At 38.3% G+C, this 115,109-nt stretch overlaps 4 protein-coding genes, 2 long non-coding RNA genes and 1 pseudogene across 9 annotated transcripts; 3 read left to right on the forward strand and 4 right to left on the reverse strand.

Annotated features, from left to right (window-relative positions):
* Window positions 1–2,940: 2,940 nt before the first annotated feature.
* LOC136244982 (uncharacterized) lies at window positions 2,941–31,268 on the reverse strand. The gene is made up of 3 exons (XR_010695683.1): window positions 31,129–31,268; window positions 3,113–3,141; window positions 2,941–3,067 (listed from the first exon to the last, which is right to left on the reverse strand). It is a non-coding gene; the product is annotated as an uncharacterized lncRNA (long non-coding RNA).
* On the forward strand, window positions 24,346–69,487 carry LOC136244981 (uncharacterized). Of its 2 annotated transcripts, XR_010695682.1 has the most exons (3): window positions 24,346–24,480; window positions 34,736–34,854; window positions 68,978–69,487. It is a non-coding gene; the product is annotated as an uncharacterized lncRNA (long non-coding RNA). The 2 variants fall into 2 exon arrangements; XR_010695681.1 differs by lacking the exon at window positions 68,978–69,487 and having other exon boundaries at window positions 34,736–39,410.
* Window positions 35,221–56,402, reverse strand: LOC136244974 (uncharacterized). Of its 3 annotated transcripts, none has more exons than XM_066036495.1 (17): window positions 56,251–56,402; window positions 55,748–55,821; window positions 55,646–55,696; window positions 50,967–51,176; window positions 45,347–47,822; window positions 44,945–45,005; window positions 44,588–44,813; window positions 44,256–44,354; window positions 41,254–41,301; window positions 41,065–41,190; window positions 38,955–39,249; window positions 38,306–38,497; window positions 38,051–38,134; window positions 37,662–37,967; window positions 36,164–36,859; window positions 35,736–35,924; window positions 35,221–35,598 (listed from the first exon to the last, which is right to left on the reverse strand). In XM_066036495.1, the coding sequence occupies exons 2-17, from the start codon at window positions 55,819–55,821 to the stop codon at window positions 35,410–35,412; spliced, it is 5,322 nt and encodes a 1,773-aa protein (XP_065892567.1). In that variant the 5' UTR covers window positions 56,251–56,402; the 3' UTR covers window positions 35,221–35,409. The 3 variants fall into 3 exon arrangements, with proteins under 3 accessions (XP_065892567.1, XP_065892568.1, XP_065892569.1); XM_066036496.1 differs by having other exon boundaries at window positions 37,662–37,960; window positions 38,044–38,134; XM_066036497.1 differs by lacking the exons at window positions 55,646–55,696; window positions 55,748–55,821; window positions 56,251–56,402 and adding an exon at window positions 49,527–50,231 and having other exon boundaries at window positions 50,967–51,107.
* Window positions 69,488–76,698: 7,211 nt separating the features above from the next.
* On the forward strand, window positions 76,699–77,851 carry LOC136243938 (uncharacterized; annotated as a pseudogene).
* Window positions 77,852–88,612: 10,761 nt separating this feature from the next.
* Window positions 88,613–89,334, forward strand: LOC136243939 (ATP-dependent DNA helicase RecQ-like). The gene is made up of 2 exons (XM_066035479.1): window positions 88,613–88,744; window positions 88,816–89,334. Exons 1-2 carry the CDS (start codon window positions 88,613–88,615, stop codon window positions 89,332–89,334), a joined length of 651 nt encoding a protein of 216 aa, XP_065891551.1.
* Window positions 89,335–103,008: 13,674 nt separating this feature from the next.
* On the reverse strand, window positions 103,009–108,192 carry LOC136243940 (uncharacterized). Its single transcript, XM_066035480.1, has 5 exons — window positions 108,073–108,192; window positions 107,301–108,005; window positions 107,087–107,233; window positions 106,846–107,034; window positions 103,009–103,158 (listed from the first exon to the last, which is right to left on the reverse strand). The coding sequence occupies exons 1-5, from the start codon at window positions 108,190–108,192 to the stop codon at window positions 103,009–103,011; spliced, it is 1,311 nt and encodes a 436-aa protein (XP_065891552.1).
* LOC136244767 (uncharacterized) lies at window positions 104,268–106,672 on the reverse strand. The gene is made up of 4 exons (XM_066036325.1): window positions 106,372–106,672; window positions 105,755–106,252; window positions 105,368–105,494; window positions 104,268–104,394 (listed from the first exon to the last, which is right to left on the reverse strand). Exons 1-4 carry the CDS (start codon window positions 106,670–106,672, stop codon window positions 104,268–104,270), a joined length of 1,053 nt encoding a protein of 350 aa, XP_065892397.1.
* Window positions 108,193–115,109: the final 6,917 nt, after the last annotated feature.

The following is a 115,109-nucleotide window of genomic DNA, read 5'->3' on the forward strand; positions in this document are numbered from 1 at the left end:
GTGAAGTAGAAGCTACATGTACTTTATATACCTGCAACCATCAGTGTGTAATTAGGAAGTATAGTAGGTTTAGCTGCTCAATGTCACTAGTTTGCAGCTCTGGATTACCTATCAGTGCTTTGTCACATTGGTGCTGTTCATGCATGGGAGCCAGGCTTTACTATCACTTGTGGAATAGACAGCTGTGTGTGTAAATACAGCTTATACAGATGCTTCAGAAAACACATTTTCACTAAACACAGTGACTTCATACCCCAGTCAGATAATACTACAGAAGTGGAAGAGCCATCATTCCATGATGACACGATTCAGGAGAATATCAATTCTGGTGAACTAGACATTGTTCAAAATACATTAACTGTTCAACCAAAAATCTCACAATAAGGCCATGTTGCTATTAAAACTTAAGGAAGAGAGAAGGTTGCCTCAGGTCACTATTGACCACCTAGTTGGTGACATTTCAACTTTACTAGAAGAGGAGCTTCTGTCACTTAAATGCAATATTACCAAGTGCTTGCAAGAAAGTCATGCATCAGTTGAATTGACTACACAAAATAAACCAAATAATTTCTGAAAGAATTGACCCTTCACCATTTGACGGAATACATACTGCTCACCTTCAGCAAAAGTACTATATTGAACACTTTAATTTAGTGGTGAGTAAAACTCAGTAAACGTATGATCACTTGTCTTACTTACTGCACTTTAGGGAACATTTACAGGGAGGGTCCATTAAAAGAGGTTCCACTGTAACTAGTATACATACATTGTACTATAATAATACTTGTTTTTTGTTGTTGCAATATTCACGTAGATAAAGAGTTTTGAATCACTTTATTATTTTTATTGATAGAATGTATTTCATAATTCATGAAATATTTGTAATTCCCGAAATACGTTATCTGCTAAGGATGCGTATTTTAAACAACCCCTTTAAACAACACATTACACGCAGAAGTACCTTCTTACCTGTTTTGTAGTTTGTCTATTATTAAATTCTTTGAACAAAGCCTGAAGGTGCTCTTCATTTTTGTTCACCTAAGTACAAGTCATGCCCACTTTTAAGACGAAGAGATACACATTTCCTGGGAGCCTACGAGGCCTTCAACTTCTGTATATACTATAGGCCAGCAATGAGTAGCCATATGGGGATTTATTGGCAGATTTTTCAGCAGCCATAAATAGCAAATTGACAGAGAGCAGGTACACTGTACATCTATTTTGTCATTTATGTACACATACACAGTATCAGTATCAGACATGGGGCCAAGTACATGAGTACTTATACTTAAGTACAGATTTGAAAGTACTTGTACTTTACTTACTTCCTTAATTTCCCCAATATACTTGTACTTATACTCAGGTAAATTCAAGTGTATTTAATTATTAGTGTATTAAACTGCTGTATAGCTACTAAGTTAGGTAGATAATAGTGCTCAAAGACATTCATGGTAACAATACTACAGTGCTAAGTTAATGAAGTTCTTTTCTTAACCCTTTTGAACCTTTAATGTTTTTCTTTAATGTTTCTAATGATTGTTTTCGCTTTTTCTGTGCAGTGTAAGACATAACTTATGAAAAGCTGGAGAAAGAGTCAGCTGAATTTATAACTGAACTGATGGATCACCAGGTGGTACAATTCTATTGGGATGTCATTGCTGGTGGACTCGAGGAGGATTGGTCTAGTTATTTGCTCTATGACATTGCCACTTTGTGGTTTACGATCGGTGGTTTTACTGTTGCTGGAAGGTTATTGGAAGAGTATAAAACTGGGTTAATCCACCGTGATCACTCTTCAATGTCCAGGTCTTTATATAATTCAAGTATGTTGCTCCTATCATGTTCAGTAGGGCCGAGGTAATTGCAGCTCCTCTATCATCATCTGCTGTCTTAAACTTTTTAAGTGTCCGACTAGGGTGCTTATTTGTTTCCTATCCATGGCGCATATATAAACTATACTGTAATGTGTTAAAAACTAATATACTATGTACATCATACTAGCCTCCATGTATTTCTTCACGATCTTGTGCATCAGTAAAGCTATCTGTTACAACGGGATGAGAGTAAGCTATACTGCCCAGAATCTCTGCTGCAGTATTGTCACTGCTACACTCTAGAGTACCAAGCATTCACCAGCCATTTTGGAAGAATAAATCTGTTCAAGATATGTATACACTACATTGTTCACTAGTAGCCACTCCAGAAAAGGTGACAGCTCTTCTACAGTCAGACTCTTGTAGCCAAGCACAGGAATGTGTCTACAATTAAGTTGCAATGCTTGGGAGTATGCACTCCACAGAGTTGAGATTATTTTAGCGGTTTGTTACTGGTTGTAGTGATGAAATGATTAATCACCTTCACCATTATGAATTTAGGGCAAAGTACCCAATAATAGCTCACATAAGGGGACTGGCATTAGCATGAGAGGAAGAACTGTTCTACCGTAATTAAAGCATACCTTAAAAGAATCATGGATGAACCAGTGTATGTTGAAATCCTGCAGTGAACACTGGTCCCATTATTTAGCCTGACGGCCATCACCCGATGCAAGATAATGACTGTAAGCATGGTTTTTATAACAACAGCATAATAAGAAAGGCACCAAAACGCATGAAGCTAAAAGAATATCTGTAAAGGGAAGTAAAGGTGACAACTAAAGATGACCTAGTTAAGGAAATTGAGGAAGTACCCAATCAATGATTTGGACATGGCACCATATTTAGTGGATGACAATCAACAACAGATTGACACTATACAATCTATTCATACGGCTAATACCAATATAACACAATCTGTCATAACTACTGTATATCAAGAATATCAACGAAAAGGAGCATTACTCTGGTTTGGCTGCTATGAATTTTTTTTCGTCGGTTGATGAAGACTATGGGGTTGACCCTAACAGACCTAATGCTGTGGAGGATGCTGTAGAGGATGCTGTAGAGGATGCTGTAGAGGATGCTGTGGAGGATGAAGACAACTTGGCATAACAATTCCTCACAAACAACTCTGCGAATCAGATAATTCTCTCGTGTCAGAATGTTGACCCATTAGCACCATCACAGAACTATGAATTAGAACTTTACAAACAAACAGTAAACCTTATTATCACCTTTACATCTTCTTATCACCTTTACAATTCTGAAAAAGTATCCATTTAATTATTAGCATTCATTATTTGTGACTGGGCCTACGAAAACAGGGCATGTGGGCACATGATTTTTGCCTACTTTTTCAAACTTCTTTGACTCATAATGTTTTATACCAATATGCTATGGCAATGAAATTTTTAACACTTAGTGAGCATTTAATTGGTAATATGATACAAGTTACAGAATGCAAATATTCGGTTCCAGTATTGAGTTATGACATTTAGTGTGACGGGGTGTAGTTTGTGCCCACATGCCCTGTTTTCGCAGGCCTGGTCACATTTAAAAACATCACTTTCAAAAGTTGTATAGTAGCATAAATAATATCGTATAGTAGCATAAATAATATCATAATATGAACTGGTGTACAGAACCAAATTAATGAAGTCCTAATGAAGTCCTAAATCATATGAAACTCATTGCTAAAATCATAGTTTTGATAGAATACTGATAGCTGTAGAGTGGATTCACAAGTATGAGCAATAGGGCAATGACCTTCCCCATCCAGACTGCTGTACGTAACAGTAATACTAGGTGTAATGCAAACACTGCAGCCAGTAGTGCCCTGCAACCCCAACCTGGCTGGTCCGCTTGCTCAGAACTGATCAGAGGCCCGACCAATGAAGAGGCTAGTGTGAATTTAATTTATAAATCTTCTGAAGTTTTGTTGCAGGAGGCTAGGATGAAAGTAGCCAATGAGATCAGCCTTCAGTTTAAACTAGTGCCGTCCGCCTAGTGTGAAATTTCATTGGTTATTTCTATTCATGAGATATTTTTGCTTACGAGGTAATGCTAAAAACACCACGTGCTGAAGATTTGAATTTGAGATGGCGTCTGAGGAGTCACGAATGGTATGTAGATTGTAATGTAATAGTTACTATAAAAAACATTTCTTTTGCTATGAGTACACGTAACAAATGTCAACCGACAAGTTGTCAAAAATGGCAAAGGTGTAAAAAATGGCACCTAGGAGTATTTGTTACGTGTAGGCACTTAGTTTACCTTTGGAGATTTGGTTTGATGACTGCATAAATCGTTTTGCACAGGCAATAAGAGGAAAGCGATGATAATAAGCGGCACACCTGTTGCAAAACGAACACGCTTTGGTACGTTAATGTGTTTAGTTACATCTGCTGTTGACAATGTATAATTATTTTGTATAATCAAGACACACGGTAGTGTGTCGTGTGGCCCAAGAAGCCGGCGCGCAACACCCGTGAGTATATTGACAGGAAGGAAGAAAACGCAATTTTCGCACCTCCGTAGATCTGTGCTGCCTTGATGAAACAAGACGATTTTTGCTGTGGACATTCCCTCCACCTTCAGCACTCCACATCCCAAATTTGAGCAAAATCGCTTCGCGCGTTCCCGAGATATGCGACTTCAAAAATTGGCTTAGTTTCTTCGTTTTTTTTTTTCTTCTTATTTTTCTTCCTCTTTTCGCACACTTACAAAAACTGCTATAAAACGCGAACGCCATATCCGATTGCCTTGAAATTTGGCACACAGAAGGGGGGTATAAAGGCGCATCTCTGTACCAACTTTGGTTGGAATACGATACACAGGCAAAGAGTTATGAGCGATTATTCACGAAAAATAACACCAATATGTTGTCACGCCTACAGGGTAAACCGCGTATGGGAAGAAGCTGAAAATCGGTGGGTGAATAGGTTAACTATTGAACCTCAAACCTTTTGTGGTTTGAAAGAAATCGAGCTAAAAACCAGGAAGATACAACGAAAAAACCAACAGTGTGTAACAATTATGCAATCAAGATTAGCTAATAAAAAACTATTACTTGCCATGCCTACCAGATAAACCGCTTGGGGTAATGCTTTGAAAATCGCTGTATAGATGGAGTAATCATCTTAGAAAGGCTCTTCAATGGTGTAGAAGAATCAGACTTAAAGCCACGGAGTTATAACACGAAATCCAACTTGGTGCAGCAAGTGCGAGATCGAGATACTCTAATAGAGCAGTCATCCTAATAGAGCAGTCACCCTGAAGAGAATTCAAGAGATCAGCTAGAAACAGGTAACCTGTATAGAGATCAGCTACAAACAATTCACCCTGTAGAGTGATCAGCTACAAACAATTCACCCTGTAGAGAGATCAGCTAGAAAAAGTTACCTTGTAGGGAGTTCATGCAACTATGGAAAGAGATAGTTCAACTAGAAGAAATCACCTTGTAGAGTTCAGCTGCAAAGAAACTACTATGTAGAGAGTTCAACTACAAACAAATCGCCCTGTAGAGAGATCAATAGAAGAAGCTACCTTGTTATTATTGTTTATTATTATTATTATTATTATTAATACTTTACAGAACTGTACAGATCAATAAACAAAATTAAACAATATTTAAGAGCTTATAACAATTAAATTACAGAACTAAAGGTCTACCAGTGTCTTGCACTGGTAGCCATAATTAATTACTTACAAATTACAATAAGCTATATAACTACAAATAATAATTACAAGGGGTAGTATAAAGAGTACAAGTTAAAGAATAAAATAATTTGTAGGAGCTGGAATGTTTAAACATTTGGAACAGGGCAACGGAAATAAAAAGTATATAGGTTATTACTGTCAAAATTGTTAACAAAATGATTCCTTGTAGATAGTTCAGCTACAAAGAAACCATCATGTAGAGAAATCAGCTACAAAAAAATCACCTGTAGAGAGTTCAATTACAAACAAATCTCCCTGTAGAGAGATCAGCTAGAAGAAATTATCTTGTAGAGAGTTCATCTTCAAACAAATCACCCTGTAGAAAGATCAGCTAGAAGGAGTCACCTAGTTCAGTTACAAAGAAACCATCATGTAGAGAGTTCAGCTGCAAACAAATCTCCCTGTAGAGAGATCAGCTACAAACAAATCACCCTGTAGAAGATCAGCTAGAAGCAGTCACCTTGTAGAGAGTTCAGCTACAAAGAACCATCATGTAGAGAGTTCAGCTGCAAAGAAATCACCTGTAGAGAGTTCAGCTACAAACAAATCTCCCTGTAGAGAGATCAGCTAGAAGAAGTTTCCTTGTAGAGAGTTCAGCTACAAACAAATCACCCTCTTGAAAGATCAGCTAGAAGAAGTCACCTTGTAGAGAGTTCAGTTACAAAGGAACCACCACGTAGAGAGTTCAGCTACAAACTAGTGACCTTGTAGAGACATCAGTTACCTTGTAGAGAGTTCAGCTGCAAACAAATCACCTGTAGAGAGTTCAGCTACAAACAAATCACCCTGTAGAAAGATCAGCTAGAAGAAGTCACCTTGTAGAGAGTTCAACTACAAAGAACCATCATGTAGAGAGATCAGCAGCAAACAAATCACCTGTAGAGAGTTCAGCTACAAACAAATCTCCCTGTAGAGAGATCAGCTAGAAGAAGTTTCCTTGTAGATAGTTCAGCTACAAACAAATCACCGTGTAGAAAGATCAGCTAGAAGAAGTTACCTTGTAGAGAGTTCAGCTACAAAGAAACCATCATGTAGAGAGTTCAGCTGCAAACAAATCACCTGTAGAGAGATCAGCTAGAAGAAGTTTCCTTGTAGATAGTTCAGCTACAAACAAATCACCCTGTAGAAAGATCAGCTAGAAGAAGTTACCTTGTAGAGAGTTCAGCTACAAAGAAACCATCATGAAGAAAGTTCAGCTGCAAACAAATCTCCCTGTAGAGAGTTCAGTTAGAAGAAGTTACCTTGTAGAGAGTTCTGCTACAAAGAACCATCATGTAGAGAGTTCAGCTGCAAAGAAATCACCTGTAGAGGGTTCAGCTACAAATAAATCTCCCTGTAGAGAGATCAGCTAGAAGAAGTTTCCTTGTAGAGAGTTCAGCTACAAACAAATCACCCTCTTGAAAGATCAGCTAGAAGAAGTCACCTTGTAGAGAGTTCAGTTACAAAGGAACCACCACGTAGAGGGTTCAGCTACAAACTAGTGACCTTGTAGAGACATCAGTTACCTTGTAGATAGTTCAGCTACAAACAAATCACCCAAACAAATCTCCCTGTAGAGAGTTCAGTTAGAAGAAGTTACCTTGTAGAGAGTTCTGCTACAAAGAACCATCATGTAGAGAGTTCAGCTGCAAAGAAATCACCTGTAGAGAGTTCAGCTACAAATAAATCTCCCTGTAGAGAGATCAGCTAGAAGAAGTTTCCTTGTATAGAGTTCAGCTCAAACAAATCACCCTGTAGAAAGATCAGCTAGAAGAAGTTACCTTGTGGAGAGTTCAGCTACAAAGAAACCATCATGTAGAGAGTCCAGCTGCAAACAAATCACCTGTAGAGAGTTCAGCTACAAACAAATCTCCTTGTAGAAAGATCAGCTAGAAGAAGTTTCCTTGTATAGAGTTCAACTCAAACAAATCACCCTGTAGAAAGATCGGCTAGAAGAAGTAACCTGGTAGAGAGTTCAGCTACAAAGAAAGCATCATGTAGAGAGTTCAGCTGCAAAGAAATCACCTGTAGAGAGTTCAGCTACAAACAAATCTCCCTGTAGAGAGATCAGCCAGAATAAGTCTCCTTGTAGAGAGTTCAGCTACAAACAAATCACCCTTTAGAAAGTTTAGCTAGAAGAAGTTACCTTGTGGAGAGTTCAGCTATAAAGAAACCATCATGTAGAGAGTTCAGCTGCAAACAAATTACCTGTAGAGAGTTCAGCTACAAACAAATCTCCCTGTAGAGAGATAAGCTAGAAGAAATTACCTTGTAGAGAGTTCAGTTACAAAGAAACCACCATGTAGAGAGTTCAGCTGCAAAGAAATCACCCTGTAGAAAATTCAGCCACAAACAAATTGCCCTGTAGAAAGATCAGTTATAAGAAGTTACCTTGTAGAGAGTTCAGATACAAAGAAACCATTCTGTAAAGAACTCAGCTGCAAACAAATCTCCTGCACAGAATTCAGCTACAAACAAATCACCCTGTCGAGAGATCAGCTAAAAGAAGTTACCTTGTAGATAGTTCAGCTACAAATAAATCACCCTGTAGATAGATCAGCTAGAAGAAGTTACCTTGTAGATTGTTCAGCTACAAACATTCACCCTGCAGAGAGAGCAGCAAGAAGAAGTCACCTTGTAGAGTGTTCAGTTACAAAGAAACCATCATGGAGAGTTCTATGATAAATATATGTATTATATATATAATTTGTACATTTACTGATAAAATCAGAAATATTTAAAGTACATCTGCTTCACATTTTCTTCTTCTTGTAGTAAAGAAAAAAAGACAGGTTAAAAAAGTCCCAAAGCTGGCCATAGGCCGGCTTTGGGGTATACAAATACAAAAAGAATTGAAATCTAATCCAAAACAGCCAAGCTGTAAAAAAAGTGTGCGGCCCTCAAAAAGGCTATGGTGAAAAAAGATGTGAAATCCAAGGTGGCGGCCAAGAAATGGCTGTGATGGTAGGTTAATGGTAAAAATTTTAGTAACGGCAATTTAGGTGAATTTTTTTGCCAAGACTAAGTGGCACAAAAATTCACTTGAATTGTCGTTATTAAAATTTTTACCATTAACCTACCATCACAACCATTTCTTGGCCGCCACCTTGGATTTCACATCTTTTTTCACCATAGCCTTTTTGAGGGCCGCACACTTTTTTTACAGCTTGGCTGTTTTGGATTAGATTATTTTGTACAGCAAAGAGAGCAGCAAATGAGGAAGGTGAAAATAAAGTGTAATTCTACATAATCTGTTTTATAGTATATGTAGGCACCAGCACTAGCCAGACCACCACCACAATTGAGCAAAGTAAGGCATCTGAATGCCAAAGCAAGCTGGGACCACAGATTGTGGTGTCTTTGCTATTGCTACTGCTACCTCACTTCTACATGGAATAAATCCTAGTGAATACACACAATCACTGATACGATCTCATTTAATCCAGTGTTTTGAAAATCTTGATTTAACACCATTTCCTTAAGTCAAATATAGCTACATGTACTACAAATCAAGACACACGGTAGTGTGTCGTGCGGCCCAAGAAGCCGGCGCGCAACCCCGTGAGTATATTGACAGGAAGAAAGAAAACGCAATTTTCGCACCTCCGTAGCTCTGTGCTGCCTTGATGAAACAAGACAAATTTTGCTGTGTACATTCCCTCCAACTTCAGTACTCCACATTCCAAATTTGAGCGAAATCGCTTCAGGCATTCCTGAGATATGCGACTTCAAGTATTGGCTTAGTTTCTTCGTTTTTTTTTTTCTTCTTATTTTTCTTCCTCTTTTCGCACACTTACAAAAACTGCTATAAAACGCGAACGCGTTATCCGATTGCCTTGAAATTTGGCACACAGAAGGGGGATATAAAGGCACATCTCTGTACCAACTTTGGCTGGAATACCATAAACAGGCAAAGAGTTATGAGCGATTATGCACGAAAAATAACACCAATATGTTGTCACGCCTACAGGGTAAACCGTGTATGGGAAGAAGCTGAAAATCGGTGGGTGAATAGGTTAACCATTGAACCTCAAACCTTTTGTGGTTTGAAAGAAATCGAGCTAAAAACCAGGAAGATACAGCGAAAAAATCAACAGTGTGTAACAATTATGCAATCGAGATTAGCTAATTTTTAATATTTTTATTTTATTATTATTATTATTATGCTTGCCACGCCTACCAGATAAACCACTCGGGGTAATGCTTTGAAAATCGCTGTGCAGATGGAGTTATCATCTTAGAAAGGCTCTTCAATGGTGTAGAAGAATCAGACTTAAAGCCACGGAGTTATAACACGAAATCCAACTTGGTGTAGCAAGTGCGAGATTGAGATACTCTAATAGAGCAGTCATCCTAATAGAGCAGTCACCCTGAACAGAATTCAAGAGATCAGTTAGAAATAAGTAACCTGCATAGAGATCAGCTACAAACAAATCACCCTGTAGAGAGTTCAGCTACAAACAATTCACCCTGTTCAGACATCAGTTAAAAGAAGTTTTCTTGTAGAGAGTTCAGTTACAAACAAATCACCCTGTTGAAAGATCAGCTAGAAGATGTCACCTTATAGATAGTTCAGTTACAAAGAAACCACCATGTAGAGAATTTAGCTACAAACTAGTGACCCTGTAGATACATCAGCTAGAAGAAGTTACCTTGTAGAGAGTTCAGCTACAAAGAAACCATTCTGTAAAGAGCTCAGCTGCAAACAAATCACCTATACAGAATTCAGCTACAAACAAATCACCCTGTAGAGAGATCAGCTACAAACAAATCATCCTGTAGAGAGATCAGCTAGAAGAAGTTACCTTGTAGATAGTTCAGCTACAAACAATTCACCCTGTACAGAGCTCAGTTAAAAGAGGTTTCCTTGTAGAGAGTTCAGCTACAGACAAATCACCCTGTAGAGAGATCAGTTAGAAGAAGTTACCTTGTAGATCGTTCAGCTACAAACAATTCACCCTGTAAAGAGATCAGCTAGAAGAAATTACCTTGTAGAGAGTTCAGCTACAAAGAAACCATCATGTAGAGAATTCAGCCGCAAACAAATCATGTATAGAGAGTTCAGCTACAAACAAATCTCCCTGTAGAGAGATCAGCTAGAAGAAGTTTCCTTGTAGAGAGTTCTGCTACAAACAAATCACCCTGTAGAAAGATCAGCTAGAAGAAATCACCTTGTAGAGAGTTCAGCTTCAAAGAAACAATCATGTGAGAGTTCAGGTACAAACAAATTGTCCTGTAGAGAGATCAGCTAGAAGAAGTTACCTTGTAGAGAGTTCAGCTACAAAGAAACCATCATGTAGATAGTTCAGGTACAAACAAATCACCCTGTAGAAAGATCAGCTTTAGAAGAAATCACCTTGTAGAGAGTTCAGCTACAAAGAAACCATCATGTAGAGAGTTCAGCTACAAACAAATCGGCCTGTAGAGAGATCAGCTAGAAGAAATTACCTTGTAGAGAGTTCAGCTACAAAGAAACCATCATGTAGAGAGTTCAGCTGCAAACAAATCACCTGTAGAGAGTTACGCTACAAACAAATCTCCCTGTAGAGAGATCAGCTAGAAGAAGTCACCTTGCAGGGAGTTCAGTTACAAAGAAATAAACCATGTAGAGAGTTCAGCTGCAAACAAATCACCTGTAGAGAGTTCAGCTAGAAACAAGTCACCCTGTAGAGAGATCAGCTAGAAACAAGTCACCTTGTAGAAAGTTCAGCTAGAAGAAGTCACATTGTAGAGCTACAAAGAAACTACCATGTAGAGTTCAGCTGCAAACAAATCACCCTGTAGAGAACTCAGCTACAAACAAATCGCCCTGTAGAAAGATTAGCTAGAAGAAGTTACCTTATAGGGAGTTCAGCTATGAACAGATCACCCTGTAGAGAGTTCAGCTACAAACAAATCAGCCTGTAGAGAGTTCAGCTACAAACAAATCACCCTGTAGAGAGTTCAGTTACAAAGAAACCACCATGTAGAGAGTTCAGCTGCAAAAAAAATCAATCACTCTGTTGAGAGTTCAGCTAGAAGAAGTCACCTTGTAGAGAGTTAAGCTGCAAATAAATCACCCTGTAGAGAATTCAGCTACAAACAAATCACCCTGTAGAAACATCAGCTAGAAGAAGTTACCTTGTAGAGAGTTCAGCTACAAAGAAACCACCATGTAGAGAGTTCAGCTGGAAACAAATCACCTGTAGAGAGTTCAGCTGCAAACAAATCACCTGTAGAGAGTTCAGCTAGAAACAAGTCACCCTGTAGAGAGATCAGCTAAAAACAAGTCACCCTGTAGAGAGTTCAGCTAGAAGAAGTCACATTGTAGAGAATTCAGCTACAAAGAAACTACCACGTAGAGAGTTCAGCTGCAAACAAATCATCCTGTAGAGAGTTCAGCTAGAAGAAGTCACCTTTTAGAGAGTTCAGCTACAAAGCAACCACCATGTAAAGAGTTCAGCTGCAAAAAGCTCAATAACCTTGTAGAAAGATCGGCTAGAAGAAGTTACCTTGTAGAGAGTTCAGCTACAAAGAAACCACCATGTAGAGAATTCAGCTGCAAACAAATCACCTATAGAGAGTTCAGCTAGAAACAAGTCACCCTGTAGAGAGTTCAGCTAGAAGAAGTCACATTGTAAACTCCCATGTAGAGAGTTCAGCTGCAAACAAATCACCCTGTAGAGAACTCAGCTACAAACAAATATGCAGTGTAAAAAGATCAGCTAGAAGAAGTTACCTTGGAGAGAGTTCAGCTACAACGAAACCACCATGTAGAGAATTCAGCTACAAACAAATCACCTGTAGAGAGTTCAGCTAGAAACAAGTCACCCTGTAGAGAGATCAGCTAGAAACAAGTCACCTTGTAGAGAGTTCACCTAGAAGAAGTCACGTTGTAGAGAGTTCAGCTACAAACAAATCACCCTGTAGAGAGATCAGCTAGAAGAAGTCACCTTGTAGAGAGTTCAGCTATAAAGAAACCACCATGTAGAGAATTCAGCTGCAAACAAACACCCTGTAGAGAACTCAGCTACAAACAAATCGCCCTGTAGAAAGATCAGCTAGAAGAAGTTACCTTGTAGGGATTTCAGCTACAAACAAATCACCCTGTAGAGAGTTCAGCTACAAAGAAACCATTCTGTAAAGAGCTCAGCTGCAAACAAATCACTTGTACAGAATTCAGCTACAAACAAATCACCATGTAGAGATCAGCTAGAAGAAATTACCTTGTAGATAGTTCAGCTACAAACAAATCACCCTGTAGAAAGATCAGTTAGAAGAAGTTACCTTGGAGAAAGTTCAGCTACAAAGAAACCATTTTGTAAAGAGCTCAGCTGCAAACAAATCACCTGTACAGAATTCAACTACGAACAAATCACCCATCAGCTATATGAAGTTACCTTGTAGATAGTTCAGCTACAAACAAATCTCCCTGTAGAGAGATCAGCTAGAAGAAATTACCTTGTAGAGAGTTCAGCTACAAAGAAACCACCATGTAGAGAGTTCAGCTGCAAAGAAATCACCCTGTAGAAAATTCTGCCAGAAACAAATTGCCCTGTAGTAAGATCAGTTAGAAGAAGTTACCTTTTAGAGAGTTCAGCTACAAAGAAACCATTCTGTAAAGTTAGATCAACTGATAGCGTCTTGATTATCAAGTTGTCCAGGTCATTTACAAATCACCTATACAGAATTCAGCTACAAACACATCACCCTGTAGAGAGATCAGCTAGAAGAAGTTACCTTGTAGATCGTTCAGCTACAAACAATTCACCCTGTAGAGAGAGCAATTAGAAGAAGTCACCTTGTAGAGTGTTCAGTTACAAAGAAACCACCATGGAGATTTCTGTAATCAATATAATATTATGTGACCGGATTTGCGAAAAGGGGTCTTCCACACACATCCAATTCCGTAACCGTTGGAGACCATAACTCAGTGTTCAAGTAACATATTAACCTGTCAATTTCACCATGTATTCAGCTATAGTGGTGCTCACCACTGTCCAAAATTCAAGGCAATAGCTCTTTCCAATCTGAAGTTATCAATTGTCAAAGTTGGCAAATTGGATGTGTGTGGAAGACCCCTTTTCGCAAATCCGGTCACATATGTATTATACAGTATATATAATTTGTACATTTACTGATAAAATATTTAAAGTACATCTACTTCATTTTTTCTTCTTCCTGTGGTAAAGAAAAAAACATAGGTTAAAAAGGTCCCAAAGCTGGCCTATGTATACAAATACAAAAAGAAATGAAATCTAATCCAAAACAGCCAAGCTGTAAAAAAGTGTGCGGCCCTCAGAAAGGCTATGGTGAAAAGAAAAAAGATGTGAAATCCAAGGTGGCGGCCAAGAAATGGCTGTGATGGTAGGTTAATGGCAAAAATTTTAATTACTACAATTTAGGTGAATTTGGTGCCGAATCCTAGTGGAGGAGGCAACGCTGAATTGTAATTAAAATTTTTGAGGCGGCACCAAATTCACCTCACACAGCAAAAATAGTGTTCCAGTACTACATATTCTAACCCCATCTTTATTCAGTATTGGAACAACTATTTAAAAAAAACTCATCAGGACTGCGGCCACAGCGTTGGAAGACGAGGTGGCAGATGAATTTGAAGACTTTGGCTTAAAATACTTGTAAAGAGACATCACTTCCGTTTGAACACTGACTTTCTAATAGCTATTGTAAAAATTAAAATTTCGTGAATAATATTTTCGTGATCACATGCAAATTCACAAAAATCACGAAAATTTGAGACCACGAAAATTTGGAGCTATACGGTAGTCAGATCAAAGCAGCTTAAGGACCCAAAACCCCTTACAACTCCATAGATTCATCATTACAAGCCAAAGAAAGGCATCGGCTACGAGAAGTAGTTGGTACCAGAATCATCCATGAAGATGAAAGAGTACCCACGGTGACATCTCTTTGGCAGCACTGGCTACGATCACGCTGGATTAGTCAAATGTGGCAGCAATCTAGTCAGCCAAACATTTATGGATCACTCCCACCCCTGAATGACTATGGCTGGAAACTGACTGACGGAAACTACCTCATTGAATGGGAATCCCCTGATACTCAACAGAAAATAAGGGATCACATTAAATTTTTGTTGAAAGGTTACAGCTGTAAAAGTGGCTGCAACACCATGAAATGTGACGGCAGAAAAGTGTGGTCCATAATTATGTCTTATTTGTGTAGCTACATAGTTATTGTGCATTGTTGTATTGGAGCTATGATGTTTCAGCTCCCTGGGATGCTATCACTAGCAAGCTGCCTATCCCAGTCACAAATCTATCAATCAATCAAACAGGGTGCCTAGCCAAAGCTGTACGAACATTGATGAATATAATAAATGTGAGAGTAGTAGTGAAGATGAAGAGACTGATTTTGAAGGAACCAGTTGTGATGAACCTGAAGAAGTATTTGAACCAATAGAGAAAAGATTGCAACTGAAGATGACTTGTATGACACCACTTATGGACACCACATTGTGTAATAATTTTTTGTACCGTATCAGCTTTTTTTGCATGTTAATGAGGTCACATCGAACCAGATAGTTGTCTTCACCATCTATTCTCAAAAATATTTTTAACAAATATACCACTGAATCTCTTCAAACAAACACTAACTCTCGCATCCATGTGGCACTTAAAAATCGCCATTTTTCACATTACATAATATTTACACTGCAACTAAAAACACTTTTGACTGAACTGCTTTTTCTCTCATTTTAAAACTTTGCACAGTTATAACAGATGTAATTAAATTATGAATATATTGAAATAAGAAACCTTAACTAAAATAATCGATATTGTCAATATTGAATGTTTTACCAATCTGGAGTGTTCTGTTAATATCCTAATACATAACATCCAATTGCTCTATTGAAAAGATGGACTTATTGCAATTTCAAGTCCAGAGTGAATGATGACATGCTACAGGCTGTGAGACCTTTTGTATATGACAGTTTAACATAGCTAGCCAGACATCAACTCTCAAGGTCACACAATTCAGTGACCTTTACAAGAGTTGATACCCAGGACTATGTTAGTGACACATGTGACAGTGTTAGTCTATTGACTGTGGTGGGCTAGTTGTCACCCTCAAAATCACTCTGTGTCTGAATGACTGATGGTGAACACTAGGACCACAATCAACTGACAAAGCTACTGACCAATACATGGTGCTGCAGTGTCTATATGATGTATACTGATACTGTCACTAGTCAATGATATGTTGAAACAGTTGCATCATAAGACACGTCATTTGTAGTCACCACATTAATGTACTATATATTAGTACCTTAAGGCACTGCATAGGTGATAGCTGGATGGCAGTGGGTGATTTTTCCAGGCTGCCAGTGTACATTCCAGATACATCGTAAATTTTTATACTTTCAGGATTCTTCATGTTATCAGGGATTGCAATATATGTCTTCATTCAATGATGACAGAAATGCAAGGTTGAAATAGATACCATTATCAACATTTTTGTTTATGGCATATCAATGGTACATTCTTCCTAGCTATATTTGCAAAGCCATCTATATACATATGGAGAAACAAGGACAAGATCAAAAGCAGTAGTGAGTATCGTACTTACATTTAGGAATTAATTTTTGTTATTATCATTGATGTGATTATTGAGGAATCTGTAATAGTGGTAAGTCGCTATAATTAGCATATAACACAGGTGCCACTATGTACATAAGGTGATGAAATGATTAATCACCTGTACCATTATGAGTCACAAAGCAAACACCTTGCTTCACATTGGATTGACCATCTCTAAATTCACAGTTGTTGGTAGAGCATCAGATGCTGCACGAAGGAGGAAAGACAAAAGGCTAGGGTGAAATCCCCTCAGTAGCCTATTCAAAGCTTTACAGTTTTCTAATTCGGTGGAACTCTCAAACTTTGACTGAACTGTTAGTGACTGTAAATGATCTTCACATTGAGTTTTGGTATGAACTCTCAAATGCTTCTTGGTCTTACTACGTACAGTATATAAAGAACGAGCTGATGGGAAGGCAGATAATTGTTTTTGAGCGAAGGATGGAAAAGTCATTGTCTTGGATTTGTAGGGCAACATTTCCAAGTCACAACTGGAGGTTAAGTTCCTGAAGCCGTAAATCAGAAGAAGTACTGACACAAGTTAACATATTAAGTTTTGCTTCTCTAGAGATGCTGGGACAGCAAACACCTGGGTAGTACAATATGATGTGTGTGGCACTCCAGCGGAAAATCCAGCCATTTCAACCGAGTGGCAATAGATTCTAACTTAGAGATGCACACCCACTGCCCACTGGAGATAGTATAAACACATAAATGAACTGAAGCAGTGAAAGCATGTAGTTCCGGTAAATCTGTACTCACCATGGATGGAGAGTGAGTCTGTTGCAGTAAGCAGGTCAGTAAGATGGCTATCATGTGCTTTCCTGCAGCGCTCTTTGTAGCACTTAAAGAGACATCAATCAACTTCCCCAAAAATTTGGTTTGGCCTTCTGTGATGGGCCACAATCGGCAATTTTTAAGGCTGCCAAAACTGTTTTTTTCAAGATTACCAATACTGGCAACTTTCTAGTCTGGCTTTGATATTGATAACAGTGCATAATGCTATATTTGTATTGCTATTGGCATGTGATATATCTGAATGTGGTATAGGTTCATATTTGTAAGTAATGGGAAATTATGATTGCCAATGGTGGTAATTTTAAAAAGGCAATTTTCAAGGTTGCCAAAACTGGCAGCTTTCAGGCTGCCATTTCCAAACTATCCTGTGAGTCTCGATCTCTCAGCCTCTGTCTACTTGTATACAAAAATATATGGCAGCAAAGTTATGATGTAACCAGATTGGTATGCAATTAATGTGTGTGCTATAAATAGCCACCAACTTGATGTATAAATAGCATCACAATTTTTCACTGTACAGTCATAAAGATGAGTGGTTACAATGTAGAGCTTGATTGGAATGAGACGAGTGTTTTTTTCTTTGCAGCTGCTATCCGGCATTGCACCAAGAGGACACTACCAAGGAAACATCGACAAGTAGGAACGGCTTATTGATGAAAAAGAAGGATTTTGGATCTTAAGGTAAGCCACAAAAAGTCATTGCTCAAATAATGGGTTTGTTCTTTCAATTTCAGAACAACCTCAGGCTATTTCAGAACACCCATGAAAGACTTGAAGAAAAAAGATTTTAGAATACTGAATATAAGGCAAGCCACGAAAAGTTGTTGCCTTGAAGTGTGAAATAATGGACTTGTTGTTTTTTATTTAAGACATAGCTGCAAGCGAAGGGCTGTTAAACACAAGGGGCCTGCTGGAGGAATTTCTCATGGAGATTTACCACAAAAAGATGTACTCCCATTCAGAATTAGTTAAGGCAAGTTCTTCAAACTCACCACGGTGTGCAAAGTGATAGGGAAGGAGAAGTAACCAAAGCCAATAGAGAAGGATTTAATTGAAGCTGCAAATACAACTTTCACAAACTATCCAAAGGAAAACTCAGTTCATTTTCACCCTTATATAAATTTCTTTCATCAAAGGTACCTAAAAATGGATTCCCAACGTGTATGAGGTGTCTATTATCTATGGTGCAAAGTTTACCAACATCCCTCTACTCAGATTCATGAACCACCAAACTACCAAGTAGATGCGACTATACCAATGAATTTTTCAGAAGAACTCAAATATCTTATTGAATGTCTTGCCAGTATCAGAAGCTGTAGAAGTAAAGCCCATGCCTCTGACATCTTGGTTGTATATGATGTGGTCCTAGATAATAATAATAATAATATTGAATTAGTGAGTATGCCCTTACTGGCTCATAGAAATACTCTAGGGATTTAATGCCATAATTTATATGTGCAAAGCAACCACAACTAGCTAGCTATGGATATGAATAGTACAGTGACCATTTCAGTTTTATACTCTGGCAGTTGACATGATTGAGATGATGTTGGAAGCCATTGTTTTGTTCTTGTACTCAGTAACACTGTTTTCGATTGGAGTTGGTGTAGGAATGTTTATTAAAGGCCAGTTCTGGAAAGTCTGCATGGTAAGTTTTTATTTTATTTAGCTAGATAACTGCTTATTACTGGGCGGGAATTTCAGCTGTGCTTGGCCAGAATTATCAGGATTTGCAGGCTACAATTTAATGGGTGTCTGTAGCTAGTAGCATTTTAATTGGATTTCCCTTACATAGGCTTGTCAGGCACATCAACTAGAAGTGGCCAGGGAGCAACAAAGTCTATTGAAAGAACCAGTAAAAGTGCGTGACGCGAGGTATGTATGGCTAGCTACCAGGTAGCTACTTTTTACAATAATCTCATTTCTCTTTTGTATAATAGAAAGCGGTCTCGTTCTCGATCCAGAGAGGTGAGAGAGCGCGACTTGACACGTCGGCACAGATACATGTCATAGCTACACAGTACCCACACTCACACTACTGATATTATAGTGTATTGCCTTTATTATGTATCATGTCTGATTAATTGATTGATTGATTATTTTATCGAAATGGATATTTAGCTGGTCACTGGCTGAACATTAAAAAAGAATCTCGTTGTGTTCAGAATTTAACATGGCGCGCCCCATCACGTGAGTTAAGGCACTTTTGATCAATCATTTTTCTCCGCATACCAGACTTTACTAATGACCTTTGGGAATTGTAAATTTCAGGACGAGTCATTCCAGGTGCATATTCTAGCCGTGAGAGCAGGTAGACTGATGGCCACTGGCATTACTTGTCCACTCGCACTGACTAGCCTAATGTGCAAGGGCGGGGGGGGGGCTTGGGGGCTGAAACTCCCCTTTTCATATTTAGGCTTTACTTGATCAACATGCTGTGCATTATAATGAAATTTTGTCTTAGCATAATTATATGATCACTAATAATACAAATACTCACAAAACCACCTTTATTTATTAAATGCTATCCTGCACTAGAGACCTGTGAGAAGGCTATAAAGCTTGTAAATACAGGTAGTCTGAAACATGTAACTAAAACGTTGAAGAATTATTATTTTTTATTTATTTTTATTAACACCATATGTATACTTTAAAACATGCACACAGGAGATACAAATCAATGTCACTTGAGTTCAACTCGAACTTTAGAGTGAGAGATGTTTCCTCAGCATTACTCATTGAAGCTGTCCAGAGAAGAGCAGCTACTGTGTAGGTTTGCTGCTAACTGTTATTCAAGATATCAGAGTGTTACAAGCATCCTACAACAGCTAGACTGGCCCACTTTACATGAAAGAAGAGATCAGATAAAATTGATAAGGATGTACAAGATCATCCATGGACTAATTTATATCCAGCACAATTTACCACTAACTTACTCCAACTTAAACAACATCTCCCGAAGCCATCTTCATAGATCCATTCAGCCAGCTACCAGGGTTGACTCATATAAACATTCATTTTTTCCATCAACTATTTGTATGTGGAAAAGGTTACCAAGTGTCGTGGTAATGTCAGAATCCTTGTCTCAATTCAAGAACAGTTTAACTAATCTTTACAATTAATTTGTACTTTTACACTCAACTTTGAGTTCTGTACAATAATCACTAATTATACAACTAAGTACTAAGAATAATATGAAACGCAGTTAAAATTACGTCATTAATAATGAATGAATAAATAAATAAATAATTAATAAATAATGTTTGAGAAAACTACAAGGACTAAAGCTTCGCACTCACTGGGAATAGAATCCATGTTGTATGAAGATATAATCGTATAATGTGTGAATGTTTCCGTGGAGGTGATAGAAACGTACGACAATTCTATTTAATGCCAATCAAAACAGCATGTGATATACCCACTACCAATCAAGCAGATTCAAATGGCTATTTAGATGAGCGAATTGCTGTTCAATTGTGTTTGAAAGTGTTGCCAGCTGGCACGCTAAGGAACTGCTGGGTTCTCCTCTTTGGGGTGATGACATTTTCTTTAATGATTTTCTTTCTTCTCGAATGGACAAAGTAGCATTAACTCAGGAGAAACTTTCTCTGTTAGATGACCCTCAGGTAGAGCTCCATCTTTTACGTAGTTGCCTCAGTAGTAAAATTATTCACCTCCTTCGCACTGTGCCTTTCACCATCCTGAAACCCTTTCTTCTTCAATTTGATCATAATCTTCGTTCCTGCCTTGGTAGGATTATGCAGTGCAGTCTTTTCGACACTTCTTGGAGACAGGCATCTTTGCCTTTTCGATTAGGAGGCCTGGGATTACATGAATCTGCTTTTTCTGCTTCACCTGCATTTTTGGGTTCATGTAACAGTGTTCGTGAATTAGCCTCCACCCTTCTTTCTGTTGATATTAATCAGCTCAGTTTCCCTAATGAGGAGGATGCTGCTACCTTACTTTCTGAATCGGGTATTTCCAGTGGTCATTTGCTTTTCTCAGCCTCTCAGAAGGACCTGCAAGCTACATTAGACAAAAATTTATTTGATGACTTATTTGCATCCTTTGGCATTCGTGATCAAGCTCGTTTGACTGCTTTGTCACACCCTTCTGGCACTCCTTTGTGTACCTGTCTTTCTACCATCGATAACTATGGTGACCATCTGTTAGGTTGCTCTCAAGGCCCAATGAGAATACTTCAACATGATGCTCTGGTAAACATCATTTATAATGCCCTTTCCTGGGGTTCTTAAGGAACAGAGAGCTTCTTATGATGATGGGTTGTACCCTGGCAATGTTTTTCATCCTGACTTCCAGCATGGTCGTCCAGCTTTTATCTCCTCCTGTGCTTCATGTGCTGGGGTGGCTGCTGCTGGAGAGGTTGCCAAGGATAAGAAGCATTTGGCAGCTGTGGAGAAGGTGGGGTCAGATTTCTTTAGTTGTGGAAACATTTGGAGTTTGGACACCTTTTGCTCTAAAAACTTTACAGAATATAGCTGACCGTACCACTCCTCGCAGGCCCCCTCTGGGTTAGCTATTGCCCCCCTAGGTTTATACCTAAAGCCTTGAGAAATGGAAAGGTTTAATTGATCCCAAAGGGCTCAAAGGGTTAGAACCCCCATTTGCAGACGCCTGACTGAGTCTAATTGCTGACAAAATTTTCTTCTCAATATAACTAAAATCAGTTTGTTCAAGACAAAACACTTACTTATACCTTTGTTTACAGCAATAATACTTCAAATATCACTTGAAACTGCTATCTTTCTGTGATAACTGCCTCTAATAATAATTGGAACTGTTAAAGACTTCAGTTGCATTTTAAAAGGCCTAAACGATAAGATTTAACAGTGAAACATTCCTGGAAGTCTACCATTATGAGTGGAGCTTCCCCTTTTAGAAGTCTGGATTCAGGCGTGCCTGCATGTAGTGAACAGTGCCTTGGCACAGTCACAGCAAACATTCAGAAATGCAAGTAGTTCAGTTATCTCTGGTCTCTAATGATATTGGACAGCTTACTCAGCACTGCAACGTCTGCAACACGTGTCCACAGGTGTTCATGTTATGTAATATTTACATTTCCCAACTTATACAAGGAAGATATTACCAAGACTTGATATTACCATCCATACATAGACCAAGGAGTTATTTTACGAGGAATACGTAACATCTCAGAAATATTTGAAGATACTGTAGCCCTATGGTTGAATCTGATGATGATATTACACTGTATATTGCATAATTATAATGTTGCCATACCCATGGATGGAAGCCCTACTATTGATGAAGAACCTTCACTGGTACAGAAGGATAAAAGGCAACACAATAGCGCATGCATTCTATGCTTATCAATATGGCAAAGGGTTCTTCTTAAGTGAATTTGAAACATCCAAGAGCAACAAAGAAGCGTAAGATAAATGCAAGTATGAAGGTGAGTACCTGTATAATTTAAATATTAATCTTGACATATAATTTTTAAAACTAGATTATATACACTAAACACCATCCACCCAGAGTTATTAACTTATATACACCAAGGAGAAGACGCCTAACTAGTTTAGTAGTCAGAGGAAGTGCATCATCAGTTGCTCGTTATTGTTTGTCACATTCATACTACTTAAAGCCAATGATAACAGTGCTTGCTATTAAGAAAATCTGTAATGAATTGCAGTGGATTTGTTCTGATACCAGTTCTATTTTGAAGAATAAGGAAGATAAAGCACTGCTGACATTTGATTGGCAGCTAATATTTGATGAAGCTAAACAACATACACCAATCTTTTTCAATTTACTGCTGAATTGTTTGGCACGTATAATTAGCAGCAGGCAATCATTACCATTGGTACAATATACTCTGTTACTTGCCATATGAAGAGATACTATGAATTTGTATCAGCATTTAATTCTTTACGCTGGGCATTGCTCTAAACAGTATTGTATGCTCCTACGATTACTATATGCTCCTTTGATTTCTACAGATGAAGGGGAGTTAAATTATGGAGGCATCTGCTTTGAAGAGGCTAATTACCTCTCAAATGATGCACATTCATCTTCCCCACCACCATTTTCACCTTTACCCGCACCATTTTCACCATTAACTAGAGAATTTTCAACTTCTTCTCCAGTGTATGCAACAAACAGCACATCTCCAGCAGTGAATGCAGCAAGTGTGAAACAATTATTTAGTGTTCGGTCATTCTACAGGCTATATGGGTACAACTACGATGTAGCACCTGTTGAGTATCTTGAAGCACTTAACAGTTTTTTTGAGCTAACCTTGTTGGATTGCCAAGTACATATTTTCAAAGTGGGGACTTTACAAAGGATGCAAAGTGGATTGGATTTTTTCAAGAAGTGGTGTGAAGACTATATCACAAGGTAATCTGAGATTAAAGAAGTATGTGTAAATACATAGGAGCATTTACCGACAGTGTTGATGAGAGGAGATTCCTTTCATGGCAGGTACTACAGTTGTACATGTAAACATGACTACATTTTCCTTTTCTTAGACATGTGACCTGTATCGTATATTGTGGTACGGCTTTAAAGAATTAGTGAAGGATTTTGTTACCAGGCATCCTGGATATCATGTAAATCCTAAACAGGTTAATGGCAGTGCTGTGGAGACAGTGTTTGGGCAACTGAAGTATATTAGTGGTGGACAACTAACAATGAACCTCAAAGGCCAGCCTACAGTACTTACAAAACAGTGTGTGTAAGACACACACAAAAAGGATGACTATAGAAACACAGATCTTTATATTCGAGAGACCACCTTAAATAGAAAGAAGTAACAAATGAAATTATTTAAGATTTTTTTTCAACTGCATACATTTTAAGTTCATCTCGTATACATGCCATAACAGTTTTTTTCTCTCCTCCATTAAGTACTGCTGGTTTACACTATTCAGGAATTCATTGTACCTACAGTTGTATAACTTTGTCACCAAAATTCTTCCATACAGCAAATTGTAGCTGATGGCAAATCCCCTTGAATAGACTGAGCGGTGTTGGATTGTCAACCCTTTAAGGACCGCCGCCGTAATACTACGTCCGAACTAAGCCTTCCTTATAAGCCCACCGCCGTAATATTACGTCCTAGTGTAGTAGCAATAAACATACAGTTGTAACCTCGCAACACTATTAAGCTATGAGGCTGAAACAAGTGCCATTGTATTTGCCATTCATAGGCGATTATTTTGATATACAAAGACAATGTGCTACATAAAACTAAGCCGTCTTAAATCTATCTTACATTCTAAACACAATATATAAACACAAACAAAAAAACTAACCTTGAGGAATTTGCCCTGTAACTTTTGCTACGGTTATTCAATTGAGTTGAAATAACGATCACCATGCTCGCTATTTAGAGTAGAGTAAGTTGGTATGCAAGATCATGTGATGCGAGTAAACAAAAACGGTATGGCGGCTGTGTTTTTGTAGAGAGTCGCCGTAGAAAAACACCGTCCACCAATGTTGGAAACACACCTTCTTGCTTGTAAAAGGTTAGTTCTACCGTCTTATAAATACACAGCTTCTAATAGTTCTTGCGCGACAACAAAAACAAAAAAACAAGCGAAATCACGTGCATAGGATTTCGACCAATCAAATCGATTCATTTTTGAACTTCAAACTATAATTACCACACGTGACTTCTGCTTTAAATTTGTCGACGCGCAAGAACTATTAGAACCTGTGTAAGATAAAGTTACCCCTTATTGTCAGGCGAGTTTTTTTAGTATAAGTTGTGGTGGGATTTAAATACTACAGAAGCTTAGGTAACTCTCCAAACTTATTTTAGTATTCCAAAATGCAAAGTGATAAAACATGCAGGTTTATTGGGTAGGCATTGCGTACATTTCTGTGGTCCTTAAAGGGTTAAATGATTATGTCAGATATATAATACAATTATTCTAAAGTTTTAAATTGGAGTTACGATCAGGAATAGAATAAAGTGGTTAAATCATTGACTGGAGTGAGTGTTCTCAATGAAATGAGCATAGTAATTAGAATGACAACCTTTCATGTGGTATAGGCACCATAGAACGAAGTGTTCTTGATCTGGAAACCTACAACATTAAATGAATTTTTTTGGATGCATAGCAGAAGCAGAACAGGACACCAGTTACACACACCATTATGCTACAAAAGTTTCTTAACAAAGTTATAAAGAATTGCAGGTTACACAAAGGCTGCATAGAAGTCTACTATGTCAACCATTTCCTTGTTTAAATGTCAGGCAAGGGAAGGTTGGGTGTAGGGTGTGGTTTGTTACTGTTGTTGACTCAATAACAATGTTCTGTTGCTAGGAGATTAAACTACCCAGGTGGAGTCACTGTACATCTTAGTGCAAACAAGTATTTTGAGGCAAATAGTGTTGTTGGCTGATTGGCTGGCAGCCATGTCAGATCAACCATAATGCTGGCCTGACATTTGTCTGATCATTAGTAAAAAAATATAATCGCCTCTGCCATATAGTAACATGGGCGAATAGCAATCTCAAGCAATGGCCTCTTTAGAAAAGCAGGAAACACTCGCCAAAGGTATGGTTGAAGTGTACAGTCAATACTTGTTATAGTGTAGGCATATAGGTGTAGCTAGCAACTCCTATCTAGGCCGGCCAATAGCTAACAACGTGTTTGTTAGCTAGTGTTATAGCTTGCAAATGGTGACTTACTGTTCAGCTTTGTATTCTCTTTGACATCTGAACAGCTTTTCAGAGAAGCTATTAATGATTTGCTAACAGATGAGTCATTTAAACTACCATCTATCCATACTAGAATGGCAGCTGTGCAATTAAGAACAATAGGAGCAGAGTTTATCAGTATGTTGTTTAAAAGCTCGCAGGCCTGTTTTGACAGTCAGTCACCATCACTTAAGACAAAGAAGGAAAGCATTGATAACAATAAGGTTTGCTGTTATTACACCACAGCATCACAATTCGTACACAAACTTGTTTAAGTTATTATGTTGAGGAAGCCAATGCATTGTGATATGCAGCTGGCCATGTCTGCCATAAGTAAGTTGATCAAGCAACTTGGAAGTGTCATCTATTCCCAGACGAATAGAAATGATAACCATACTTACAGAATTGGCCAGTGGTGAAGGTGATGGTACTGCAGAGGATTGGACGAATTTACTTGACCGAGGAGGGTTGTGTGTGTTATACCATAACTGTTGTGCTACAATTACACATACAACATGAGTACTTCCATTTTACTACTAGATATGCATGTGGTTAACTGACTCCTGATTTACAAGCTGTGTTTCACAGTACATGTAGGTATATGATTTACAGATTTGAACAGCATAATATCATCACATGGCCAGGTTGTACATGATGGTACTCTGTGGTTAGAAGTGGAGACCATGACCATTACAGATTACAGCATCACCACAGTTGTTTGACAACATACACCCCTATATAGATAGTGCCATTGTATTATGGTGTTGTCAGGTATGTGTCATCTAAGGTGCCATCTTGGGGAGTCTAATCGAAAAATTCGATCACTTGTTGAAGTTAGATATACTAAAATTATCAGCAGAGTGTATAGATGCAATTGTTTGGATATCACTGGATAGATGAATACATGTATATCTCAAAAATGCAACTAGACAATTTTGTAAGATGAGGCAACCTGGCTGTTCTATTAAAAGTAGCCAAATTGGTGTTTCACATATTTTGTAGTAACGCAGCACTTTATTATACAACTCATCTCAAAAGTGTACAACAACAGTATATAACTTTCAATATAAAAATTATTGAAATAGTACCCGTAATTCATCTTGGCAGGTCCACAAATTTTTTTTGTCGCTATTAACAACTCTTACAAACAGCAGTCCACAACCGATGAAATTAATAATATAATCAGTTATTATATATCATGGGTGAGTTTTTACTGTAGAAAAGTATCAGACTGTCTAAATAGAAGTGTTACTGCAATGAAATTGGTACACAAAAATAGGCATGGTCCACTTCGGCCCAATTTCTCACAAAATCTACAAAAACATCAAAACACAGCTGAATTGACCGCTTCTTTTAGCAGCATGGTCTTTCAGGGTGTTCATTAAACCTGGTGTGGACTGGACCAAAATTTCATTGCTGGAAACGCCTTGCCACGACTTTAATAATAATTTTTAAGTGCATTTATTGGAAGCATCATTAGTCACCTGTGCAAGATGTGCTGACGTTTGCTCCTCGTGTTTGGCTTTACTGCCACGTGTAGAAGGTGTCTCCTTGTACTGTGGTCTTTAAGCAGTGATGGTGGCTATTATTATAAGTTCAGAGTCTGACATAAGTGATTCCAATGATGCTGAGTTTGAAGAGAGATGAGAGAAGCATAACGACGGTCAATGATGATGGAGTGCGGGTCGAATGCTTGTGGTGAGTTGCAAATGCCAACTTCTGTTACTAGCAGTTAAGTATTTGTTTCAGTTAGGTATTTTCTACTACAGCAGATCATTTGCATAAAGCGTTTTTAGAATGATTTCTCATTCTGGATCCAGCAAGGTGCTGGTGATGGACAAGGTGGTACTCAGGGCACCACCCATGTACCAAATACAAACGCGCTTAGTAGAGTTTATAGCTCTATCAAAGAGAACAGCATCGCAGATATTGGCTTAGCCTCAGCTATAGATGTTGGTGTGAAGCCAAGTGAATTTGTCCAAGTCCCAAGGAGCTGCCTCAAGAAGCCAGTGCTAGATCAGAACACAGGCATAGAACTCGTAATGGGTGCTGGTGACCATGCTAAGCAGGCCAAGCATATCTATGTCCATGCAGGGTGGGACTATTACATGTTTCTGATCGGGGATTAACCCTCCTGGCCATAGCCAACTTCAGGGCCAGCTCTGCCTCAGGCTGGGAGGAAGACAAAAGGTACCTGATTGCTGCTGCCCTTCCTCTTATGTGCGATAGCTCCATGGGGAATGGGCACTCATCAATGACCCGAGAGTTGATGACCTCTCCTGAGAAGAAAAGTCCTTTCTGGAAAGGTTTGATACCCTTACTGCTATAGGCGCACTCGTAATGCGTGATGGGAGCCGTGAATCACCACGCCATCAACCATACGACTGGGCAAGGTAGACTACAAGGGTTTGCAGCAAAAGTGGCTTTTAAGCTTTTCGTTTAGAATCTGGAACATCCTCCCAGCCGAAGTTGGTAATGCTGTAGATGTAAAGCTAGATTATACATGCACACACACTCATAACTGAGGTATTTGTGCATTAAACCAATAAATAAAATCCTAGCATATCCATAATTAAAGATCTAGCAATTATCATCAAACACAAGTAAATAAACCTAGTAAAGTGCTATTATTTTAGCAAATATTGTTTGGTTAGATACCGCACCTTAAATAGTAGCTGCACTTTAGTGTTGTCACAATCGATTTAAGGGCTTAAACATCATTTTTGAGTAGGGCTGGGACGAATATTGAAATTTACCTTCGAATATTCACTAATAAAATGTTTGAACATTCGAAGCTTCGGTGTTAGCTTTCAAGTTGTAGGTTTTCTTGTATTCATGCACATCCTTCTTAGGTTTTATCTTTCTAAACCTATTAAATAGTTTGTAAGCATTTGAAAAGTGCATAGCAGCAGTACTGAATGACACGATCGATCGATTGCAAATCAGCATGTCCACTACACTGCAATCATGCACAGGTAAACACCAAGTAATGCCTAAAAGTATGCTTTCCATGTATTATCTATCACTTTATAAGGTGTTTTATGGCTGCAACTATGGTAGCAAGCTGAACTGTGATGGTTTTAAAGTGGGCGTGGCACACGAAGATCGATCACAAAGATCGATCGCGAAGAGACAAACGTTTATCATGCAAGAGGAATAAGCAGCTGCAATAAAGATAACCACGTTTATTTGTAATTCTTTTGTAGACTACAGTGTATGAGTGCATTACGAAGCTCCGAAGGATAATGTTATAATTTGAACTTTACTTAATCTTCAAACCCACGAAGCATTCGAAGCTTCATCCCAGCCCCATTATTGAGAATCAAGTGGTGGTCGATTTTGAATATTCACCACATCGATTTAGAAAACTTAGTTAATAAATGACACAGTGTTTAACCAATACTCCATGCTTTTTATGATGATGAGGTAGGGGAGGCCATACATGAGCTTTTTGGTATGTGTTGATGGTGCAGTCTTTCAAGTTGTCCTGGCTTGTCTCAAGGGCAATGGTAAAAGTAAATAACTTAACCTTGTACTTACCTAACTTTCAGTTTTCACATAGAATGAATAGTATTAATCATCTGCTATTGTACTGTAGTGTAGCATACTAGGTGGTCGATATTTAATAGAATTTGGGGACATAATAGTATTGTTCCTAGCACAAACTTTACCTTGAAGGGGCAAGCAACTATGTCCTATGGCTTCCATGAATAAAATCATTTGTTTTATGTGAAGCTGTAAAACCAACACAGATACTGTTCTCCACCTGATGAATAACACATGTTGTAGTTGAGACATTGAACTTCAGTTTAGTGCAAATCTGAATGAAATCCTCTGAAGTATGTACAAATTATGGCATGGTTACAAAACACTGTAATTTTAACACTAAAATTGATTCTCCTCCTACAGCTAATTGTGAAACTCCCCAAAAATTCTTGTAGTGGCTTGTAATAGCATTATCTTTAAAAGTATGGAAATAGATTTTTAGGAATGACTACTATGGCTTCAAAAGAGGAGATTACTGTTTTGTTAAATAGAAAATTTAGGGGGCTCAAAAGTTCATTTGATCAAGTACTTCAAAAAATTACTTCCATACTTTTGTTCTTAGGTAGTAGCTGACAAAGTTTAAGGAGCATAGAGCTAAAACTGTGAGACTAGATTCAAAATTTGTAGAATTCTCATTCTTTAGGCCTAAAATACTAAACTGAGTTTTAAAGTCAGTACTTCTAACTGGAGATGGTGATTTTTAATTACCACAAACACATCTGATACAAAAGGGGATGGAAAGCAAGCATGAATCAATGAAAACCAAGATTTTGCATGTGAAGACATAGGAATTAGTAGCATACCCCCTTAAGGCCACATAAAGTTAATTTTTAGTTTCTCATCCCCGCCCGCATCATATTTTCACAGCCACATCAACATTTTTTGCTCTCACACGTGATCCAAAACCACAAACTACACGTGCTTTATAGAAACTCAAAATGGCATTTGTGTTAGAGCAAATCAAATGTTCAACGAAAGTTTTAAAATCGTGGTATGGTTGTTCATTTCTGGAGTCATCTACTCTAGCTAATTTGTATACACATTATTCTGCTGGACAACTTGACGATAGTCAACCTCTGTCGGAACAGTACACCAATGCAACGGTGAAATGCCAAGCTGGCAAGGACAGAAAAGAACTAATATGTGTTAGTAGTGATATGTGTTGGACAAATAGTATCTTCTGTTGGAAACTACATTGAATTTAATCCACAAGTCGAGTATTTACTATTTACAACATATGTATTGTCACTACAGGTATACTTGTAATTGGTTTCATCACTTTTTAACTTTTTCAAAGTAAAAACAGTTCATTTATAATATTTTTTAACAAAAAAAAAATTTTTTTAATTAAATAATTAAAATACCCGCCTGCCCGCGTCAAATTTTTGTGGGCAGGTGGATGAGAAACTATAAATTAACTTTGTGTGGCCTAAGCATTGTCATGTTTATAAATACAGCACTGTGTATTATAATCATTTATTCTGGATTTTTTTTATAGATTCAAAAAGTCAGACATCACTTATGTCTTGTGCAGTACTACTTTGATAAAAAAAAAAACACCACATGAAATCCATTCAAAACCACATGGCAACAGCAAAACAGAACAGCCATATTGTCGTACAATGAAAAGTGTACAAAACACACTGAAACAAAGTTCTGGAAATGCTACACCAAAACAAGTGCTTGCAGACTCATTACAGAAGTGTGGAGGATTACTTGGAGCTCGTTCTTTAGCGACGTGAAGGTGGAATGAACTTAAAGCATGGCAAAATAATTCATTTTAAAACTATGGTGATCCCGCTTCAGTAAAACCTTATTCCCAGTGTCGCATAGCGAGACCGCTTCTTACCCCCAACACACAAACATCAGTCTGACTACACGAGTCGACCACACATTATTCTAGCGAACATATACAACTTACGAGACCCGCTTTGTCCTCCATACTGTAGTGATGTCGAGAGGCCGTTTGTAGGGGAAACAGGTTACCTCTCATACCCTCGCTCGTCACCAAAGCTCTTCACTTCATGCTCCCTCGCTCGAAAGAGTAGGGTGAAGTATACGCATGCGCAATAAATTTAAAGGTGGGCGTACACTCTTTAATCTCATACCTCCTTGCGAACCTCAGCATAATATACTACCTTGATACTACTCTATGACCTCAGTAACTAAGCAGGGAGAAGTTTGCTAAATACGTAATCTACATAAAGTTTATTGCTGGCGACTATACCTCATTCGTGGTAAGACAACAAATTAATAGCAGGTGTAGAATGTGTTTTTGTACCTGTTTACTCACCTGTTTCTAGTGCCTTTTTGTTGGAGTGGCGCTTATAGATATAAGTTTATAAGCGCCCCTGAGTCATTAGCTGATGGTTGATCCTTGACTCTCTGAGATGTGCTACTGATTCTGTATTGAATAAACAATAGAGGACACCACACAACATACATGAGACATACCCAGTTTTGTCACTATATTATGTAGCAAGTTGTACACCACAATTGCGTGATCCATTCACCAAGCTGGTTCATGCTCAAGGGGGTGTTACTCCAATAATGCACTGTACTATGATCTGCGACCGCAGTCAGAGCCAGTCAAAATCGATTTTGACTGTTGACTCACCAAAAATTTGTCTTGTCCATTGACCTGGTTCCGTTTATTTAGTGCACTACTCACTCGCACAGCTTTGACCCTGCTGGGATAACAGCTTGACTGTTGTCTTGTTTGTGGACCCATTGCTTTGATCATGGTCGCAGATCGTAATACAGTGGCTATCAAAACTATTCTTCACAATTATTGTATGTACTGGATCCACAATTTTAATAACTTTTGGATTACACATCATCTTGAAATTTGATTCATTTGTAGCACTGCTTGACCCGCTAAAAATATATTTGTTCAAATACCCAACAGTAATCAAATGTTTACCATACGTTTTCTATGGGGAAGTCATAAAAGTGCAGAATCCATTACAGCCCTTTCCTAAACCTGTAACGGAGCCAAACCACACTTGTCTGTTGTAACATCTGGTTGGCTGGACTGTTAATTTCTTGAGAAAAAATCACTTTATTTATAAGTAGCTGTTTTTCAGGATCCATAGACTTGTACATACTATATAGCATAAGGATATTGTAGGCCAGGCAAAGTTGGTCTATACACCTCCTGTAGCTTCCCATCACCCGCCTGCATCATATGTACCTTCCAGCCTGCAGCTGACTCTAATTAGTTACGTTGCTAGCATTTCTATGTTTGGACAAACTAGCGATCATTTTCAGCTAAGGAAATTGTTTCTTCCTGCTTTAAAAAGGTGGTGGTAGAGTGCAAGGATAAGCTTTAAGAAGGTATTTGATATTCTTTGTAGTGACTGATAGCCTGCTGATTTTGGTTACTCCCTTTAGTAAATAATAATGAAAATGACCACCCACCCACATCAAAAGTGAGGAAGTAGCTGATGAGAAACTAGTCATGTACTTTGGTAGGGAAAGTGTTGTACTCCTGAATCAGTCTGTAAAGTTAAATACCAGCAGCTGTACCAGTAGACACTTAATTCCTGCTTCAGTCATACAGCCATGACTGAAGTAGTAGGAATTATTATAGCTGATGACCTCCCTTAAGTGATAAACTTGTTTCTTTGTAGCAATCACTGGTGAACCATACTTACTGCATAAAATGAAAGAACACGTAGCACACCTATTACTTACTGGAAAGCCTATTAATTACTGGAAAACGTTGTCATTTCACTAAAAGCATTACAAATGAAGAACAGTTCAAGAAGCACCTCTGCAATCAATACAGTCACTACAGAAATTATGATTAAACATGTACTCCAACTATCATATTCTGCTTCATTTTCAGGTGTGTTCTATCCATTTTAGAACATTGCAAACAAATAACAGGGACTCTGCCATCAATCCACTCACTACTGAAATTATGGATGAATCTCATAACAGCCAGCTTGTACTGAAGCCACCATGCATTACCACAAATCAACACCTTCGGTGGCAGTTCAAAAAGAAATAGGACACAAAGGAGGACAAAGGTATAATATCTCCTTGCATCAGAGCTTATTAAGTAAGCACTGAAATCTTTGTTGGGTAGTATGTTAAAGCCTAAAAGCTTATACATTTTCAATGAAATTTTTCACTATGAATATGATCACAATCTCAAGCTTTTAGATTATAGCTTCATCCAGCTTACTACAAGTCTAACAAACATATGAATAGTGTGCTAATGAATCAAATAGTGTCATGCTGACCAAATTCTTCAGTGGATTAGCAGCCCTAAAGAATGGTGTAATGATCACAAGGTGGTGACTCTTGGTGATTATTACATTACATTGTTCCTGAGGGGTGTTGATCCATTGAAGAATCCTAACAATGCATATCTTAGTAAAGTAGACAATTTACAACTATTGTGTAACCTAAATATTTTGAGAGAAAATTTTGTTTTTGGTGATTTTGACAATGGCAGTGAAAATTTTATCCTTGAAATATTTAGACCATATATAGGCAGTCTAATACATTTTGCAAAATTGTTTGCAAATCTGCGAAAATTTTATTTTAGCAACATTGCTCAACCTCGAAAAAATATTGTCCCTCGAAATATTTAGGCTATACACAATAATAACAATATGGCCTGTGTGAATGGAATTTTGTTAGGAACCAATTTGTCAGTGTCATATAATCCCCCACCATTGTATTCATCAGAACCTCATCATGATGAAGGAATAAATGTAATTTGTCGCCAGGATATTTCATCTATATTCATTGACCTTGTCTAGAATAACCTTATTCAGTATTGAGGGAAGTTTTCATCTTTGTTATCTAGCATTGTTGCTGGGCTATAGATCATGTGATTTTCAGAGTTATGTGAAAGATGCAGAAGTGAAAGAATAGAATTTCATTGTTGTGTCTACATAGCCTTAAGCCAATACGTAGACAGTATGGTAGTACTGTATAGTAGGGATCATGGAGGTTTAGGCTATCTTGCCCTTAATATCACCCAAAATGTAACAGTGCAGCTTCACTTTTACTTCAAGACACTAAACAGCTGGTGGTATTAGTCAAGCCCAAATATGCCTTCAGAACCACCCTAAATTTTCTAACTGATGCCTCCAGCCAAGCATATTGGCCAACACTATGGGCTTGATTTTATTTACGGCTCAACAATGCTTTGGCATGAGACGTGCACATGCCTTTTCGCCAACTGTACGCATCGTGGACTTGCAACAATTTGCTATACATAGGTTAGATCAAGGGGTTGCAGAAGGCCAGAGTGAGGGGGCCAAATTTGACAGTAAAATTTACAATGGAATTTGAAGCATATAAGAAATATATTATGTTGTAATTCATGACAGTTTTAAAGGAAATATAAAGGTGACTCTTCTATTAGAGTAGGTGACTCTTCTATTAGTGTAGCCAACTGCTCTATTTGAGTATCGTGACTGTTTCTTGCCGCCATATACTCAAGACTCCTCATCATTATTATTATACTCTTCACTGATTGTGTTAGTGTCTCTTCTCTACCCATACAGAGGTCATCTAAGAAACATATGGAGTTCATGGAGTACCATCAGATATCAAGAACCAGTCTATATGCCATGCCCCCAGAACCAATACACCCAGTGGATACAAACTTGTTAAGTCAAATACAGTGAGGATCACAATGGTGTTTATTGTATGGGAAATAAGTACTGCATACTAACTACAGTTGACCTTCAGTTACCCCAATTATTAGTATCAAGAGCTCCTTCTATTAACTCTTGTCAGTATGATTGTTCTATTATTAGAGTATAAATGTATGTTCTATTAGAGTATGTCAACAGTTCTGTGTATAATGTACGGGCTTCAGTTATCCAAACAATTCACTTATTGAACACTTTTGCCTAAGACACATTGGGGTTCAGACAACTGAGAGGTCACTGTACAACATTTAGGCTATGATTGATAGCACAAACAACACTTTCAATGCAGGACATCAGAATGCTTAATGAAAGTTCCATGCAATCAGCTTAATATATTCACTGTTGAACATTTTTTTAAAATTCATTACAATTCATTATGTCAAGTATACAGAAATCATATGAGCTAAAAACTGAATAGTAAACTACAAGAATACAACTAACATAAAAATGAGCACAAACCTGTTGAAGAAACATGTGAAGTATGTATAATACAACTATATATATGATAAGTGAGTGTGTGTTCGTTATGTTAGATTGAGTGTCGTAGCATCCAAGTCTTTTGAGTAAACAGTAAATTTTGCAAACATATTGTCAACACTTTTGTGCATTTCTTGTGCCATTTCTGGAGTTACTTCCCAGGGTCCGCTGCTTTGGGACTCAACCTTTTGACAATAACTCTTGTAGAGAGTTTTAGCCAGGTGAGTATAATCGTCCTAGTGAAAGAAATTATGTGTTTTTGTAATCAAAAAAGCACTAAAAACAAACTTTTAAACCAAGAAATACAATTATTTGTATTTATAAATAACAAATCTACTATTTATAAATAGCAAACCTAAAGTACAGTACTCACATTGCTGGTGATCTTCTTAATGTGATAGTAGTACTTTAAACGCTGGCAATATATTTCAGCTACCTTCTGACGGAATTCAATCTTCATGTCTCTCTTTGATTTAACCTGCTCAATTTTGGTAGTTGTAGAACTTGATACAGCTGCTGTTGTTGTAGGGCTACTGAAATGAACTCTCTTCTCAACAATAGGCTATTAAAAAGGCAAAATCTCATGAACGAACACCACCAATGAAGAAACATACATCATTAATTTAAAGAGAGACTATTACAAGTGATCAAGACATGATACATACAGCGCAAAAAGGTATAGCTAAGGTCCAAAGTATTTATCAATATAAAGTACAATGTAAATCATTACATGAATGTCTGTGTTTGTGTGTGTGCTCATGTGTGTGCATGTGCTTGTGTGTAACTACACAAAAGTCTCACTGGACTCAATATGGGCTTGCTAGCTGATGGCAAGGAAGGTGGCTGATCTTTGTTAGATAGCTTGTTAAAAACATCCAGGTTTCCAGCATCTTTTGCAGCTCTCAATACTTGTTGGTGTAACTCAATGCTATTAGGTGCATTCCCCAGTGCTTGCAGTGTCTCCTGTGCTCCAACTATCTCATTCTTAGCAAGACATGCTCTAACCAGTTTCTCAAGAACATTATCTCGTTTCTCCTTCTCTATAGGGTCACTACTGGACACCCACTGTGCTCCCCTCATCACTTCTAAAGCACTGGGAGGAATGTCTAACTGTAAACAACACTCTACTGCTGCCACTGCAATCAAACATGGACTCCATCCTCCCTGATCATTAACATAATGGATGCCATGCTGATGTAACAAGTAAAGAACGTGGAACCCCCTCTGCCATTGCTTAGCTGACACAGCATTCATAATCATCAAGACTCCAACTTGGCCAATTAAATTTTGCTCTTGTACTGTTAGTTCACCTTCTGGTGGTTGGTTGTCATTAGCTTGGTGGAACTTCTTGAGGCCATTGATCAGGGCACCAAACGCAGTGTGAATGTTTGAATAATTTTGGATGGCTGAAGATATGGTCTGTATTAAGGCTAGATTGACTGGTGCCATTTGTAGTACACCTCCTAATACCAACCACTGCCCATCCAAAATGGACCTCTAAAAACATTAACAAAAGCATTGTATAAACACACACACAGTGACATACACACATACACACATACACCAAATTTACATGTATGATACAGAGTCTGAAAAATAGGGGTGCACACTATCAGACAAGAAGCAGGAGTCTGTGTTGTAGGATGTTTCTGATGATTTAATGGTAAACTAGAATCAAACATTAAATTTTGTTTTTTGACTATCAATATTAATTTATTATGAGTGAGTGGTCCAGGATTATGATCCAAATTGTGACATGTACAAATAAGAGGTAAGGTATGCTCTCCAACTTCCTTGGAACATCACATAACCACAAAATTATGAATCTGTGATTGGTCTGTAAACCATACAGTGGGCTTTAATTAGAAACACTGATGGCTAAAATCCTAGCTAAGACAAAAGTAAAAACATTTTTTACTATTTACTGTTCAGTTGACATGTACAAGGTGACTGTTAGGCCTGAACGTTCTTGTTAGTTTGGATAGTTAGACCATAACAAGAGACTATTTGCATACAAAAGTGCTGCTTGGTAGTAACACATTATAGAGATGATAGCTTAATGCAAACTATCAGTCAAAGACGTTAGTTGAGTGGCTGTTATGTTGAAGTGACTGATAAATTCAAGATTGGTTCCACTAAATTAGTGGAAGGATACTGGAAAAGTTACATGCTACAAACAAAGCACTGTGATAGAGACAAAACAGACCAAACGTACATGTAAGCCATAAAGGATAGCTTTAAAACTGGTGATTTTATCAAACAGGCACTATTATTAGAAAATACAAAATAACTTCCTAACCTTCACAATATCCAGGTAGAGTCCCTGCTGTAATGGTAGCATTGCTGTTGTTGTTTGTGGAGCAATACTAGGAGGAGGGGGGAATTCCACAGTAGGTGTGACTGGTGAACAAAATGTTGGTGCAGCATTCTGCAGACAGACAGGGGGCGGAGCTGAGAATTGTGTTGCAGTTGGGGGTGGAACTGAGAATTGTGTTGCAGTTGGGGGTGGAGCTGAAAATTGTGTTACAGTAGTGTCAGCTGCTGCATCAGCAAAAAGGAATGAGTCTGTATCAGGTGGATCTAGTTCAATACCAACATCTCTTGCCTGTAACAGATAAAACAAGATGATTGGTGTGTGCGTGTGCTATTAAAGTTGTCATAGAAACATATCAAACAACAACCACATGCCTTTTCCAGTAATGAATTCCACCGTTGTGCTTCATTATTCTGTAGAAGGTTAGTCTTTATTTCTTTCATGGTACTCTTCTCAACCTGCATAAACAAACCAATGTGTACTATAGTACAAGATTTCTATCTGGTATACTGGGTACATCCATGTGTGATTAAAGAAGTACACAACAGTGATACATGATCTAGGGAGTACTAAAAATGCTGCATTTCACCACCTTTGTTACCACCATAGAGGTTTATTATAATCCTCACCTTATGACCGGCATTGATCACACACATTACAACATCACCAACAGTCTCCCAACAACGGTGCTTCAGTAGCATCTGGCACACCTTTGACACACTAGATATATCACCATGGTGACGTATCTGGTGTTCCAGTACTGTTAGGGCTTCACCAGGATGACGCTGATTACAATGTAATGTCATTAGGGACAAGTATACCTGAGGAAGGAATGTCGAATTTAAACACATTTTATCTAACAATGAGAAATGTTAGAGTAGTTTGATTATTTGCTTGGTACTTTACTATTTCATATGGCATTTTGTGAAAACACTGAACATTCTTGTAGCGCCCCTTAAGTTTTTGATTCATTTTAGGCTACTATTAGATGTAGTTTATGTTTCTCACTACCTGTGTGTACATAATACATTAGTTGCTAGGTAATAAAATAAACTGGGAGGGATTACTTTATACCATAGTGTACACAATTACTTGATTGATTTATACCAGAGTGACTGACCAACCAACATGTCAGACCAACAATCTAGATTTTCACCACTGTAAGAAATACATGTTAGTTGCATGAACACTGTGATAAGGAGGTTACATTAACTGAGGTACATGTTTACAGTTATTTGAGACCCATTCTACATAGAGGTAGCTTGTAACTCCACCTACCTCTTTGTTGATCACTTTGGAACAGTTTGACATAAATTGAAAGATCTGCATAGCCTTGGCAGACCTTTGCTGGACACAGCACTTTGCTAGAACGTTATTCCACGCTGCAGTGGACACAGCAACACACAGATCACTTGGAAACAACCCAACTAGAATGTTCGTGACACGATCGAGTTGCTCCAGCTGATGATTCAACATGAAGAACTCCATTTGATCTGGAGAGATCACTGACGGATCATGTGACAGTTCCAGTACTCTAATAACTCCACCACAATTTGTGTGTGCCATGAAGAAGCTACATTAACAATTAGTAGTAAATACTCTGATTGCTATACAACAAAATGCTTCTAAAAACCAGACATTAGCAGTTAGCAATATTTTATGTGGTAATTAATTATGTATACAGAATTGTACTGTGTAATTTAGTACCTCAAGAATTTGTTTTTGTATTCTCTACCCACATTGTTATGCAGTGTTAATGAAGTGTAACTCCTAATGCAAATTCTTGGCGGTAATATGGACTGCACCCACGAATTGAATTGGAAACAGTCTCGAATAATCCAGGCCTTGTAGTGCTGAAGACACCATTATCAAGTTACAGATTCTGATGCAGCTCTTCCTTAACCCTTTAAGGACCACTGCCGTAATATTACATCCAAAGTAGGTATTGCTCGAAAGACCAGCGCCGTAATATTACGTCCAAGATTATTGACAGTAAACAAAGAGCTATAACTTCGCAACAAATGAAGCTATTAGATCGAAACAGGGGCCATTGTATTTGCCATTCATAGACGATTCTTTTGATATATAAGGCCAACTTATCACACAAAACTAAGCCTGTGTAAAATTCCTAACAAAGTACAAACATTTAATATTTACACAACAATAAAACTAACCTTGTAGAAATCGCTCCATAACTTTGGCTGTGTTCATCTTATTAACTTCAAATAAAGCTCAGAGTGCTCACTATTTAGAGGCAAATAATTTGATATACAAGATCATGTGATGCGGTTTTAAAAAAATTTAAATGGCGGACTGTTTTTATTGATTGTGTCACGAAGAAATCGATTGCGTGTAGGTGTTTGAAACTCAGCTTAGTGCTTTTAAGACATTGGTTCTACACTTTGGTAAGTTAGATAATGTTATTTATTATTGTCAGGTGAGTCTTTTAGTATAATTTGTTATACAATTGAGCACTTGTAGGGGCTTTGTCAATGCTATCAATTTATTATATTTTTTAAAACACTAAATGCACAATAATCATAAAACGTGTGGGCTTTCAGGGTAGACTATGTACACTATTCTTGGTCCTTAAAGGGTTACATGCCCCATTCCATATGAAGGATTTGTTATTCCCAATAGCCTAGGAAGCCAACCATGTTGCCTCTTTTCAATACCTGTAGAGCCCACAGGCATTCACAACACTTTCATCATGAACTTTCTTCACTAATATTTCATCTGTACAAACTAGCCAGTCTCGTAGAGCAAAGCTTAATTGCTTGGAAGTTCAACAACAGCTCTACTGTATATGGCCTTCACTTCTCACAAAAAGGCTGTTGTTTTAAGTACAAAGTTTTGCTCATGTGGGTGCAGAAAGACAAACAAACACGCTGTACAATTCACAGGAAGACATTCAGTTTACACTGTGCAGCATCCATCATAATCCTATACTTCTAGGGCGTCATTAGCTAAGGCCATTGTTTGAACTGAGTGCTGGCTTCAAACACAAACATGTTCAAAGCCAACACCCAGTTCAAGTATAGCTACCGTAGCCAGTAGCTTAGGTTAGTTGGCTCTTGATTACATTAACATATTACTATATGTGACCCGGTCTGCGAAAAGGCTCTTATAGCCTTTCCAATTGCATATATATGGTAACCCATAACTTGACTGGTGAATATGGTACAAGCCTACAATTTGGTCCCTCAACAACCCTAACCTGGCAGTAGCTGTGGGTGTAATTACATGGTGATAGCTTTAGTAGATTAGGAGTTATGATTAGCCAAACATGGATAATTGGAAAGGCTATAAGAGCCCTTTTCGCAGACCGGGTTACATATACCCAATTGGACACACACGATACACACACACACACACATGCCACACTTACTTTACTAATGTTTGTGTGTTACTATGATGGATCTTCACTTGATGATGAGCACACAACTCCAGATAATTACAAATCTCTTGTTCCTGTGTTTCCATGGCGATGCATTGAGGCAGCCGATTGAATAAACTACACATAAACAATAAATATCAACAGAGCAAACTAATGGGTTAATAATTACTGAATAGTTACCTCTTGAATAGGCCAGCTTTATCCAGCCACATGATCAGGTCACAAAGTCTAGACAGAAACAATAAAGAAGACCACATAATAACAAGTGTACAAAAAGCAAAGAGGTGTCCATTCACATGATTGGACTACTCAAGTTTTATTGCCTATTATGGATGAAATTAAAATTCACCACAAGACTGAGAACATGCACATTGTTTGCAAAACCCTCAGTGTAGTTCATCAAAGATGATTGCTTCTGCAAGCTGTGCAATGCAAATACTACTCCCATATGGATCCATCCATCTTTAGCTTTCTTTTGCATATATGAATTGCCTTCTTTTTTTTTCCCGAATGGCTAATCATTGAAGGTGTTATAGAAAAAATTTGTGAGTTCAATAGTTCAGTCTAGTGAATGGATTCACTAAGTACAAACCATTGGCTACCATACATACAGTCATATTTACTCAGTTCAACACCAGGTGACTTGTGCATTATGCACATGTAGGAGTCAGTGCCAAAATCAAAAGCAAAGATGTGTCCATTCACAGGATTGGACTACTCAAGTTCTATTGCCTATTATGGCCACATTTAACCACAGCAATATTTGTGAAATCAAAATTCACCACAAGACTAGCAACTCTTTTAAGCCAGTTACCAACATACACACCATCCAATAGTCAGGTAATACTGCACTGCATTTATGACACATTGCTCACTCATTGCAATTTGCAGGCATTACAAATGGAAGAGCCAGTAAATGAATATGAAGACTGCTAAAACTACTGGGAAATACTATCTAAACCAAAATAGCCAAGCTGTATAAAAAGAGTGCGGCCCTTAAAAAGGCCAGGATGAAAAAAGATGTGAAATCCAAGGTGGCGACCAAGAAATGGCTGTGATGGTAGGTTAATAGCAAAAATTTTAATTACGACAATTCAGGTGAATTTGTGTTGCCTCCTCCGCTAGCATTTAGCACCAAATTCACCTGAATTATTGTAATTAAATTTTTTGCCATTAACCTACCATCACAGCCATTTCTTGGCCGCCACCTTGGATTTCATATCTTTTTTCATCCTGGGCTTTTTGGGGGCCGCACTCTTTTTTTACAGCTTGGCTGTTTTGGTTTAGATATCACTTCTTTTTGTATTGCAAGCCACAAAGCCGGCCATAAAAACCGGCTTTGGTGCTTCATTTTAACTTGTTTTTTTTCCTTCCTTTTCTGCAGGAATAGTGGAACAAAGGAAGAAATTTTGTGTATAGTTTTGTCTGATTAAAAATATCTCTATATTTAACAGTGCATGATAATCACATAATGTAGGTAATAAGGTGACTTCTTATACATAACTGAACTGTATCTCATTGTTTGTAGCTGAACTCTTTCAGAGTGACTTGTTTTTAGCTGAATTCTCTACATGGTGATTCGTTTCCAACACATATTTCTACAGGGTGATTTATTTGTAGCTGATCCCTATAGGGTAACTTGCATCTAGGTGATATCTCTACAGGTTTGTAGCTGAATTCTCTACACGGTGATCTGCTTGCAGCTGAACTCTCTACATGGTGGTTTCTTTGTAGCTGAACTCTCTACAAGGTGACTTCTTCTAGCTGAACTCTCTACAGGGTGATATTTTCGTAGCTGAACTCTCTACAGGGTGACTTACTTGTAGCTGAATTATCTATAAGATTAACTGTTTGTAACTGAACTCCCTATAGAATATTGCAATGTAATTCTATAATGGAGTAAGTTATAAACATAGCTGAATGCTCTATTAGGGTGACTGTTCTATTAGAATATCTCGATCTCGCATTTATTACACGTAGTTGGCTTTTGAATCATAACTCAGTGATTTGTAATCCGATTCTCAGTGTTGGGAGTAACGCGTTACGTAACATTATTACTTTTGTGGTACCTAAGTAATATAACGTAATACGCTATAAAAACAGGTAATATAACTCAAGTTACTTTACTTACAAATGTAACGCGTTACCTAAGTAACATAGTTACTGTGTAACCAGTCTAATATTACGTAATATTATTACTACAAGTAACAAAGTTACTAATCTCGTTAGTAATCCACTGAGTAATGCCTAGCCACAATGAAGTATTGAAACCTACTGAATGAAGCTTATTCACCAGCTTCTTACTTATAACCAAGATTTGCACATTGCCCAACAACGAAATCATGTCATCTGATAAGGTGGTAGTTTCACACGTGACAGCTTAAGGCTGTGGACACAAAGTAATATAATATTATTATAGTTACTTTATTTTTTGGGTAATATGTAACTGTAACTAAATAGTTCTAGTAATATGTAACTAGTTACTTTCACAAAGTAACTGTCCCAACACTGCCGATTCTTCTGTACTACTGCAACGATTTTCTATGATGATTATTCCAGCTACACACCGATTTTCAGCTCATTACTCTAAGCGGTTTGCCTGGTAGGCATGAAAACTAAAGGTTTATTTAATCATAAAAATCAATCGCGTAATTGTGACACAGGTTGGGTTTTGTGTCATATCTGGCCTTTATCTCAATTCTTTTCAAACCACAAAAAGGCACTCCTACGATGACTACTCCGTCTACATAGAAATTTTCAGCTCATTCCTTCAAGGGATTTACCCTGTAGACGTGACAGACCTTCGACCTTTTTTTACGTGAATAATCAGTCATTACTCCGCGAATGTTCATCGGATTCCTACCAAAGTTGGTGCTGAGATCTGCCTTAATGAGCCATTTAAGTGTGCCAAATTTCAGCCCGATTGGAGCATGCATTCGTGTTTTATGGCAGGTTTTGCAAAGTGTGCAAAAGGAAGTATGACAATCACGTTTACCTTCTTCTGTCAATATACTCACGGTGTGGCATGCCAGCTTCTTGGGCCACACGACACACTACCGCGTGTATTGATAACAAAACATTGTGTAAACCTCACTGAATTCTATGCCAATGTCAGGCAACATGTGCCAAGGCAAACAGATACAGACATGCATGCACATAATTATGCACACACATACACTCACCTATTAACAGATGGATGGTAACAGGTTATTAGAGTGGATGCCATTTCCTTTGACAACAAAAAACCTTTCCTTGTCATCTCCTGGACAACCCAGAATGCTCTACAAAATGTCAAAAAAGAATATACTACCAACTAAACATTACAGTAATGATCAGCAGTGTGTTGTGTGTGTGTTAAAAAGAATTTTTATCCTTTTGTGCCACTAGTGTTGACGCACGCACACACATAAACAAAAGTAGGCATGCATGCACCCATGGATAGCTGTGGGATGGGGTGGGAACTTAGTACAATAAATACAGTAATTGAAAACAGTTTAGACAATTTCCTACTTACTGAGTGTTGCAATGGTTGCTGGCATATAACTTCAGCATCAAAACAAAAGATTCTCGACGACAAAGTGGTAGGACCAACATCTTATTAAACGCTCCCTCAGCTATATGGATCATGTTACTCTGGACCACATGTGGAGATGAGGCCTGTTTTACACATGTCTGGATAACAACTTCTAGTGTGTTTACTGGAACAGGAGGGCTTGACTTGATGTAATTCCAAGCAGTTTCTATATTAGAAAGGAAAATAGAATGATACAGTGTTATGTATACAAATGTAAGCAGGAATGTGTAAACAGACAGAAAGACGCATGTACATACATACTATACAGACTGTGTCTACAAACACACAAACACTTACCAACATTATGGAGAATTAGCTGCTCCAATTCAGGAAAGAATCCCTCACAGTTCCAAAATCTCTGTTAGAGCATTATGCAGATTTATGAATTAATATATACTACATAATCTAAATATTTCTGGGATGCACTGAAATATTTATCCTTGAAATATTTAGACCTTTATATATTACATTAGAGATTGTTTGTAAATCGCAAACATTATATTTATACATTGCTAAGACCACTTCAACTAAATTTCTTGTTTCTCGGACCCGACCGACCCATAAAATTTGTAAATGAAATGTTTTTTGTTGTCAATTTGCATTACAAGAATATTCCCCCCTCTCCTACCATACAGTACACAAAAACAGTCACACAAAAGAGGTGCACATGCACTACTACACGCACGCACACACACACACCTCTGGGTTTCTCACATGTAGAAATTTACAACCCCGCTTCTGAGAACAAGACCCGGTCTTCCAATACTTGAAGCATAGTCCTTTTGGTGGCTCACTGTATGACTTAAACCCATTCGGTGTGTGTGAGTCTCTTCTAGGTGGCCAAGGGGCAGGCTTCCTATCATTGCTAATTCCATTCTGCTGAACACTAATACTGTCAAAGTCTTCCTCCAAACCATGTGGTGGTGTTGTAGCAGGAGTGGGAATCGGTGACGAATTTGAAGGGAAACTAAAAATTACAGCACCAGAGCCTTCTGATGGGGTAAGGTACCCTGGGGGTGGTGGTGGAGGATTTGACCATGTATTGTGCACCCACTGGCAGACTTGTTCATGTTTGTATGGTTGTGGGACTGGTTTGTCAAACTGTTGCATTGGTGGTGGCATTGTGTCCATCCATTGCTGTGCTGGAGTAGAATCACGTACGGGTGCTGAACGTTGTTTTGACACTGCACGCATTGAACAATGCACTGCTGGAGGTTGTTGTGACAATGCCATCTGCTGTGTTGGGATTGTAGCACGCTGTACTGGTGTTATTCGTACTGTACGCTGTACAGCCGTTGTCTGAACAGTTGGTGTTTGTACAGTTGGCATATTAGGAGCTGGTATCTTGGATACCACTGGCTTACAAGGTACTAGTACATCAGATGTCACCTCATCAATAAAATCCTCCATTGGATGAATCTCTAAAATATCCTCCTCTTGTATGTCTGATCTTGGTAAACTAGATGGTGTTCTCGGCTTAATAGGTGATGTTGGATCTTCAGTGGGTGGTGTTATTGTCAAATCAACGGGTGGAGTCTTTGGTCCTTTGATGGGCAAATTGGCAATGAAGGGATTCACCAGTTCACCTAGTCTTTCAAACACGGTCTCCTTTCTGGTTACTTGTGAGCCTTTATCTGCTGTTTCTGTAGGTGCAACGGAAAAGCTGAACTGTTTGGCTGCGTTTGATACAACTTTGTCAAGGTTAAATGTAAAGTTATCTTCATTTCTACCCACAGAGTTAGAAGAAAGTTGATAAGCCGATGGCTTTGTTGATGGCCAGTGACAATTGGCTGGAAGCTCAGCGGTTGTCAATTTTACTAAGCTAATAGACAGATTCTTCTGTCTGACAATTTCTCTTAGAGATTCATCATTTTCACTTAGTTTTGATGTTTTCAATTTGCTAAGGTTAATTTTTCCTATACGAATAAATAGGTTCCTATCATTTTCACTAGCTGAAGGTTTCTTGATAGACCGAAGATCAACTACACAGGATTTTTTCTTAACTGGCTCAGGTGAAACATTTCTTCTTCGTCTAGTACGAGGTGGAACGCGACATACGGCAGGTGACGTCACTTGCACTGATGACTTGGTGTTGTTTAAATTATCAGTATTCTGGTCAGCACTAAAATCCATCATAGTAACTCTCAAGGCTTCTTCTATTATGTTGTCAGTGCTGGTCTCAGTTGTATCCTCAACAGGAACATTCATAGGGTGTTCACCAGAATTGGATGAGATGACATGGTGCTGAGGAATGTGACTACATTCAGCTGACTCCATGTCCACTTCTTCTGTCTTCACTTTGGCACTCTCCACAACTTTTGTAATACTGTCAGCATTGATTTCAGCTGTGTCTTCAGCAGGGGCAGTCACATTTCCTTCTGCTACTTGCTCACCAGAACTGGGATGGTGGTGAGGAACATGACTACATTCAGCTGGGACTACTTCTGTTTTAATAATTTTAGAACTCTCTGCAACTTCTAGAATGCTGCCAGCACTGAATTCAGGTATACCTTCAGCAGAAGTGTTTAATATTGACATGCTTTCTTCTGATATATGCTTAGATGGAATGACATGGGGCTGAGGAATGTGACTGCATTCAGCTGGTTCCATGTCAACTTTAGCTCTCACAACAGCTGGGGCCTTTCTATCATTCTTTTCTAGTCTGAGAAGGTACTTCTGTAATGATTTAGTCTGCTTCTTTGTTGGAATCACTATCTCTGGAATCATATGATCTGTAATATCATTTCTTTTGCTAAGAAGTAACTGTATTACATGCCGTTGTCGCCGTTTGGTACTCGCTGCTGAATTGAAGATGATGCAACGAGCACAGCTTGGTTTGGGTAGTATTAAGAATTGTTGTTGAGTTTTACTGTCAGGAACTTGCATCCCTACTACTTCAGTAGTAACTGTTTCATTTCCACCATCATCTGAATCTGACATTGCCAGGTCTTCTACTAGGGTAGCCATTAGCTGCGAACCCTGTTGTTCTTGTTGCATGATTTCCTCTCCTGTTTCATCTGTTCTCTGCTCTTCTTTGATTTGTACTGTGTCCTCTACTTGATGTTTTTCCATCTGTTGCACTTCTTTCCTTCTCCTTGTGGTTCTCTTTGCACCGTCAGTACCTTTCTGTCTCACAGATAACAATGACCTCCTCGGTGACACACCATCACACAATCTATTGAGAAACACAGAACAATACTGAAGTGTGGATGAGGACAAACACTTGCAAAATGACTTAAAGCTACATCCTTCATATGCATAATCATGTTCCCCATAAACATCATGTGGAAGGAAAACACAAGCCAGTAGGGATCATTGCAATCAAGTCTTTAGATAGGGAGTGCATTAATTATCCCAGATGATAGTCCCCTCATACCGCAATGATACTTTGTAACATACTTTACTATTAGTGGACTTATATAACATTGCATAAAAGCAAGAGTAAATAATGGAAGAGAGAGTATCCAACTGCCATATACTGCATCAAAAATGAGCAGTCAAGTAGAGAAGCCATTCTGTAGTACTGTCAAAGTAACTGTTGAATGAAGTAATAAACACCTGCTAGCTCAGACTATTTGAAGTGCCCAGACTTTAAAATCATGACTGGGCACTTCAAACAGTCTGAGCTAACAGTTCATTCAACACTTACTTCGACACAGTACTACAGGATGGTTTCTCTACTTGACTGCTCATTTTTGATACGGGGGTTTAGAAAACCCGGACCGGACCAGGTCAACTTCTTCAAGTATGCCAATTCACACAATAGCTGTAACGTACAATTCACGCAATAGCTAGCTATAACATACACTCTTCACCTTGTAGCCACTCTGCCAAGAACATAATTAGCTAGCTATGATGGCTCAGACTGCAACAGCGATCGCACATGAAACTTCATCCACGATAAAACAACCTAACTAAGCTATTAAAATACTTTCTACTACATTTCACTACACAATCGCTACAAAGCTACAAGCTCGTTCTGCTGTACTCAACTGTTACACACACTAGTGACCACCCGAATTTATTAGAATCGTGATATACAAAGTGAAAGGAACTAAGATAACAGCAAACCTTCGAACTTATGTAAAGGAATGGTCATGGATGACTGGCTAAACTAAGAAAGGTAAGCTAGTGCCCATGCCGTAGGGTAGTTTTATAGAGTAGTAAGGTTTTGTTCTATTTAAAGCTTACCTTGACACTCCATTACTCATTCATCACTACCGAAATAAATTCAGAGGTTTGCTGTTATCTTAGTTCCTTTCACTTTATATATCACAATTCTAATAAATTTGGGCGGTCACTAGTGTGTGTAACAGTTGAGTACAGCAGAAAGAGCTTGTAGCTTTGTAGCGATTGTGTAGTGAAATGTAGTAGAAAGTATTTTAATAACTTAGTTAGGTTGTTTTATCGTGGATGGAGTTTCATGCGCGATCGCTGTTGCAGTCTGAGCCATCATAGCTAGCTAATTAGCTATGTTCTTGGCAGAGTGGCTACAAGGTGAAGAGTGTATGTTATAGCTAGCTATTGTGTGAATTGTATGTTATAGCTATTGTGTGAATTGGCTTACTTGAAGAAGTTGACCTGGTCCAGTCCAGTACGGTCCGGGTTTTCTAAACCCCCTTTTGATACAGTATATGGCAGTTGGCTACTCTCTCTTCCATTATTTACTCTTGATAAAAGCATGAGTATCTAATAGGGAGGGAGAGTGTAGAACTGTGCTATACGTTGTGAAAGATGAGCCCGTAAAGTCCTATGACATCATATAGTGGGTGCATTTTGTATACGTGACTACTGAGTGAAAGAACGGTGTACTTGAGAAAAGTATTGCACATCACACAAAGGAACTTGCCATACAAAGAGAAAGACACAAGCAGCTAACCTGGAAAGCAAACATCGAGGTTTCATCATGGTTGAGATTTCATTCGAGATGTCATTAGAGATTTCATCATGAATCGCCATTTCCTGCCTGGACAGTTCTACTAGCGAAAATGACAAGTCTAGATGGACACTGTCATTTCATGTGGACCACCTGTTAAAACTTTCAGGTGTTAAATCTGAGCAATCAACAGCAGTCAGGTTTACAAGAAGAAAGATGTATGTAGGATACCTTATAGGCTCATTTTTCACAATTTACAGTTCGACACCCTCCCTCCCCATTACAGTATGTACTCTTGATAAAAGGAACAAGTTGCCAGACAAACCTTTTAAGTGGAACCTCTATTTAATGGACACTCTGGGATCAACAGGTTTTGCTGAAACTTTACTGTCGTACAGAGGTTGTCCTTTTTCAAAGGTAAAATTGTATCGGTAAAGGCATCTAGGGCAGAAGTTATCTTTTATAATGAGGTCAAATGTACATACTGTACAGGGAGGGTCCTTTAAGAGAAGTTTCAGTGTTATTGTAGAGAAAACCCTACAATATTTCAAGCAGGGATGGTATACAGCTCTACACAAAGAGAATAATACATGAAGCTACTTGTAGGCATCAGAGGTACAATGCAAAAAATGCTCCACATTTATCAGTGAATAACAATCAAGCCGCCACTGAGTTACAGTTGTCCAATAGTATCACTTAGGTTAGTCACTGTAAATAAAAATTATAATAATAAAATGTAACCCACTGAGCAAAAACTGGCCATTTTTGCAAAATTCTATTTTGCCATAAAGCCGTATTGAATACAAAACTTAAGCTCAAATCAATAAAACCTATACACCAATGGAATCACCTGTTCATGGAGAGTAAGAAATCTTTGTTTTGTGTTTGCACAGCAAAGGATATGTGAGTTCTGGGCGCTTATTTATGATGCGGTAAAAACAGCATTCACCATTGTCATTTCTTTGTTGGAATGGCCTTCTTCTTTGTCAACACAGAGGGGTACAGGGGAATCACTATATCTTGATTGATTTGCTAGTTCATGGTACACAGAATTAGCCAAGTCCCATCTTTGTAACTTGTTTCAATCGTAAGTTATGATTGATTATCTAAGTGCCTGTAATTTGTTTCCCGTATTGTTGCTGTACAAATCAAGTTTATCACTGTTTCAACTGTCAAGCGCTATCTATAATTCCCAAGACTTTTCATCACAAAAACTGAAACTTTGGCTGTCCACTCTTTTGTCACTATAGATTACAGAGATGCAATAAAACGGAATCCGAGGAATGTGCGAAAACAGCCGGTTTTTGCTCAGCCGGTCACAAAAGTCATAACTTACTGGAAGCATTGTGGCTCACAATGAAGGCATGATTTATACCATAACAATACTTACATGAAATCCAGATACAGTGTAGGTCATATTTTTCCTTTTACTTGTATACTTACTTGTATACTTCTGCTACATTTTGTTGCTTGCTTTCCTCTCCTGTTTCATCTGTTCTCTGTTCCTCATTAACTTTTACTGTGTCCTCTGCCTTATGTTTTTCAAACTGTTGCACTTTTTCTTTCTTTCTCCCTCTGGTTCTCTTTGCACTGTCAGTACCTTTCTGCCTCACAGATAACAATGACCTCCTCGGTGACGCACCATCAGACAATCTATTGGGAAACACAGAGCAATACTGAAGTAGGAGGACAAACACTTGCAAAGTAACTTAAGAACTACATCATTCATATGTATAATAAAACACTATGTCGCTACAAGTGGAAGGAAAATACACAAGCCAGTAGGGATCATTGCAATCAAGTCTTTAGATAGGGGGATTATCCCCTTAAATGTCATGTTGACTTATGATAATTATATGGGCTAAATTAGGATTTTAAATGTACTCAGTTGATAATCCCCTCAATATCATTTTATCCCTATTAGCTTTTGTAGCATATTGTACTTCATTATTAGAGTACTTCCTGTATATTACAATACAAGTTGCCAGGTATAAATAATAAGTGGAGCATCTATTCAATGGACAATCTGGGACCAACAGATTTTGATAAAATTTTACTGTTGTACAGAGTTTCAAAGGTAAAATTGTATTGGTAAATCTCTTTGGACCTTAGAAACTATCCTTTACATGATGTTAAACATGCAGGGAGGGGGGAGGGTCCTTTAAGAGAAGTTCCACTGTTAATATACAGCAAAACCTGCAATATTTTGAGTAGGAATGCTACACAGAGAGAATAATACACAAAGTTGCTTGTAAGTGTTAGAGGAACGGTGCAAAAAAGTGCTAGCCATTGAGTTACAGTTGTCCAAGAACGGCACCTGAATTAATGTTGTCATCTGAACACATGTCCCACCTATCGATTACCAACTGGAAAGCAAAGTGGTCATTATGCTATGCTTTTAGCTATGTTCAGCCTGTTACACAGCATTTCAAATGAAGAACAGCAAGAGAAGCGTCTCTGCAATCAATCCAGTCTCCACAGAAAATATGCATGATTCCCATTTACAAACATAGGGAAACCATCATGCTACTGTGCGTCGACATCTTGGTCTGTCAGCAAAAAGAAATGGGACACAAAGGAGGACAAAGGTACATGCAGACATGATGCATAAATTATACATACTGCAGTATGCCAAAAGGCACCTGTCAGGCTGAAGCAGCATTGAACAGTGAAAAAATCAAGCTTATATCCTTAGCCATTATCAAGCTGCCTTTAGGGTGATATTTTTGACTAGAAAAGCCCAAACCTTCATGATTCCTAATATCGTGCAGCACCATACTGCATGATGTGTCATTAGCATTAGGTCTTACAGTTAACAAGTCACTAGGTTATGGAAAACACTGTCGTATGTATACCATCTATAAACAGATATACTGTAATTCTCTATGACAAATTTAAAGACAAAAACGTGTACAATTAAAGTCAATTTTACAGTTTCCCAATTATGTATCCTATCTACATTGTAGGGATCATAAAGGATACCACAAAAACTTGATAGCATGCCTTGCATAACTAATCCCAAACAGGACTGATGTGTCTTTTTGCTAAATACAACGTGTATAGACATCATGGACTTCACTCTGTCCAACTTGCTTGCTCATAGCACAAAGGTGTTCATTAAAATTTGCAAACAGTACATCAATGGTTTTGTATCTACAGTGGCTACCCAATGAAACACAAGAGAAAATCTGCACTACATTACATGCTCTGTTTATGTCTGCCAGTAATGACAATATAGGTGTAGATAGATTTGGGTATGCAATTACAGCACACATATGGTGCTTTGATGCAGTACATAGGGCTTCACCAACAATGAATACTCTATTTGGTTACTGTAAAGCAAATGTTGCCTGGTTGGCTGTGGTGTGGCCACTAATATACACCCTAGACACTAGGCAACCACAAACGTATGCTCCAGATGAAGGATTACTTGACATGGCCACAGTAAAACAAAGTGGTCTGGAGGTGGAAGTACACCTTAGGCTGTGTTTGGGACCTACACATGATGTGGCATGATGTGGCCTTATAATGAGGTCATAAAGTTCATAGCTATAACTAGTCTGGCGTAGCCGACCCGCGCGCGTAACACGAGGGTCTGGTGACAGCCGCATTCAGTACCTGTGCCAGCCTTACGGAAAACTGGTGCGTCCAATCAGATCGCTTAGTGACCAATTAACAACATTCTATGACGTTATTCCGATTTGGCCACTGATTATGGCGAGCTTCTTATGTCTTTTCTACAACCAGCACAAATGTAAGGGTTTGTAGAGGAAATAGACGTCATTCAAGTACAAGTACAGTAGCTGTCGCGCTCTGTTACCGGAAATTGTCCAAGTGTTCCGCGCGTATTTTCAAATTTAATTGCATTCCATCTGCACAGGTACTGAATGCGGCTGTCACCAGACCCTCGCACTACGCGCGCGGGTCGGCTACGCCAGACTAAGCTATAACCCACATGTAAATTAGAAATCCATGAATTGCTAAAGGTATCATAAATGTACTAAACCAAACCCACACCATCAACTTTCAGCTAAACTGCCCAGTAGATCCAAAACTCAATTTCACTAACTGTCAGTAACCGCTTTGCAATAATACTACTAACTGTCAACAGTGCTAGTGATTTTATAGCCTCTATTTCTCACACTTCAATGAAACCTTTCTTCTCATGTACAGAAGGCAGTATTAACGTTGCTATAAAACACCACTAAGAAACAAACTATTTTATACCACAAACAATTCACAGAAGCATATTTTTTGTAGCATGCTGTTACAAAAGATTTCAAAACTACAAAGCTCCTATTCATTTTGTTTGTGTAAAGCAGGAACATGCCCTCTCTTAAATTGAAGGAATTTGCTACCACATAGTGAAAAACTTTGGCTAATAGCATTACAATAGCCAAAGCTTTATCCGCCGATATTTTCCAATCAAATGAACGAGATATAGTCTCGTGTGCCTGACAGTCCACATGATAAAATCAATGTAGTGCTACCAAGAAATAAGAAATACATCGTAAACGTACTCCAGAAATATCCTTCTTTCTTCTTAATACTGGTGGCAGCAGATTGGGTATCGACGTATCATGCAATGTAGTGTGGACTTCCCATTCAGTTGGTGCGAGGTTCATTGACCATCATCGCCAGGACCATAGCCCTGAAAGAGTTCACAAAAATCCAAACATTCCCAAGAATCACCAAACGACTTTTACACCTAAATGTGGTATGTTCGAGGCAATGATTTAAAAATTACAGCAAGGTAGAGTCTCCGCCCGCCACAGTTTTTTCATCAATTTTTCTAGTGGCTTTTCGCCAAACTTTTTTTACTGCCAATGTTACTATATGGTAATCCTAATACCCTAGGAGGCTTGTATTTGGTAATCAAATGCCCACATAGCCCTGCATTCAAAGCAACTTCATAAAAGTCATTACACCTGAAATTTAAGGTGGCACTGAAGTAATTATGTGAAGCCGTACAATGCCCACTTGTCACTATTAAAATTAGCCCACGTGCTTAATTAGCTATTTTAGGGTGGTGGAGAACTCCGCTTGTGAACCATGTAGTCTACATTTAAAGGGTTCTTATGATAGTCTTTAATGTTGTAGCTTAGCATGCCAAGTTCCGTGAAATCACCCGCTTTAATTTCGTGGCTATTAAACTCTGAACTTATGAGCCGATTATAAAAATAACTCACCCCAGAAACAACCTAGCGCTAAGCCGCCTTGGCTCTTATGGTTTCTCACCTTGTAGAACAACTCTATGGAATCCTTTTTAACGATAACAACGTGCAAACTGGTTAAAATGCAAACCCACATTTTTCAACTAGTGATATCACGCCCGTCAACAGCGAATCGCGAAAAATCTTTCCATAGCCCTGTAAAGAAATGCTTCACCAGTGCCTCTGCCAAATTTTGAGAGTCTATGGTAAGTAAATATGGAGTTATTTCACGAATTGTGAGACAGTGTAACTGGACAGGATGCGCTCCGTAAAGCAGTAATCACGCGATGACAGCAGGTGTTGTTCGCTGTGAAGTTACCAGAGTTTTGACAAGGTGATGAAGTTAGTACGTGAATATTGTTACTTGTATCAGCAATAGTAGCCTGACAGTCTGATAGAGCTGGTTCTTTCAATATTTTGAAGCGCTTCGCTTTGTTCTATTAGTTTTCGTGTTTTTTCGTGCATGACCACAAACGTGATGTCCCATTGGCCTTGTAAGGCTTCATTTGATTACTTCAGCGCCACCTTAAACCTGACTAATAAGCTACTTCAGAATAATGGATACCATTCAATACAACGCTTTCATTTCCTATGCACTACTGTTAGTATAATACAGTGTAGTGGTGACACTGTAAGAACATATATGCACACACCAATTTCAAGAAACCATGCAAGCTCCGTCAGTTTAACCATTTAAAAAGTTTTACTCTTAAAATGGTCTCGATTTTACATTCACACAAAAGGTCTGTGGAAAACAACAGACTGACATGTTAAACTACAACTGAGCACATTTATTCATCTAGCAACAGCAAGGGTCAGTTACATTCTTTGACACACAAACAACACACTTAGTGCTAAACACTACGTGGTTAATATTCCAATTACAACATGACAAAAAAAAGTGGGTACCTTTTAATTACAGTTGGTCGCTTGGCAGTTACTCCTTCCCCTTGCAATCCACTGTACATATAAACAAATATGGTAATTCTGAACACAAATTTTGCTGCTTACTTATTGACTTTGGTTGGAGCTCTGCGGGGCCTACCCCGTGGGAGCTTAGATTTCACGTTACTCATGTCTTCCATCTATAGAAAAATGGTGTGTGATAATTAGAATACAAGCCAAAACTGCATGCGCTGCAACAGCATCAAAGTGTTCCCCGTTCCGGTAAAGTTACCATAGAATAAGTACAGTAATTTATGACGAACTTTTGTGGCAATATCCACTGCAGCGCTTTAAAACGTGTAACTCACGTGTGCAGCGAAAACCTGTTGTATAATACCCTGGCTGGATGGACTGCCCTTGCCTACCACCCCCAGCACAAAGAAAGCACGTGCTGGACAACTGAATAAAAAGGACCAGATTGCTAAAAGTTTAAAAGTCCCTGTGCTCATCAATGCGGCCCATCTCAGGAGAGGCATCAGAGGAGCGATGCGAGATGGTCCTTTTGTTGTATAATACTCATTCCACAAAGCTACACTGTTACATGAACACAAATCACTTTAACTACTTACTTCTCACTGATCGTTCACCTCACTCTTTCATTTCCGTAGCTACCGACACGACTCGCCACCTGCTGTGCGCAAAAGTTAAAACACATTAAAATTATAGTATCCAATATTTCACTGATTTCCGTAAATTTCCCAGTAGGATTCTGCCGAGTGCTGGCGAGTAGATCCACCCCATACCCCTCCATCATCTGAGAAGCGCCGTGGATGCAGCTTGGTGTGAAGTTTGTCAAGAACATCATGGGAATCGTGGTAGTGGCGTATGTGTCACTTCTGTGTGAGTTTTATGTCGTATGTGTCACTTTCTAAGATTCGTAGCATAGATTTTACAGGCGCACTACGCGCCTCTAAACCATAGATTTATAAAAAATCTATGTCTCAACTATCCAGCGTTACTCGAGTTGAGTTGACATTGTAAGGCCACTCCAATTGGTAATTATGTTTCTGGTCAACCGCCCGCATCCTTTTTTGGAGAATGTTAAATTTCAGAAATACACGAGATACATGGGTAAAATGCCCGCATCAGCTTTTTGAAAAACCTGGATTTCAGAAACAAATATTGGGCTGCAACAAGTATGCTAAATCTAACCATAAGTTGTATTTTATCAGTGAAAACCTGCAAGAAATGGACATAGTGCATAGTACAGATCGATATACTCTAATAGAACAGTCAGTAAATCACAAAAGTACTCTAATTGAGCAGTCACTTCATTGTTGCTTTGTTGCTGAATTCCGCCCGCCCGCACCTAGGACTCATTTTCAAAGGACCAGAAACATAATTACCAATTGGAGTGGCCTAATGTATAAAGTGATGGTTTATTGGATTGGTTTTCAGAGTTTAAAGTCATAGATGAAAATTGAGTGGCCATAATTAAAATTGTCGTGTCATTTACGTACTGAGCACCACTATTGTAATGTACAGTAATGTGGCCACTCAAAGTCAAATTTGTATGGCAGTTTACTTAAATTGTACGGAAAATGGCCAATGGCACCCATTATTTTGAACTCTGGGTTTACAATTAACTTTAAACCATGCATTGCTAAGTTATCACCTAAAACTGTAACCCTGGTATTTCACACTACTTGAACACTTTCGTGGTTTTGATATTGACACAATTCAATTTTCATGTATAAGATCATTGTGGTGCTGGGGTGATTTTTGTCATCTGTCACTCATTCTGATGTGCAAATAAATTAAATGTAAAGCCTGCAGTGGGCATAGTCACCCAAGCCAACACGAGTTTGACCACTCCATTCATTGTATAAACATGATTCGATTATGAGAGGCATACTGGTACTTGTAGCTACATTTGTCAGAACGAGCGGAGAAATCCAGTGATGTCACGGAAAATTCTGTTTATAGTGTCCATCTGTTTTCTAGAGTGTTTTGAGCACTTTTCACTTTCAATAATATAAACAGACCTAGATGGGTAAGCTTCTTTGTAGAATGATTATTTTGTATTATTTGTAATGTGGGTGTGGTTTGTATGCTAGTCTTTATACTGCTGTTGCACCATAAATACAACATAACAACTCATCATCATCATAATTACTCAAGCCAACTGTTATGTTAATTCACCTGCTCTTCATACTACCATGCGACATACAATGGTAGCAACTGGTCAGTTTCCTTCTCGAATGATTATCTTCACTAGTATCAGTCTTCCGGAAGTAGCGATTTCTCTAGCTCTTCGGCAAAAATGTGCTCCATCTTCCACACTAATGTTAAGTTTGTGTAACACTTTTAAAGCGATATCTAATCCAATTACCACAATACTGTAACTCCACCTATGTGCCCATATAAAACATTTCCATTTTCTAAATCGGTTAAAGACCACGCCCTCGGATCTTCGTGTTTTAAAAACCGAGGCAAAGCCAAGGTTTTTGAATCATAAAGGTCCTCGTGCTAGGTCTCTAACCTGTACTTAATCACTTACTTAGTCATAAGTTTGTTGGCACGTAATATTCTACTTATGTTACAATACCGTTAGGGCTGGGACGAATATTGAAATTTACCTTCAAATATTCGCTAATAAAATGTTCGAACATTCGAAGCTTCGGTGTTAGCTTTCAAGTTACAGGTTTTCTTGTATTTATGCTAAGTTTTATCTTTCTAAACCTATTAAATAAGTTTGTAAGCATTTAGAAAGTGCATAGCAGCAGCACTGAATGACGCGATTGATCGATTGATTGAAATGGGCGTGTCCATTATACTGCAATCATGCATAGGTAAACACCAAGTAATGGCTAAAAGTATTTCCATGCATTATCTATCACTTTATAAGGTGTTTTAGGGCTGTAACTATGGTAGCAAGTTGAACTGTGATGGTTTTAAAGTGGGCATGGCACATGAAGATCTATCGCGAAGAGACGAACATTGATCACACAAGAGGAATAAGCAGCTGCAATAAAGATAACGACGTTTATTTGTAATTCTTTCATAGACTATGAGTGCATTACGAAGCTTCGAAGGATACTTTTATAGTTCAAGGTTTACTTAACCTTTGAACCCAAGAAGCATTTGAAGCTTTGTCCAGCCCTAAATTCTGTATACATACAAGTTTTTAAGGGATGTAATTTTTGTGGATTTTACGGTTGCGGAAGTATTGTCATCAAAATTTAACAATAATAATATTGTCTTGCTGTACATACTGCCTTTCCTCAGTGATAATTGCTTCACATCAGCAATGTTAATCATTACAATCACAAGTTCCTGTCTTGTATAAACAACCACAGATCTTACCAAGTGATTGTGTTTTTGTACACTTATGTAAACAGCAATATGAGTCTTTATTGAAATCTAATTAGGCAGATAAACTTTGTAGTTTACACTATCAGGAGCTTATAAGGAAGGCACAATAAGTTACATTATTATCAGCAGTTATAATCGCCGAGTGCCAGGCACTTATAAGCTTTTTATTTATTTTATTTGTCTAATTTGTCAAAATGACAGGGTGGCACCAAAAGGCATAGCCTGTACAAAGGTGCTTCCCTAAACACATACATTACAAAAATAACACTACAAGGACGAATGATAACACAAAAGTACACTACAAAGAAAAGAAATGATAGTTACAGTAAACAAAACACACACACACACAGAGACTTGAAAAGCTACGTACAAAAAATATAATAACTGGTGCAACGAAAAGAATTTACAGATTTTATAGTGAGTGTATCAAATGATACAGTGTTATTATTCACAGTGTTACGCTCCTGATATTATTAGTGCTAGTTTGTAAAGGTGTTGTGAACTTGCATTGTGAATACATTTTCCAATAGACTTGTAATATTAGACCTCTCACAAAAATATATTGACCAGAAACCAACTTCACAGTGCCTTGGCAGTATTGATGAGCAACCCCAAAGGTGCCTTCAGTGCAACCCAAAATGCTTCCAATAATCATACAGCACGTACTGTATATTAGCGATCATGGAGGTTTTTCTGGCCATAAATATCACCGGCTTCACAGTACCATTCCGGTGCCTTGGCAGTATTAGTTAGACATAATCAAGCCCAAAAGTGCCTTCAATAGGACCCTAAATTTACAAGGTTTTAATTTTTTTTATTCAGTGGAATTTTCTACTGACTAACTGCCTGCCTGCCTGCCTGCCTGATGCTTTCAGACAAGCGTAACTTGATAACGGCTAAGGCTATAGGCCTGATTTTTTCACTGTTTGATGTTGCTTCATCCCGAGACGTGCCTTTTGGCATACCACAGTACATACAATGCACACATCATGGACTTACCTTTGTCCTCCTTTAATTTTGTCCCATTTCTTTTTGCTGACTGCCCAAGGTGTTGATTCGCGGTAGTGCAATACATGGCTTCCCTACATTTGTAAACAGGAATTGTCTGTATTTTCCATGATGACTGGATTGATTGCAGAGGCGCTTCTGATACCATTCTTTTAAGGACCAGCGTCGTACATGTACATCCAAATATAGCCTGACACGAAAGCCCAGCATCGTACATGTACGTCCAAGATATTAAGCAGTAAACAAAGAGCTATATCTTCGCAGTATTAGAAGCTATGAGCTTTAAACAAAGATGATTTTGTTCGCCATTAGTGGGCATGCCAATATATTATGTGAAAGTATGCTAGAAAGAACTAGCCTTTGTATATTATATTTACACAACTAACCTTGTACAAATCCGTCCATAACTTTTTGTATATTATATTTACACAACTAACCTTGTACAAATCCGTCCATAACTTTCGCCTTGTAGCTGGTATATAAATTTCACGGCGCTCTTCATTTAGAGATGCATCTAATAATATACAAGATCACGTGATGGCACTCTTTAAAAGGAGTAAAGCAATGGCTTGTAACAGATCACATCATGAAGAAGACAGATCGTCACCGATGAAAAGGTAAGTTCTACACACTTATAATTTAGATAGTTCTGCTGTTATTGATAGGCGAATCTGTACTACAGTTTGTATAAGCCCTTACTACTTTCTGCGGTTTTGGTGACGCTACAAGCTTGCTAAGTAATAGAATACGCAAATTTCATAAAACTTGTGGGTTTTTAGGGTAGGTACTGCGTAAATTACTGTAGCTAAGTGTAATGGCCATTTCACTTTCGAGTCAGTAATTGATAGCTGGGGCACACGAATTGTTCATATTTTTGTTGTGACTGGATTGATTGCAGAGACACTTCTCCTACTGTTCTTCATTTGTAGTACTGTGTAACAGGCTGAACATAGCTGAAAGCGAAGTGTAATGGCCACTTCGCTTTTTGAGTCATAGATGGGGTGCATTCAGACGAAAACACGAACCTTGATTTATTGGACCTCTTGACCTGAACCTTGTTACTTTGTAGTTATAATTTTGTACTGTAAGTTAAGTAATGTAAGTCTTGCCAGGGCTCCTGCACTGATCACTCTGGCTATCAGTGTACGGTAACCCTGAGTCTAGGCCCCTCTTTGTATACTATATATATATTGTCTTAATAATCAATAAGACATTTATCATCATTCTGGTGCCATCCTTTCTTTTGGTGCAGTATGCACGGGTTCACCAGTCACAGTAATGTTACAAAAAATGTAAACAAACAAGTATAAGGAAAAATTAATTTGATTAGATACCATAGAAAAAAGTAGGGAAACAAGGGAGGTCACCTCTATGCCTGTAAATATACTAGTGAACATTTAAGTCAATGGTACGTTACAAGAAAACACAGATAACTTACAAATGCTTCTGTATGTATGGCTGTTACTTACATTCATAACATGAATAATAATTGTGACCGGATTTGCAAAAAGGTACCTTTTTCACACACAAAATTTGACCCATTTTTTTTACCTTTGAAGCTTCATAACATTTTGATCATGGCATATAATTGCATGTAATTTTCAATGAATGTAGCTACAGTATCTAGCCACAGTTTATGACTAAGAGCAAGTTAGTTAGTATAAGGAGTCAAGTGTTACATCATTTTGTTTGCTGTATGTAAAATGTGTGGAAAAGGTACAATCCGGTCACAATTGACGTGATTACTGATGTTCCACATAAGGCTGGTACATCTGTTCACAACACAATAACTGGCACAATTTACTGATGTTTCGTATGTTTATGACACGAACAACAACCAGCATGATTGGCATGTCAGAGGCATCAATGCCAATGGAGACTATGGATTTGTGAAGCGTGATACTGTTGACTTTTGTCTTACAAAAAGTAGACAACTTGAAGACTACGTTCCCTCAGAGAGCAGTCCACATCGCTACTTTATAGCTAGTTATACATTAACATCATATTTAATTATGGTTTGCCAGATACATTTGCTAAAGACCCCATTATATTTTTCAATTCATGATGTGATAGTGTCAAAATCAAACAGTACAGTTCAGTGTGACTGTTCTATTAGGGTGACTGCTGTATTAGAGTTATTTGGTAAGTCACTATTTCGTATTTTCATTGTTCTAGAAATGAATGATGTTATTACAATAGCTCAGTGGAAAAATCCCTAATTTGACATTGAACAAAATGATTGTTGAACATACCAATGTGGGGATTTTCCCACCGTGCTTTGCTGTAATACCATCATTCATCTTCTTTTAGTTTATCACTAGGATCCCTACTTCTTTTTTAAATTAATATACTAGTTACTTGTATCGCTTACTTACAACAATGTATACGTAGTCTTCATTTAGCGTTACAAGATCATTTATTATGTCCACGTTGTTTGCATATACTGCAAGTGAGCTCTCATCTAGTTCACTGATATCCTTCATCTACTAGTTGCTCAATCCTGTTTTGTTTCTGTAAAATTTGCATAAGTGAATCAATGTTTTTGTGGTTAGAGGCTCATTGAAAATGCTTAGTACTGACATTGTTCCAAGCCTTGTTGTGTGAATCTTACTAAACTTTGGTGTAAAGATAAAAAATTCAGTTACATGCATTGCAAAAGCATGCAAATATGTGACTGGGCCTGCGAAAATAGGGCATGTGGGCACATGATTTTTGCCTACTTTTTCAAACGTTCATCACTCATAACTTTTTGTACCATTATGTTATGGCAATGCAATTTTGAGCATCTAGTAAGAATTTAATTGCCTCTATGATAATGATGCAAGTAACAAAATACAAATATTCTGTTCCAGCGCTGAGATATGACCTGTAGAGTGACGCAGTGTAGTTTGTGCCCACATGCCCTGTTATCGCAGGCCTGGTCACATATGGAGTTATGTGTTTTGTCTGGTAAATTGACAGAAAAAAATCCATCCATTTTTTAAATGTTTTCTTTAGTTTCTGTTGTATCATTAACTTTGTCACCATTAATAGTTGCAAAACAAAGTTGTCCAAGGGAGATCAGGAAACATGATAATAATATCAATACTTTTAAAGAGTCTCGCTTTCTCTGGTCCTGTCAAATCTCGGTGTTAGACTGGTTTTTTTGACTCCTTATCAGTGATCTATTTAAACTGAATTTTGCACTCATTCAAAATACTCTTCCTAATATTGAGAGTGGGTATATTCTTAGTACTTTTAGTAATGCCATTTTTAATGTGAATGTCACGAATTAACAGCTCAGTTAAAGTATCAGAAATACGAAGAAACAAATGTAAAATATTAATAATAGTCCAGTCATTTTATGAAAAAAGGGGTCAACTTTAAACTAATTGCAACACAAATGGTTTCAACAGTTTCTAGCACAGAAAAATGTGCTCTATAACATATCAAAAGTCCCGGAAAATCCCATAAGGGGAAAGTGACCTTTTGCATGACCTTTTAAGCCATTTTTAGCCAAAAAAAGGATTTATGCTTCTGGTTCAGCTATACATTATCCAAACTATTTACATTTGGTATCAAATGATTGCTCTCACTATAAGGAACAAGATGATATTGTTTGGTATCCATAGCTTAGTTTGTTCTAAAGTTATCATCATTTTACTAGACAAAACTGACATTATTTAGTCCCGCCCACAGACTTGATTTGGTTTAAGGTTACAGGATACTGTAAATCCCACATGTACGCTATCAATCATTTTTCATGATTAGGGGCTTGATTTTTCTTATGCATTGTTATCAAATATTTATGCATTCTTGACTTCTCATTAATCGACATGGAATTCAAATGTTATTATGAAAACATGAGTTGTCCCCATGCCAATTAGTGAAAACTATGAACCAAAAATCAGACCAATGAAGAACCATGAGAACTTACTAACAATTCTAAGGTTTGAAGAACATCACTTGTGAGGGACTGACAAGAGGATTTGTGTATAATGTGTATAGTTGCTGAAATATGACTACAATATGGCCTAAAGCAAGACACTGTGATCACAAAATTAATTTTTAAATTGATATCACAAGCACTAGAAATATTATTTTTACAGCATACAAACCTAAGTTCCGTCAGGAACTAGACAAGAAGCCAAACTAGTAGTCTGTTTATACAAAATGTTAACAACTAGTTTGACAGTCCTGATTTTTGGTTCAGGAAAATATCGCCATTAATCAGCAAAACTGCGCATGGGCTTACAGGTGTGCCAGTTGCTAAGTGTGTTGTTTCTATGTTATCTTGTACTGTTACGTATGTTTTCTTGTACCTTGTACCTGTCCAGTCAGCCAGCTATGATTCTCCCAACAATTTAACCCAGTCACCAGCTGATACTCAACACAACAACACCAAGCCTGCCTTAATTACATAATAAAATTTTTGTTTGACAGTATCCCGTAACCTTAAGCTATTTATTGCTTGTCTAATGATAGTTTTCTCATGGCAAGGGACATTTGTATAACAAAAGGTCATAGTGAAGACTAGAAGGTGCATGTGTTACCATGGAAACAGAGAAATAGCATAGCTTTATATGCAATTCTGTTGTTTTCATTCTCTATTGTCATGAAGATAGATTTACAATTCCAAACCTGACATTGTACTAATTAAGTTAGGTACATACACAATGATACATTATCAATAATATTGTACTTTAACCATGGCCGTGGTAGTGGAAAATCTATTCTCTTGTGTATATAAATAGTAAGTTTCGCTTTCATTCAGTGTTGGTATCTGTATCATCTTCTTTATGGATTGAGGTATCTCAGTTGGTGCAGCCTGTTCCCTTGCAGTTGCCACAAACAGAAGAGCATTTCACATTGTATTTCTTGCAAGTGCATCTCATGCTGCTGCAGTCAGTGTGGCAGTTACATCTAATCATTTTCAACGGCTCATCTGGAGCAGGTGATAAATCAGTAGTTAGCACAGGCATCAGTTTTCCATTTCACCTCCATGCAGTTGGCTGTACTTCACTGGCATCACCTTTCCACTCTTGTATTAGGAAATGTACACGGAAACTGTGACATTTAGCAGCAGCTGAAGTAGGTGGCAAAGTTTGTGGAAGAACAAATGTAGTGCTTTTAGGTACCTATTCACAAAAACGCTTGTAGAGGAGAAAGTTTAATCTTTCCTTTGGATTTCCACTGTATAAATCCACTAGTGCTTGCTCTCCTGCAGCCATGATGTCATTTGGTATATATGTTGCTGCACTGAACACTTTGGCCTGCATTTGAAAGTGTTTACTGGACTTTACCTTTCCCAATGCCATATAGCTGTGATGTTGTGTCACATCCAAGTATCACATGCGGGAAGAGAATGTTGTTGCATATTTCAAAGCCAAGTTTCTCTTTGACAGCAGTTATGTTCCACTCCCTGGGTTTCATAGGGGCGTCTGGATTTGGAATGGAATGGTGGACTGGAATGGAATAGTGGAATGGAATGGAACGGTACTTAGGTAATTTCAATTAGTGGTCACCTCTTTAAAAAGACCACCTTCTAACAAAGACCACCTCTTTACAAAGACCATTTTACTTTAATATCTGAATTGTTGTTTTAGAGCCCTATAAGACAGTCTTATTGATGAATTGTGTGCCACATGTTATGTAAAGCCAGTGATATCTGATTTATGATACAATACAGTAATAGCTATATCTTGGCGATACAAAAAAAGATGTGTCCACGAAACAAAAGCAACTGGCAACTAAAGGAGCTAATATCTGGTGAGGCCAAGAAATGAATGTCAATATATACTGGCAACTAAGTATAATTTACAATAATCTTGGTCCTTTATCATTGACTTGTGCAGACTGACTGTAAATCTAATAGGCTAGTAAATTGGTACCTTTCTCAATAGTCCGGTGTTGTAGAGGAGAAAAAAGGCGGCTAGAGTTACAGGGAATTAATTAGGAATGCAGCAAGACTACGAGTCAATGATAAAGGACCAAAGTTTTATAAATTATAGTGAGTTATTAGTGTTCCACCGATAATCGGATCGGTATCGTATCGGAGCCGATATTGGGCTTTTCGTATCGATCGGTATCGGTTATTCAGGTACTCCTATACCGATTAATAGCCACTCGCGCCAATCGTCATAACCATATCTATCATCATAAATCCTATGCTAGCAAAACGTGAGGTATAACAAGTTGGAAATAGTGTTGAGTATTATTCTAGCATAAAAGGTGCAGGAATTGCTTTGCTAAACATCAAGCAACTGCTACTTACTATGTTTGCATGAAAAAGATTGAAATACTCTAATAGAACAGTCACTGCACAATAATATATTCTACTAGAACAGTCACACATAGCCAGCTTGAGATGATTGTAAATTGTATAGCAATTATCGGTATCGGTATCTGTATCGGTGAAAATTTGCTTCTAGGTATCGGATCGGTAGTTATTTTTCTGTATCGGTGGAACCCTATGAGTTATTTGCCTATATTTCTTGGCCTCACCCAGATATTAGCTCCTTTAGTTGTCAGTTACTTTTAGTTTGATGGGGACGTCATTTTTGTACAGCCAAACTGTTTTTGCACGGGGTATATTGCTGTATTACAAATCAGATATCACTCTGACTTTTCTAGGCATGTGGCACACAACTGATCAATAAGACTATTCTATGGGGATACACTCTAAAACAACAAGATAGCAGCAATTTAAACATTAAAGTAAAACGGTCTTTATAAAGAGGTGGTCTTTGTTAGAAGGTGGTCTTTATAAAGAGGTGACCACCAATTGAAATTACCAAAGTACGTTCCATTCCACCATTCCATTCCAGTCCACCAGTCCATTCCACTGAATCCAGACGCCCATTTCATAGTGGCTTTCTTTGGCTCTGGTTTGAAAAGGGAGTGTATAAACAGTGGAATGGACTACTGGAATGGTGGAATACTGGAATGGTGGAATACTGGAATGGTGGAATACTGGAATGGTGGAATGAATTTTTTAAAGTTCAATATCATTTTTTACATCCAAATAAGTACAACTCCTCCCCTTATGTAAGCAAATAAATAGGATTTCCCTTGAAGTCAGCTTATTTAGCATAATTCACCTCACCATAGACAAAGTTTACCAATATATTGTCAAGTATATTGTAGTGTAAAGTCAGTTATGAACATGCACAATAGCAGTTTATTGGGAACATCAAGAAAACTCCTGACTTAACCCTTGTTCCCAAATGATAAAAAGTTAGCTAGCTAGCTGATTGCTTGTAAAAGTACATTCACTGTATAATGGTATTCATTTATTATCAACTTTACCAGTTAGGCACTGGAGGACAAACACAGAAGGCAGAGCCTGTATGAGCTGTTTACCATTAACCTAGGAACCTAAGTGAAAATCTTTGGGAAAAGTGAAATGCGACTATCTTGTAAGCATTTACAATGAGCCTTTTCCACAATTATGTCAGAACAAAATTTAAGCCAAACTTCATTGTCACAGTGCCATGTTGCACACTGAACTGAACCACAGTTAGTTTCAGACAATTAATAAAGTATTGAGTTATAAGTGTTGTGGTGAGGAAAAGTATGCTAAAAGAGCTGACTTTGAGGGGAATTCTATTTATTTGCTTACATAAGGGGAGGAGTTGTACTTATTTGGATATAAAAAATTATATTGAACTTTAAAAAATTCCATTCCACCATTCCAGTATTCCACATTCCAGTAGTCCATTCCACTGTTTATACACTCCTGGTTTGAAAAATATGTTGTGTGATTCAAAGCAGGCATGATAACACAACAATACAAGAATATCAGTGTCATCACCAACTAGCACAGTGTCTGCCACTCTGGCTATTTCTACTGCTTTTTGTATAATCATCACATCAGCATCTCCTGAAGTACGGTACACTTTACAATTTCTTTCCAAGAAGCAGCTAAGCATATTAATGAACTGCTGCTTGGTGGTGCTGTTCGATAAAAAAGTTCCCTTCTTCATGTTCAGCTTTGTATCTTTGGTGAATGACACAGCCACTCCAGAGTATCCTTTGGCCCTCCTCAGATGTACCATATCTTTTGTTGATGACTTCTCACGTGTGGAGGCAGACCACGATTGTAGTCCAGACACAAGGTTACAGGGTTGTACTGGCTTCTTACACTGCTCAAAAAAAATGTTTCCTGATGTTTTGTGCATAACGAATTATGACAATTCCTTGAGTGAGAAATACCCAAATGTGTGTAATTCCTGAATTAAAGGAAATGTATATAGAATTGTCACAATTAATTTATCTTTCAGTAATTATATACATGAATGTGCCTAATTCCTTTCAGGAAATGTGCATGAATTATGACAATTTTGTGATAAACTTACACATTTCCTGAAAATTCCATTTTACAGAAACATAATGGAATGATATGTAGTAAAATCAACAGAAAAACGTCTGGCCAACATTATCAGACCATCCACTGACTCTTGCCAAACCAGGTCCTTCACAAGGCCAGAAACCGCCATTCTAGCTGTCCACATCATCCAGAAAAGATGTCTATTAAAACCAGCCTCGAGTAGTTTGAGTAGTACTGAGGGTTAAACTAGTAGTATGATAGTGTAGCTATCCACTGATGATGTTAGTTTGATTTTGCCTGATGTGTGATTCGGATCGGTTTTGTAAAATCTGGTCACATATTATATCACACTAAGATCAGTGATAACATCAGAGTGAAATCTCTTTTGTGGTACCTAGCTAGAGCCTTACCAATTCCCACTAATTTAATCATCATTTGACCAAAATTTCATAACAGTTGCTGAAATTTCCCAATGGTGTCTGTTTTAAACACAGTTGGAATGGCTATAATATTTGGCAAGTAGTGTATACCAGTGTCCTGCACATGGTTACACACATTTTCAGTACATCTACCTTGTGTATACAGACCTTATTGTTATCAATTATAAACTAAATGATATACACTTACAGTATTTATAGCATTAACATTGTTGTGTTGTTGTGCAGGTAACACTGATGGCTGAGTCTGATTTCATCATAAAATTCAGTGACAAATTGAGCAGTGGCAGTTTGCTCAAGCTAATGTGCAACAATTACTGTGGCGACTTTTGCAATAAATGTCATATGTGTTATCCAGGAAGAAACAGAGCCAAACTTACTAACCTGAAATTTGGTCACTTAACACTCCTAACATAGCACTATTTCTAACGTAATTTTAAGACCATAAGTTAAACACAGGTGAGTTATGACTGATCAAACTTGAAAAGGCTATGAACCCCTTTTTGCAGATTCGGTCACATTTGTAGTGCAACGTAGCTCTGTGCAAAAATCTCTCCCTATACTGGCATGTCATAACAATCATTTTGTACTAAGTAGAGAACAATGTTGTAATACCATCATTCAGATATCTTGTTTTAACAAGTCTTTATCACTTAGGTGTCAACTTTGTACTTCACTTTTTACAATATTTACACACTAATTTATTTAGATTTTTTGATACGTTATACTGTATGATATACACATGTGACTAGAATGTCAAACAAACTACTAGGGTGACTGCTATCTTTCATTAGAGTATCTCAATTGGGCCTCAGACAACCTAGCTACATAATTTTTCAAGGGGTATGGTATTTTCATGCAGTTTTCATTGTGCTACCAAAAAGAAGCACAGTCAATAATGAATAAGTGTAGGTGACCTCCCTTTTTTCCTACTTTTTTCTATGATCCCTAATCAAACATAAAATTCCCAAGTTTTCGCTTTTTGTTTACTTTTTGCAACAATATTATGACTGGTGAACCCATGCATACTGTATTGAAAAATGGATGGCGCCAGAGTTACATTTTTGTCTAAATGCATACCTCAGATATCAATTATTGGCTTGAAAGTGAAGTGGTCATTGTTCATTTCAGCTATGTTCAGCCCATTACATAGTACAGAAATACTTCGATCTACAATCAATCCAGTTACCACAGTAAATACAGATGATTCCCATTTACAAATGGGAAGGCATCAGGCATTTAGCTAGTTGGTTGAAAATTCAAGTGAATAATTTTTTAAATTTTGGAACAATCTGTTTAATGCATTTAGGGTCGCACTGAAGGCACTTTTAGGCTTGGTTGTACATAACCAATACTGCCAAGGCACTAGGATTGTATGATTGTTAAGCTGGTTTTTGGATGCTTTTTGGCCCGAAAAACCCCAACCTCTGTGATTTCTAATATACAGAACGGTATGATATGGAAATTGTCAATACAGAAAACTACTCAAAAGTGAATTAGCCAACTATGTTCAGCCTGTTACAGTAACACAGAGTAACAAACAATGAAAAATATCTCTGCAATCAATTCAGTTGCAAAGGAAAATATGAGCAAAACGTGTGATAGTTATACATAACAGACAGCCACTGAAAAGCCGTATCACACTACCATAAAGTGTTATCAGCGAAGATAACTGCAGACACAAAGGAGGGCAAACATAGGTCCATGATGTGTGTATTACGCATGCTGTGGTATACTGAAAAGTCCCTGTCTTGCTGAAGTCACATCTGAAGTCATGTCTAGCAGTGATAAATCAGGCCCATATAGGTATAGCTGGTATGCTCAGGAAAAAAAGTTACAATGCAAACCAATTATTTAATTACAAGTATGCTTATATTATTATGTAGCTATAGCTATATACATGCGTGCAGCTAGTATAATCATTTGCATGAGTGCATTAACAGTTATGCAAATAATTGTGCAAAAATAGGTTTATTTTAGTAACTTATGTATTCACTACATGGCTAGTATTGGAATAGGTAACAAGCACCCCAAGAAGCTTAGAGAGTTTTTCAATTGCGCTTTAAATGTTAAAGAATATTCTGCAGAGCAAAGAGAGAATCATTATTGGTGGTGAAAAGATGTACAAAACAAAACAAAAAGCATACAACAAAACAAACATGTGAGTCCTCGGTCAGCATGCAACCACAAAGTGACCGTTTTAGAGAACCACACTGTGAGAATGGTAGCTAAGGTAAAAAACTATAAATGAAAAATGAAGAAAAAAATGACTATTGTAAATGCATTACAAAAATAAAATACTAGCTACTATGTATCTAGTTGCTGCACCACTCTTTACATGCCTATATAAACTACACAGCTGATGTTCAGCTACAAACCTTTTCTTGTCATGTTACAGGTGACATCTTACATTTTCATGGAATTGTCTATTAGCTATTAAGCAATTGGCAGCTAAACTAATACATGTAGTATTACTTGGAACCATGTACAGGGGTATATAACACTAGCTATACATCAAACATGCAGTGCACGAATGCATCCCTTCCTTATTCCAGCTGTACATACTGATGTGAATTTAGCTACAGTATACCCTGCCTGCCTAGTAAATACTAGCAGCCATGCAGCACAATCTGCTCACTGTAACATTTTATCTATAAGATTTCATCATCATTATTATACCTGATTATGAACTGTTGTAATGTGAAATCAAACCAAATGACTACATGTTTTGCTTATTAGCAAGTTCATCACTCGATTAACTTGTAATTGTGTGTTTTTAACATTATTTTATTATCTCATTCTGTCACCCTTTATTACATAAACATTGATCACAACATTCAGTCGCTATGAAATTATTTCCCATCACTCTCTTGGTGTAGTTATCATTTATATCATTAACAACTATAATTCATGTACTAAGCTTGCTGCAACATACACAAAATTTTAGTATTTACCTTCAAATTTCAGTACGGCTGCACATATTACTTGTGCTTTTCATACTGTAGGAAGTTAATAGCTGTGTATTATATAATAGTTCTAAAACTCTATAATATTATGCACTTAACCTGTCACCTTCCTTGCCTCACCACATCCACTAGCTATAAAATGCACATTCTTTGATTACATACATAATAATAATTTTATGTTCACTTTGCAAGTACAGCTGTACAAAGAAAGTAGATTACCTACAGTTATATGACTTTGAAAAGAATTCTGGCATGCCTATTCTTCAAATACAGCATAGTGCTTGAAATTCTCACTGACAGCCTGCTTGTACTGTAGCTATTATTTTCTATGGTGTAGCTACTTTCTTTTAGAACTTTCTGCTCTATGCATGATAGCTGGGGAAGCAGATGTTGACTGAAGACTGTAGGGTCTTTAACAGGCCCACACAGAGTATATTGTTGGGTGTAGCCACAATATGCATACTTGTGAAAGCCCAGTCCTAGGGACCCGCCGATTATGCTGGCATAATTTTGAGCATAATAGGTACCTAAAAGCATTGAGCATAATGCCAGCATAATAGGTTACATATTTGTACGATATTGTAAATTCTTGCTGGATAAATGACAATTGCAAAATAAGATCGATATACTCTAATAGAGCAGTCAGTAACTCTAATAGAACAATCATAAAACTGACTGTTCTATTAGAGTATATCGATCTTTTCTCTTACATGCAGCAAGAATTTATTATTTGTGTTCAGGCCACTCATTTTTTTCTTTCTATACAGTGTTAAACTAGTAGCAAAGCATATGAACTAAGGCATGAACATTGAGCATAATCGAGCATAATAGGTAAATATTGAGCATTAATTTAAGCATAATAGGTGAGTTTTTGAGCAGTGCAGCATAGCATAATAGGTAAAATTATGAGCATAATCGGCAGGTCCCTACCCAGTCCTTTATGGTTGTTATTTCAGCCCCAGTGTCTACAGCTCTAAATCAGACTAAATGTAATTAGCTGCAATGTAGTAATGGTTGAAAAGTTCAACAAGAGTCTACAGTACGTGTACAACAACTAACTCACTGAACTTAATAATATCCTGCCTTCCTTGCCCTCTGAGATCATTTCCTTTGATCTGTAACCATGTTGAATATCAGCATATATACTCTCTTCTTTACTCATGTCATTTATTACATTGTGCCATCATTAGTCCAGTCATTTTATGAAAAAAAAGGGGTCAACCTTAAACTAATTGCAACACAAATGGTTTCAACAGTTTCTGGCACAGAAAAATGTGCTCTATAACATATCAAAAGTCCCAGAAAATCCCATTGGGGGAAAGTACCCTTTTTGCATCACCTTTTTAGCCATTTTTAGCAAAAAATGTGTATTTATTCTTCTATTTCAGCTATACATTATCCAAACTATTTACATTTGGTATCAAATGATTGCTCTCACTATAAGCAACAAGATGACACTTGTTTGGTATCCATAGCTTAATCTGTTCTAAAGTTATCATCATTTTACTGGATAAAACTGACATTATAAGCCCCGCCCACGCACTTAATTAAATTTTAGTTTAAGCTATTTATTGCTTGTCTAATGATAGTTTTCCCATAGCAAGGGACACTTTTTATAACAGAGTGTCATAGTGAGGACTATAAGGTGCATGTGTTACCATGGAAACTGAGATATACTATGTTTACAGATACATATATAGTTGTCACGTTAAACCCACTCCAGTCAATTTGCAGTTTCTGATTAGGGTAGCTAATGTAATTTATTAGTCCTACAAATAAAAGTGCAAAAAAATTCTAGTAAATAAAATTATAAAAGAACACGAAATTAATTTGTTCATGTTGGTGTTCAGCAAATTACACACAGCTGACTGTTAAGAAATATTATCTTGCTAACTTTTGAGGAAGATCTTTCTTTACACTTCTCAATTACCTTACTATATGCACACTAGAGAGCTAACTGCATTTATTCTAGAGTAATGTCTGTAACTTTACTTTTCCTATGTTTCTGTAGCTAGTAGATAAGGAGATTATTAACAGATTATCACAGCTGACTTTAGCAAAGCATGCCATTTGTCTACAAATTTGATATTTTGCAAGTATTGCATGGCATCAAAAAGAAAAACTGTGCAGGATCTATCTTTTGTACTACTTTGGTTGATGTTGAGGACATTATCATTGTTATAGAATACAGGTATGAATCACATAAACTCTGCACTCTTTTTAATGGTATAGTAGTATATACAATGTACTAAGAAATAGCTAGCAAAAAATATTGTCATGGTGGTGCATTATTAAGAAACCAAGAACCTGGTTGTAATTCTTCAATATGACTTAATGTCTGTGACTCTATTGTATAGTCTTGGAAAACAGTTGAGGTAGTGTGACCATTTGTGGATACTCTTAATGATGGAGCTATCAGAAGAGTGTGCTATTTGCAGCCAACCCATAGGAACATTACCTAAAGCTACCCTAGGGGAAAAGGGAAGTGCAAGCATTAACAAGGCCAGTGAGGAAAGAAATGAGACAGTACACTGTGTTCCTGGGCAGCTGGTACATCAGGAATGCCGTCGTAAGTATTGCAAACCAAGTCAAACTTCTCAAACCATCAAGTTAAGAAAACAGCAAGATATAAAAGGCAACATTATGCTAAGGTCAACACAGAGAGAATTTGATTTCAGTACTGACTGCTTCTTTTGTGGTAAACCAGCACTTGTTGCAAAGAAGAGGAAAAGCTCAGATGTTGTTCCTGTCAGGACAGTTGAAATAAAGGACACCATTCTGGCAATTTGTCATGAAAGAGCAGATGATTGGGCAAATGATGTACAAGCAAGAATTTTGCATGTTCATGATTTACATGCAGCAGATGCTGTCTATCACAGAGTGTGTAGTGTCAATTTTCGTACCATGAAGCAAATACCAGTGGTTCATGAGCATGAAGCTAATACTCCAAAAAAAGTGAAGGTAGGTCGACCACAAGAGAAGCAACGAGCAGATGCATTTCTTGAGGCTGTTAGATTCTTTGAAGAGAATGATGATGAGCAAATTACCATTTATGACTTGATTCAATGTATGGAAAGAAATCTGGCTGACAGTGAATTAAGTGCTTACAGCCATCCACATATGCAGCAAAAGCTTAAAGAACATTTTGGAGACAAGATTATTCAGACAGAAATCAATGGTAAACCGAATGTAGTCACTTTTAGAAACAAAGCTGAGAATGTCCTACATGACTTTTACAATCATCGTGATCTTGATACAGAAAAAGAGAAAATGAGAATAATAGAAACTGCTGCCAAGTTAATCAGGGATGACATTAAGGAGGTAAAAACGTCTCACAGTCACTATCCAGGTTTTGAAGCGCTAGGGTCTGAAGAAAGTATCAACTTTTTACCAGCATCTTTAAGATTACTCCTTACAGGTTTGATTGTGGGAAAAGAACTGAAAATTAAAATTGCTTCAATAGGGCAGGCAATAATGCAGGCAGCTCGACCTAGAGTTTTATTAGCCCCATTACAGGTTGCTTTGGGGGTGCAGCTGCATGACCATTATGCGTCGCGATTCCTAATTGATGCTTTACATCAACATGGTTTCTGTTGCTCCTACAATGAAGTTCACCAATTTGAGCAAAATGCAGTTTTGAATTATGGAACTGATATTCCTAATCATTCATCACAGTTTGTCCAGTATGTTGCAGACAATGTTGATCATAACATTAAAACCCTTGATGGAAACAATACGTTTCATGGTATGGGGATGATAGCTGCTGTAACCCCTGGAACCAAAGCAAGCAACCCAATCAGCAGAGTTAAAGTCGTGCCTAATGAAATATCATCTGTTGGTAGAGTGCCAATCTTACACTACAAAGATCACAGTGTTGGAATGACTGCAGTGAGATATCAAAAGCTCAACAGTTTCATAGCTAAGGATCCCACAGCTCAACTGGATATACTGTGGAAGACCTCAATTATGTTTGGATCACCAAGGCCAGCATGGTCTGGGATGATGCAGCTTGTTTACCATGGTACACACCCTGGTAAATCATCTGTGATGTTCCTTCCAATGATTGATATCAATCCCAGTGACACTACATGTGTATACTCTACACTGAGGTACATTCAACAGCATTCAAGTCGTCATAATGTCACACCTATCATCACTTTTGATCAACCCCTATGGTGGAAAGCCTTGATGATCATTGTCAGTGAACCAGTTGGAAGTCAGCTGAAGAATATAGTTCTTCGCCTAGGAGGTTTCCACACTGAAATGAGTTTTCTTGGATGCATAGGCCACCTCATGGCATCATCTGGTTTGCAGGAGTTTCTAGAGCAAATATATGCACCCAATACTGTGGTTCACATGCTCAGTGGTAAAGCTATTTCTAGAGCACTGCGAGGACATTTTCTAGTTGATGCTGCACTTAATGGTTTGATCATAGCTGATATATTCAATGTGGCTATACCTCAATGCTCAGAAATCACTGATGAAGAAACCGAAGAGACCACACAAACATCACAGGCCCAAAATAATTCCTCTGAAAATCCTGAATTGGAAGAAGCTGCTATCCTCTATGAGAACCTAATGCAAGGATCAGTGACCACAGATCACGTTTGCCAACATGCTACAATAGTCAAGATTAATGATTCTGTTCAAAGAAAGAAAGAATGTTTGAAATCTTTCAGAACAGCAGCACTGTGGCTACAATACATGGATATGATTGATATTCTTTACAAACACATACGAGCAGAGCGTACTGGCAACTGGGATTTGCATCTCCAATCCATTTCAGAGATGTTGCCTTACATGGCAGCCTCAGGGCACAACAATTATACCAAATGCTTGCATTTGTATTTGCAGGAGATGTCTAACCTTCAGAATGATCATCCAGAAGTGCACCAACACTTTCAAGATGGTTTACATGTGATCAGACGTAGTGATCGTTACTGGGCAGGTCTCTCTTCAGATCTTGTCATTGAACAAGTGTTGATGAGAAGCATGAAGACAAATGGTGGTCTCACAAGAGGACGAGGCATGACTGAGCAGCAACGATTGATTTGGTTATTGTCAATGCCAGCATGTGCTGAGGTGAATCGAGCAATGCAAGAGCTCACTGGTGTATCCTATGATTCAGGTGAACAGAACAAGGAGGTTACACAGGCTAGGCTAGTTCGTGACTGGAAGGATACCCAAACACTTCTCAGTTCCCTCCAAGAAAGGAATCCCTTTTCTACTTCTGACACCACCCTGCGCAATATATACTCCGGATTGCATGCAAAAGGCACCGTTAACATTGACAAAGCACAGGATGTTGGTAATGCTATTTTGGATAGAATGGAAGGTGCAGCAGTTACCGAGTACATTTTCAAGAAGAATCACCAAGCAGTCACGTTAGACACAAAATCCATTATAAAGATTGAAAGTGTTGCAGTCCAGATTGATCCTCAACTGCTTTTTCAGAGATTAACCCTAGCTGCGAAAGCAACTAGTAACACTGAGGATGTGTTCAAGTACGAACTCTGCAGTTATCCACCAACTCTCTTTGATACCTCACTAATGCTTAGACAACCACAGAAGACTGCACTAGCTAGTGCAGTTTGGAACACACTGGAATTAGATACTCCTGAAGTACCTGGAGAAGTTCAATTTGTATTAGATGGTGGTTCCCTTCTACAGCGAATACCATGGACTCAAGGGAGTACTTATGGAGAAATATGCACAGTATATGTAGATTATGTAACCAAGAAATATGGAGAAGCTGTTGTTGTTTTTGATGGCTATGAGAAGTCATCAACAAAAGATATGGTACATCTGAGGAGGGCTAAAGGATGTTCTGGAGTGGCTGTGTCATTCACCAAAGATACGAAGATGAACATGAAGAAGGAAACTTTTTTATCAAACAGCACCAACAAGCAGCAGTTCATTAATATGCTTAGCTTCTTCTTGGAAAGAAATTGTAATGTATGCCATGCTTCAGGAGATGCTGATTTGATGATTGTACAAAAAGCAGTAGAATTAGCCAGAGTAGCAGACACTGTGCTAGTTGGTGATGACACCGATCTTCTTATATTGTTGTGCTATCATGCCTGCTTGGAATCACACAACATATTTTTCAAACCAGAGCCAAAGAAAGCCACTATGAAACCCAGGGTGTGGAACATAACTGCTATCAAAGAGAAACTTGGCTTAGAAATATGCAACAACATTCTCTTCCTGCATGCAATACTTGGATGTGACACAACATCACAGCTATATGGCATTGGGAAAGGTACTTCCCTTAAGAAGTTCAAGTCCAGTAAACACTTTCAAATGCAGGCCAAAGTGTTCAGTACAACAACTTCTACGCCACATGACATCATGGCTGCAGGAGAGCAGGCACTAGTGGATTTATACAGCGGAAATCCAAAGGAAGGATTAAACTCTCTCCGTTACAAGCGTTTCTGTGAAAAGGTAGCTACAAATACTACATTTGTTCTTCCACAAACTTTGCCACCTACTTCAGCTGCTGCTAAATATCATAGTTTCCGTGTATATTTCCAAATACAAGAGTGGAAAGGTGTTGCCAGTGAAATGCAGCCAACTGCATGGGGATGGAAAGACTATGATGGAAAACTGATGCCTGTACTTACTGATTTACCACCTGCTCCAGATGAGCTATTAAAAATGATTAGATGTAACTGCCACACTGACTGCAGCAGCATGAGATGCACTTGCAAGAAATACAATGTGAAATGCTCTTCTGTTTGTGGTAACTGCAAGGGAACAGGCTGCACCAACTCAGATACTTCAATCCATGAAGATGATACTGATGCCAACACTGAATAAAAGTGAATCTTAAACCATCTGTATACATACAGTGAGACAGTTTTATAGAATAGATTTTCCACTACCATAATACTAGCCATGGTTGAAGTATAAATTTTATTATAATGAATATCATTGTGTATGTACCTAACTGAATTTGTACAATGTCAGGTTTGGAATTGTAAAGAATTAGATCCATCTTCTTGACAATAGAGAATGAAAACAACCGAATTGTATATAGAACTATGCTATTTATTGGTTTCCATGGTAACACATGCACCTTATAGTCTTCACTATGACACTCTGTTATAAAAAGTGTCCCTTGCTATGGGAAAACTATCATTAGACAAGCAATAAATAGCTTAAACTAAAATTTAATTAAGTGCGTGGGCGGGGCTTATAATGTCAGTTTTATCCAGTAAAATGATGATAACTTTAGAACAGATTAAGCTATGGATACCAAACAAGTGTCATCTTGTTGCTTATAGTGAGAGCAATCATTTGATACCAAATGTAAATAGTTTGGATAATGTATAGCTGAAATAGAAGAATAAATACACATTTTTTGCTAAAAATGGCTAAAAAGGTGATGCAAAAAGGGTACTTTCCCCCAATGGGATTTTCCGGGACTTTTGATATGTTATAGAGCACATTTTTCTGTGCCAGAAACTGTTGAAACCATTTGTGTTGCAATTAGTTTAAGGTCAAACCATAAAATGACTGGACTACATAATGTGCACACATGCACACTTCCATGTAACTAGCTGTAATCCTTCTAGTACAGTGCCATTTATGCAAAGTACAAGTAGCTGCTGTCTATATATTTGTGGACCTGTACTTATAGGCATGGCAATTAATTCGAGGTGGGGGGGGAGCAAGGGCGATGAAGCAATAGGACTAAATGACAGCTTACTTAATGTACTTTCTTGCAGAACTATCTGTTATACAGTAGGGAAGCAGATTCTTGATTTAAGACTTTAAGCAATGTAGCAGGTTTTGCATGGGTGTTGCCATACCTGTCAAGGCCCAGTCCATTATGGTAGACCAGTTACTTCAGCTCCAGTGTCTACTCTAAATGTAAATGATATTTAACAAGAGCCTGCAATACATGAAGTCATACTAAAAATAAATTTTAATGGTCAAATCAAAAGATTATTGTTTAAATCTCTACAGCATTAACCCACTAAACTTATTCTGTCACCTTTCTTAGTCACCACTTTCACTATGAAATCATTTCCCTTGGTCTGCAACCACACTCAACAATAGCACATACTCCTCTTCAACTGAGCTGCATTGTTGTAATAAGCATTTCTTGTAGTTGTAAATTGATTTTGGCTTCCCCAAATTTCAGTATGTGATGATGAATAGGTGTTCTCATGTATTGTTCCTTCTATGATGGTCACACACGGCATTACTTTCAAATAACTGTACTTAATTTGTATAACTGGTAGTGGTAAATACTAGAAAGATAACAGCTATATAGTACTTTGAAAAGAAGTTCTGGGTTATTTCTTCTTTGCCCTCACTGAAAGCTCACTTAAACTTTTGCTGTTCTATTATAGAGAAGCAGATGTTTGATTTAAGACATTAAGGTTTCTTAACAAGTCTACAGCTCAGGGTATATATATATTTGGGTGTAGCCACAATTTGTATACCTGTGCAGACTAAGTCCTTATGAGTGTTATTACACTACAGGTATCACTTAAATTTTAATGGTAAACTAACTGATATATTGCTTGAGTCTCTGTAAAAAGTTAATCACTAAACTTATCCTGTCACCTCTCAGATCACCACATTCACTATAAAATTGTTTCCTTTGACCTGAAACTATGCATGAATATTCATTTAACATATCACACAATCGTGTACATGTAATAATTTATGTTCACTTGTTAGTACTGCAGCTGTACAAAGGCAGTGCCTGTAATTTTCATAAATGGCCGATACTAGAATGATAACACCTATAGTAGAAAAGAATTCTGGAGTATTTCTTCTTGAGAAAGACTTAGTGCTTGAAATCCTTACTACTGAAACTTTTGTATTTCACTGGAAGCTTACTTAACTTTTGTTGAATATGTACTTTCTTCTATGACAATGAAATCGAAGCAGATGTTTGACATAAGACTACACAGGGTATTATTTGTTAACTGTATCCACAAATTGCATATCCAAGAAATTATGGTTGTCGTTTCAGTCCAAGTATCTACTCTAAATGTAATTAGCTGCTATTAGCAGTAACCATGAAGGTTCAACAAGAGTCTGCAATACATGAAGTCACACTACTTAAGTACTGTAAAACTCTTTAGCTACACATACCCTTTAATAAATTGTTTTACATCATATGATTACTTAGATGTTCAAAATTGATGTATTATGATGCAAATAGTCAAACACCAAGGAAATGTTGCATGCAGCTAATACAATTTACCAATTTTAGTTATCTGCTACAATATACAGTGATGATGTATATTTCAGATAGAATATAATCATGAGAGTCATATAGTTTATGAGTGTATCAGCAGTTATACAAGCAGTACATGTACAGGAGAGAGATAGCTAATGACATTGGTGATAAAAATTTCACAAATTATACATATACAGCTGTATTAATACTGGACAAATATAGCTGTTTTATATTCTGTTTACTGTAAAATCATGTCACAATATTTCAGTTCAGGTGTATTAATGGTCGGATAGTGCTATCCTTACAATACCACTTGTGGAGCAGTTCATTGGTTGCAAGCAGTCTGTCCTCTGATGATTTCATTCAACAACTAAATCAGTTGATTACAGCCACCAGTCAAAGCACCTCAGAAGATCAAGACAGTAGTGTTAACCTTTCTGAACCATGCTCTTCTTTGAGCAATCCAACAGCTACCATTGATACCAGGAAGCAAAGATCAAGAATTTTACAATCACCTTCTGAAAGATGTAAATATATTGGGAGTTTGTAAAAGATGGAATAAGGAATAGCGGAATAACTCGCATCACAACGAACGGGCATTTATATGGCTTATGCAATGTTAGGGTGATTGTACTGTTACAGCTGTGAACTCATCCCTCGTAGATATCCTAGGGTGATTGCGTGTACTGTTACAGCTGTGAACTACACTGCTTCGTCACTCATAGATGTCCTAGTGAAATGATCACTATACGCTCTTACTACTACTGTATGTAGCTAAGGCCACTCCAAATAAATTCTCTGTTTCCCGTCCACCGCCCCCATCTGGTTACTGTCAGCTCTAAATAACTCCATTATTCCGTATTCTTCCAATATTTTCCGGTTATTCTTGCATACTGACAGGCTCTGTAAAGGCCATCTTGAAACAGTGTCAGCTCACGTGTCAGCAGTACTATTAAGTCGGTACAAACTGCTATTTTTGCAACTTAAAAAGGAAGGAACAAGCTTAAGCATGCTTTTATGCAGCTTTTTATGGTTGTGCCAGGCAAATAATGGCTTGAAAAGCTGCCAATCTTATAATGAAATAATGGAAATGGACCGCCCGCCCGCATGCAAATATGCTCGAGTCCAGGACGGGAAACAGAGAATTTATTTGGAGTGGCCTAAGCTAGAATATACAGTAGTTAGCTATTATGCACTTGTCAATTTCATGCCCCACCCCCCCCACCCCCGGGGCCCCCCATACCTGAGGTGGGGATTTGACATTGATTTTGTCCCCACCCCTGGGGCAATTGACATTTTGTCCCGGCAATTCATTCACATATACATCTGTATTTCTAAACAATAAAACTGCACTCACCAAAACTAAATGGCCCTTGGCCACGCACGACTATACGGATCGGATCACCAAAAGTGTTTTACTAGGTATACCAAATTACTAGTCGCATGGATTTTAGATGTGCGCTTAGTGCTAGTAATGGACGATAGTAGAGGTGATAGCCATGTGGTCGAAGCGGAAACGGAAAAGAAAGTGCTGGCTATCTACAAGGGCAGGAAGCGGACCGTGTTTTACTAGTACAGGACGAAATTGTATAATGACGAGATACTGAAGGCGTTTATCACAACTTTTCAGGACCAGCTCCATTATGCAGGAGAGGCAGCAAAACCAGACCACTTCTTCCTACAAATGAAGGATGAAGAATGGGGAGGGGAGTTTGTTGATGTTCACCCCACTGATGAAATCGCTGATCACAGCATTTTGCAAGTTCTAGAGGTAGCTAAAGTTTCATTTCACGGTTATGACTACATATATAGCTAATAGCTATATAACTAGTTTCAGATATTAGTAGATGTTAGTTTCAGATATTGCTAATTTATTAAAGTTTGTGGTAATTGTTATTGCTATGACAATTTTGTAGGTAACATGTGAATTTATATTGTCATCAACATAGCCAGAAAAGGGAGTTGCATCATTGGTCAAATCATCACAGATGACCTTATCTTTGTCAAAGGATGGAATTCATTTGATGAAGCCTAATTCTAATCAGGTAAAATTCTAGTTATGTGTAAAACTATTTACTAAATTATTATATGATATAGGATGATGGTAGTGCCAGGTATTGTAGCGATGTCTCTACTGAGCAATTTTTACGCAGCAAGTCCCATTTCTATGGTCGTAACTCTTCTAAACCCCTGAGTTTGTATCAAGAATCAATTAATTTAGCTTCTGAAGAATTGGTGGTGGCAAATCCTAAGCTGTTGGATGACAGAGACGAGTTGCTGAAGCTTGCATGTGTCAAAGTTAATGATGATGGATACAATTACAAGAAAGGGAAGAGCAGATCAAAACGGTTCCATGAGTCTAGTAGTGCAGTCAAACAGGTAAAGCAAACAACAACACCAACTTATGTTAGGACTCAGAGGATGCTTCATCTTGAAGACAGTTTGAAAGATATAGACAAACAAATAGGCTTCAAAGAATTACGAAGAGAGCAGGCAATAAATTCACGTCAATACCAAATTTGTGATGAGATAACACATGAAATAACAAAACTCAAAACACAGCGCTATCAAGAGCAAATAGAACTAAAATCATTGCAGCACAAGGAGCAACAATCGAAGTGGTATAAGAAAAGGAAAGAGACGGATGAGCATGATGATCTGACAAAAGTGCTTCTTCATCATTTAGTTCTGGTCGTAGTTCTCAACCAACCAAACGCTCTTCCCAGCTTTTTCTTAAACCAGTCAAACGAAAGTGCCCATCAAATTTATCAGAAAGCTCAGAAGATCATACAGAGCAAATGGCATTGCAAGAGTCAGATAATGATAACTCTTCCTCTTTGAGTGTAATAGATTTATCATCTACTGACCGTGAAACAAGTGATGAGAGTGAGGAGCATTAGTTATATGTGCATACAGCTGAATATAATTTTGTGACTATTGTTATTCCATGCATGTTAAGCTTTTTGCTACAGTACTATTAACGTCACTACTGTATGTGTATGTTGTACAAGATTTGTGTCATGAACTATGACATTTTTACATGTAATGATATAATTGATTCAATTATATACGCACATGATTAATATGTTATATGAGTCACACTTTTATGTCTTGAACCACTGCCACATTTCATACAACATACTGTACAATATAATGTGTTCCATTTTGGCTCCTACATTATATATACACATGTATTATTTATCTTTTATCAAGGTGGAGAACCACTGTCTGCATTAGTTTGTAGTGATCCTTTGCCTGGTCCATCACAAGATTTAGAGAAAGTGGTTTCCACTTATTACGATGAGTCCAAATATAGTGGTCAACATATGAAAGATATTTGTGGTGGTGTTTCAGTCTGTTGTTGCTCCAGCCTGTCTCTTGGTGATTATGCTTTAGCAAGATCTGAATTCTGCAGTCGTACGCATCCCCAACCATGTAACAAATGTGCTGAGTTATTGAAGGTTGCAAACATAGTACTAAAAGAGGGATTTATTACACTGCACGAAGCTTACCAATTAGTCTCACCAAACACAAAATATGATACAGCAAAAGCAAAAAGAATGCTTTTACAGCTACCGTTAGCATCCATAAGAGTTGGTCTGCCTAATAGTGGTACAGCATTCACTCTGTTAGTGGAACACCAGCAATCTTTGAATTATGATAAATTGTCAGTAATGATCAATTCATTACTTCAAGTTCACAAGCTACCATGGTGGGTATTGATAAATCAACTGTTCAAAAGTTGCTAGGCATTGCACAGTCTGATCATGAAAGACAGTACATTCGCTATGCAGTCTTTACAGCATCTGGAGTTACACCCACTCAGGCTCGCAAACAGTTTGGTTTTGATAATATGACAGAGAAGGCTCGACAAGTAGAAGCATGCATTAATTCTGTTCGTGCTATTAGAGAAGCAATTGATGAGCTTGCCAAAATTCAAGATGAAACTTTGCTAGCAACATTTGGAATCTCTCCTGATGAGACTACAGTATCTTCAGATTCTGAAAGCTCTCTGTGCTCCCTTTCAGAAAATGAAGAGCTTGAGAGACTACCTCAAGAAGGTATTCTTGAAATGAAAGAGTTTAAGGAAATTGTACACAACTGCCATTTTAATTGGTTCAACATTGTGGAGAGCTGTCCCAATGTAAATGAAGGAGCTTTGGCAGCTACTTTAAACAAAGCCTTACTTGATAATACTTCAGTATGTTTTGATAGCTCCAAGGTTTCAATGCTTCTACAGTCCCGGGATGCCTACCATAATGCTACAATGGATGCATATGAAAGTGAAAGAATAGCAAGGGCTGTCAACGGCGAGATTGTGACAGAGTCTGAGGCAGATGTGAGTCCTGAGGAGCTGGTTGGTTTGAATGACATAGCTAGTGAAAAGGGAAAGTTGCTAGTTCAAAAGCAAAAGGCAGCAGTAAAATCACGTGCTCGAAGATTGAAAATGAGGATGATTGCAGAAGAGAGGTTTCTTGCTCGCAAAGTTACAAAGTGTACAAGTAAGGTACAACAGGAATGTCCTGACATAGGTAAAACAATTGAGGATTTTGTGTCAGCAGGCAGTGTAGGAGCAGACCAATGGAGACGGACAGGAGTACTTACATTTGATGGAAATCTTAAAGTTGGAAAGAAAGTCACTTATCAGAAAATTAAACAGCACCTTGAAAACGTGTACAATCGTCATTTTTCATATGGTACTGTTGTCCAGCTTTGCATTCCAAGAAATAAAAGGCGGAGGTCAGCATCCAGGTATCAAGGGTTAGCAATGGTTACAACAAGAAGAGCCCGAAAAGGATTTAATTTAAAGTATAATCCAGAGTCACACTGGTCGGCTGCCCTGTATAAAGGTTTTAATGATGTGCAGTATTCTGATGGAAGAAACATTCTGAATCTGAATCGTGACGATGCCTCTGGATTTCGATTGGACACCCTCACCACACACAAGCAGTATGCCACCCCAGTAGTTGCAAATAAAGAAATTCTTACTACACGAACAGATTATGTCAATAAACATCCTTCCACACTTCAAACTACTTCTTACAATTTCAGTGAGACCAAAACTACAATGGAGATGTGTGTAGGGGTAGTTAAGGCACCTGAAATTCACCAAAAGAACCCTTCACAACATGCAGCTGATTTGAACATGTTGTGTACCATGCCAGAGCTTCAATCTGTATTCATCAATATGGAGACAAACAAACCCAAAGAAGTTGACTGTATAAGAGTAGATGGAGCTGGTGATGAAGGTCCCAGGCATGTTGAGGTTCAATTTTATTGGACGAAGCATCATATAATGCAGAAGAAAGTTGCTACACTGGTAACCACCCGTAGCAGTGGGTCAAGCTACTTGAACAGAGTAGAACTTCAAAATGGTTGTTTGTCATTAGGCCATGCAAATCTCTTCATTCCATCTACATTGATTGGTTCTTGTGTAGATCCAAACACTGGAGAAATTGATACGCAGAAGCTTAAGGCAAACTTGAGCAATGCCATTGATGTTTACATTGATAGAGTTGATGGTTGCCCTTGTGGTAGCACAGCCATTAAACTGTACCGTGGTAGTGAAGAATCTCAGGAGCTACAGGATCGAGATAAACTGTTAATTTTTCTCAAGGGATCAAAGAAGCAAAAGGATCAGCTACAAAGAGATGACCCAGAACTGTATTCATCTTTTCAGAAAGTGTGGGATGTGAGAAATGCCCACCTTATACATGATCTACCCTCTCAGTATATTTTTTATTTGGTTTACTGCTACAAGGAATCCTGCCTTCACCCTTTCTGCCAAGCAGGCAGACCACCAGAACCACTGAGGTGGTACCAAGGTGGTCCTTTGATTACAGGATTACCTTATCCAGTTCCTGATCCTGAGCGTCCTTGGGGCTCTACATCATGTCCAACTTGTGACAGTTCTGCTCAATGTTTTGGGCATTACAAGTCAGTTTTTGTAGATGTAACAGACAATTCTGTGCTCAAGAAATTGCAGCAGCCGCCGTCGACAATGCTGAAAAGATACTTCAGTAATGACAATGGCTATACTGTGGAATGCATATCAGAAAAAGTTCTGTTACCAGTTGAAGAATGCAAGATTTGGTTGGAGCATTTAAAAACAATCGTGGAAAATCGTAAGAGGGGTGCAAAGAAAGCTGTTGCTACAAGAAAATCAAAGAAGATTGAACTAATTTCAGCATCCAAAGCAGCTGCCCCCCAAGCTGACATGGATTTACCCCACACAGGTTTTGAAAGTGACAGTGATGAAGGAGAAGGTAGCGATCAATGGGAAAGTACGTATTGTGCTACATGTGGAGAAGATGAGGGAGAATCAGAGCAGCAAGAATTTTGGATTGCATGTGATCTTTGTGATGCATGGTATCACTTGTCATGTGAAGGCTTACGAGCTGTACCCACTGATGACACATACATTTGTATTAGATGTCAAAATTGAAGTTTTTATTGTTGAAACCAAATCATTAGTATAATACAAGATTAAAACTGAAATGTTGTCAAATCCCCTACTAGGGGTGTGGGGACATAGTGGGGATTTGACGGCTGATTTTTCCCCAGGGGTGGGGAATTTGACACAAAGATTTGTCAAATCCCCTGTATTCCCCCACCCCCCCGGGAGGTGGGGGGGGTGGGGCATGAAGTTGACAAGTGCATTAGTTTCGTTTTCGAGTCTTCATCCTTCCAGTGGAGGATGAAACGAAACAACTGCCACGCCCCCTTTGCTCATGACGTTGGTACTATACTTAACATACAGTACCCGCTTACGAAGTGCAAAATTACATTGGATTATAGCTCTTACTAGCTACTACTGTATGTAAAGTATGGTACCAATGTTGCGAGCAAAAGGGGGTGTGACAGCCGTTTCGTTTCATCCCTCCACTGGAAGGATGAAGACTTAAAACGAAACTAATAGCTAACTACTGTATATTCTAGCTGTGCTAGCGCAATGGTACTTAGCTACATACAGTAGCAGTAAGAGCGTATAGTAATCACTTCGCTAGGACGGCTATGAGCGACGAAGCAGTGTAGTTCACAACTGTAACAGTACACGCAATCGCCCTAACATTGCAAGGATATCTACGACGGATGAGTTCACAGCTGTAACAGTACAATCACCCTAACATTGCATAAGCCATATAAATGCCCGTTCGTTGTGATGCGCGTTATTCCGCTATTCCTTATTCCGTCTTTTACAAACTCCCAAATACATTAAAGACGGTCCTGCAGACATTTACGTAATTTCCGCACTGTATATGGAAAACATTTACGTACTTTACTATGAAGAACTTTTACGTCAGCTGTTCCGTCCTCAATACGGGATAATTTTACGTACTCACCTCCGTAGTCTCTACGAGAGAATCTTACGTCCATTTGTCACGTGATCCACTTCATGGCTCTACATACAGAGTTGCGCTCACGTGAACCATGACTTTGAGCGAAAATCTTTCTACTGTCGTGGCAGTCATATAAAACATTAGCTGGTTCTTTTCTTTCACAACCAATAAATTAAATATTTTGCAGCATAGTGTAAAGACTTTACCGCATCCTCTCCCCAGCCGGCCCCACATTTGATTACATGAATGTATTACATGAATGTCAATTGCGCACGCCGCTTACTGATCTAGCATCCCACGAGACTTTAATTACTTGAATCACGTGATTTTTGGCGGTTTTTCGCGCTTAATCTAAATGGAGTGTGAAGTTTGCTGTGATCAAGCTGCTGTCTTTTTATGCTATGACTGCAGCACTGAAGGAAGGCCTCTTTGCTTCAGTTGCTCAGAGTTGTTGCATCGTAATCCTAAAAGAATTGGATATTCACTGGTAAGACACACATACATTCTATAAAATATGACATTATAAAATGTAAATACTACATTTAGATGTCTATTCAGGATAACCCTGACAACTCTCAGAGCTCTGAGCACAGTAGCAGTTCTCTAGATACAGATGAAGCTGGTAAAGTTTTGGCATTGGTCGAATCTTTTTCGCTTTTGTCCTTTTATCCATACCAGAAGTCTATCATTGATGCCATGTTAGAGAAGAAGGACACAATTGTTATCCAGTCCACCGGCAATGGTAAAAGCTTATGCTTTCAGTTTCCGCTTGTCCACCTACTAAAGAAAGCAATAGTAATTATGCCCACAATTAGCCTCATGCGTGATCAAACCATACAAGTAAATGAACACGGAATCAAAGTGGCATATATGGGCTCAGCAGCTAAATATCAGCAAATGACAAAACTGGCTCTAGATCCTACATCAGATGTAAGGCTTATTTTTGTTACCCCGGAGTGGCTGTTTACTGAAAGGTTGGGCAATAAAGCAAAGGTACAGGATCTTGACAGGGCTAACAATCTTGCATTGATTGCAATCGATGAAGCACACTTGATGTACGAGTGGCACTCTTTTTGACCACTCTACACACACTGCCAAGAGCTACCAATAGAGTTTTCCAACACTCCAATAATGGCTCTGAGTGCAACCGTGACCCCGGATATCATGGTGAAGCTACAAAATTTTTTAAGGAGTCCTCTGATTGAGAAGGGGTCTGTTCACCATTCCAACATATACCTTGAAGCCATACAGTGTGATTTCAAGGTTGGCAGAGGGAGTCAAGGTTAGTCAGGCACCACACACCACAAATTCAATCTGTGTCAACTAAGAATCTACTTAGCAAAAGGTGCAGACCATTTAGCTGCTGTATGGAGGGAAAGTTTGACGGGGGAACATGTGGTGAATCATAAAATAATTGGTGTGGAGGAAAAAATTTGAGATATGTGCAGATCTGCTAAAGTTTCCCTTCTTACGGGAGCCAAACGGCATTATTTAGGTTTGAAAAGTTGTTGCTCGGATCCACCCTTGGTTTAACTTGTTATTACAGATAGTTCTCATGGGTTTGCAATGGTTGGCTCCAAAAATGAATCTCAAGGGAAGAAGTCATGTGAAGCAATACCGGGTAACCAAGTACACGAGGGAACATGGCTTGGCTGGTAGTGCTGTGACTCTCTATGTAGTGCTGGGAGGTATACCGAAAATACCGTATACCGCGGTATTTTCATTAAACCGTTTCAAAGGTATTTGTTTCTGAAAATACCGTGGGCATGAATGTGACTAGTGTGCAGGAAGCCAGAGACAAGGTAGTTGGGTTATGTGTTGGTGGTTTGGTGGTGACCACAAGCCTCTCCTAACAGCAACTGTTAGGTTTCAGGTTACAATGTAGCACCTGCCTACTGTCATGTAGTTAGTAAAATGTTTTTATAACCTGCTGGCCATGGGTAACTTTCAATTGTGAGTAGCTACAGTTAACAATTACTGTAAAAACATATATTAGTTCCTTACCAAGCTGAATACCGTGAAATACCGAATACCGTGGTATTTTCTTCAATACCGTACCGTAATCAAAAAATGCCATACCGCCCAGCACTATCTCTATGTTTGATTCTCAGGCCCGAGTCCCTTCTGTGCAATGTTTCTAAAACACTGTTTCATTCACTCAACAGTGCCACACCCACCACACTTATAATTGGCCAGCCACTTATACAAATTATCTTGGACTTTACAGGCTCATGTTTCACGATGTATAGCTTAGTTCGATACTTTCTCTACCCATCATATATAACTCTTGGTATATTAGTGTGTTACTGTTATGTAAAGCACAGTCAGAGGCTTTTAATTTTTTTCTTCTTAATGGTTTTAATGTTGATTGCTTTGTTAGCTCTTAGATGGCTTTTGATTAGCCAGCAAAGCACAGAGGAGGGTATAGACATGCACATCCCATGTACATTGGTGTTCAAAGAACGTCAAGGCATGACAGTATTGCAAGGAAGGTTTTTTGGTCAGAATATTTATTGGAGGAGTGTTGATCCATACTCCTGTATGATATTACAACAGATACATTCCAAAACCATATAACAATTTGTCGGCAAGTTGTAGAGACTAGCACCAATAATCATGACTGCACTACACTGGAATTCAGCAATAAAAAGGCTAAAATTACATAAGTGCCATTGTCAAACAATAGGTAGTTCATGAAAGCCTACACCATTGTAAATCATTATTGCTGATTATTAGGCTTGATTAATGTACAAAACACACTAATTGCCTTGTGTATTGGTACAAGGAGTGTCTGCTGCCATTAAGTATGTTTCTTATCACCAACAAAAATACCACAGTGGATACCAAATACTATGTATTAGCTCAATGGACTTTCCTCAACAAATCTATTTGGGTTGTTGCATTACGTATTGTTCAATAATATTAAGAGTAAATAATGAGAGAGAGAGAGAGTATCTAACTCTGGTATGGGCTATCAAAAATGAACGCGTGAAGATAATCGGATTTATTAGTAAAATTACGCATATCATGGGGGTATTGATTAGAGGCCTTTTAACACATCTGGTAGAGAAGACATCCACAGAGAAGACATCCACACGGCAGTGTTGTGTGTTATGGGACTATTGTGTAGTGGTAATGGCTGAGAGTCAAGAACAAAGCAGTGAGATCGCGGACAAAGTAGTTAAGGTTACGGTATAGTCATGGGCAATCATTCAAAATTTTGAATGCCTATCGATTCTTTTTGAGAAGACCATAAAACCAGTCTAGCAGCGTGAAAAGTTTCAAATGAAGGTGAAGCCCTTCATATTTAATGTTTTTATGTAGCTACAGTGTAGTTTGAGGTAGGTGGAACACTACAATTGTTGTAGTAACACAAGTAAGCCAGCCCGTACATCGCTCAGTTCCAGCTGTCACTACCATGTTTTTTCCGCCGCCAAATACAGCAAAAGCTGTAGGCTGTATTGGCATTTCTAGGGCATAGTGATACTGTATATTAAATTTGTTAGGTCCTGTGGAAGCGTTTTTTGGCGTGTTTCTCCCCAGCGACTCGGATACAAGCCTTCAAAGAGCTTGTTTCACCTGAAAAAACTATTAAAAGTTCAATAAAACGTCTATACTACCAGTAACTTAAAAAATCGCTTCCACAGGACCTAGATATTTTAGTTGTTTAGCCACTTGTGTTGAAATTATAAGGATTCAGTAATCTGTTAGTCTGGTTTTTGGCGGCGCGTTTTTATAAAACATCGCTCTATTGTAGACCACACACCCAAGAACAGTCGTTGTTCTGTAGTAAAAACAAACAAGCACAATTAGTTGTATTGCTAACACAACACAGTTGTTGAAATTATTTATCCCTGCTTGGTTTAAAGCAGGTTTGGTAATTTGTTCCGCCCACGCATTTTAAACTATTCCGTAACCTTAATAAAGACGCTTCGACACTGACCTGCCTGTGTTGTTAGAGCTGCCAACCCGAGTAGAATTGCGTATCAAAGTGAAAGTTGGCTTAGATACAACCAGGTAAGGTTATTGGCTCGTGGCTTGGGCTCCTTGGCCTGTTCCACGCCCTACTCCTCGTCTTGCTCCTCTCCCTGCTCCTTGTCCTCTTCTTCGCAGTCCACGTTCTATGCCGGCAACTGAAATCACATCTGTGACTGTTTTCGACTGTGCTGATCTCCCACTGGCTGCGAATGTCGATGTAACTTTCTGGTTGCTTACTTCTCTTTCACGGCTAGTCCTATCCACTCGATGGCGAAGGTTCATAGCACCTTTCACCTAAGACTCCATTAACAGCCACACATGTATGTAATCATAGGCGCTGTTTGCAGGTGTAATTCTTTATGGGGGCGCCTTGCGCATGCCAGTTGATTGGCACCTATTATAGCCTGGTCTAAAGAAGCCAGAGGTCTTCACACGCTCATTTTTGATAGCCCATACCAGAGTTAGATACTCTCTCTCTCTCTCTCATTATTTACTCTTGATAATACCAATTACTATGATTTAAACGTTATCCATCAATTTCAATAAAACAGAGTTGTATTAGTCCAATTCAAAATGGCAATACACTCTTGCTATGACATTAAACTCCTGTGGCACCAGTATTTCGTATACGTCAAGTATACTGTACAATACAAAATTTTGGTGGGACAAAATTTTGGCGATTTCACTCATGAAGGAATTTGGCGGATAATATGTTGGTGAATGCTTGTGTCATGATGCATTAACTTCAATTAGTTAGCTAACAATTGGCAAGAATATTTTGGTGAATCTACATCATTTCGCCAAATTCGCCAAAATTTTGTATCGTGTGGTATAATATGCATGATTAATATTATCATTATAATATACATAATATTTTATGAATATTTATTACAGGTTTAGGAGAAAATCGTGGGTTTACTGAATTTGCAGCTATTGCAAAAAAGAAGTTGGAGGATATTGGTGATGGAAGTGCAATAGTATACACAGATTTTGCGAGACATGTTGGTCCAATAGTTTGTGCACTCCATGACAAAAGCACAGATGCTGTAGGATATTATGGTACCATGAGTGACAAAGATAAAGAAGATTCGCATAATTCTTGGCACAATGGGAGCTGCAAGGTAATGGTAGCCACAAGGGCATTTGGTTTAAGCATAAACAAAAAAACATACGCCTTGTTATACGGCATGGCTTACCAGCTGACTTATCATCGTGGGTGCAGGAGTTTGGCCGAGCAGGTAGAGATGGTCTCCCAGCACGTGCATGCATATTCTATTCAGATGACGACATTCAACATCTGTCGTACTGGCTAGGAAATGGAGATAGACAACGAGAATCACCGGTCGCCACAGCATTTTCTGAAGCTTTGAATTTTACATATGCTCACCTAGCCAGAAAATGTCGACACCAAATAGTATTGGAAGGCTTTGGGGAGCAAATGGTCCATCCATCAGATCAATACTGTGATGTCTGTGCTCTTACCCCTGTTGTATCTGTGGACATGTCAAAGGAGCTGGCATTACTAATTTCAGCTATTGATGAGCTAGGAACAAAAGGGGAGAAAAAGGTGGCACAATTTCTACGGGGAAGCAATTTAACGTGGATTAAAGATCTACAAAACTTTGATCCAAAGGCCTCTGCTGCATATGGGAAAAGTCCACCACATCTATCGCTAGAATGGTGGCGCTTATTTGCACGGCAGTGCTCTGTTGCTGGATACCTGAGCAGGAAGGTGGATTGTGGCACATTTCAAGGAAGACAAGCTGGGGTTTTCGCATACTTTAAAGTCACAAGAAAAGTACAGGATGCCATTTCCAACAACAAGGAGGTTATGTTGCCACCTCTTTTATTACAAGAGGATGCTGCTTTGAAGCATCAACCAGTTTCAGAGCGCCGCCATGAATCAGCTGAAAAAAAGAAGCGTGTCGGTCGTGGGAGCAACCCTTTGTCTACAATTAGAGATCTGCTTAATGACAAGGAAAACTGGTAGGATATCACTTCAAAGGAGCAGTACCAGTTTCCAGGAGTAACAACAGAAGCCACATCAAATAAGCTCCTATTCAGCAAAGATATTAGCAAGCTGCCTCAGTATGTTGCAGCAAAGCCCCACTTTCTTTGCGATGACATTCAATTAAGCAAAGGGAAACTGAGTTCAGATAGGTGTGTAACCACTGAAATTGACGGAATCGAGGAATCCATTTTCTACAGATTGGCTCCTTGCAATGGTGTAAAAATGTGCTCTGGAGCTGGATGTGAACATGTCCAAAGCCGAAATTCCAAAAAAAACCTTTGCACTAAGCATCCAAGCAGCCCAACCATTAACACAAACAACTGCCCTGTCATCTTCGTATACATGTTTCCACAAAACTTTGTGTCTCCTGACAACAGAAGGTACAGATACTATACATACAGCAGACAATATATTCCTAAGTAGGACAATCATTAATACATGCACAACTATATAAGTCGTTTCATCGGTTTAAACTCTAGGACAGTAAAGAAATTGAGGTTGTAGCCTTATCTGTAGTGAAGGTAACTTAAATTAGTTACCATAATTACTTGATTTGTATCCTGGCAGTACTATTTTTTTTACCAAAATAAAACCCTTCAAATAGTGCCGCACTGCAGTATTATTTGAGGGTTTTAAGCCTGCCACTAAAAGCCACAGTATATGAGGAAATTTTAGGCAGTAAGAAGATTTTGTGGTTGCCTTACACAATGAAAATAAAAATTACAAAATATAACAAAAATAGTTTGGGATGATATGTAGTCTCACACAACCAGACCGCTTTGTCTTCTTTTATATTGGGTCGGGAAGAAAAAGGGTCTGGTGAATGCAGTATGGCTATTTTGTTCTGGCAATCCCCAAAACTTGGGGATTCTACTGTGCGGTTTCTGATTGCTCTCAAAGGCTTGCTGATTGGTGTTGAGTAGTGGGAACCGCACACAATGGCTTCACAAATAATTTTAATGTTGGACCAGGTTAGCTAGCTGCTCTAGTGACTCCACAACAGTTGTCTTGCGATGTTGCCATTGAACCACCCCTGAACCTCTCTTCAGTGGCGACAAGTTCAAGCTTCAACTGCTGTCATTCACCATGTAGCTAGTTAAAGAGCTATTTCTCCGCGAGTGTAATAGCAAATTCTGTCCATGGAGTAATCACTTAGTAGTGAAAGAGCGGGCCTAGTAACAACATAGTTAGAACAGTTATAGCTAACCTTCTTCAGCATTAAAATAAGTTGCGAAGCCATCGTGTATGGTTCCCACTACTCAACACCAATCAGCGAGCCTTTTAGAGCAATCCGAAGCTCCACAATAAAATCCCCAAACTTTGGGGATTGCCAGAACAAAATAGCTATACTGCATCCACCAGACCCTTTTTCTTCCTGACCGAATACAAAATAAGAAAAAGTGGTCTGGCTGCGCGAGAATAGATGATATGGGTGCATGGTGGCATGGAGCAAATGTGATAGTATCAACTAACCTAATGGCTATATACACTATACACTAGAATATATATGCAGCAGTCACCCTCCCCAAGGCCTAGCAGTCAAGTTGAGTCCTTCTGTTTGCAACAGTGGCTGTGCCCTGCTAACTGTTTTCACAAAGTAACTGCTTACAATTACTTCAAATATCTTTGCTATAATAACATTATAGACTGGGGCGCATGCAATAAATTTTTTGTGTATGTTCAGGATTTATCCATAAATTAGTTTTTAGAAAATGGTGACAGAGTGGAAGGGCTGATTTAAGTATCTCACATTACTGGTAATTTAAGAGAAAGCGACTTAATTAGGAACAAGACAGGAGGTCTGTAAACGTGAAGTATTTCTTGTAGCATATCACCAAAGGTAGTTTTGGGGGTGTGTTATTTAGTATGAGCAACTTTAGGAGGCTGCAGTGCAAAGCGCGAGCTAGCAGCGGCCTAGTGACACTACTGTACAAACATGGGATACTATCCCATCTGTTACCGCTTTTCTTCTTCATCCAGGGCTTGTGTGCCCTGATGCAGGCAGGAATAGGCTGATAGCTAGAATTAACACGCCGGAACTACCCTATTCAATGTGACAGCAAGTATCATCCCTACAAAATAGTATGCTTTGACATCTTACAGACCTCCTGTCGTGTTGCTAAGTCGCTTTCCCATATAAGTTAGCAGTAATCTGAGATTGTTAAAACAGCCTTTCCGCACTACTAAAAACAATTTTTACGGATAGATTCTGAGCATATACAGAAAGTTAATTGCGTGCACCCCATTGCATAAGGTCTACACTGTAAAATCTGAACAATAGTTTGAGACAGCTTGTCAACGCATTTGTTTCATACTACTTTGAAGTACTGGGGAGTGTATAAACAGTGGAATGGACTACTGCAATGGTGGAATAGTGGAATGAAAATTTTAAAAGTTCATCACATCCAAATAAGGGCTCAAATTCCTGAAAGCCAGCCCAATTACATACTTTCAGCATTCTTGTGGCTCATGTACGGGAGTTTATAATCAGTCGTGGGTTTACTTTTTTTCCGAGCGCTTAAAAAAGGGTCGGCCACGCCAGACTATATTTTAGCATTGTAGGCACTCAGTTGAACTGGTAGATTTTGGTTACAACCCACAATCGATTAGATCATGGCACAAGGGAAAGAATTTCTATGAATTTTTTTCAGGACTTGTCTGTTTACTTTCATGAAAGTAATAGCAACATCACCCCATACAGTATAAAAGCAATCCAGTGGTAAGCATTGGGTTGGGTAGGGTGATTAGTCACTCAGCGTGGCACTGGCTATCAGCCTGCACAGGCAAATAGCCTGCACCAAGATATTATGCTCTGTGGTCAGGGCAATATCAGATACACAAACCTGAAAATTCCTTTGATCTACCCAAGCAGTGTTACATGTAAAATTATTTTCTGAAACAATAAAATCCTTCAGCAGCAAATGCGGCAGTTTAAAAAATTGATAAATTTTTATTGCAACTTGGTGGAATGGCTTAAGGTTGATCCAAAATATTTGGGCTTGCAAACCAATAAGTCTGTGGTCTTTTAAAGGCCTTGTTATGTTCTAAACCATAATACACTGTGTGCATATCATTTGTCATTACAGTTTATAATACACTCTATATCTATATTTGTAGGTGGGTGGCTAGCATTGTTATTAACAACTCATCACCAACTAAAAACCATCACAACCATAAGATCCCTAGTCCAAGTGTAGTCTCCACGTTTGTCAAACACAACATTGTATCTGCTGTAAGTGCATCGCCTCGTTTGACAGCTGATGATTTAGCATCAGGAAGAGGACTGCAATTCGTGCCAGGTGCAGTGGATACTGCAGCTACTAGCAAAGACAAGTTGAGAGTAATCAGGAAAAAGGCACTAGAAGATGGAGGTCACAGAAAAGGTATGTACACTCACTGCTCGCCTAAGGCTGAAACAATCATTACCTTTTCTGCATTTTGAGTATTTTCTACTACTCAGTTTTTGCTTGCAATTAGGCTCATCATAATGTACACTGGGTCATGAGATCTTAATAGATAAGTGAGCACCATTTTACTATACCAACACTAAAATGCTTAGTGAATATTCAAAGTTTGTTTCAAGTCTTATTTTTGATAACACTTGCTAAAAACTCTCTGGTGCAATAATATATACACAACGTTTCTCTATAGGTCTAACTTCAATAGTGGACTTCAACGAAGCTTTGAAAAAGCTTGATGGGAAAGATCTGGAGAGAGAAGGTCTAGATGATAAAAACTCAAAGCTAACAAGCTATGCCACATTAGGACATCCCTACATGCGCCACTACAGCCTTTCACCAGACATCTCATACCAATTCATTATGAGCCCCTTCATGTCGAAGATAATGGCTGGTGCTGACTTTATGCAGGTTGATGTTACGTATGGGGAAAATTCAGTTTTGCCATACCTATTTAATGCCACAGCATTTGACGAAACAACAATGAAGTGGGTTATTATTGCACGAATGCGCTGTAATAAGGAAAATGCCACTATGTATGAGATCGCATTCAAGCAAATGTTTGCAACCTGCACCCAAGATGTTCCGGAATACAATGTCGACAAACAGCTTCAGGGCATTGTAGTTGACTGGAGTGATACAGAACGAGCTGGCCTTATTAAGGCTTTGGGACCTGAGCTGGCTGGTAGACTGCTACGTGGGTGTGCTGTGCATTGGGCACGATCGTATCAGCGAGTAGCTAAAAGAATCACATCAACTGTGTTACAAGCGGTAAAAAAATACTGGCTCGTCAAGCTTTTGAACTTATAGCGCAGGAAATACCAAGCTTGAAAAGCACAAACGAAGTTCAAAATTGCTTTGAAGTATTAAAAGGGGAGAAACCAATATCAACAATTACGTCAATGGTCCCAAGACTAACTAGTGAGCACATATCTATAGTGAACAATGAATGCAAATGGTCTGGTGCAAAGGCTTGGGTGAATTGGTGGACAAGGCCATACCATTTAAAGATGCTGTGTAAGTGCCAGTCAGATATGACCAGCTCAACATGGAAGGCATGCCCGTCAACCACCAATGCAGTAGAGCGACACAATTTGTCATCAAAGTCACCACATGCTGTCTCCATTATGCATGCCATGGTGGATGTCTACCAGATGGATAAAGCCGTCATCATGGAACACCTGGCAGCATCAGAAGGAACCAGCATATGCTACAGAGACAGGTAGGTGAACAACACTTTTACAGTGGAACACACAAAAAATCGATACACTATTGTGCTGGGTCACACTGACCTTTTAAACCAGGCATGTACCCACAGCTACCTTAAGGCCGACCGTGGGCACATGCCTGAAAAGAGTGAGTGTGTGTGTGTGTGTGTGTGTGTGTGTGTGTGTGTGTGTGTGTGTGTGTCAAAAATTGGTTCAAAGGTCAAGGCTAAATATGACCAACATTGGTACAGTGGAGTGCTTACTGCCTACAACAAGGACATTGACCAATGGACAATATACTTTGAAGAAGACAACTACACAGACTACGTTATATTTCCAGACAAGGATGTAAAGCTACAATAATTATTCTAGCATGACAGCACTAATTCTAGAATGTGTGACATTTAGTTATTTTGTTCAATACTGGCCAGACTGAACTGAATACATGCATGCATCTGAAGATATCGTCTGGTTTTACCAACAGCACATGTACATATACTGTATATACACAAATTGTTAGTGATTAATTCATCTGTTAAAATTTATGATTGGGCCACTTTTTAAAACCAGGTAGATGCCCTAGTCTTGCATGGCCAGACCACAATTTTCTCGGCACAGCACTTATTGAATTATCAGCACCTGCTCGAAAAGGGTCTTTCTCATATGCATAGTCTAACTGAATTTCACATCCCAGACAAAGAGCCGGGTGGTAATGAAGCTTTCATCATCATACGTATGTTTACAGATAAAGAATGAGCCACAACTGTAAAAGATAAGTTCATCTGAGGTGATCAGAGCCGGTTCTCGAGTCGAGGATACTTCATGTGACATGATAGATGACACAGCATCCTTGATTATATTTATTAAAGAAGACTCGCATTTTCTAGCATGTAATTACCAACACTTTCTACTGTTGTCAGGAAGTATCTTCGGCTCGAGTATCACCTCTGATTGCCTCAGAAAAAAAATTGCCCCAGATAAACTCATCTTTTACACTCGTGGCTTGTTCTTTACTCGTAAATATACGTATGATGGGGAAAGCTTCATTAACACCCCGCTTTTGTTCTGGGGTGGGAAATCCAGTTTGACTATGCGATTGAGATCAGACCTTTCTTCAAGGATGCGCTTATAATCTCTAATCAATAAGCGCCACCCTGAGAAATTAGGGTCTGGCGAAGATTAAGACAGGTGACAGAGCTGTGCAAGACATCTAAACACAGGTATAGTGTTTCCATTGTCTATAATCTTTAATTTAATTATCTTGCCAGCTTTACACATTCTTTTTGTTGCTGTAGGTACTTGCTTAAGCCACCAACTGAATCCCATATTCGTTTAAGTGTAGATGGAATGGTGGAGGACCTCATGCAGCAGAACGAAACATGCTCAACAATCATTGAAAGATTTATAAACTGTTTGACTCTGTTGTACAGGAGATGTCCCCTGCCACTAGGAAAAGGACTGCTTGTAGAATGGTATGCAGAAAGCTTATGCACGAAGTGTTGTCAGTTAGGAAGAGCACTGTTGGTTTGCTTTTACATGGTACTGAACCAGTCACAAGTATGGAACTGGCAATACCAGTACTTGGCCTAGTAGTAAAAGTGTGGAACTGGCAGTAATAGTAACCATATGCAGGTACCTAAAATGTCACCAATTGACAGAACCATTTAAATGGTTAGTTAGTGTATGGTTTAATGTGAGTGCTAAGATGAAGCGGGAGTACACTAACTGACCATTTTATCTTCCAATCATGTACCTTGTAAACTCTCTTGGAGTCATTCACCATCTATCTAGTGGTAAGGCAAGGAAATGAGTATGTAAGTTTATGACTATTTTCCAGGTAATAGAGATGGCAAATGATGCGTGCGGTTTGATATTCTGTGGCAAGTTCTGTCAGATAGCATTTAAACATATATATGTTGTGCAAGCAGATACTGATGTCATTACATAGTTGTATCATTTGTTAACAGTTAACAGCATTGAGCTAGTCGAAAAAAGCAAAAGGCTGTAACAGCAAAGACAGGGACACAATGAAAGGTAGGTATGTGAAGAGCTCAATGTCATAACTACCCACACATTTTATAACCAGTAACACTTGAAGAGCAGCACACTGGCAGAGAGGAAGAGCAAGGGGCGTGCACAAACATGACAAGAAAAGACTAACAAACACATCCGTCTAAAATATGACAACATAACTATATGAATGTAGTACCAGCACCGTACCATTATTTTAATATTATTAATGGCACAGTGTTTTATTGTTAATCACGGTACGGTATGGCTTCATTTACGGACTTACGTGAATTCTAGTGTGACCACTAAGCAGGCACTTATCTAATCAATATGCGCCGCGCGAAGAGACCTATAAAACACGTGCTCACAAAACGAGTATAGCACGTGTTGTTAAAACCAGTAAAACACGTTGAGCTATAGGCGGGAAGATACCGTTTAAAGTTCTACTGGCCACGTGCAGAAGTACCGAGTCCGAGTGATACTGAAAAATGCAAGGTATAATACTTCTGTGATAGCTAAGCTGGCTATAATAATTCTGTAGCGTATCACAGTCTTGAAAGCCATTCAGCAGAAGACGAAGAAGGTTAGTTGCATGTGCGTGATGTGGCATCGTGACACAACTTGGTTATCCGGTAGTGAGATCTAAGGTTCCTCAGGATGATGGTGCAGGGGTTACGGCGGTTGAAGATGAGGAATTGAGAGCCATTAAGTAGAATGATGCATCTCCTCTCGCAGTGATTCAGAGTGTGCTGTACTGTTACAGAAATCAACAAAATGGTTGCGACGCGCAATGCGTTAACAAAAGAAATAGATCAGCTCCACAAGGAAAAAAAACGGTGCCGGCAAGTGGCTGATAAAGAGATGATGGGGCGCATAACAAAGATGAGGATGGCAGCAAAAGAAAGAAGAGATGGGCGAGGCAAAGAGGAAGAGGACAGGGAAATAGGTTTATATATAGGGAGCAAGAAGGTGGGCTGACACAAAGGGGAAAAGGAGGAAGAGGACAGGAGACACATGTTTTAGTAGAGACGGCAATCGTTTTGTCCCATATGTCATTAATCAATATTATAATTAAATTGTTAATATTAATTCTCACTCTTTATTGCACATAATGGAACATATACAAACTTATATAAGTCTAAGCAATACATGTTCAGAAAATATGTCGAGTCAAGTATAGAACACCTCAGGATCATGATAATTCACAACTGAAAGTACCTTTGGTTCTAGCAATGCACTTCACATGATCAGTAAATCAATTTATACTGAGATACTGTGTTGCAATGATTTCATGTCTTCATCATCCTAGACTGGTAGTATGCTTTTATTCACGATTATCTTTCTTTGTATTTCTTCATGTGTTAAGCAAAACTAAAAATTTCATCATCACATAGCTATGTAAATAAAATACCATATAGCCAAACTTACATCAAGTATAGTGGGTGTCAAACTATGTACACTAACTTATTACGGTTTAGCGATTAGTTATAGTGGTGTGTTCTGTTGGTTGCTTGCATAAAATATTAGTGCTTTGATTAACTTTGTGACTGGTTTTGTAAATAAAAGCAGGGTATTTAGTAGTTATGAGCTTGCAAAAAAAGCTCACAAACAAGTATAAGAAAAAATTGGGAATTTTAAATTAGATTAGGGACAATGTATAACGCTGCAAAAAAAAGTACTGAAACATTACACTGCACAGTAGGGATATTCACTTCTTATTGTTTTACAGTATTTGGACATTACGTACTACTCCGATCCAGCTTGTTTCAGTACTTTTTATTGCAGCATTATACATTGTCCCTAATCTAATTTAAAATTCCCAATTTTTTCTTATACTTGTATGTATAGGTATGCCTATGACTTGTATAAATTAGGGACATAGGGAAGGGGTTCCAAGGGGCTCGAACCCCCTCCCTGTAAAATTTAGACTTCTGAGTTTACAGCAGGACCCTAACACACCATTAGTGGTTGGACAAATTGAGTAAGTAATAATGTATAACACAGCATAACAATTTATAAAGTTTACATTCATCTTTCAGGAAAGGATTTAGAGAGGTAACATTAGCCCTCTTGAAAACTTGTTAAATTATTTTTTTTTGTACAAACCAGTCATTCGAATTCCATAAAGAGTTTCATCACTTAACATCATCCTCTTTTGATCCTTTGCATCAAGATCAGTTGCACGTGCTTGCCTCTCCCATTCCATCAAATATGCTAAAAATTCATCTTGGAGCCACTGCGGTATTTAACTCAGAAACCTAATTTTTAAATTATGCACTACTTGCAAAAAATGCAACTACCATCATAATTCAGGATCACCTGATAAGGTAAGACACTTGTAGAACCTAAAATACAGAAATACTCTAATAGAGCATTCAATCACTCTAATATAACAGTCAGTTGATAAAATCGCTACATAGTCATACCCATTTTATAGACCACATAATGGTTTGTTAGCCACCTACTCTTACGAAGTGATGTCTTGACAAAAATGTGGTTAGATACTTGTTGTAGAATCAAAAATACAGATATACTCTAATAAAGCATTCACTTACAAATATAATGATTGATAAAATGGCTACCTGTTTACATACCATGAAATAATTGCCTGCCCTTTACTTTTACGATACCTACACAATATCACTAGTCTGTGTTCTCACAGGTGCAGATTATATGTATATAATTACATATAGCATTTTCAATACAATTTCCCTTTGGGCTTTGATAAAGTTAGGTAGGGTAGTTTTCATCTAGCATCAGAGTTTACAAAGACTGCACAGTCTTGTAGCTATCAACATTACATTCCAAATCAGAACTCTTAGGTGGATAAAAGTAGTTAGTTGGATAAAAGTGACACTCACCCTCAGGTTGGTGTCAATAACCAAGACATTCTACTATGCAAATGTTAACATCAGTCTTATTATTTCATGTACTAATAAAAAACTTCAAACAAGTGTTACACTGTTAGCTACCAAGACAAACTATATGAAAACAACTGTAAGTTAAGGTCAAAGTTCAAGTAGAGATAAGTTACAAAGAGGTGACTGTATGATAAAGTTCAAAACACTCTCCAAAACAAAGATACACATCACACTTTTCACAGTAATTGTAAGTTTTGGCATCCTTTTTATTAGCACTATGTGTACAAACAACACACCTCCCACGCTTGTCTTCTTTCTTTGGAAAATGCTTTCCTACTAGACGTCTTGCACTGTGAGCTCGATTCCTTCCCCTGCGTTCTTGCAAATATTCGGGACAATCTGGAGATGAGCGTAAATCAATAAGGGATGCACAAGTTCTTGGACAAGCTTAAGTTGAAATAATCTGTGGGTATTTATAGTTGAATCAGGAATATTTGTGCGGAAAATGATCCACGCATTGACGACAGACAAATCCACCATCCTCCAAAACACTTTCTTCCACCACTTTAGCATTCGTCGTGAAGTCATAGAGTAGTAGATCAGCATCTGATCTGCAAGATCAACTCCACCCATATAGTTGTTATAGTCTACAATCGCTGTAGGACAAGGGGTTTCCTTCTTTTCTTTTTCCCCTTTTGCACGCTTCAAAACATTTGATGCCGACTGATTGTGCATTGTTGTAAGTACATAGACATCTTTTCGATCCTTCCACCAGATGCCAAGGAGCCGTTCATTGCTTTTACACACTGCATATCGATAGGTTCCACTCGAATAGGTTTTGTCTGGCAAAAGCACAGTGGGAAAGTTTTTTCTATTTTTTCGTAGAGTGCCTGTACAGTATGTTCCTTTGTCAAGTAATTGAAGTAAAAGGTCTGGACTCGTATAAAAGTTATCTACAAAAAGGCAATGCCCCTTACCTTGGTACTGCTCCATGAGCATCAACACAACTTTTTGGCCTACAGGGGTTTTCTTATCATTGTCCATGGCACCTGTATAAACAGCAAAGTCCAACACATAGCCAGTTTTTGCCTCTGCTATGACCCATACTTTTATACCAAAACGGGTTGGTTTCTTCGGCATATACTGTAAAAAAGATATTCTACAGCGTGTGCCAATCATCATTTCATCAATACTTAGAGTACGTGATGGTTGGTAATACTTTGAAAAAACTGCTGAGAAATGATCAACTATGGGCCTCACTTTGAATAGTACATCATAGCCCTGTTCCCCTTTCTTTTTTTGCTTTGTGGAATCTACTAAATGTAAAAATCTAAGAATTGTAAAAAATCTGTCTCTGGACATAATGGTTGGGAACCACGGAGTTGACAGTATCTCACTGGTTGTCCAGTAATCACGGACTTGGGGAAGCCGTAGCATTCCCATAGCAATGTTCAAAGCTATAAATGCTAGTAGCTCTTCGACGCATAGTTGCAGGGTTACTCCCTTCTGTGATGCAAATCGTTTCGTTTGTTGAACTATAGTTTCTGATATTTCCGTAGTGAAAAAAAGCTGAAAGATACTTACAGGACTATCCAAGTCCTTGGTTCTGGTGGATGGTCCAGACGGATAGCTGAAATTTGGCAGCTCAAGTGGTGATGGTTGATTTTGCACAGATGAAAGATAATCACCAACTGTCCACTCCAGAGAACTCCTATAATAGTTGACAAAATGTATTACTTCATGTTGACAAAATGTATTACTCCATGCATAGCCACATGGCCAACTATTTTTTCTGTCATTGGTAGCGGAAAAATGAAACCCTTTATACATTACAGGCTAACAAACAAAATTGGTATGGAAAGGTCACTATTTTATTTTCCCATATGTACCAACTACAAAAAAAATAATATGCTATGTGTAAATATAACAACACAATAATAATAATAATAATTCAAATTTTATTGCACACACTTAGTGGTATCCTCTTGAGCAGCACTGGTAGCTTGCAGAACGATACTGCTAGAAACTTGCCGATCATCATTGCCCCAGAATTCTTTTTGTCACTTCCTTTTCCTTGGTTTTCACCAACCTTAGCCTTTGGAGCATCACCTCCTCTAGCTGGAGGTGCATCACTAACTTTAGTTGTCGGCTTATAACTTGTTCTGGTTCTTTTATGTATGTCACTGCTGCTTTTATCACCATTTTTCGGCTTATCACTTGTTCTGGTTCTTTTACGTACATCCCCACCACTTTTATGACCACCTTTCTTACGTTTCTTTCTTTTGGGAGTATCCAGTTCATCATCTGTATCACAATTGCTTCCCCCACACCCAACTGCTGGAATCTCGATTTTTGCATTCGACATTTCACCTACTATTGACGCATCATCATCAATATTTACATCTTGGGTGTATCCCTCACTATCAAGAGAGGTAGCAAGAACCGAGCTATCATCAGAACTGTCCACACCTAAATTAACAAAAGAAGTGAATGAAACCATGCATATGACCAGTGGAAGACTAGTCTCGCGCGCCCCACCCTTTATGGGTCGGGCGCGCGAGACTAGTGGAAGACACTACGACACGAACCTTCGTCAGAATCTAACAAATCCTTATCCCATAGCAATAACGAATTTCTCATTACTGGGTCACTTCTAAACTTCTGGGGTGAACAAGTAGTATATGCCGAGTGAAGAACCATTTCGAGCTCTTCAGAATTGTTTTCGTCCGAGGATGAAAGCGACTCTGGTTCGCTGGTGGTAATTTCATAGAAACTTTTTTTGCCAGAGCTTTCAGCATATTCACTATCTCCTTTGCCATCATCCTCAATTTCTATGGGCGAATCTCCGAAGGTTACTTTCTTATTACCTGCCACAATTCCGTCAGCCATGACACTTCACTAGAAAATGCATTTATACGCATGTGCATTTGAATAGCGTGATTTATGTGGCATTCATTTTGCAGAATGAAGTGTAGCATGGGGGAAAGTAATCTGGGCCATTTTGACCCCATATAGGACTCTATGAGTTAAGTATATTACTAATACAAAATACATAACACAACCTTGATTCTAAAATCATCTGATTTCCTGTAAGGATTCTGAAAAACTTTCCTTTCTTTCTTGCATTTATCAAAGTTGGTCACGTTCAGACAATCAAAGAAGCGATCAAACATTAATATAAATTTGGCTGTTTCTGACACTTCTTGATCTCCACTTAAGGTCAAAATCTTGGAGACTGTTTCACTGAACACCTAAACGTGTAGATAAGGGAAAAATTTAATAAACAATACAATAGTAACTTACTTGGGCAGCAAGGTCAACATGCATTTTTGAGAAAGAATTCAAATGTACAAGCTCATATTTGAGCTTTGGCACCAGTCGTACTCCCCTCTTACTGTCCTTGTAATACAGATCTTGTACATGCTGCCATGATATATCTTTACCATTGTACTGTACATAATATGCATAACAGTACATAATATGCATAACAGTACAAATCATTAGGTAAATAGTTTACCTTAAGGGTTCTGTATGATGAAGCCCAACAGTTTCTTGCTGTTTTTAACAGGTGAGGTGGATCCGAAAAGAAAAATATCTGTCTCCCATCATTGGCATACTTGCTGGGGACCTTGTATAAAAGTTTATTAGGCGAATCATGTTTACGAAACAGAGCATGGTTAACTGATGCTCCGTCGGCTGTAACAAATAATACTTTGAAGCCACATCTTTCTAGCCTATAAATACAGTCCCACATTGGCTTGTGAAGTAGATATCCAGACACATCACAGCAAGGAAAAAATGTATACGGAAATTGTAATTCTGTAAAATCTCCTTTCACCATAAACATCATCACTGTTTTAGCTACATTACATGGATCTTTCATGGCCTTTTCATACTTGAGTAAATGTTCATTAATTTCTCCCAGATTTGAAAAGCCACTAGGATGACCTGAGTGCTTACAGTAAATTAAATCTTCACGCACATACATTTCATCCACTAGTATCCCCACTATCTTCTCCCAGTCTTTTAATTCGTTCAACTTTGCAGCATTCATTAGCATCTGGTCAACCATATTGGAGAAGCCAACTGTACTCTCAAAACAATGAGTGTAGTCACGTAAAGTGCGTTGTGATGGTAAGCATACGCATCCTGAATTCCTAAGTGCTTCATAAGCCCCAGATGACTTATTTCTCAAGTAAAGACACCATTTGATCGTGACTTTCTGCAGCCTTAATTTGTTGTTCCCAAAATAAATGCTCAAACGAATTAATGGCAATTCTTTTTTTAACCTTTGCACCTTCTTCAGCCATTATTGCTTTCAGTTCATTGTGATCCTCTTCATCTAACACAATTCTGCTTTCTTCTGCATTTCTCTGAAGTTTCTCCTTTAGACGGTCAGTTTTTTTCATCGTTTCACCTGCATTTCTGTTGGAGTTCAACCTTGACTCTCAATTCCGGTGAGTGCAAGTGTTGGTGGTTAGTTGTATGGCTGTGTAATGATATCTCTTTTAAAGGTTTTTTACTTCGTGAGGCTTTAGAAGACAAGGTATGTTTGTACGCTTTACAAACACTGCAGCACAAATCTTCTGGTTGTAAAAACAATTCACAGTCATTATGATGAACAGTTGTTTCTTCTCCATTGTTGTCAACAAAAGCCATTGTAGAACTACCTGCAATGAAAGCAAATTTAGAGATAAATTATGCACATATACCGATCATTCTTAATCATTAATGAATGTGACTTGTGATGTTAGCCTTTAACAATTTGTAAAACAGTCCCTATATATATATATATATAATCAGGAACTCATAAGTGCTTCAAGGCGCAAGTGCTTATAAGCTCCTAATAAAATACACTCACCAGACTGATTTAAAAAAAATTCTTTGTGCGCCAGTTGTACAAATTCTTGCTTACAATTCCCCTTGCAGATATTAGCACTATCTATCACATTAAGTAAGTGAATAAGAGCAGTAAGCTGGCAATTCGGACAGAAACAATGAAGATTCACTAGAAACTGTGCAATGCTGGTATATGACATGCCACTTGAAGGATTCATCAATTACCAACTGGAAATCCTTGCTCTGGATACTTAAACTGTCTATCACAGCAGGAGACACAGACCAGTTAGTAGGAAAGTATGTACAATTGTTAATGTCATGGTGCAAATCACTGAGGGTGTATGACGGAGCTAACACCACATCCTTCAATGAGATTGAAACTGGGAAAATCTTTATTTCATCCAAGGGAACAGACACTCTCAGAATTCTCCTTTTCTCCCCCTTTCTCTGGTAAAATCTTAGCTTTCGAGGCATGCCCTGCAATGTAAGCAAATATCCATGTTGTGTTACTGTGTTACTGACAAACACTCAACATCATATAAAGCCTCCTGTCACATTGCTAAAACATTATGAATAAATATAACACTCAACTCTTACAATATAAGCACTATACTACGTATTTCTAAAAGAAAGTCTCCCTTGCTCATAGCATTGAGTTGCCACAGGGGTCCAAAGATTGACTACAAAAACATGAATTTTAGCCTATTGTGTCGAGATTTCCATCGCGGTAGCCTGTAATTACGTATTTTATGAATTGTTTATCAGCTATCCTTGTTTTCAATAATGTTGTCGCAAATAATAGAGGGTGAAATACAAGAAAGCTTCGTCGCTCAGGATATACTAAGGGTCCAAAACTAACAATTTCGATGGCCGCCATATCAAACGTGACAAAAGTAGACTAGATTAACACTGACCTGATTAACTGTCCTTGATAACGTTCAAAACGGCTAGTAACCTGCCCTCACGAAACAAGAACGCCAGAAAACTCGCCAAATACAACAGTCAGCAAAGTTTTTCTTTTGCGAACAGGTGCTGCACGGATAGCCCGCCAGGCAGTACGCGTTTTCTATGGAGCACGTGATTGCGTTTCCAATCCCGTGGTTACTATAATATCTATGCTCTAATAAAGCAGTCAGGTATATACTTTAGTAGAACAGTCAGGTTCACTCTAATAGAACATGCATGTAAATATCTACATATTAAGGAACTTCATTAGTGGAGTTTTTCAGACATTCTAACATCATATGCAAAACATTCTAACATCATATGCAAAACTGAGCATGATCTTATACTGCTATATATAGCTTTGGTGTGCAGTGTTTAAAGGTATAGAACTCGCAGTATTTTTAACACTTGAGCATTCAAAATGAATCCATGCTATGCATATTTGTAGTCATAATGTTTTGATTGTAAGTTATTCCATTTGTATCAGTGGATTCATGGTTCCTGTACCAGTGGGATAACTATCATTAACAGATGTATATATGTGTCTCTATGTCTTATACTGTCTGTTTCCACTAGGTAGCTTTATCTAGTCCCAAGAGCATTTTAATTATGTCATAATTAATGTACTATTTTTTGCATAAAATAACTGAGTTTTTGATTCATTAAAATATTGAAAGTCTCTCAGCGGCTGGGGGTTGCACCCCAGTACATTCTGCATAATATACAGGGGTAAAGCCAGGATTTTTTGAAGAGGGTTTCCAACAGCAGTATTGAGTTACCATAAGCAGGGGTCTGGGAGAGTGGCTATAATAGTTACCAACCAAAGCTGCATGATTTAATATTGTGCAGATGCTGGCCTGGGGAAAAACAAACATACACCACATAAACCTAATTGTTTGCAGTTTAAAGCAACATACTAGTTAAAAACATAGCTGTATAGCTGCAGTAATTATAGCTACTAACATTTATATCTTGAGTATAAACAATTGAGACCCTGAAATACCCCTATAATTCAATCTCAATGCACTGTCTTTTCAAAAATTTTCTGGTGGGGCATGTCCTTGCAATAGAGCATGCTGAATGTGCATATGGAATGTTCAGACTTGGGCACGGCCAATCACACACATAAAGTTAAAAGTGATATATCACTTTAACTCTTTGCCCTGGCCCCTTAAATTCTCTGGGCGGCCCTGACCGTTACACTGCCCTTGAATGGTATACATGGAATTTGGCAAAATGTAATACCCTAAATATGATGCATTTAGCCATAGATATTAGAGGCGCATAAGCGCCAGGGATTGGAAACGGCACACGTGAGCTAATACTTACTGTACAAACTTGGCGGTGAATCAATGTTGAAACGGAAGTGCATGGTCCTTTACGATTCGGTTGTGGAACGCCTATGTTTATTGATGCCAAGGTATGGTACTGTTTTTATGGCTCATTTTTGATAGAGATGAATAAAGAACGGGTTGAATTGGCGTGTTGTTCACAGTTGTTGTTATAACATTGTGAGCGCCTAACTTACCACAGGCAAATGCAAACGCTTATTTCTTGCTTTGTTAAGGCTTTACATTAGATTGCGAATGGAAGTCAGGAAAATTATTGGCATTTACAGACCTATGTGTAATTGATGCTTTGTTTTCATATCTCACCACAGTGTTGTTGTTGTGGGTACAATAATGGTTACTGCTGTATAAATTTTTATAACAGTGGTTTGTATAAGATAGCAAATACGTTTTGCTAGGGATGTGTGGTGTTGAAAGTCTGATGAACTTTCAGTTGTGTTATTTACTGCAATAAAAGTGTACCAGTTGTATTGCATGACTTATATGTGCACTTTTAGTTGACAGAGTGATATTTTTTGGAGCTGAACTGTACATAGGGTGATTTGTACCTGAACTTTCTACAGGGTGATTTGTTTATAGCTGAATGCTCTGCAGGGTGATTTGTTTGTAGTTGATCTCTCTACAGGGTTTCTTTGCAGTTGAGTTCTCTACAGGGTGACTTCTTCTAGCTGAACTCTCTCTTGTTTCTAGCTGATCTCTCACAGAGTAACTTGTTTGTATAGCTGAACTCTTTACAGAGTAGTATTGTGGTTGCTGAACTCTCTACATGGTGACTTGTTTGTAGCAAAATTCTTTAGAGTGACTTGGTGGTAGCTGAATTCTCTACAGAGTGACTTACTTGTAGATGAACACTGTATAAACTATAAAGTGACTTGTCTGTAGCTGAACTCTCTTCAGGGTTACTTGCTTGCAGGTGATCTCTATAGGGTAACTTGTTTGTATAGATGAACTCTTTACAGGGTAGTTTCTTTGTAGCTGAACTCTCTCCACAGTGACTTGTTTGTAGCTGAATTTTCTAGAGAGTGTAGCCGAACTCTCTACAGGGTGCATGACTTGTTTATAGCTGAACTCTCTTCAGTGTGACTTGTAATGTTCTGAATCACTACAGCAATATATTTGTAGCTGAACTCTCTATAGGGTGACTTGCTTCTTTCTGAACTGTCAATAAGATTAACTGTTTGCAGCTGAACTCCCTACAGAATAACCTGTAATGTAATGGAATTCTATAATGGAGTAAATAAATTAGCTGAATGCTCTATTAGGGTGACTGTTCTATTAGAGTATCTCGATCTCGCATTTGCTACACGGAGTTGGCTTTTGAATCATAACTCAGTGGTTTGTAATCCAATTCTTCTATACTACTGCAAGGACTTTCAATGAAGATTATTCCAAGCTATACACCGATTTTCAGCTCATTGCTCTAAGCGGTTTGCCTAGTAGGCGTGAAAACTAATATTTTTTTATTCCTAAAAATCGATCGCGTAATTGTGACACAGGTTGGGTTTTGTGTCATATCTCTGTGGTCTTTATCTCGATTCCTTTCAAACCACCAAAAGGCACTCCTACGATGGTTACTCCATCTACATAGCAATTTTCAACTCATTCCATGAAGCAGTTTACCCTGTAGGCGTGACAACAAATCGATCTTGTTTTACGCGAATAATCGGTCATAACTCCTGAATCATTCATCGGATTTGCACCAAATTTGATGCTAGGATTCGCCTTTGGACTCCCCTTCTGTGTGCCAAATTTCAAGGCAATCGGAGTACGCGTCTGTGTTTTATAGCAATTTTTGCAAGTGTGCGAAAAGACGAAGACGAAGAAGAAAAAACGAAGAAAAAAAACAAACTTTGGCCACTCGTATCTCGGAAATGGCTTGAGTGATTTCCTTCAAATTTGGAATGTAGACTCCCCTAGCTGGCGCGCAACTCTGCAGCAAATTTGGTTCCAATCGGATGAGGTATCACTGAGATACAAATGTGTGAAAATGACGTTTTCTTTCTTCCTGTCAATATACTCACGGTGTGGCGCGCCGGCTTCTTGGGCCGCACGACACACTATCGTGTGTCTTGATCAAGTAAGCGTACATCAGAGTATAGTTCATATTGAACTGTGTATACAAAAAGTACATAATGATATTGTGGTACTTGTATTCACTGAAATTATTCTGTTTTCAGGAAAGTCAGTGGTTGCTTGGGTTGACAATAAAAGACTCAGTGACGGTCCATCAATATTTCATGTTGACTGCAATGTTGTAGTTAATTCAATGTCCAAGTCTGGAAGGTTGCACCAAACACAGGAAGTCGCTTAACACAGTGGCATCTCGGTTAAACTCTGATGACAAGACTCATCCAAGTAGCCATACAACATATGCCACACTCTCTGAGCCAGATAAGGAAGAACGTCTCCACCGATTACACAACGAGAATGCTAGACTGAAGTCACAGATAGCTCGCCTTAAGGAGAAGATAATTGCTACAGTGGACAGAGATGGTATAATTGTTTACCATGAGTTAAACGAAGATTTAAAGGACATGATAGTAAACAGTAGGAATGAAGTACATAAACTATACCCAGAAGGGTCATTTCAGAGGCTGTTTTGGGAGGAACAGGATAAGGCAATGTCCTTGCGTTGGCATCCTGTATTCATTAAGTGGTGTCTGTACTTGCATCATCTTTCAGGACGATCATATGAGCTGCTACGGCAATCTGGATGCGTTCATTTGCCATCACAGAGAACTTTACGGGATTATTCCCACTACTTTAAAGCTAAGGTTGGCTTTTCTGCAAAGGTGGATCAACAACTGATTGATGCAATAGATTTCTCTAAAGAGGGTAACAGATATGTTGCCTTACTACTTGACGAAGTACACATAAAAAGAAGATTTAGTGTACGACAAGCATAGTGGCTCTTTAATAGGCTTTGCCAACATGGGAGATATCAACAACCATTTAATCAATTTTGAAAAAAGCCTGAATGATAAGAATGCTGAAAAAATGCCAAGCGTTGCTAGTACTATGTTGGTGAGAATGGTTCGAGGACTGGTGAGCAAGTTAAACTTTCCATATGCCCAATTTGCATGTGCTACTTTGACTGGTGATCTATTAGTTGACTCAGTGTGGAAAGCCATTTCTAGACTTGAACGACAAGGAATTCGAGTACTTGCACTGACGTGTGATGGAGCTTCAGCTAACCGGAGGCTATGGAAACTCCATAGCAAAGGAAGGGACACCAGTGAAAGAGGAATCATGTACAAGGTTCCCAACATCTACGCTACAGACCAAGCTCGTTCTCTTTACTTTATTTCTGATCCTCCTCATCTAATAAAGACTACCCGAAACTGCTGGGCCAGTAGTTCAAAGAAACTGGAAGTGAGATAAATAACCTGTTACCTGAGTAATAGCCATTTAAAATATGTGTCTCTATTGTTTATAGTGCAATGAAAAGCTTATCTCATGGGACTATCTGAGGAGACTGTATTAAGAGGACACGGAAACAGGATCAAAGAGAGTACAAAAGCTGAAATGTGAACATGTTAATTTAACTTCTTTCTCTAAGATGCGAGTAAATCTTGCTGCACAAGTCAATACATATTGTTTATATTGTTCAATAGTTCACCTATTCACCCATTGATTTTCAGCTTCTTCCCATACGCGGTTTACCCTGTAGGCGTGACAACACATTGGTGTTATTTTTCGTGCATAATCGCTCATAACTCTTTGCCTGTTTATCGTATTCCAGCCAAAGTTGGTACCGAGATGCGCCTTTATACCCCCCCTTCTGTGTGCCAAATTTCAAGGCAATCGGATAACGCGTTCGCGTTTTATAGCAGTTTTTGTAAGTGTGCGAAAAGAGGAAGAAAAAAAAATGAAGAAACTAAGCCAATTTTTGAAGTCACATATCTCAGGAATGCCTGAAGCGATTTCGCTCAAATTTGGAATGTGGAGTACTGAAGTTGGAGGGAATGTACACAGCAAAATTTGTGTTGTTTCATCAAGGCAGCACAGAGCTACGGAGGTACGAAAATTGCGTTTTCTGTCTTCCTGTCAATATACTCACGGGGTTGCGTGCCGGCTTCTTGGGCTGCACGACACACTACCGTGTGTCTTGATTGGTACACCTTTAGAACTATGATAAAAATATACCACCTAAATAGGCGATGTGATTGAAATAACACACATGCTAGGGAAGC

The sequence above is a fragment of the Dysidea avara genome, chromosome 14, assembly GCF_963678975.1.
Source record: "Dysidea avara chromosome 14, odDysAvar1.4, whole genome shotgun sequence".
In the NCBI taxonomy this organism is placed as follows: domain Eukaryota; kingdom Metazoa; phylum Porifera; class Demospongiae; order Dictyoceratida; family Dysideidae; genus Dysidea; species Dysidea avara.

Coding starts and splice junctions, on each gene's coding strand:
- LOC136243939 (XM_066035479.1), top strand. CDS start 88,613: ATGGAGTGTGAAGTTTGCTGTGATCAAGCTGCTGTCTTTTTATGCTAT. Junction 88,745..88,815: donor AAAGAATTGGATATTCACTG/GTAAGACACACA, acceptor ATGTCTATTCAG/GATAACCCTGACAACTCTCA.
- LOC136244974 (XM_066036495.1), bottom strand. CDS start 55,821: ATGGAAGACATGAGTAACGTGAAATCTAAGCTCCCACGGGGTAGGCCC. Junction 41,302..44,255: donor TACCATCCATCTGTTAATAG/GTGAGTGTATGT, acceptor GTTTCTGTCTAG/ACTTTGTGACCTGATCATGT. Junction 37,968..38,050: donor GGAATTCATTACTGGAAAAG/GCATGTGGTTGT, acceptor TATCTGTTACAG/GCAAGAGATGTTGGTATTGA.
- LOC136243940 (XM_066035480.1), bottom strand. CDS start 108,192: ATGAAAAAAACTGACCGTCTAAAGGAGAAACTTCAGAGAAATGCAGAA. Junction 107,035..107,086: donor ATGTTGACCTTGCTGCCCAA/GTAAGTTACTAT, acceptor CTACACGTTTAG/GTGTTCAGTGAAACAGTCTC. Junction 103,159..106,845: donor CAGATGATTTTAGAATCAAG/GTTGTGTTATGT, acceptor TAAATACCGCAG/TGGCTCCAAGATGAATTTTT.
- LOC136244767 (XM_066036325.1), bottom strand. CDS start 106,672: ATGGCTGACGGAATTGTGGCAGGTAATAAGAAAGTAACCTTCGGAGAT. Junction 106,253..106,371: donor TTTGTTAGATTCTGACGAAG/GTTCGTGTCGTA, acceptor TTGTTAATTTAG/GTGTGGACAGTTCTGATGAT. Junction 104,395..105,367: donor CCAAGGACTTGGATAGTCCT/GTAAGTATCTTT, acceptor TTGATCTTGCAG/ATCAGATGCTGATCTACTAC.